The sequence below is a fragment of the Corythoichthys intestinalis genome, chromosome 17, assembly GCF_030265065.1.
Source record: "Corythoichthys intestinalis isolate RoL2023-P3 chromosome 17, ASM3026506v1, whole genome shotgun sequence".
Classification (NCBI taxonomy): domain Eukaryota; kingdom Metazoa; phylum Chordata; class Actinopteri; order Syngnathiformes; family Syngnathidae; genus Corythoichthys; species Corythoichthys intestinalis.
This window is the reverse complement of record NC_080411.1, coordinates 5,594,201-5,718,315: the sequence shown is the minus strand read 5'-3', so window position 1 is coordinate 5,718,315 and position 124,115 is coordinate 5,594,201. Positions and strand designations below refer to the sequence as shown.

At 39.6% G+C, this 124,115-nt stretch overlaps 3 protein-coding genes across 3 annotated transcripts; all 3 read right to left on the bottom strand.

Moving 5' to 3' along the window:
- Window positions 1-17,750: 17,750 nt before the first annotated feature.
- On the bottom strand, window positions 17,751-37,480 carry ssh1b (slingshot protein phosphatase 1b). The gene is made up of 15 exons (XM_057819960.1): window positions 37,105-37,480; window positions 33,980-34,017; window positions 33,279-33,388; window positions 33,145-33,209; window positions 32,719-32,840; window positions 31,236-31,298; window positions 29,504-29,569; window positions 28,483-28,668; window positions 28,321-28,414; window positions 26,347-26,475; window positions 26,231-26,277; window positions 25,991-26,137; window positions 25,717-25,917; window positions 22,658-23,234; window positions 17,751-20,734 (listed from the first exon to the last, which is right to left on the bottom strand). The coding sequence occupies exons 1-15, from the start codon at window positions 37,171-37,173 to the stop codon at window positions 20,357-20,359; spliced, it is 2,292 nt and encodes a 763-aa protein (XP_057675943.1). The 5' UTR covers window positions 37,174-37,480; the 3' UTR covers window positions 17,751-20,356.
- A 7,466-nt stretch (window positions 37,481-44,946) lies between these two features.
- LOC130905095 (synaptic vesicle 2-related protein-like) lies at window positions 44,947-74,378 on the bottom strand. Its single transcript, XM_057818124.1, has 16 exons — window positions 74,233-74,378; window positions 68,575-68,708; window positions 68,407-68,492; window positions 68,237-68,335; window positions 64,900-64,971; window positions 64,701-64,825; window positions 62,873-62,936; window positions 60,318-60,443; window positions 60,122-60,250; window positions 55,196-55,269; window positions 51,320-51,396; window positions 51,148-51,252; window positions 50,971-51,082; window positions 48,541-48,622; window positions 48,387-48,476; window positions 44,947-46,058 (listed from the first exon to the last, which is right to left on the bottom strand). Exons 1-16 carry the CDS (start codon window positions 74,292-74,294, stop codon window positions 45,930-45,932), a joined length of 1,566 nt encoding a protein of 521 aa, XP_057674107.1. The 5' UTR covers window positions 74,295-74,378; the 3' UTR covers window positions 44,947-45,929.
- Window positions 74,379-88,259: 13,881 nt separating this feature from the next.
- cabp7b (calcium binding protein 7b) lies at window positions 88,260-116,465 on the bottom strand. The gene is made up of 5 exons (XM_057819264.1): window positions 115,954-116,465; window positions 93,443-93,586; window positions 93,267-93,379; window positions 93,015-93,162; window positions 88,260-89,222 (listed from the first exon to the last, which is right to left on the bottom strand). The coding sequence occupies exons 1-5, from the start codon at window positions 116,060-116,062 to the stop codon at window positions 89,095-89,097; spliced, it is 642 nt and encodes a 213-aa protein (XP_057675247.1). The 5' UTR covers window positions 116,063-116,465; the 3' UTR covers window positions 88,260-89,094.
- Window positions 116,466-124,115: the final 7,650 nt, after the last annotated feature.

The following is a 124,115-nucleotide window of genomic DNA, read 5'->3' as shown; positions in this document are numbered from 1 at the left end:
AAGTATTTAGTCAACCACTAATTGTGTAAAAAGTTCTCCCACTTGAAAATATTAGAGAGGCCTGTAATTGTCCACATGGGTAAACCTCAACCATGAGAGACAGAACGTGGACCATGTGCTTTGGTCAGATGAGACCAAGATTGAGCTTTTTGGCAACAAACACTCTAAGTGGGTCTGGCGTGCCACGAAAGATGCGCATGCTGAAAAGCACCTCATACCCACTGTGAAGTATGGGGGTGGGTCAGTGATGCTGTGGGGCTGTTTCGCTTCCAAAGGCCCTAGGAACCTTGTTAGGGTGCATGGCATCATGAATGCTTTGAAATACCAGGACATTTTAAATCAAAATCTGTTGCCCTCTGCCCGAAAGCTGAAGATGGGTCGTCACTGGGTCTTTCAGCAAGACAATGACCCGAAACATATGGCCAAATCTACACAGAAATGGTTCACCAGACACAAAATCAAGCTTGTGAAACATTATAGGAGAAGATTAGGTGCTGTTTTGTTGGCAAAAGGGGGTTGTACAAATTATTAACACCAGGGGTGCTAATAATTGTGACACACATTATTTGATGTCAAATATTTTTTTCTTTATGTGGGATTTTTTCCCCACTGAATAAATGCACTTCTATTGAAGGTTGGATTTTTCTCTTTTTTCCATTAAGATCCTATATTATTTAAATTAAAAAAAAAATTAGAAGCTAAAAAACGCATCTTTTTTAGGGGTGCCAATAATTATGGAGGGCACTGTATTTCTTCATTTTTAATTAAAAACACCCAATCTTTAGCATACCACTATAGGGCGCACACATACCACTGGTGGTAGTCGTGTAACACTTTGAAAAATGAGCATTTACAGCCATGCCTCTCAGTTTATATGAATTGGATGTCTATTGGTGTCAATGACAGGCAATGTGTTGATTACTATAAAATTAAAAAAAAACAAACAGAAAAAAAAATCTTTTTTAACTTAACATGCCCTTGGGGCCATAACCCCACAGACGGTAGGGCTGTATGGGACGAAGGTGGGTCCTCCGTCGGCCGAATTCTCCGGGTTCCTCGGTCGACGGCGGAGAACCCGACCGACGGAGGGGGCAGACCCTGAATTAGGACACAGCTATTGTAGGCAAAGACACCAGTAGGACAACATCTTAACATACCTTTCTTTGGAGACGGGGTACTTTCTTGCGGCCGCTCTTTGGATTTCTTTGGGACATCAAAGGCATTCTTCATCTGGGACACTTTCACACTGGTACTTTGCTCTGCCACCCTGGTCTGGGTTTTAGTCTCTTCTGGTCTAACCCTTTCCTGACTTCTCTTAATAGTGTCCTTGACCAGTTCAGAGACAGGTTTGTAGGAATCGGTGTGATCTCCAGTGTCTCTATCCAGTTTGCAGTTATCCCTGTTGTCCCTTGGGTTTGTCCTTTCAGGCAGGCGCTCTCCTATCAAAGGCTGTTCGGTATTGTGGTCTAACTGGACCTCCGAGACATAAGGATTCGGTGGCTTCTTTGCAACTGTGGGTGGCGGTGATACTTTTTTAAACCGATTTCGTCTCTCCAGGAACACTCTCCTCTGTAACATGTCCAGATCAACCGGATTCTCGTCTGGAGACAACTGCGCCACTCGGTCGCAGTAGTCAAAGTCGACCAAGCCCTTGTACTCGTTGTCCAAGCATTCCAGCGGCAGACGTTCCCAAGGACTGAGGTCCATAGAGAGACGACGTACATTTGACGGATCACCATATGCGCCCCTCTCATCCCACGATGAGCACATGTCCTGATTGGTTGCGCCGCTCCTTAAGAAGCCTTTGTGAATGTCGACGGTGTGTCTCCTCCTGGCCCTTTCCTCAGAACGGAGTTGATCTTTCCCTCGTCTCTCGCCAGACATCAGCTGAGCCGTTTTCAGCTTGATGAAAGGGTTTTTGGGTTTTTTAGGAACTGGTGGAGGTGGACCTTTAACTTTTGGCTTTTCCTCTGGTGCGACAGTCGCTAACAGCTGTGCACTTGATAATTCTTTCTCAGGCATAAGATGAGTTAAAGGTGGAGGGGTGACGACTGCGGAGAAGCAAAGTGGATTGGGCTCCTTTGTGAGCTGTGCAAAATACGACATAACTTGATAACCTTCGGGCCCGCAATTGGTGGAATCATATTGTTCCAGAGACTCTCTTGAACAAGGTCTCTGTGTCCTGGAGATAGACTCTCTGGAGATGGCTTGGTCAGCCTCTGTTGCGATTTCCTTGGCCCTCTTTGAGACCGCGCCAGCAAACCTGTCTTGACTTGTCCCGCCAACTTTCTCTTGAGTTTTTTGTACCAAACCTGGTTTGACAAATCTCTCTGAAGAGGCTTCATAACTCCGCCGGTGTGCCTCCGCAACGGTGTTGCCTTCAGTCTTCAATGTTGTTTTTGCTGCGTCATTTTGGCCCATTGTGCTCACTTGCGGAACGTTTTCTTTCCCAGTTGCTTCTGTCTCACCCGCCAAACAATGACTCAGATTCTTCTCCGTCAGGTGACTCCTGGATGGTTGCGGGGCATCAGCCTTGACTCTGTTCCTGATGGCTGATTGCCTATCTTTGACAGTTTTTATCTCTTTGGCAGAACGGGCGTCCATTTCCATTTCTTTTTCGGCTGACGCACAAGCATCATCTCGTTCTAGAACCACAAAGTCCTCCTCATTCGGAAGCGAGGTGTTTCCACTGTCTGATCCATTTCCACTGGCCTCCATAGCCGTAACCCCGGTACAAGCTACAGCCGTCTTCTGAAGCTCCAAAGTTTGTCTGGTTAGGCCACATTTTGAGTCCTCTGCTGTACCAATGTGGCGTTGGCCCTCCCCCTCTCCACCCACCTTCTCTTCTGTGGTAGTCAGATGTCCATCCCTAAGACCGAGATGTCTGATTGGCTGCTCAGTATGGGGATCCATAGGCTTCTCAGTCCGCTCCGGACAGAGGGCACCTCCCTCAGCGAACGCGACACCCTGCCGGCCCCCCGCCTCTCCGCTTTTCTCCCAGTCGTCGAGCGACTCCTCATCCTTGTCTTGCATCTTGTCCACCTTCTGACCCATGGTCTCAGCCCTGTCTCGCAATCAGAAACACACCAGTCAAGACACGGCTGACGGATGTATTAATAGCGGCGTAACAAGGGTGACGTCACATCACAGGCGTCGCCGTCTATCTTTAAACGATCTTGAATCCCCTCTCCTCTATTTTGGTGTATTCCTCACACCCTCCCAAAGGCCTTCCTATCTATCTTCTGCCATTCTGCATGGCAGGAATGCGCTGCCGGCTATAATTAGGCGGCCTGCGTGCAGCCAGTGAGTCAGGAGGCCAATAAAGGCAACCGGACACGTGAGATAAGAGCAGGTTGACAAGGTCACTTTGAAATTCAGGGGAAGTCCGATTTATTACAAAAGCTTCTTCGCAAGCATCGGAAACTTCTTGATGGGTTTCAGACCTTGCTTTGAAGGCATCAGTGACGGGAGGGGGCAACAAACTTCAGATAAGAGCTGCCACAAATATTTTGATAGCTGACTAATTAATATTTTTCGCGATTAGTCGACAAATCAGTTCATATCCCTTGTATTGTGTTACAAATCTGCTAACATTTTATGCTAGCGGCTCAAATTCGATCTGCTAAACCTTTGCAGTATATTGTTTTCCGGTCAAAATTGACCTGGTTTCAAGTTTCAGGATGTAAAAAGTATCATCGATTTTCCAATACCCAAATTTGAAAACGAGTCAGTTTTGGCCCAAACACAATACAACGGATATATAAATCACATTATTCGTATTTGCACTTGTACATAAGCACACACTGTGAGTACATTTGCCGCCTGCGCCGCTTTGGACGCCAGCCTTTGTTTGTCCCGACGATTGTTTTGGTTACGCCGTCCCACCCAAAGGTCACTCGGAATTGGCGGCTCGTGTCGCAAACAGCGTGACGTCTCTTGTTTGGGGCTCGGCAGATGATGGATGTTGAAGGATTATGGCAAAACCGGCGGGGTGACAAACCTCAGCTGAATTTACGAGCCATGTGGAGCGCTCCAATGACTATTTTTACGCTTGGGACAAAACGTTACACATGCCAAACAACAGGTTGGATTCGAAATGGGACAAACTAAATAACTTGCTGATGGCTAAACTTCAGAGGTGACATATGACATGTATTGATGAGGCCTATGCTTAGTAGTCACACAAAACTGCCTAATTTCCCATTAGATTTGGAAGCGTTTAAAGTGCATGTGACACGAAAAAGCATGTTTATTTCATAATACACGCAGTATTTTATGCCCCTGAATGATATGGGCCGCTTGGATGTGTGTGGAAGCGATCGCTATTTTTATTTAATTTTTTGAATCCCACGCCATGAAAATGAGTGACTTCCGGCTTCGGTCTTGCATTGAGGAGGAGGGCGCTGTGACGTGTACGGTAGAAGACGTCCTCTTCACGCTACAGTGTACTGTTGTGTGTGAGGACGAAGGATTCAGCTGATTTCGCAGATTAATACTTTTTTTTTTTTCGCATCACGCCAGCCAAACGGCTGCAGAAAAATCATTCTGTATAAGGGAGAGATGTATGCGCCTTTTTGGAGTTTCAAAAGGTTCCCATTCACCGTGGATATTTACTGTGGGACCATTGGACTTACGAGGAAGTTGAGTAAACATCTTGTTTTGTATTATGTCAAATACGAATACAGCAATTACAAAGTAAACACTACAAACTTCCTTTAAATGAAGGACTACTTACGTTTGATCATTGACAGGCATGTAAAAAGCTCTCCTAATGCTCATTAGCAGCAGCACGTTAGCTGCACAACAATTCCAGCCACCCTCCTCGGGGAACGAACTGTAAATTGCTCTCCGCCAGGCGGTTTGCCGATCCACGAAAACAATCGACAACCGGGTCCTCATGTCAAATAATCCAGGATAGTTATGTGTGATTTTCCGCTTTGAAGACTTTGAAACATCACTCGGTTCGGGTTAGCATGGCGGCTAGCTACCACGCCTTCTGGTTTGTTTACATTCTCCGAAGCCGGGGAAGGGAAATGACTTATGTCCGATTTAGGTGTCATAAAATATCGTTCAGGAGGTGCGACAGTAAAGGTGAAGTCGACAGTTTTGACCATTATGGAGTAATTTTGCCATGTCGTCCTGAATAAATGCATTTTTATTATTTCACATTCCATTCAGCACAAGACTGTTATTTGTCATGACCATGCCATTTATTTAGCAATTGGTAAAAATACTTGGATAAAAAGAATATCCTGTAAAAATATTGAAGTAAAGAGACAGAAACAATGACATTTTGCCGCTCTCTTCGTCGCGTTTTCCTCGTTGTGAATAGTTCCCCCTCGACAGGCTGACTGGTCCTTCTTAAGCCATTTATATAGCTTTTGGGGGAAAATACTTGGATAAAAAGAATATCCTGTAAAAATATTGGAGTAGAGAGACTGAAACAATGACATTTTGCGGCTTTCTTCGTCGCGTTTTCCTCGTTCTGAATAATTCCCCCTCAATGGGCTGAATAGTCAAATCGATGAGCCCAGTCTACCGCTGACGTCATCCACCTGTTGGGGACGCTAAAGCCCTATAATGGTAGGCGTGGCTAACCGGCAGATTAAAAGACTAATTTCTCGTCATCTGTGCTTGGCTAAATTGTTGTATATAGTCGAATCGTCTCAAAATATGATTCTAATTCACATAATAATGCCATTTAAGAGTTTTTTTCTCGTGTCGTATGCTCTTTAAAGGTTTGGAAGCGTTTAAAGCAGGGATGTCCAAACTTTTTGCAAAGGGGGCCAGATTTGGTGTGGTAAAAATGTGGGGGGCCGACCTTGGCTGACAACCTTTACATAGAACAATATATTTAAGCAAATTTTCGCAAGCCATTCTGTGTGTCACATTTGCCTCATTATCTTTTTTAATTACCCTATTGGCCCTAATATAAGACAGTGTTTTTTGCATTGAAATATGACCGAAAAAGTGGGGGTCGTCTTATCTTCGCAGTCTGGACGTTATACCCATTCACGACGCTAGATGGCGCCAGATATCATTGAAGCAATGTTCTGTCATGACAGATCTCAGCTACTCTCAAGTTTAACCAGTTTGCATTATTTTATTGCAATGTTTTTCCTTATTCAGATTTGTTTCAAGACTAGTTATCAGATAGCCAGTCTCCACATCTCAACCCCATATAAAATCTGTGGAGGGAATTGAAAGTGCATGTTGCCCAACGACAGCCCCAAAACATCACTGCTCTAGAGGAGATCTGCATGGAGGAATGGGCCAAAATACCACCAAAGGTGTGTGAAAAGCTTATGAAGAGTTCCAGAAAACGTTTGGCCTCCGTTATTGCCAACAAAGGGTACATAACAAAGTAGAGAGATGACTTTTGCTATTGACCAAATACTTATTTTCCACCAGGATTTGCAAATAAATTCTTTAAAAATCAAACAATGTGATTTTCTGTTTTTTTTTTCCACATTTTGTCTCTCATGGTTGAGGTTTACCCATGTTGACAATTACAGGCCTCTCTAATATTTTCAAGTAGGCGACCTTGCACAATTAGTGGTTGACTAAATACTAAAGATGCACCGATACCGATACTAGTATCGGCAGGGGGCGCCGATCCGGCCCGAAATGGTGGTATCGGTATCGGCGAGTACCAACAAAGACGGCGCCGATACCATTAATGGTTGCAAACAAAAAATAACACGCGATCGCGGGATAGTAGAAATAACAAAAGGAGTCCGTGACAGCAGGTCGACGGAGCTCAATACTACAAACTCGAAGGTTAACTAAGACGATAGGCAGCGAGCCAAAAAGCCAAAATAAAAACACTCAAATACCTGCACAGGGTAGAGGTTACAAACGAGTGCAGCACACTAACAGAAAAAACCCAATGCAGGGGCGTAACAAGCAAATGTAGCGAGACTATAGTGCGAGATGTCAAATAGCGATCAGCAAGGCAAATATCTCGGCAGCCTTCTCTGAGATCACCCGTGCTTAAATGCTGCGTTGATGAGCCTGCATTGGATTCAGGTGCGACGTCAGGAACGCCCCCACTAACAGCCCAGCAACAAAACACAATCTAACCAGCAGCAGAATGTGACAATAATTTCATGAAAGTTGCACTGTTTGGCCTTTGAGAGGTTTAAAAAATTCAGTTCATTCAGAGTTAATTATTATGAATTTATTTTTACTTTCTTAAAGTTGGGCTAGTATTATACTTTGTACTAGTCTTTTTCCTATTTTGCAAAGGTAAGCAACAGCCTGACAAAGCCTTGATAGCAATGATTTCACATCCAATTATGTACAGTGCCTTGCAAAAGTATTCGGCCCCCTTGAACCTTGCAACCTTTCGCCACATTTCAGGCTTCAAACATAAAAATATAAAATTTTATTTTTTTGTCAAGAATCAACAACAAGTGGGACACAATAGTGAAGTGGAACAAAATTTATTGGATACTTTAAACTTTTTTAACAAATAAAAAACTGAAAAGTGGGGCGTGCAATATTATTCGGCCCCCTTGCGTTAATACTTTCTAGCGCCACCTTTTGCTCCAATTACAGCTGAAAGTCGCTTGGCGTATGTTTCTATCAGTTTTGCACATCGAGAGACTGACATTCTTGCCCATTCTTCCTTGCAAAACAGCTCGAGCTCAGTGAGGTTGGATGGAGAGTGTTTGTGAACAGCAGTCTTCAGCTCTTTCCACAGATTCTCCATTGGATTCAGGTCTGGACTTTGACTTGGCCATTCTAACACCTGGATACGTTTATTTTTTAACCATTCCATTGTAGATTTGGCTTTATGTTTTGGATCATTGTCCTGTTGGAAGATAAATCTCCGTCCCAGTCTCAGGTCTTGTGCAGATACCAACAGGTTTTCTTCCAGAATGTTCCTGTATTTGGCTGCATCCATCTTCCCGTCAGTTTTAACCATCTTCCCTGTCCCTGCTGAAGAAAAGCAGGCCCAAACCATGATGCTGCCACCACCATGTTTGACAGTGGGGCTGGTGTGTTCAGGGTGATGAGCTGTGTTGCTTTTACGCCAAACATATCGTTTTGCATTGTGGCCAAAAAGTTCAATTTTGGTTTCATCTGACCAGAGCACCTTCTTCCACATATTTGGTGTGTCTCCCAGGTGGCTTGTGGCAAACTTTAAACGAGACTTTTTATGGATATCTTTGAGAAATGGCTTTCTTCTTGCCACTCTTCCATAAAGGCCAGATTTGTGCAGTGTACGACTGATTGTTGTCCTATGGACAGACTCTCCCACCTCAGCTGTAGATCTCTGCAGTTCATCCAGAGTGATCATGGGCCTCTTGGCTGCATCTCTGATCAGTTTTCTCCTTGTTTGAGAAGAAAGTTTGGAAGGACGGCCGGGTCTTGGTAGATTTGCAGTGGTCTGATGCCCCTTCCATTTCAATATGATGGCTTGCACAGTGCTCCTTGAGATGTTTAAAGCTTGGGAAATCTTTTTGTATCCAAATCTGGCTTTAAACTTCTCCACAACAGTATCTCGGACCTGCCTGGTGTGTTCCTTGGTTTTCATAATGCTCTCTGCACTTTAAACAGAACCCTGAGACTATCACAGAGCAGGTACATTTATACGGAGACTTGATTACACACAGGTGGATTCTATTTATCATCATCGGTCATTTAGGACAGCATTGGATCATTCAGAGATCCTCACTGAACTTCTGGAGTGAGTTTGCTGCACTGAAAGTAAAGGGGCCGAATAATATTGCACGCCCCACTTTTCAGTTTTTTATTTGTTAAAAAAGTTTAAATTATCCAATAAATGTTGTTCCACTTCACGATTGTGTCCCACTTGTTGTTGATTCTTGGCAAAAAAAATTAAATTTCATATCTTTATGTTTGAAGCCTGAAATGTGGCGAAAGGTTGCAAGATTCAAGGGGGCCGAATACTTTTGCAAGGCACTGCAGCTTTTTTTGGGGGGGGGGGAAAAAAAAAAAAAAAAATATATATATATATATAAACTGGGTGGTATCGGTTTGGTATCGGTATCGGCCGATACTGCACAGCCAGGTATCGGTATCGGGGCCAAAAAATGGTATCGGTGCAACACTACTAAATACTTATTTGCCCCACTGTATTTAAATGAATGACGAAATGGTGTCCCATCCCAGTCCAAGTGGATTGGACATCTGGTGCCGTCAATTGCAGCCAATGTGTTAAGAGTCTCGAAAAAGATGATTTGAACCATTTTTAAGTCAACAATAAATCACTATCAAAATACTTATTTATTCATCAATCAGTTGTCAATACAACATATTGATCCCAATGCATGGCAATCTTTCCCTCCCCCTTTCTTTTCCCTTGCTCACCATTTATAGAAAACTCATGACTTGTCGCACATAACCTATTAAACACTCGAATTTGAGATGTTTACGTCCTTAAGCTGCAAGGTTCGTAACACAATCAGGTCAAAATAACGAAACCTTTTTAGAAAATAAAATCGCTTCTGCTGTCATACATCTTAAAGTGGTACATGAACACTGTGTGTTGAAAGAAATGACTAAATTCGACAGAAACAAAACTTAGAAAAGTAGACAGATATTGTACACAAACACATTAGACACGTCATGTTAAATATAAGGAATGTGAGGATACTTACTGTGCAAGGCACGTAAAAAAATGCGACGCTCTGCCCGGCTGTTTTCCTGCAAGCGTCCTAATGTGAATAACTTAATAAGAGTCTCAAGGAGGAGGCACAAAAACAGATGATTTTTTTCCTTTTTGTTGTTGTTGTTTATACCCTTTCAATGCTTTTATTTTCATAATATGTACATATGAGACTGACAAAAAGTATCAAATGAAGCATGTTGTTGTTGTTGCAATGCATTTAAAAAAACAACACTTTAAAACTCGAGTATTGTCGAGGTTAATAAGTTTCACACTTTAAAGCAACACTTGGTAACTTTTCAAACTTTATAAAATATCTTCATAACTATGTGATAATATGTCGACTGACAACTAGCTGAGTGACACCTCATTTATTTATATATATATATATATATACATATATATATTTTTATATATATACATATATATATATATATATACATATATATATATATATATATACTTATATACAGTGCCTTGCAAAAGTATTCGGCCCCCTTGAATCTTGCAACCTTTCGCCACATTTCAGGCTTCAAACATAAAGATATGAAATTTAATTTTTTTGTCAAGAATCAACAACATGTGGGACACAATCGTGAAGTGTAACAACATTTATTGGATAATTTAAACTTTTTTAACAAATAAAAAACTGAAAAGTGGGGCGTGCAATATTATTCGCCCCCTTTACTTTCAGTGCAGCAAACTCACTCCAGAAGTTCAGTGAGGATCTCTGAATGATCCAATGTTGTCCTAAATGACCGATGATGATAAATAGAATCCACCTGTGTGTAATGAAGTCTCCGTATAAATGCACCTGCTCTGTGATAGTCTCAGGGTTCTGTTTAAAGTGCAGAGAGCATTATGAAAACCAAGGAACACACCAGGCAGGTCCGAGATACTGTTGTGGAGAAGTTTAAAGCCGGATTTGGATACAAAAAGATTTCCCAAGCTTTAAACATCTCAAGGAGCACTGTGCAAGCCATCAAACTGAAATGGAAGGGGCATCAGACCAATACAAATCTACCAAGACCTGGCCGTCCTTCCAAACTTTCTTCTCAAACAAGGAGAAAACTGATCAGAGATGCAGCCAAGAGGCCCATGATCACTCTGGATGAACTGCAGAGATCTACAGCTGAGGTGGGAGAGTCTGTCCATAGGACAACAATCAGTCGTACACTGCACAAATCTGGCCTTTATGGAAGAGTGGCAAGAAGAAAGCCATTTCTCAAAGATATCCAATAAAAGGCTCGTTTAAAGTTTGCCACAAGCCACCAGGGAGACACACCAAACATGTGGAAGAAGGTGCTCTGGTCAGATGAAACCAAAATTGAACTTTTTGGCCACAATGCAAAACGATATGTTTGGCGTAAAATCAACACAGCTCATCACCCTGAACACACCATCCCCACTGTCAAACATGGTGGTGGCAGCATCATGGTTTGGGCCTGCTTTTCTTCAGCAGGGACACGGAAGATGGTTAAAATTGACGGGAAGATGGATGCAGCAAAATACAGGAACATTCTGGAAGAAAACCTGTTGGTATCTGCATAAGACCTGAGACTGGGACGGAGATTTATCTTCCAACAGGACAATGATCCAAAACATAAAGCCAAATCTACAATGGAATGGTTCAAAAATAAACGTATCCAGGTGTTAGAATGGCCAAGTCCAGACCTGAATCCAATGGAGAATCTGTGGAAAGAGCTGAAGACTGCTGTTCACAAACACTCTCCATCCAACCTCACTGAGCTCGAGCTGTTTTGCAAGGAAGAATGGGCAAGAATGTCAGTCTCTCGATGTGCAAAACTGATAGAAACATACCCCAAGCGACTTGCAGCTGTAATTGGAGCAAAAGGTGGCGCTACAAAGTATTAACGCAAGGGGGCCGAATAATATTGCACGCCCCACTTTTCAGTTTTTTTATTTGTTAAAAAAGTTTAAATTATCCAATAAATTTTGTTCCACTTCACAATTGTGTCCCACTTGTTGTTGATTCTTGACAAAAAATTAAAATTTAATATCTTTATGTTTGAAACCTGAAATGTGGCGAAAGGTTGCAAGGTTCAAGGGGGCCGAATACTTTTGCAAGGCACTGTATATATTTCACGTGAATTTTGCAAATATGGCAGAGCAACAAAGACACCGTTGACGAGTTCAGGTGGGGTGGAGGGTTAGCCACATGGTTGCTAACTTTCATATGCTATTATTTAGCCACAACTGGATTCATTACCTTATTACTATCCACACAGCCGCTGGAAACAGAAATGTTGCAGGCGACCGAGAGATTGATATTTGATTGATTGATGGTTTTACAACACTGTGCGTGTGTGTGCTGGTCCTCATTGGAAACGCAGTCTTCCTCAAAGTGCCTAAGACAGCAAAAAACATGTTTATTTCATTATTTCACGTGGTATTTTATGCTCCTGAATTAGTGTATCACAAAAGTAAGTACACCCCTCGCATTTCTGCAGATATTTAAAGTGCATGTGACACGAAAAAGCATGTTTATTTCATAATACACGCGGTATTTTATGCTCCTGAATGATATGGACCGCTTGGATGTGTGTGGAAGCAATCGTTATATTTATTTAGTTTTTTGAATCCCGCGCCATGAAAATGAGTGACTTCCGGCTTTGGTCTTGCATTGAGGAGGAGGGCGTTGTGACGTGTTCGGGTGAAGGCGTCCTCTTCACTATACAGCGTACTGTTGTGTATGAGGACGAAGGATTCAGCTGATTTTTCGGATTAATACGTTTATTTTTCGCATCACGCAAGCCAAACGGCTGCAGAAAAATCTTGCTGTATGAGGGAGAGGCGTGTGCGCCTTTTTGGAGTTTCAAAAGGTTCCCATTCACCGTGGATATTGGCCAAAACAAGCCCTACTACTGTGGGACCATTGGACTCACAAGGAAGTGAGTAAACATCTTGTTTTTTATTATGTCAAATACGAATACAGCGATGACAAAGTAAACACGACAAACTTTCTTTAAATAAAGGACTACTTACGTTTGATCATTGATTGGCATGTAAAAAGCTCTCCTCATGCACACTAGCTGCACGTTAGCTGCACAACTGCAGCCGCTCTCCTCCGGGGAACGAACTATAAATTGCTCTCCACCGGGCGGTTTTCCGATCCGCGAGACAATCGACAACCCAGTCGTCATGTCAAATAATCCAGGATAGTCATGTGTGATTTTCCGCTTCGAAGACTTTGAAACATCACTCGGTTCGGGTTAGCATGTCGGCTGGCTGTCACGCCTCTAGTTTTGTTTACATTCTCCGAAGCCGGGGAAGGGAAATGACATATGTCCGATTTAGGTGTCATAAAATATCGTTTGGGAGGTGCGACAGTAAAGGTGAAGTCGACAGTTTTGACCATTATGGAGTAATTTTGCCATGTCGTCCTGAATAAGTGCATTTTTATTATTTCTTATTCCATTTAGCACAAGACTTATTTGTCATGACCATGCCATTTATTTAGCAGTTGGGGAAAATACTTGGATAAAAAGAATACCCTGTAAAAACTTTGAAGTAAAGAGACAGAAACAATGACATTTTGCAGCTCTCTTCGTCGCGTTTTCCTCGATGTGAATAGTTCCCCCTCGACGGCCTGACTGGTCCTTCTCAAGTCATTTATTTAGCTATTGGGGAAAAATACTTGGATAAAAAGAATATCCTGTAAAAGTATTGGAGTAGAGAGACTGAAACAATGACATTTTGCAGCTCTCTTCGTCGTGTTTTCCTCGTTCTGAATAATTCCCCCTCAATGGGCTGTATAGTAAAACTAATGAGCCCAGTCACCCGCTGACGTCATCCACCTGTTGGGCTTGTAGAATATTTTCCAGACAGTGGAATGGCTGATTTCATCTTCTATCGAGATCTTTTGAAATGCCTTACCAGACTCATAAGCATCTAAAATCTTCTTTCTGAAGGCTATAGACGGCTCTTTTGATGGTGTTTTCTCTCACTTCAACAGTCAGGGGTATACCAAACCAGGGTTGTTCCGATCACGTTTTTTTGCTCCCGATCCGATCCCGATCGTTTTAGTTTGAGTATCTGCCGATCCCGATATTTCCCAATCCGATTGCTTTTTTTTTTTTTTTGCTCCCGATTAAATTCCAATCATTCCCGATAATTTTTCCCGATCATATACATTTTGGCAATGCATTATGAAAAAAATGAATAAAACTCGGACGAATATATACATTCAACATACAGTACATAAGTACTGTATTTGTTTATAATGACAATAAATCCTCAAGATGGCATTTACATTATTAACATTCTTTCTGTGAGAGGGATCCACGGATAGAAAGGCTTGTAATTCTTAAAGGACAAATGTGACTTTGTAAATTGTGACTAAATATTGCCATCTAGTGGATTTTTTTGAGCTTTCAGTAAATGATAATTCAGCCATTTCACTTCTGCCCAAATGCATGATGGGAAGTGCAACCATGACCGTGCGTAATGGTACCAATTGATATATCTTCTCAGTGTTGGGAAATAAAATAGGGTGTTAAGAAAAAGATCAACTACTACCTTTCTTCCCCGCATTGCTTCCCATGATTTTTCTGATCGTCGAGAGAGGGATTGTAAGGCTTTGGCCAATTAAAAAAAAAGTCTTCAAAGGCTGCCAAAATTCTCTCTACTCATTTTACGTTACCTTTTAGTTCTATGTATATGTAATGTGGTGCCATTATAGATTGAACGTGACAATTCGGGAGTGGGTAATGCAGAGCATGGGTAAATTACATTAAATATTTTAATGTTATTACCGCCGCTGACGCGATAAATTTGACAGCCCCACTTTAGGCCAAAACTAAAGACTCTGGATGAGTGTCATACATTTTGTCTGTAACGTTAAATACAATTTAAAAAACGATTTAATTAAAAAAAAAAAAATATATATATATATATATATATATATTATAAAAGTTTTTTTTTTTGCCGATTCCGATACTTTGAAAATGACGTGATCGGACCCGCATCTCTATACCAAACTAAATGTGATGTTTAAATAAGCCAAGCCTCCTTCAAAACACTGGTTAATGATGTTCTCATCATATGCTCCTGATGTGATACCCCTGTGTGTGATTTTATCATTCTACCATTCTAAGTGTGATTGAATGTGGGGCTGCCCTAATCTATTCCTCAACAGAAATTGCATTTATTTAAAATTACATTTTACAGAAAGTATAAAAAAAAATCTTTTTTCTTTTGTTTTGTTTAGTTCTTACTTGAATCTCTCAAAGATTGTTCAAATTGGTATTAAATAACCATATGACCAAATATGTTAGAAAACACACAGGCTTCCATAGGGTGTCTTAATTTTTTCACATGACTGTATGTAACTCAAGTTATTACCGACCTCTGGAAACTATCACATTTAAAATGTAAAACCTACTGGATGGATTTGTGGGGATAACAATTTTTCATATTCCTTCGACCTCTCTCTTCTACCTCCACTGCTTTCAAATTTTCTCTATCGCACACACAAAACACAGTGAAGCCAAAACCTAATTATTGAAATCTAACTAGCGGAGCAGACCGGCAGCTCCCTGGGATCCAGTTAAAGTTGGCTGTGGAACAAGAGGCAGTATTGTTGTTTGCCTTTAAAAACAAAACCTCATCTAATTGAAGGAAAAATCCACACACAAGAACAATCTCCCTCGTGGTGGCTAAATAACACGTAGTCATCTGCCTGCTTGCCAAAAGCAACCAGAACACGCCAGCTAAACAAGCCATGTCAACGATATCTTTGGCTAGGCTGCACAGTTTGAGCGAAAACAAATAAGCTGCAAAAGGAGTTGCAGATTAGCTTCTATATTTGGGCTCATTTCAGACCGGTTCACTTATATGCTGCCATTGGCAGCGATAGACGTCCAATCCATTTGGATTTGTAGATCCGATTTCAGTTTTAAAAAACTCTCATTTATTGAAAAAGTATTTTTAATTTTGAAATAAAAAAATTGAAAACTTACCCTTGTAGTGACCCCACATCCTCTGAACATAATTCACCCACGGAACTACTGTTGGGGATGCCGTGTTCCGGAGGGGAACTCTTTCTCGCCCCCAGCGCCACTCTCTCTCACCTCGGCTCCGGTGCTACTCGACAAGGGTCGGTCAGTTCCTGGCCTTCTCGAAGGCGTCCCATCAGTTCCTGGGCTTCTCGACGACGTCGCGTCTGCTGTTGGTCTTCCTGACGAAATCAATCCTGTGCCTGCGATTCTGGCGACTGCTGACGTCGCTCTAGCACCTGTGCCTCTGGAAGTCTCCAAGGTCACTCCTTTGCCAGCACCTCCGAATGGTCCCGCCAACGTCTCTCCTGTTTCGTCGCTTCTAGACGAGGATGACGTCGCTTCGACTCCAGTTTCGGCGCTTCCCTTGCTCCTGCTACGACCAGTCGGCTTGGTTTCTTCCACCAGTTGTCCTCGTCCCCAGCCTAGGTTGCACAACACGTACCACCTCTCTGGACGCTCGCTTCTCCAGTGACGCCTGGGTGGTGCTCCACGACGCACTCCTCGTCCTGGACATCTGCTCGTTCGTCCTGCTTGGTCTTCCAACGCCTGGCATCCCAGATGTCCTCCCGATCGTCCCGTTCGGTCGTCCGGCACCTGGCATCCCGGACGTCCTCTTGATCGTCTCATTCAGTTGTGTTCCACCTGGCGCCCTGGGCGTCCACCCGATCATTTCGTCTAGTCGGGTTAATCCATCAATCCATCCATCAGTCCGGGGTCACGTCACGGAGGCAGCAGCTTTACCAGGGAAGCCCAGACTTCCCTCTCCCCAGCGACTTCAACTAGCTCCTCCTGCGGGATCCCAAGGCGTTCCCAGGCCAGCCGAGAGACATAGTCGCTTCAGCGTGTCCTGTGTCGTCCCCAGGGCCTCTGCCGGTGGGACATGCCCGGCGGGATCCCAAGGTGTTCCCAGGCCAGCTGAGAGACATATTCACTTCAGCGTGTCCTGTGTCGTCTCTAGGGCCTCCCGCCGGTGGGACATGCCCGGAACACCACTTCAGGGAGGTGTCCTGGAGGCATCCGAACCAGATTCCCAAACCACCTCAACTGGCTACTCTTAACGAGAAGGAGTAGCGGCTCGACACATAGTCTCACCTGGATGACCGAGCTTCTCAGCCTATCTCTAAGGGAGAGCTCAGACACCCTGCAGAGGAAACTCATTTCGGCTACTTGTATCCGGGATCTTGTTCTTTCGGTCACAACCCAAGCTCGTGGCCATAGGTGAGGGTAGGAACATAGATCAACTGGTAAATCGAGAACTTCACCTTTCGGGTCAGCTCCGTCACCACTACGGACCAGTGCAGAGTCTGCATCACTGTAGACGTTGCACCAATCCGCCTGTCGATCTCCTGATCCCTCTTACCCTCATTCGTGAACCACCCTTTTTCGGTTGAAGACCATGGTCTCGGATTTGGCGGTGCTGAACTTCATCCTGACCGCTTCACACTCAGCTGCGAACCGCTCCAGTGACAGTTGGAGTTGATGAAGCCAACAGAACCACATCATCTGCAAAAAGCAGAGATGCAATGGTGAGGCCACCAAACCGGACCCCCTCAATGCTTCGGCTGCACCTCGCAAGTCCATAAATATTATGTACAGAATTGGTGACAAAGGGTAACCTTGGCGGAGTCCAACCCTCACTGTGAAGGAATACGAGTTACTGACGGTCGTACAGGGACCGAATAGCCCTTACCAAGGGGTTTGGTACCCCGTACTACTGGAGCACCCCCTACAGGACCCCCCCAAGGCACATGGTCCAACGCCTTCTCCAAATATACAAAACACATGTAGACTGGTTGGGCGAACTCCCACGCAACTTTGAGGACCCTGCTGAGCGTGTAGAGCTGGTCCACTTTTCCACCGCCAGGACAAAAACCATACTGATCCTCCTCAATCAGAGTTTCGACTTCCTGACGGACCCTCCACACATCTGGTGTCCTGTATGGGTGAATTCCAGGGGGGGCTGTGTAGTGATCCTACATCCTCTGAACATAATTCATCCATGGAACTAATGTAGAGGATGCTGTGTTCCGGAGGGGAACTCTTTGTTGCGTGCGTTTCTGGCAGAGAGAGACAGGAGTTGCCGACAAACAACACGAATTCAACTCACCGAGCGACAAGACTCACCAACATCATCTGCTACACCCTTTTCATTGTTTTATTTGTGTCTTAATTTAAAATGTTGTTCATCTGTATTCATTTATATTCAAAAAGAAACAAAAGCGGCCCTTTTTTTAAATGTTTTTTGTGGACAAAAAAAAAACAAAAACCATGAAGGTGGTAGTTAGGTCCCACTTTCCAATTATGTGGCTCCTGAGGTGGGTCCTCCTCCTCATCTGGACTGTCGGTGTTCGTTCCCGCTTCACTCTGCCCCGCGGTAGCCTCCTATCATTCTCTCGCCTCCCTGTCTGTCCGGAATCCTCCTTGGACACTGGCAGCGGCAGCCGGCCTGTTTGCGCCGGAGGGGTGGCGCGATGTTGCTCCCTCCGGCTAGCTGTCCTCTCCTCCCTTGGGGATCTCACTCCGGCCCCTACCGGGAAGGGAGGTTGCGGCGGAAGTGGGGTTCCAGATTGGTAGGTAATGTTGGGCGTGGGGTGTGCTTGCGCATCTCTCTCTTCCTGATGGCTAAATGGTTGGTGGCGACTCGTTTGGATTGGAGCACCGCACTGGGGAGCTGATGGTGCCGCATCCGCTGGGGCTGCAGGTGCGTGTATGTGCCTGTTCTTGTAGTACAAGTTCATGTACTTGCACTACAAAAGCGTGTACTTGTACTACAAGTGAGTGTTCTTGTACTACAAGTGCGTGACCCGAATGTTCTTGGACTACAAGTACATGTACCTGCGTGGACTTGTACTACAAGTATGTGTACTTGTACTACAAGTGCGTGTAGTTTTACTACGTGTACTTGTACTACGTTAACGTGTGTCTACTTGTAATACAAGTACGTGTGCTTGTGTGTAGTTGAACTACAAGTACGCGTACTTGTATTACTTCTACTTGCGTGTACTTGTACTACAAGTGCGTGTACCTGCGTGTACTTGTACTACGTGTACTTGCGTGTACTTGTACTACAAGTACCTGTACATGCATGCACTTGTGCTACAAGTACTTGTACTATGTTTACTTGTGTCTACTTGTACTACAAGTATCTGTACTTGAGTGTACTTGTACTACAAGTCTGTTTACTTGTACTAAAAGTGCGTGTACTTGTACTACAAGTCTGTTTACTTGTACTACAAGTACCTGTACATGCGTGTACTTGTACTACAAGTACGTGTACTTGCGTGTACTTGAACTACAAGTACGTGTACTTGCGTGTAGTTGAACTACAAGTACGTGTACTTGCATGTACTTGTACTACGTGTACTTGCGTGTACTTGCACTATGTCTATTTGCATGTACTTGTACTACGTGTATTTGCGTGTACTTGTACTACAAGTACGTGTACTACGTGTATTTGCGTGTACTTGTACTACAAGTACCTGTACACGCATGCACTTGTACTCCAACTACTTGTACTACATTTACTTGTCTACTTGTACCACAAGTATGTGTACTTAAGTGTACTTTTAGTACAAGTCTGTTACTTGTACTCCAAGTACGCGTGCTTACGTGTACTTGAGTGTACTTGTACTACGTGTACTTGAGTGTACTTGTACTAAATGTACTTGCGTGTACTTGAACTACAAGTATGTGTACTTGTACTTGCGTGTACTTGTACTACGTGTACTTGCGTTTACTAGTACTACGTGTACTTGCGTTTACTTGTACTACGTGTACTTGCGTTTACTTGTACTACGTGTACTTGCGTTTTCTTGTACTACGTGTACTTGCTTGTACTACAAGTACGTGTACTTGCACTACGTTACTTGCTTGCACTACAAGTATGTGTACTTGCACTACAAGTACGTGTACTTGCTTGTACTTGTATTGTAAGTAATCGTATTTATAGTACAAGTATACTACCCTGTAAAGCAAAGCTACCCACGCAATTTCTTCAGAAATGGCATTTTGTAGTGTCGGATTGAAATGCAACATTGTCTATGATAACACGCTTGATTCTCAACTGTGAAGCACTTATCTGGCAGCCCAAAGCGGAAGGAAGAGCATGTTGTGCGCTTCAATATTTAATCCTGGTTTTTGGCCACCAATCTTATACATTGCTCCTTTAACTCAATCACTAACATTGAACGCATTAGAAATCAAACCCATTTGAACTGGGATGGTTGGTATTGTTTGATTGATCAAGTTTCTGTGCCATTGACGGCGATAGACGTTCTTTCCATTTTCATTGAAGTTTGACTTTGAAGGAACAGTCGAAAAATTGTTAGGAAATAAAATAGATTGGACATCTGTTGCCATCAATGGCAGCCAATGAGTTCATACGTATACAAGATTACATTTAAGCCTTTAGAAGAGTAGGAAGGTTGTTCAAATTGGTATAATGCCAAAATTACTGTGTGGTCAAAGTAAATACAATTGTTCATCTATCACCATCAATGGCAGCCAATGAGTTCAAGGCAACGACATGCTCATCTCATCTTAGTTTCCAGGCATTCAGGTGCCAGAAAATCACTCCAGGTCAAAACCGGATGCATTCAGCTAACCATTTTTGTCTGATTCCGACCCTGTGAAGTCCAAATCCTTCTTGTCTATCCTCGGGCTACCCTGTCACAGAAAACCTAGTTTACCAATCCCTGTATCACTCAATTTGTGCAATATCCAAGTCAGCCTGAGATGCGCTCGGTTCTTCCACCTCGGGTTCGTCCATGTATTCAGTTTCTGGCGTGTTGCGGGCATAAGTGGGGGATGACAGTTTCTGGCGTGATAGCGGGACGGTATAGCAGTATTGGACAGAGACCGGAAGGGAAGGATCTGGTATGGACTGCGAAATCATGAAGTTGTCAGGGGGGTCGATGCAGATGGACGGAAGGTTGCAGTGTCGAGAGGGGTTGAGGCGGTGGGAGCGCGTCCCCGCCGGCCGGTCGCAGCGTCGACCTTGCGGTAGACGGAGGCAGCAGTCTTTGCAAGACTGGTAGGACGGTTTGACTTTTAACGGGTTGCCCGTGCTAGCGCTGTCCTGCAGGGGGCGAAAAAGGGTCAAACTGTCATAAACATCGCCATACGGTAGTCTTCAAATTTTACACACTACTTGTGCTGTAATGATTAATCGAATAACTTGAGTAATTCGATTAGAAAAAAACCTTCGAATCAAAATTTTTCTGATTCGAGGATTCGTTTTATTGTAGTGGTTTGTTTTGAAAGTGTTTGCATTTAGTTTTTTTGATTCAAGTTGATACGCTGCCCTCTACTGGCAACAATATGACATAACACAATTAAAATAGCTGAATATTAAGACCAACATAAGGTAATTTTTATTTATGCTTAATATGATTTTTTTATGCATTCGTAATTTAGCTTATAGGTATATTTAGCCTTTTTTGTAGGAATATCTGTTTAAACGATTTGTAAAGAGCATTGTAAAAAAAACTTTAGCATTTTATAGCATTTAAGCTAGAGGACTTTTGCTGTGCAAGTTAGCCAATTAGTCTTTTGTTGTACTTAGATTCTTATTTAATTTTTTAATAATGTTTGTGGCTAAACTCTGGTATCTTAATTTAGGGCTGCAGCTATCGATTATTAATTAATCGATGAAGTAGTTAGTTCGAATAATCGAGTAATCGGATAAGGAACATGAAAAATTAAAATTACTGAGCTGAGCCTCAAATGGTATAAAAAATTAATTAATGACGATCTAAGTAAGTCCAACAAAACAACAATTGGCTAACTTACATAGCAAAAGTCCGCTAGCTTAAATGCTATAAAATGCTAACGTTTTAGTTTGAAAAAAACACCCGGGATTTTAAATTTGTAATCGAATTTAATGCTCTTTTGAAAGCGAATCTTAGCAAGCCTTTGTTTAACATTTCCCTAAATTCATTCTGCAACGCATTAAATGTTCCTGATCCGATTACTCAATTATTCAAACAAACTTTTTGATGGATTAATCGACTACTAAAATAATCGATAGCTGCAGCCCTACACGCTACAGATTGATAATTGCCGATTATTTGACTAATCAGTTCATAGTGGATATAAATCATCATGTTATTCACTGTGTGTAATACAAAAATCAAGGAATATTTAGTTTTTTTTTTCTCATTTCGGTTATAAAATGATTAGAAATTTTTAAGTTTTATAATAGAAATCAAACAAACATTTTTCATTTGTTTTATTTTGACTAAAGTCATTTTTAAAAAATGAAATATTAATGTGAATAATTTTGTTTAAATTAAGAAATAGAAATGTAAAATAAAAAGAGCACATTTACCGTATTTTATTTTTAATTTTAAATATAGATTTTTGCTATGATTGAAAAATAAGTTTTAAAAGATGATATTTATTATTATTATTTTTTAAGTTAAAAAAAGAAAAATTCTGAAAATTTATAAAGTAAATGGATTTTTTTCCCCCACCAAAATATATGTTATATATGTTATATAACATAAAATGTTTGGGTGGTTTTAGTTAAAGCAGACACAGGTTTTACATCTGTGTGATTTTGACAAAAATCAAACCACCCAAACATTTATATAACATATAAAATATACTGTATGTCATACTGGACTGTCTCAGGAAATTAGAATATTGTGTATTCTAATTTTATGAGACAGTCCTGTATATATATATATATACAGGACTGTCTCATAAAATTAGAATACACAATATTCTAATTTCCTGAGACAGTCCAGTATAAAACTTTTGAGTGGTTTTAGTTAAAGCAGACACTGTTTTTACATCTGTGTGATTTTGACAAAGATGAGGTTACATTTGATTTACATATATTTTAGACATAAAAAAAAAACAAAAACATTTACTATTAACCCATTAGTTGTTTGATCACTGCCAGCCATTCCCAGGCCAAATGAATTGGACTTCTATCACCGTCAATGACAGCTAATGAGTCAATGCTCATCAATAAAAATAGGTGATGGCAACTCACGTCAAATGCTGCTGGGCAACTTCGTTTGGCGGCTAGCCGGTTGCTGTTGTTGGTGTTCAAGTTGGCTAGACCTAGACGACTCTCCTCTGCGTGCTTCTTCCCCTCCAAGGCGGCCATCTCCGCCTCCTCCTTCTTGGCCTCCTCCTCATCTTCCTCCTCCAGTGTGCTGAACTCCAACCTTAGCCTCATATCTTCCAAGGGGTCCAGACGTCCACACGTCTGCGCCCCCGTTCCCCCGCCTCCGCCCGGTAAGGCCAGGTGAGCCACGGGGAAGCCCTCGTCTTCCAGCAGGGCGTCTCGCTCCACGTCCTCGATCTCGATAAAGACCCTCTCCATGCCCAGAAGCGGGGGTCCTCGGACCGGCGTGGATGGCTCGCTGTCTAGCGCCGAGTCGGACAAACGTCGGAAGTAATAGTTGTAGTTCAGGGAGTCCAGGGGCTCCATCTCCAGACCCCTGCAAGGTGACGCCCCGCAGACCCCCCAGGCCTCCTCTTTGTCGCACCGACTCGAGGCTGGCAAATCGTCCGAGACCTCCTCATCCGTGCTAGGTCGCCATAGTGTGTTGTCGTGATGTTTACTGTAAAATAAAATTTAAAAAGAAAAAAAATCAGAACGGATTATTAATGCGCCTTTTTTGAATTTTTTGGACCACAGGGAGTCCTCACTGTTGATGTATGATGTATGTAGAGATGAAAAAGTATCTGAACCTTTTGGAATTTCTCACATTTCTACATAGAATCACCATCAAATGTGTTCTGATCTTTGTCAAAATCACACAGATGAAAAAACAGTTTCTGCTTTAACTAAAACCACCCAAATTGGATGCAATTTCCAGTCAGATGGAAACAAGGTGAGTGAAGTGAGTGGTCAAGGTGGAATTATTATTTTTAGTGAATAAATGTGCATAAGTGGAAGCTTTCCCCCCCTTTTTGGTCCCTGTATGCACGTATCCTACCCACCACGCGTTACAACTGGAGCCCGAACATTTTTCCTGGATCCTCAATCAAGTAAGTCTATTTTCTGGATCCGACGGTCCCACCACGTCTGCAATATTCCTTTCGAATCTGTATTTTTTTTATTCGTCGGTCCCACAGCGGCTTTTCGGATCAGTCTATTTTGTGGAATCGACGGACCTCATCGCAGCTGCAACATTGCCATGGGATCGGTCTAATACCTGGATCTTCGAGTGGGTAAAAAAACGTGGATTTGGATTATTATTGCTATCTTTTTTGTTGACTATTCTTCGTGGGAGTTTTCCCCAAATCATATCAAATAATCAAAGCACTATGGCATGCTACAGTGACGACAGTGACTCTGACATGGATCTTACAACAATGTTGGAGTTCGTCAGGGAACGCGTGTTTGCGTACTGCTGAGCTCCTGAGGGAAGAGTGGTCAAGGTGGAAATATTTTTTGTGAATAAAATTTGCATAGGTGGAAGCTTCTCCCCTTTTGGTACTTTTATACACGTATCCGACCTAACACGCCTTACAATGTACAAGACATGGATTACACAAGGTGTGCTCTTCGGCCTGTACTGTATGTAAAGCACACGACCGCTCTGGATGCTAACAATCTACATAATTATATTGGGATTAGTTTGAAAACGCAATATGCTTACCTTGAATATCTGCTAATAAAACCGGACTTCCCAACAGCATACACCCTCGCTCACAACCGGAGTTCCCAACAGCATACGCTCTCTCGCTCTGCTGTCATTGAGACTTTTGCCCACCTTTTGTCTTATCAGGTATTTGTTGATCGCATTTTTCCCTAAAGCTCGTCTTGTGAACGACCGACAGTGCTGTCCTGCTCCTCACTTTTCAGATCTGGTTCAAATAGGAAGGGTCGAACCGACGACATGTTGGGAAAGCTAACGAGTGACACGCTGGAATTTCGGCAACGGGCCCGGTGACGTCACGCACTGCGACGTAACAAGAATGGCGACCTATCACTTAAAATAATTTTACAAACTTTATTAAAACAAAAACATTCAGAGGGGTTTTAATATTTTCATTTCATTTTCACTGCTCAGCCTCCAACGCGTACAGACGCACTCTGAAGCTCTCTCTTATCTTAACCGATAAGCGCTCAGGGCCAGCAAGCTCAACTCCCAGTATGGCTCCAAAGAATTTGAAACCTGGAGACTTGAATGAAATAAAATCCTCCATACAGAAGTTGGAGTTCTCCTTGACTGGCTTTATTCAAAACCAGAATCAAGAAATCATCAGAGAGCTCCATTTAATTCGCGCTGAAAACGAGAAACTCAAGCCGGCGGTCGAGGAGAAAAGATACTGTATAAAACGAATAATAAGCATGTTTTCGTTGTGGAGACATTAATCTTGGGATAAAATATGTACAGTATGTTGTTTTAGTTTCTCATACATTCATGTCTGATGAAACAGTTACAGTGACCTTGTGTGTGCCAATTGTTGCCACCATGTACACCTCAGCATTGTATCCTTTTAAGAGACTTATAAGAAAAGCATTTTGAGTCGCTACTCACACCAGCTGTGATAACATGTCACACACATAGCCACAACAAAATTGTTCCACAGCAAACAGATGCAAAAATGTCAGGGACATGACAAAGTCATAACCTTGTATGCCCTAAAATTAATCGAGCTGCTTGACCAAACCCAGATTGTTGACTGTGTTATTTTACAGTTTTGATGTATGTTCCATGCCTGAATGTGCGTTTTTAGTTGTATGGGGGACGGGAAACTGATAAGCATATGCTTTATCTCGTCCGCCTTGTCGTCTTCTTCGGTTCCTTCGGGCAAATCATAACCACATTTTGTAATTGCAATGATTGTCAATGATACCGATGATGATGACAATAAAATTCCATATTAAAAAAAAAAAAAAATCAAAATATTATAACTCATACTAACATTTATCTTTTAAGAATTACTTGCCTTAAAAATAGGGGATCCCTGTCACAATGCGTGACATTTACTTGTTTGATTATGAAGTTACTCACACTCCACCCTAGCAGTGTTTGGTCGTGTCAATGATGTGAACTGCTGAGTTGTGACGTGCGTCCAAAGTGAATTTACCTGGCGTCCAGGATGTCTCGATATTCGGCCAGCTGCCTCATGAATCCGGCGTTAAGTTGAGGGATGTTGCGCCTGTGCTTGACAAAGTTGTAGGCTTTCTCCAGAGACCATCCGTACTCCTTCATAGCATACGCCATCACCGTGGAGGCCGATCTGCTCGCGCCCATCTTGCAGTGCACCAGGCACTTGGAGCCGTTCTTCCTGTCCAGTTGGGAATGATCATATTTCATTGCCATTGACGGCCATAATTGACGGAAATAACAGAAATACAAACCTGGCTTTGACGATAAAATTGTAGGTATCATTCCAGTGGTCCAGCAGATGGCCAGCGTCCTCGTCGTCCACACGTACGTTGTAATAGGAAAAGGTGTCCGGGAAGAAGTTGTCAATCTCTCCACTCATATTCAGTACGTAGCCCACGCTGAAAAAGGAACCAAACTAAATATACGTCTCATATTTGCAGACAAGTGGATTTGCGCCTGATTTGCCCCTATATCGATACCAATGATCTCACCCACAATCTCGAAGTTCCTCCAGGTTGGAAGCGTTCCATTCCGAGCCCTAGACAGCAAGGGAATCGTGTCATTTAGCAGCAAACGCCAACTGGGCGCCCGAGTGATGTGACGTCACCAGGTAGATGTGGTCAAAGATGGGCGTGGCCTTGTCCATTTGGCCCAAGATGACCAGCGTCTCTTTGTCGATCAGCTCCTTAAATTCTTTCAGGTTGCTGCTCGTGTCTCGCTCCAGCTCGTGACGAATCTGACGCCAACAACACAGATGTGAATAAAGACACGCCTTACATTTACCGTTACATTTACTTGAGTAAAACTATCTGAATCATCTACAGTCCCTGACTAAAGTCTTGTCGCTTATCCATTTTGTAGAAAACGATTGCTAATAACCTGACTTTGAATTATTCAATTGGTTTCAGAAATGGCTCATATGAAAGCTAAGACCCTCCCGAATGATGTTGAATGTACAAATTAATACAGTGGGACAAATAAGTATTTAGTCAACCACCAATTGTGCAAGTTCTCCTACTTGAAAAGATTTAAGAGGCCTGTAATTGTCAACATGGGTAAACCTCAACCATGAGAGACAGAATGTGGAGAAAAAAAAAACAAAAAAACAGAAAACTACATTGTTTGATTTTTAAAGAATGGAAAAAAAGTATTTGGTCACCTACAAACAAGCAAGATTTCTGGCTGTCAAAGAGGTCTAACTTCTTCTAACGAGGTCTAACGAGGCTCCACTCGTTACCTGTATTAATGGCACCTGTTTTAACTCATTATCGGTATAAAAGAAACCTGTCCACAATCTCAGTCAGTCACACTCCAAACTCCACTATGGCCAAGACCAAAGAGCTGTCGAAGGACATCAGAGACAAAATTGTAGACCTGCACCAGGGTGGCAAGACTGAATCTGCAATAGGTAAAACGCTTTGTGTAAAGAAATCAACTGTGGGAGCAATTATTAGAAAATGTAACATACAAGACCATTGATAATCTCCCTCGATCTGGGGCTCCGTGCAAGATCTCAACCCGTGGCATCAAACTTTTAACAAGAACGGTGAGCAAAATCCCAGAACCACATGGGAGGACCTAGCGAATGACCTACAGAGAGCTGGGACCACAGTAACAAAGGCTACTATCAGTAACACAATGTGCCACCAGGGACTCAAATCTTGCACTGCCAGACGTGTCCCCCTGCTGAAACCAGTACATGTCCAGGCCCGTCTGCGGTTTGCTAGAGAGCATTTGGATGATCCAGAAGAGGACTGGGAGAATGTGTGATGGTCAGATGAAACCAAAATAGAACTTTTTGGTAGAAACACAGGTTCTCGTGTTCGGAGGAGAAAGAATACTGAATTGCATCAGAAGAACACCATACCCACTGTGAAGCATGGGGGTGGAAACATCATGCTTTGGGGATGTTTTTCTGCAAAGGGACCAGGATGTGTAAAGAAAAGAACCAATGGGGCCATGTATCGAGAGATTTTGAGTGAAAATCTCCTTCCATCAGCAAGGGCATTGAAGATGAGACATGGCTGGGTCTTTCAGCATGACAATGATCCCAAACACACAGCCAGGGCAACAAAGGAGTGGCTTCGTAAGAAGCATTTCAAGGTCCTGGAGTAGCCTAGCCAGTCTCCAGATCTTAAGCCCATAGAAAATCTGTGGCGGGAGTTGAAAGTCCGTGTTGCCCAATGACAGCCCCAAAACATCACTGCTCTAGAGGAGATCTGCATGAAGAAATGGGCCAAAATACCAGCAACAGTGTGTGAAAAGCTTGTGAAGAGTTACAGAAAACGTTTGGCCCCCGTTATTGCCAACATAGGGTACATAACAAAGTATTGAGATGAACTTTTCGTATAGACCAAATACTTATTTTCCACCATGATTTGCAGGTAAATTCTTTAAAAAACAAACAATGTCATTTTCAGTTTTTTTCCCCACAATCTGTCTCTCATGGTTGAGGTTTACCCATGTTGACAATTACAGGCCTCTCTAAATTTTAAGTGGGAGAACCTGCACAATTAGTGGTTGACTAAATACTTATTTGCCCCACTGTATATGTAACGGTAGGGCCTGGTGTGGCAGCTACCTCCTTGGAAGTGATGTTCTCCAAGTCTCTGAACACGATGATGTCACGAAGCTTGGCTTTAATCACACTCTCCATTGGCTCTCTTTCACTCGGCCTGTGGGAGACAAAATCACATCAGCGATTTCCATCTCCATCGTTCTCTTGTACAAACTTTGGACTCACTGGTCTTGGAATGCGACGGGAGAGTCGGGATGGTCGGTCTCCGGGTTCGTCGCCGCGTTCCAATCGTCGCACTTGGACGACACGTTGCTCTCGTAGAACGCAGTCCACGCGTGGGACGGGCCGCCGGGGAAGTAGCTGTAGCGGCGGGACACCTCGCACGCCTTGTGCACCGCCTGAAGGGCGCACCTGTACTCAAACAGGACAGATAACGCAATTTGAAAGTGTATTCGTCTGCCGCAAGCATTATTCTGATAGTCGATTCATCACCGTTTGTTTTTGTGAGTCCACTAATATTTACAAATGTATGTTATTGACTGATCTATTACTCTGGGGTGTAAGCGCAAGACAAGGCTTTGATTAATCGCATCTCAGTGGTAAAAAAAAATCTTGTTTAAAGGGAATCCCAGATAGAATGACTTGTAGTTCTTAAAAGATTGAACGTTAAAATAATTTGGTATTAAAACCCTATTAAAATAATTTATGTTTTTCTAATAGCATTTATGTAAAAGAGAACAATTGCGGCTTTTTAGATCCTGCAAGTCTTTAAGTCTTTAATTTCATTTTCGTGATGTCTAACAGTGGAAAAAAACCATCAACAAACGCCAATATTTCCAGGAAGTAGGCAAAATAGCTGTTGTTAGATATTTTTTAAGGTGCTATGAAATGATGACTATGTCAAAACATAAAAATAACTGCACGTATGTACTTTTACATGTAGAAAACAAATTTGACACTCAATTCTGGCTGTTTTTTGCCCTTTCATATAGTTACTCCACCCAAAACAGGGAACACCCACTATTTTTCAGCAATTCTATTTATGACATCACAACCGGAATTGATGATCATTTCTAGCTTTCTAGTGCTGCGCTAGCTAGTACATGCTCTCCCAGTTCCAAGGAATCTGACGTCTATCAGCATAAATGGTAGTTCGTCAATTATTAGAAAGCGTTTCGACTTATTTGATCACGGATGGCAGCAGACCTAATATAGACTGGATGTTTAGAAAAGGCAGCCTACTCACCACATGGCTTGAACTGACACAGGCTTGAAGACTTGCGAGCGCCCCCCTGTCTTGACGCTGAAACTTCTGGAAGAAGCCAAAACCAAATCAATCCCAAAATTTTTCACACCATGTTAGCAGCTTAGGAGAAACCATGTGACCAAGTCAGCAACACAACAAATAACTAAAAGATTCACTGCCAGGTTCTGTAAATGTCACATTAAATATCACTCGATCACTGTACTTCCGCTTCCAAGGATGCCCTGCATGTAGCGTCACAGCCTGGAGCATCACCGCTAAAGGCAGCGACGCTGCACATAAAGTAGCAAAAGCGCACCCTGCTCCGGTTGCATTCACAAGCGAATCAGGGTGCACCTAAAGCAGACCAAGACCCACAATTTTTGAGCGGACCTGAGTTCGTTTGTTTGGTCCAAACTAGAGTTTGGATGCCTGTTTACATTTACAAAACAAAGCAGACTATCTGAGAAAAAGAACTCTGGTCAAAAACAGTGCTAGTGTGAAAGCACCCTTAGCAACTGTAACTAAGGGGGGCCGATCTTTTACCAAAGGTGAATTGAATAGAAACAGTGGACTAGCTCTATACCCTCGGCAGGGTCCTCGAGGGTGCATGAGAGTTCGCCCAACCGGTTTACATGTGTTTCGTGGATTTGGAGAAGGTGTTCGACCATGTCCCTCGGGGAGTCCTGTGGGGGGTGCTTCGGGCGTACTGAGTACCAAGCCCCTTGGTAAGGACTGTTCGGTCCCTGTACGACCGGTGTCAGGGTTTGGTCTGCATTGTCCCAGTGAGGGTTGGACTCTGCCAAGGTTGCCCCTTTTTCACAGATTCTGTTCATAATTTTTATGGACAGATTTTCGAGGCACAGCAGAGGCCTTGAGGGGGTCTGGTTTGGTGGCCTTAGCGTTGCATCTCTGCTTTTTGCAGATGATGTGGTGCTGTTGGCTTCATCAAGCCTTGACCTCCAACTCTCACTGGAACGGTTTGCAGCCGAGTGCGAAGCTGTTGGGATGAAGGTCAGTACCTCCAAATCTGAGACCATGGTCTTCAGTCGAAAAAGGGTGGTGTGCCATCTCTAGGTTGTGGATGAGATCCTGCCCCAAGTGGAGGAGTTCAAGTATCTTGGGGTCTTGTTCACGAGTGAGGGTAGTAGGGGATCGGTGCAGTGTCTGCACTGATGCGGACTCTGCAAAGGTCCATAGTGGTGAAAAAGGAGCTGAGCCGAAAGGCGAAGCTCTCGATTTACCAGTCGATCTACGTTTCTACCCTCACTTATGGTCACGAGCTGTGGGTCATGACCAAAAGAACAATGTCCCAGATGCAAGCGGACAAAGTGAGTTTTCTACAAAGGGTGGCCAGGCTTTCCCTTACAGATAGGGTGAGAAGCTCGGTCATCCAGGAGGGACTCTGTATCGAGCTGTTATTCCTCTGCATTGAGAGGAGCCAATGAGGTGGCTCGGATATCTGGTTTGATAGCCTCGCTGGAGAGGTGTTCTGGGCATGTCCCACTGGCGGGAGACCCCGGGGACCACCCAGGACTTGCTGGAGAGACTATGTCTCTTGGCTAGCCCGGGAATGCCATGGGATCCCGCCGGAGGAGCTGGTTGTCTGGGCTTCCCTGCTAAAGCTACTGCCCCCGTGACCTGACCCCGGATTAAGCGGTAGGTAATGGATAGATGCAAATGAATAGATCGGATGTCTGTTGGAGTCCATGGCAGCCATTACTGCGTGTCTTACCCGTCTCCGTCCAAGTGTATGTCGGTATCGCTCAGCAGCGGCAGCACCATCCCGACGGAGCAGCTTTTGCACACAAAAATACATTTGTTCAAAAACAATAGCAATCATCAAATGACTCTAGGGCCGCCACCATGAATCGACTCATCGACAGCTCAGCCAACTATTTTGATAGTCTATTAATTTTTAGAGCGCTTGCTGACATGACTTGTCCAAGTACCATTATTCTCGGACTATAAGCCACTATTTTTTTCCCTCATTATGAGTCCTGCAGCTTACAGTCCAGTGCGGTTTATTTGTTGGTTTAAATGGGTTAACAGGTAACACTTTATTTGAAAGCAGTGTCATTACACTGCCGTAAGACCATCATAATTATGACATTGCATTAACATTGGCATTTAGAATGCTTATGACAGATGTCATTAAATGTCATCCGGCAATTACTCCATTTATGTCCAGCTCGGATCTTTTACATCCATTCAAAAGTCACCTGCTGTCAACACTGTTGTCAACCAACATGCCTCCTAGCATGCATTGCAGCGCTACAAATGTAAATAAATAATCCAAATTCATGTTCTGTGCTAATTATTTCTTCAGTTACTGTTCTAGTTGTTTCATTAATTTTTTGTTATGGTATTTGGTAACGCTTTATGTGACAGTGGCGCTATAAGACTGTCATAAGACCATCATAATTATGATATGACACTGCCATGAGTATTAAAGAACGCTTATGACAGATGTCATTAAGTGTAATCTGGCAAATTATGTCACTAACTCCATTTATGCCCAGCTCGTATATTTTACATACAACTCACCTGCTGCCAACACTGTTGTCATCTAACATGCCTCCTAGCATGCACTGCATCGCTACAAATGTAAATAACAATCAATGTCCTGTGCTAATTATTTCTTCAGTTACTGTTCTAGTTGTTTCATTAATTGTTTGTTATGGTATGTGGTAACACTTTATGTGACAGTGGCGACATAAGACTGTCATAGACCATCATAATCATGACATGACACTGCCATGAGCATTAGTGAATGCTAATGACAGATGTCATTAAGTGTCATCCAGCAAATTATGTCACTAACTCCATTATGTCACTAACTCTATTTATGCCCAGCTCAGATATTTTACATCCAACTCACCTGCTGCCAACACTGTTATCATCAAACATGTCTCCTAGCATGCATTGCAGTGCTACAAATAACAATCAAAATTCATTTTCGGTGCTAAATATTTCTTCAGTTACTGTTCTAGTTGTTTCATTAATTGCTTGTTATGGTATATGGTAACACTTTATGAGACAGTGGCGCCATAAGACTGTCATAAGACAGTCATATTTGGTGGGTGGCGGCTTTTAGTCAGGTGCGCCTTATAGTCCGAAAATTACGGTACTCTTTTTTGAGCCTCTTAATTCTTATTTATTTGTATTTATGATGTTACATTTTTTGGGCAGCTCTACATATGACAGAAGCGATTAACCTGTGTTTGTCGGCGAAGTCCATCCCGAGGATGGCATTCTCCTCCATGTCTTGGTGGCCTCTGGTGGACACCAGCGTCATGTAGCGAATGCTCTCTGACCAGCCGCTCTCCAGTTGGACGACCTGCACAAAAAACATCATTTTCATCATTGTTGAACTCGTTTAATGGCAGCCAATGTGTTATTACAACAATGAGTGGCGGAAAATATACATATATTATTTTAATATCATATCCATTTTTTCATTATAGGCTATAATAATTCACATTCATCTCAATCGTATTCATACAAAAAGCTCATCGCAACAATGGTAGGTTGATAATATTCGCATGATACGTTCTATTGAGCAAAAAAAAAAAAAAAAAAATGCATAAAATATGAATGAAAACCCGTTAAGAATCAAAACAATGATTTTTGAAAGAATTTACCATTTTAATGTGATCCTGTGAACGCAGTGTCTTAAAGATGAGCTGCAGGTGTTGGGGGAGGTCACCTGTGAACAAAAAAAAAACAAACACATGAATGACTTTTTTTTTTTGCTTTTCCCTACGTCTGGGCGTACCTGCTTGCGAACGGCAGGCGGTGGCGTCGGGGCCCTCGGCGGAGGTGGTGCTGCCGCCCCGCTGAAGGAACAGGGCGGCCCCCTTGACCATGAAGAAACTCTGGTTGAGGCTGATGAGAAATATGATTTTATTAGTTGGATATATTTCTTTTGTTTATTTAGCTTGTATTTTTTCTTATTTCCAACTTTCAGTTTGATTTTTTTCCCCAACTCTTATTAATTTTGAGTTCATCAAAATTTTATTTCGGATTGAATATTTTTTATGTACATTTATATTATTTTTACTTTTTAAATATTTTAAAAAAAATTTATAATTTAAAAATGTTAAAAAACATTTAAAGGTGAGTCGTTTTTTGGGAGGATGTTTTCTATTTCCAAAAGTTTTTTTTTTTTTTCAATTCTTATTTGTATTTGCTAAATACTTTATGAGTGAATATTTTTTATGTACATTTATTTATATTTTTACTTAAAAATATTTTTTCTATAATTTAAAAATGTTTAAAAAAATAAAACCCATTCTGTTTTAGGGTAAATCACTTTTTTTTTTTTTTTTTTTTTTAAACCCTACATTCAAAATGAGGGGTGTGTAGTCCTATTAGATAAACTAAACTTTGCCCATTACTGTCTGCACCCAATTTCCAGTACTATGTGTTTTAACCACACTTTTTAATGCATGAATGTGAAAAAAACAGTCAACTCACCAGTGGTTGTTTGTGCCATCATTGTCGCTTCTAAAATCCTGAAAGAAGGAAATCATATGGACATTAAAACAACAACAGCAAAAAAACTCAAACCATACAATTTACCATTAAATCATTGGCTGCCATTGAAAGCGATAGACGTGTTGTGCGATCCATTTGGACTAGGTGTCAGTCCAACAGGAGTGGACGTATGTGGCTGTTACGGCAAGGAATGAGTTATTATATTATAATATTACATTAAATTAATACTAAAAAGGTATACGAACTATTTCCTTAAAAATGTTTAATATTAATATTTGAATTTATTATGATTTAAAAATAAATACTCCCATTTATTTTTTTGAAATGTTCTTAAAATATTTTGAAAAGTTCGTGTTTTCATAAAAAAAAAAAAAATTTTTTTTTAAAAACTTTTTTATAATATAAAAACAAAGGAAAATGTAAAACTTATGTTTTAAAATGTAATTTAAGAATGTATTTAAAATAAAAAGTTGGTAAAATTGTAAATGCCCGCTTTTTTAAAAAAAAACTATATTCAACTTAAAAAGTAAAAATAAAAACAAAACAGTAATTTTTTTTTTTTTAAATAAATTTAAAAAATGTTTATTTTTTTAAATTGAATTTTAAAATTGCTGTCAATTTCATATAGAAACATCCATTCGTGACTCCAAATGCCTGTCACCATAGAGATCATGTATGTATAACTAGAAGCGTGACGTGGGGGTTAGCGGCATTAGTAGCCGGCGGCCATCTTAAAGCAGATCTTCTAATCTATACTAGTACAGTGAATGGGTATGATTTTCTTTTCCATTCTTAAACTGAGGAACCTTAACAGGTTTTCAAACAGTTTGGTTGGTAACAACCCGTATTACCGTGGCTATGTGTCAGGCTGGTTATATATATATTATATGGCTAGTTGTATATATATTAGGGTGACCAAACGTCCTCTTTTGCCCGGATAAGTCCTACTTTCACGTAGTATCCTCATCGTCCGGGCGGGTTTTATAAATTCATAAAAATGTCCAGTTTTTATGATTTTTCACGGGACCAATTTGAAGAGAATCCCTCCGGCCGCTGGGTGGCAGCACCTGCCTGCGATGACATGGCTCCTAGTAGTAAGGAGGGAAGGAGTAGTTCTTCTTGTTTTTGTTTGCAATTTACCCCTATCATGAGGCATTACCGCCATCTACTGGGTTGACGATTTGGGCACAACGCCTGCCCAGTTGTTAAGTTTTTTACGATAAATACGTATATAATGGCAACTGTTGACTTCTGTCGGAGCTTTGACTGTAAAAACCCGTTTGGTGTCGCATAGCTGCGCTGCCGATTATTGTTAACTTTTATAGCAAAGTTTGATTTTTGCCTCAGCTAGCTATCAGTAAGCTAAACCGCGCTAGGCATTATGGGAAACGTAGTTTTTGATCCGCTACGTTTGGAAACATGCTGTTTGAATAGTTTGTCAGTTTATTTCGGTTATTGTTTGTGTGCAATCTAGAACATTGAATGAGAATATCAATTGAATGGGAATAACAATTTGTCAAGAACAATTGTAGTGTTAGTAATTTATAAAAATGTTTAGTTGGCACATAGCCTCCTGTGTGTATGTGTATTGACTGGACTACATTTCCATGGGTCTGCATTCTATATATATATTAGCGCTGTCAAAATAATCGCGTTAACGCGCGGCAATTAATTTTTAAAATTAATCACGTTAAAATATTTGACGCAATTAACGCACATGTCCCGCTCAGAAAGTATTCTGCCTTTTGGTAAATTTTACAGCAAGGCTTTTTGTGCTGTCCAACAGCGAACTCTTGTGGTCGCTTTGCGACATGGTTTGTTTTCTTGCCAGTTCATTATGGCTGCACGACGTCTCGGGCTGATAATGTTGTGCTTATATGATCCTTGGACAAGATTTGTCCGTAAGTATGGTTGTTGTAAAGAATGTACATATTATGTTAGCATGCAAAATGTTATATTTTTTGTATGAGACGCTTTTTGTTTATGTTTAGTGAACTTGTATAGCGTGCTAAGCTAACGTTGTTGCTAATGCAACGCTTGTGTACTTTTATTTTGTAGTTTTACGACGGTCTAAAGGGGACAATAGTTTGAGGCCATTTTATTAATAAATCAGATGAAAAAGGAAGAAGTCTAATTATTAAGGCGTCGTTCACTAGCTGTCTAGCTTTGGAAAAAGTCGACGCTTCGGAGTGAGGACAGCATAGACAGATTTAAATGACAGTAGAGTGAAATGCCCACTACAGTCCTTATGTACCATATGTTGAATGTATATATATATATATCCATCTTGTGTCTTATCTTTCCATTCCAACAATTTATTTTACAGAATATATATATAATTTACAGAAAAATATGGCATATTCTATAGATGGTTTGAATTGCGATTAATTGCGATCAATTAATTTTTAAGCTGTAATTAACTCGATTAAAAATTTTAATCGTTTGACAGCCCTAATATATAATATATATATATATATATATATTTTTTTTTTTAACTGCATTTTTCCATCAGAGTGAGGGGGCACACTTTAGATATATTAAAGTGTTATAGGCATCTTTGAGTGAACTTGGAGTAAAATTCAAATATCTTGAGGTCGGGCTGAGTGTCCTCTTTTTTGGAAATCAAAATATGGTCACCCTAATATATATATATTATAAATAGTATATAAATATTAAAATTTGTATGTAGTTGATTCACTTAATCCCTGACTTTTATAAACAAAGAAACCATTTTATTGGTTAAAATTTGGTTAAAAACAGCAATTTCAAAGTACACGCTTGCATTGCCACTAAATTACCGACAAGTAATGTCCGTCACTATTGGCTCACAACGCACAGAACGCATCTAGCTCTCTATATGTGATATCTTTGGTTTCACTCGGTCATGCAAGTCGAGTGAACTCTTTGTGACGCTATGCTTCCCCCTGCTGGTGTAATTATGGTCACAATCATTCAGCTGTGGGCCCTTCAAGTGAGGGGTGTTATTCAAATTTGGTGAAAATTTGAGGGGGGAAAAAGACCAAATTAGCAACAGCTGTCATAATACAGGCAGCTCGGTGTATAGTATAAAATCATCAAACGAGGACGTCCATGAAACCACGTACCTCCCCCACGCTGCTGTCCGAAGATGCTGCACCCGGGCTGGGGGAGCGCCGCAGAGTCACCAGGGCCATGGCCGGAAGCGGGGGATGCGGGAAGATGCGCCGGGGAGAAAACGCCGAGTCAGGCCCGGCGACGCGGCTCCCCGCGCGGGCTTTCCTCCGCCGCCGCTCCCTTCATAACCAGGATGTGGAGCGTCTGCATGGTAGTTGTGGTGGTCGTGTTGGGGGTATAGAGAGACAAACAACAGCGTGCGTGCGCGTGCGTGTGTGCGCGCGCGCATGACATGCAGCTTTGTGGTAGCTGCCTCTGATTGGCTGGCCTAGTTGGCGTATGCGCTGTCATTGGGCCAATGTTGTCAAGGTGACTGGACAGACTCAGACCAACTGCCTCTCCACAAATATTATACTGTATTTACAAAACTATGAAACGTTTAGAAATAATCAAGTACCTATTACTGTAAATTACTTAATACATTTTTTAGACATTTTTTAAAAATTAATGTCGTTAATATATTTTTTGTTCTTTTACCATACATATAAGCATATGGGGGAAAACACAGACAAGACTGAAAAAGCAGTTTCTGCTCTTGCACTCTTCTTTAAAAAAAAAAAAAAAAAAAAAAAAACTGCTGTATTTTAAGCCAAAACAACTGTTGTGTTTGATAGAACAATATGTCTATATGCTGCCATAGCAGTCCGTTTTACCCTGAAAACCCCCGTTTACAGATCGTCGCGCCACCGCTTTTGTTCCAACCCAGCCATAAAATGAAGGTAATTAATTGTTATTCAAAATGTCTGTCCTTTTCAGCTTAGCATCATTAATTGATGTCTAATATTTTGATTAAAAAAAAAAAAAAAAAAAAACGAATTACAAAAAATTTGGGCTGCAGCTATCGATTATATTAGTAGTCGATTAATCGATGAACTAGTTAGTTCGAATAATCGAGTAATCGGATAAGGAACATGAAAAATTAAAATACCTGAGCATAGCCTCAAACAGTATAAAAAAGTAAATAAATGATCTATGTACAACATAAAAACAATTGGCTAACTTACATAGCAAAAGTCCGCTAGCTTAAATGCTATAAAATGCTAACGTTTAAAAAAAAAAAAAATGCTCTTAACAAATGGTTCAGACACATATTTTCACAAAAAAACAGCTAAATATACCTATAAACGAAATTACGAATGCATTAAAAAAACAGTTAACTCAAAACAAAAGCTTATGTTGGTCTTAACAGAGAGCAGCTGGATTCACACATGTGAAATGAGGCAGACAAGAGGGCAGTGTATCCACCAAAATCAATAAAACTAAACGCAAACACTTTCAAAATAAACTATGAAAACACCACTTTTATTAAACGAATACTCGAAGCAGCAAAATTTAATTCGAATCTTATTTTTTGTGTCATCGATTACTCGAGTTTATCGATTAATCGTTGCAGCACAAAAAAAAAAAAAAAAACTCACACATTTTAAACTTTTAAACAAATTACATCACAATGAAAAAAATGGTGTCTTTAAAAAAAGGCACAGATATCTACCTCATAACTATCGCTTAATTGTATTTTTTTTTTTTAATGTTGCATTTTCTCCGATATGTTAGATGATAATCGATCCAAACAAAGAAAAATTATATATTATATTAACAAATATAAATATATATAACAAATATATTTTTTTAATATCAACTAAATAACAGAATGTTTAATATTAAAGGGATCAATGTCTTCAAACAGTCGACAAGGCAGTTGCATAGACTTCATAATTGTATTGACGGGTCAATACGGCCAGCCACTGCTCAACGCCTTCAAGCAGGAGGCTCATCCCACAGTCCGCTTCAGTTATTCACAGTCGGTCGCAGCGACACATGTAGCGATTCAACGCCGGATTTAGGATAAAAGTACAAAAGCAGTACCGCATACAAACAGGAAGGATTGTCTCAGGGGTGATTTGTTCAAGGACACAAGGTAATTATTATATTTTTCGTACCATGCATGAACTTTAAAACGTGGTAAAAAAAATCAATGGGAGAAATTAGCCGCTATGGCATTGGCATCATAGTTCGCAATTTAAGTAAAATTAATGCTAACTGCCCAGTTTTTTGCTCTTTTAACAAAGAATCAATTCAAAGATTTAAACATTTATTCTATGGCTGTCAAACGATTAAATTTTTTACTCGTTATTAATCGCAATTCAAACCATCTATAAAATATGCCATATTTTTCTGTAAATTATTGTTGGACTGGAAAGATAAGACAAGACGGATATATACATTCAACATACTCTACATAAGTACTGTACTTGTTTACTATAACAATAAATCAAGATGGCATTAACATTATTAACATTCTGTTAAAGTGATCCATGGATAGAAAGACTTGTAGTTCTTAAAAGATAAATGTTAGTACAAGTTATAGAAATTTTATATTAAAACCGCTCTTAATGTTTTCGTTTTAATAAAATTTGTAAAATGTTCAATCAAAAAAATAAACTAGTAGCTCGCCATTGTTGATGTCAATAATTACACAATGCTCATGGTGCTGAAACCCATAAAATCAGTTGCACCTAAGCGCCAGCAGAGGGTGACAAAACACCCCAAAAAAAACACAAGTGACAAGTAGACATGACACTGTGCTGTCTTTTTAATCCGTTTGAGCGGGGCATGTGTGTTAAATATTTTAACGTGATTAATTTTTAAAAAATCCTTTAACGCCCGTTAACGCGATAATTTTGACAGCCCTAATTTAGTCTAGGGCTGCAGCTATCGAATATTTTAGTAATCGAGTATTCGACAACAAATTCTATCGATCGAGTAATGAGATAAAACATTTTTTTTTTTTTTTTTTTTTTTTTTTTAGGTAAGGAGCAATTATAAACATACATAAGAAAACAAGACATTTCAACTAATATTGAACCATTTTCAGTCGATCAATGTCTTTATTTTCGATGTACATTGTTGAAAACAGCCAACAATTTCATCTCACAAGTGACTAGAAAAAAAACAAAAAAACTTTTTTACTGTTTTTACTCAAAAACCTCTTATAAATCTTACATCTTATTAAAAAAAAAAAAAAAAAAATCTTATTTCTTACCTAAAAATTACATTACGCTTGATAACACACTAGGGCTGCAGCTATCGATTATTTTAGAAGTGGATTGATCAATGAACTAGTTAGTTCGACTAATCGAGTAATCGGATGAACATGAAAAAATTAAAATACCTGAGCTGGGCCTCAAACGGTATATAAAAAAAAGAAATAAATAAGGATCTACTTATGCACAACAAAAGAACAATTGGCTACCTTACAAAGAAAACTTCCACTAGCTTAAATGCTAGAAAATACATTTATTTTATTTTATTTTTTTTAACAATGCTCTTAACAAATGGTTGACACATATTACCACAAAAATTGGCTAAATATACCTTTAAACTAAATTACGAATGCCCATTAAAAAACATTAGCTCAAACAAAAATCTAGCTTATGTTGGTCTTAACAGGGAGCAGCTGGATTTGGCCATGTAAAATGAGGCAGACTAGAGGGCAGTGTATCCACCCAAATCAATAAAACTAAATGCAAACACTTTCAGAAACAAACCATTATACCGTCGTTGCAGCACTAATTTAGTCATAAGAATTTCAACGTAAAAAGCTCTTTATTGTGGTGAGGTAGCACCACAGTGACTTAAAGATGAGCAGCACATTCGACATATTTACAGTACGTAAAATAAATTACACTCCCCCCCCTTTTTTTTTTTTGTTTGTTTGCTTGTAACCAAGGGTCGAGACTGTTTTACGTCCAAATCTAAAGAATTCAGGGATTTAAACATTTATTCACAAGAATTTCAACGTAAAAAGCTTTTTTGTTGCGGTAAGGCGGTGCCACAGTGACTCAAAGACGAGCAGCACGTTCGACATATTTACGTAAAATAAATAATACTGCCCCTTTTTTTTTGTGGTGTTTTTTGCTTTTAACCAACAATCAAGACTGTTTTACATCCATATCAATAAAGAATTGAGGGATTATTTACGCATTTATTCACATAAATTTTCAACATAAAAACCTCTTTGTTTCCACTTGCTCAGCTTTGACGGATATAGCCCCCCTGTTAATCATCCCTCCCACCCCGTCAATACCATTATGAAGTCTATGGCAGTTGATAATTATTTTGTTCATCGATTAGTTGTCGATTACATGTGTCGGACCTACTTGTCACGTTATTCTTGTTACATTAAAAAATGTACTCAACCAAGGTGACTACACAAAACAATACCTCTAAATGAAAATAAACAAGTTATGAATAAAAAAACTAACAGTTTGTTTACATTAACATGAAATGGAAAATACAGAAATAAAACAAATACACAGTTAGCCCAGTTTATTTATTACAATGATCACAACATAAAAGTATACTGTACTTATATACAATATGGCAGATATAGTTTTGGCTAACAGCATGATTGCTTGAGCCATTTTTTAACTTTGAAGATATAGAACTCTACTAACTAAATCCCTTTCCCCCCCAAACTGATACATGTAACCCAAGGGCGTAGGTTTGCCTAGGGACGGTAGGGACAAAACACTACCAACTTTTTAGGATGCTTAAATTGTCCCCACCAACTTTTAAGCAACCTTATTTGCATTATATAATGTTTTCAGTTATATAAGTTATTTAGATTGTCTTCCCATATGTTGTAACGATAGAATTGACCCTGTGAATGTGAAAAGTCATGGTTGTGAAAGTGGGAAACGCACAGTTATTTTTACTACTTAAAGTTTAGCATTACCATTACATTAAACTGTGTGAACTTGCTAACCTGAGTAGGAAGCTGCTTAGGAGAACTGTCCTCCTGTGTGTGTGTTTTCTACGACATTAACGTTATATTAAACTGAGGAATATAGTGAACTCTGCTCAGCTGTAAGAAATGTAGTAAGCCAAGGTTTACCCCCTTCTCCCCACTTTTCAATTTTTATTTTGCTTATATGGTCTTATAGTAGCCCAAAGGAGCTTTCATTTTTTATTGAGTTTGGCTGTGCTTGTGGACAAAAGCAGTACTGTTTTTCCTGCAGGAAGGCTCCATTTTTATCTATTTTTGTTAGACAATTTTGAGTGGTATAAAGACAAATGTTTTTTTTTTTGCATTCCTGGATAGTTAAGAGATGATTAACAATTATTATTATTATTATTATTATTATTTTTTTTTTTATTCCAGCAGCGTGGCCTTGTGACGTCACCGCCCTGCGACTTCAACAACAATGGCGACCTAGTAGTTAAAATAATTTGACAAATTTTATTGAAACGAAAACATTAAGAGGGGTTTTAATATCAAATTTTCACATTGATTTTTAATGGCAAAAAAAAAACAAAAAACCCAATGTCCCCAAATCAACAGGAATTCCATTGACGCTTATGGAGGGTGCTGCCATTAACGGCCATGGACGTCCAAATTTCCTATTCATTTTCAATGGCATTTACTTTGTCTAATACCGTTGACAGCCATGTGTAATGATTCTATTGATGCTAATGTACTTGGATGCCATTTACGCAAATGTAAGTTGATGCCATTGATGGCCATGGACGTCCAAATTTCCCATTCATTTTCAATGGCATAAAAAAAAAACAAATATCCTCAAATCAACAGGAAATAACCAGATATCAATAGAACGTAACCCCCAAATGTTCCCAAATGATCTGGTATGACCAGGCCACGCCCCCCAAATGTCCCGAAATGACCTGATATGACCAGGCCACGCCCCCTCAATGGCCCCAAATGACCTGATAGGCCTAGGCCACGCTCCCCAAATGTCCCCAAATGACGTGATATGACCAGGACACACCCCCTAAATGTCCCCAAATGACCTGATATGTCCAGGCCACGCCCCCCAAATGACCGAATATGACCAGGTCACGCCCCCCAAATGTCTCCATATGCCCTGATATGACCAGGCCACGCCCCCCAAATCTCCCCAAATGACCTGATATGACCGGGCCACGCCCCCTAAATGTCCCCCAAATGACCTGATGTGTCCAGGCCACGCCCCCCCAAAAATGACCTGATATGCCCAGGCCACGCCCCCCAAATGACCTAATATGACCAGGACACGCCCCCCAAATGTCCCCAAATCAACAGGAAGGCTAGGTTCATACTGCAGGTCTTAATGCACAAATCCGATTTTTTGTCATATCTTTTTTTGGCGTGCCCGTTCAGACTGCCTTTGTCCATTGAGACCATTCAAGTATTACGCATGCGCACTAATTCGCAGTCCGACACACGCTGAGCAAGTAGACCCGCATGCGCAGAAGCATCAAAACAAATGACCACACATGCTGGCTGTCATCCGTCATTCCAGGGATATCATATTTTGCTTTTTAAAAAGAGGACACAAATAACAGACATAAATAATCCCAGTTTAGGCTTATATTCAAAGTATATGGATGGATAGCATGCACGCACTGTCCGTGCATGTCACACGCACATATGGGCAGTTTGCCCCGACTCTCGGCCGTGTAAGCAATGTTGAAATATTGCTTATATGGAGCAGACAGAAAACCGATCATTCTCAGGCTTATCCTCAACCCATTTTTATTTTTTTTATGACTGTTGTCAAGTTCGACCCTTCCTTAAACGCCGCGTTCAAGGCAAGCTAGCCGCTAATGACGCACAGCTGCACCGCTACCGTAGCGTCTCTCTCGCTTTTGATGACGTAATTGCTGCATGAATTGCGATTTGAGAGACTGGACAGTACAGACCGCCGCGACAGTCTGGAGAAATGTGGCCCAGATCAGATTTGAACCACATACGAAAGTGACCAAGATCGGATTTGAAATGGTCCAGTTCTATGCGACTTCTCACGTTCAGAACGTCAAGTTAATACCTCACTCGAGTCGGAAAAACACACGAAAAAATCGGATTCGTGCATTAAGACCTGTAGTATGAACGTAGCCGAAGTGAACTGATATTGTCCCCGAAATGTCCCCAAACCAACCTGGGCGGGGCTAAGATCTGTATAGCCACACAGGAAAGACCCAGAGTAATTTCTCAAGAAATTGCAGTTTGTTTATCATAATTCGTACTAAGATTTATCTTTTAAGAACTACGTGTCCTTCTATCCGTGTTTCTTTTTAGACATTAGACCCCAATCACACTGATAAGCCGCTTAATCTTTTCAACGAAAACGTGCCTAATATTGCTAACAATCGTCCCGCTTTGTGTTACATCTAGGGCTGTCCCAAACGACTAATTTTCTCCCGATTAGTCGACTAATCTAATAATTATTTTTTTGTTTTTTTTTGTTTTTTTTACTAATTTAGCAATGAAATTTTTGTTGACGCTTATCAATTCACAAAAAACATATTGGAACACTCAAATTATTTATTAAAGTACAAATAAACACGTAAATAACAATAATACATCACAAATAAACAATGAGTTCAAATGCTGATAGAATTAACTAGTGTAGCATCCCGATTGAAAAGATGGTCTCTTAAACTGATGGTTTACAACTTTTATTCCATGTGAACACACTGTAAGAGCTACGGTGCACACAAATAAAGCAACAAAATTAGAAATTAACAAAAACTTTTCACCTTTTTCCTTTTAAACCTTATTTATATATAGATGAATTGCCTATATGAATTGCCTTTACCTTAATTTATTACCTTATCATTGACAATCTCTCCCTTGAGTGCAATATCTGTATATTCTGTATATATTTATGACCTTTTAACCTTATATAATTTTCTATACCATAAATTAAACCATAACATGAAATAAACCTTTCAATTAGCATTAAGAACAATACTAATAGCACTTATAGGCCCATTGTCAATGAAACATTATTATTTAGTAAGGCGACAGCACCCTCTGGTGTACAAAAAAAAAAAAAAAAATACAAACTGCGTGAAGGCGCTTGAAGTGTTTATTCACGGCCGACGTGCAGCCAAGCTTGGCATTGAAGAGACAGGACAGAAGAGTGTACTCTCCTTTGTTTCTATGAAATAAGGCAATGTTTTGGACACTCTGGTGCGCTTTTTTTGGCTTTGTGCCGCTTTCCCCGCTTGCAAACAGAGCATCCGACATTCTAACTTTCCACGCATATATTTTTTTAACCCTTCATTAACCTTCGACGGGATGTTGTGCTCGTCGACGGATTTACGTCATCGATGACGTCGACTATGTCGACTCGTCGGGACAGCTCTAGTTACATCAGTAAACCAGCGAGCACTGTTAGCATGATATAAGGTGGCATACCAAGCTGCTCAGTACAAAATTAACCTCACACTGTCCAATAACACAGTCGTTTTATTTCTATTCATTTTTGTTTTTTTCTGTCAAATTTTTTGGAATATTGTAATCTTGAGTTATTGTTTCCAATTCCTGCCAATTTATAATTATTTATTGATTTTATTAAATTAGATTTTTTTTTTAGTATCAAATGGTCAAAAAATTTACCTTGAGTGTATTGTTTGGATGTGACTTTTTTTAATTCAGGCAAAGATGTTTTTTTAAGATGCGCTCATAGTATATATATATTTTTAATTTATATTTAATATTTTTTACACAGCTATAAAGCCTATTTACAGTAGCGGCAGAGAGCTGGCGGGGGCCCGAAACGTTTGAGTCTTCCTGACGGAGGCGTAACAGAAAATAATCGAGAAGCACTGATGTAATGAAACATAATTGCGAGGCAGGAAAAATAAGTAGCGTAACAAAACTTTACAGATAAAAATTGTTCGCTAACCCGCGATATTTACTGTAAATTTCAACATAAATAGTCCTAGGGAACTTAACTGCATCTTGCAGCCCGTTGATGAGCGAACCACTTTAGGCCTCGGACTCCCGGAGGCTCCTTCCTGATGTCTCGATGGGAAGCAGCAGGCACGCGCACCCGGCCAGGAAAGAGCAGACGCAGTACGCGGCTAGCGTCAAGGACGCCGACTGTCTGAGCAGCACCTTGTGTCAAAACACTTCAAATGTCAATAGCAAAACATGGCACGCTTCAGCTTTTGAAACTTTGTATTGGAGCTCATACTAAGGCCAGGCGATTATATGATCCCTGATTAAGGAAAAACGTGTTCCTGTTAGCTTAATGCTAATATGCAATGGTAAATGGTGTTATACTTGTATAGCGCTTTTCTACCTCTCAAGGTACTCAAAGCGCTTTTACACTACATTGCCATCTACCTACTGGTGACACAGCACCAGGAGCAATGCGGGGTTCAGTATCTTGGTCAAGGATACTTAGGCGAGTTCATCAGGGTGGAGAATCGAACCCACAGCCTCAGGGTTGGGGGACAACTACTCCACCACTGAGCCACGCCAACCCAATGGAAGAGGCCTTTGATTCGCCAGCAAAAATTAGCATTGCTTTGCTGTTAGCTTTATACTAACATACAATGGGAGACAAAATTTGCAACAAAATTTAGCTGTATTTAACTCATATGATCATTGATGAAGATAAATGTGTTCCTGGAAAAACATGTTAGCTTAACGCTGATCAGCAGCGGGTAGTAACGCGTTATATGTACTCCTTTACATTTACTTGAGTAACTTTTTGACAAAAACGTACTTCTAAGAGTAGTTTTACGAAGCTATACTTTTTATTTTTACTTGAGTAGATTTGTGAAGAAAAAAACGCTTCTCTTACTCAGCTACTTTGGGCTACACATGAGTCGTTACATTAGATTTATTATTTTTTTGCCAGGGTAGAGACGTGCCTAGTGTAGGGTAGCTAAGAAAAAAACTACTATTGTTTAAAAAAAAAAAAAAAAAAAAAAAAAATCCAACAAATATATAAGCAGTTACTCACAATGTCACTCATTACGTGAGTATTCTTTTCACCAAATACTTTTTACTTGTACTTGAGTATATTTTTTAGACGACTACTATTATAATGTTATTTTGAAGTAACGCTACTCTTACTTGAGTAAAATTTTTGGCTACTCTACTCACCTCTGATGCCGATATACAATGTAAAACAAAATTTGCAACAAAATTTAGCATCACGATATTTAATTTCCTGAAAACCTGTTAGCTTAATGCTAATATACAACGGAAGAGGCCTTTAATTCGCCAGCAAAAATTAGCATTGCTTTGCTGTTACCTTTATACTAACATACAATGGGAGACAAAATTTGCAACAAAATTTAGCATAGCATTGCGCCATTTCACTCGTATGATCATTGATGAAGGTAAATGTGTTCCTGGAAAAACTGTTAGCTTAACGCTGATCAGAGGTGGGTAGTAACGCGTTATATGTACTCCTTTGCATTTACTTGAGTAACCTTTTGACAAAAATGTACTTCTAAGAGTAGTTTTACGAAGCTATACTTTTTCTTTTTACTTGAGATTTGTGAAGAAAAAACGCTTCTCTTACTCAGCTACTTTGGGCCACACATAAGTCGTTAACATTTTTCCTCTTTATTCTACATATTAGATTTATTATTATTTTTTGCCAGGGTAGACGTGCCTAATGTATTTCCGGGGTAGCTCAGAAAAAAATACTATTGTTTAAAAAAAAAAAAAAAAAAAATCCACCAAAAATATAAGCAGTTACTCACAATGTTACTCATTACATGAGTATTCTTTTCACCAAATACTTTTTTACTTGTACTTGAGTACATTTTTTGGACGACTACTTTTACTTTTGTAATATTATTTTTGAAGTAACGCTACTCTTACTTGAGTAAAATTTTTGGCTACTCTACCTACCTCTGATGCTGATATACAATGTAAAACAAAATTTGCAACAAAATTTAGCATCACATTGCGTTATTTATTTTGTATTGTTGAGAAAAATGCATTCCTGAAAACCTATTAGCTTCATGCTAATATACAATGGAAGAAGCTATTGGCACATAAACAAATAGCAATGCGTTGCGCTAATAAATAGAACAGTCTTTATTGTCATTGAACAAGTACAACAAAATTGGTCATATGGTCGATTGAGAAAAATCTGTTCCTGAAAAACCTGCTAGCCTAATGCTAAAACACAATGGTAGATGCCATTGATGCGATGTCAAAAATTAGCATTGCGCTATTTAAATGTTATGATCATTGATCAAGAAAAATGTTCCCGAATAACCTATTAGCTTAATGCTAATATCCAATGGAAGATGCCTTTGAAATGTTAACAAAAATTAAAACTGCATTATGCTAATTCATAAGCTCGCAGATCAAAGAAAAACGTGTTCCTGAGAAACCTGCTAGCTTACTGTGGTTAATTTGATAACAGATTAATTGGGCCAGCCCTAACATAGATATTTAGATATCTTTTCTTACCTGTGCCACAAAGGGTGTGAGGAGGGCGCCCACCCTGGACATAGCACTGCACGTGCCAACAGCAAATGCTCTGGTCTCAGTGGGGAATACCTGACAAAGCGGAGCGGCCATTTTTATATTGGAAGTGAACAACGTCAGGATAGCGTCTGAATACCTCTGGTGTATACACAAAAACAACTTGAAATCCACCCGAGATGAAGGCTCTTCCAATGAAGATGAAGATAGTGAGAGTAATCCTGGAAGGGGAAACGCAAACACATTTTTTTGCGTTTTTTTTTTTTTTTTTAAACAAACATCCTTAATCATGTCCAAAGTACAGTTAATGCTTTACTACCCATTTTCATTATTCTTTTGTCAAATTTACAGTGTCAAACAAAACTGTGCCACGAACTACACTCAAAGCAAACCGGAGGCCAGTGTAGTTTTTTGTCAACGATCAATTTTTTCATGACACGTAACGCGCCAAAAACATGTCTTTTTTTCATCTGACAAGACGAGAACGAAACGAAGATGCGCCATGGCTTCCGTCACATGTTCGCAACATAAGCGGATTTTAAGAGGAGGCCAGGCCCCCCCGGTGACCCAAAGGTGTCATTGCATGTAATTGACTATATATACTGTATAAGTTGTAAAGAAATAAAACTGCAACAAAAATGAATGAAATGAACAAAAAAAGATATTTATAATGGGTCAAAATGATTTTTCAAACTGACCATGTGACTAGCAACTTAGACGGTCATCTGCTTTGCATATAGTTTTCAAAAAAAAAAAAATAGGACATGGCAATTTTATTTTTCAAATAATTTTTTTTCTTTGACTGAAAATATTGTTTTTGATTGAAAATATTGTTTTTGATTGAAGCAACTTTTTGGGGGGATTAAATGATTTAGACACAAATATCCTGACCTTAATATGGCTCAAACACAAGAATGATTGCTTCATAGAAAACTTTTTGGGTGAAAAATTAAGTGTTCAAATGCAAATTTTTCAATCTAAAGTATTTTTTTCACATTCAAAAATTTTTGCATGATTGAAAATTTTCTTTTTTTTTTTTTCCTTTTTTTTTAATTGAAGTGATTTTTTTTTTTTTTTTTGAAAATATGTATTTTTTTTGAAGAAACTTATTTTTTTGATTGAATAATAAAGACAAAAATGTCCTAGCCAAAATGTGCCCCAAACACAAATCAACATTATTTCAATCAAAAAGTTGCATTAATCAAAAAAAAAAAAAAAAAAAAAAAAAAAAAACAGCTTTTACATGCATTTTTTTGAGTTCCAAATGTATTTTTGCATTCAAACAATTTTTTTTTGATTGAAGCGACTTTTTGGTTGAAAATATATACAGTGGTACCTCTACATACGAAGTTAATCCGTTCCAGGAGCTTGTTTGTAAGTCGAAATGGTCGTATGTCGAGCAGGATTTTCCCATAGGAATACATTATAATTCCATTAATTCGTTCCACAGCCCAAAAACCTGCACTAAATCCTTAAAAAATACTGCTGGTACTATTACAAATGGCAATTACATATAGCAAAACAAATAAATAATAAATAAAAATCGGATTAATAATGTAATAATAATAATAATTCCTGTAATAGTGTAACGAAACGGGTTCTAATAAGGCGGACGTTTTTTTCTGTACCTGAAGGCACCGTGGCGCTGACGTGACAAAGAGGGAGGGGAGCGGGTGAAAGTTTACTTTCGCTTTCAATGCTTTCTTGAGAACATCGTCAATTGCGGCAGACAGCAGGCGTTTTGTGTTGAATAAGTTGTGAAAGAAATGATGAAAACGTGGCGAAGCTGGCGATTTCTCTGGAGATGTTACCACAATAAGAATTGTCAGCTTAACTTATAAAGACTGGCGAACGATGGTCGGAGGAGGACCGTGGAGATGTATTGTTGAGCCATTTCACGGATGCCCACCCTACGCTCATATTTTTCTGTCATTTGCATCTTCATTTAGAAGGTAAGCGTCAACTTTTTCCTTGTTTCACCACCTGTACCAACCTTTTCTGAAACCTGTGTTGATTTGTCACACAGGAAAATCCGCCGTGCATTCGTCTGCGGTGCTGCCATTGTCGTCGTATTTCGAGCATGTCGTCGGATGTAGAAACAAATGGCGAGTCAAATTTTACGTCGGATGTCGAAAAGTTCGTGTGTCGAAGCGATCGTATGTAGAGGTACCACTGTATTTTGATTGAAGCAACTTTTTTTTTTTTTTTTTTATTGAAGCAAATTTTTTTTGATTGAATAATAAAGACAAAAATGTCCTAGCCATAGTGATCTTTAAATTCCCTAAAATGAACGGAAAGTGACCTGTAAATCGCCCGAAAATCGAAAAGACTGGCAGCGACACCTTTTTTAAAACGATATATTGTTTCTTCGCTGCTGAATCTTAATAACCTTTTGGGATACAATATATGACGATATATCACCATTTCGATATTTTGTCACGCCGTTAATTGGGATATCCTCAAAATTCGGTGGCTCGGACTCACTCGCAAAAATATGTAATCGAGGCGTCCTTAATACACGACAGTATATACTATTAACTGTGGTAGCCTAGGTGCGCACACACATTACCTCCCGATACAGGCGTACAAGGGCAGGAGGCTTAGACTGAAGATGAAAAAGGGCAAGGCCATGCTTTTCTTCCTGCCCAGACAGTCCACCGTTCCCAGAACAACAAACAGACCTGACAGGAAAAACACTTTCGATTATTCTCGTTCAACTCGACGCAGTCACCTGGGAAGATTTCACCTGGGAACTCGGCCAACGTCGTCCATAACAAGTCTTTGTAGTCCTGTGATGTCAGCAATTTGCATTCCAGACTACAACTGGCTTCAATTTTGGCCCCCTGAGTGGCTGTCACATAGATTGAGATTTTGACGCTCATGAGCCAGAGACAAATGTGGCGCAGGCTGCCACTTACCGCCGCACGAATCTCCGGATTGGAACATCTCAGTTGTCAGCAGGATGATTCCGTAATAGGTGAAGGAGAATGAAAACCTTGACATTCAAAAGTATTCACACAAAATTAAACGGAATTAAATTAAACATTTAAAAATTGAAAAATATTTTTTTTTAAAAATCAATGAGTACACAAAAACTTAAATTGGGAAATAATTAAAAGGTGTACACACAATGCAAAATGAATTCAGAATACTTTAAATTCAAGGAGGAGACAGTTGCTAAATTTATGCATAAATTGTTCATAAAATGTGGTGCTGTTACATTGTTTTATAGGACATGTTTGTGTGGTATAGTATTAGTCTAAGGCAGGGGTCGGCAACCCAAAATGTTGGAAGAGCCAAATTGCTGCAAAAAACAACAAATACAGTGGGGCAAATAAGTATTTAGTCAACCACCAATTGTGCAAGTTCTCCCACTTGAAAAGATTAGAGAGGCCTGTAATTGTCAACATGGGTAAACCTCAACCATGAGAGACAGAATGTGGAAAAAAAAACAGAAAATCACATTGTTTGATTTTTAAAGAATTTATTTCCAAATTAGAGTGGAAAATAAGTATTTGGTCACCAGTGTTGTTAATCTTACTGAAAAAAAGTAATTAATTATAGTTACAAATTACTTCTCCCAAAAAGTAATTGCGTTAGTAACTCAATTACCTGAATGTAAGAGTAATTAGTTACTTTGCAAAGTAATTGGTGATAATTACTTTTTTTTTTCCCTAAAAAACAAACAAAAACAAAAAAACATTGGCCACACTATGTGAAGTTTTTTGTGAAGGTTTTTGGTACAATTGGCCCGAGCCCAATTCTTTACCCTAATTTACCCTTTACCCTGAATCAACTGTTAAAAGTTGTTAAAATTGCTCCCATTTTGCATTAGTTCCTTCTCTCTACTTTCGACGTATGAAAGTTTTAAAACTGTTTCATCATTTAAAGATAGATTCAAGTCAAGATTTTGCCGATTTCGAAGTATTTTAGATAAAACGTTACTTAGGTTCGCTTAGGAAGGTTCTCTACAACAGAGCCGTCCTAAAAAGTCTACTGCTTTAAGATGGCGGCTGTCTACTAACGCATTTAGTGCCATGTCTTTCATTTTGCATCTAGTTATATCTATATACCAGGGGTTCCCAACCTATTCCACTAAGGCACACTGTGGGTGCAGGATTTCATTCTTACCAAACAAGATGACAACACTTTTTCCCCAATCTGGTGTTTTACAAGTGCAATCAGTTGATTGCAGTCAGGTGTGGCTTGTTTTAGCAGAAGCCTCATTGGTTCAACTGTCTCTGCTGGATCGGCTGGAACAAAAACCAGGACCCACAGTGTGCCTTGAGGACTGGGTTGAAAACCCCTGCTATATACAGTACATGTGATATCTACCATGTCTACCATATCTACCATAACGTGCGGGCGTAGTTTGTAGCTATCGGCTACAACATGTATTATTGGAGCTACCTAGCATCGCGTTTGCTCCTCGTCACAACTTTCTTGCCTCCTCCTCACTCCTGATCTGCTCTGTCGTCTCGGTGAGTCCGTCTCCCTCAGACTTTTCGACCAATATAGTAACGCATAGTAACGCATGCCTTTCCATCCTCAGTAACGGTAACGGCGTTGCCAAGATGAGAAAAGTAATTAATTACATTACCCACTACTGAAAAAAATAACGCCGTTAGTAACGCCGTTATATTGTAACGCCGTTATTAACAACACTGTTGGTCACCTACAAACAAGCAAGATTTCTAGCTGTCAAAGAGGTCTAACTTCTTCTTACGAGGTCTAACGAGACTCCACTCGTTACCTGTATTAGTGGCACCTGTTTTAACTCATTATCGGTTCATCAGTCAGTCACACTCCAAACTCCACTATGGCCAAGACCAAAGAGCTGTCGAAGGACACCAGAGACAAAATTGTAGACCTGCACCAGGCTGGGAAGACTGAATCTGCAATAGGTAAAACGCTTGATGTAAAGAGATCAACTGTGGGAGCAATTATTAAAAAATGGAAGACATACAAGACCACCGATAATCTCCCTCGATCTGAGGCTCCATGCAAGAGCTCACCCCGTGGCGTCAAAATGATAACAACAACGGTGGGCAAAAATCCCAGAAACACACGGGGGGACCTAGTGAATGACCTACAGAGAGCTGGGACCATAGTAACAAAGGCTACTATCAGTAACACAATGCGCCGCCAGGGACTCAAATCCTGCGTGTCCCCCTGCTGAAGAAAGTATACGTCCAGGCCCGTCTGCGGTTAGCTAGAGGGCATTTGGATGATCCAGATGAGGACTGGGAGAATGTGTTATGGTCAGATGAAACCAAAATAGAACTTTTTGGGAGAAACACAGGTTCTCGTGTTTGGAGGAGAAAGAATACTGAATTGCATCCGAAGAACACCATACCCACTGTGAAGCATGGGGGTGGAAACATCATGCTTTGGGGCTGTTTTTCTGCAGAGGAACCAGGACGACTTATCCGTGTAAAGGAAAGAATGAATGGGGCCATATATTGAAAGATTTTGAGTGAAAATCTCCTTCCATCAGCAAGGGCATTGAAGATGAGATTTGGCTGTGTCTTTCAGCATGAAAATGATCCCAAACACACAGCCAGGGCAACAAAGGAGTGGCTTCGTAAGAAGCATTTCAAGGTCCTGGAGTGGCCTAGCCGGTCTCCAGATCTCAACCCCATAGAAAATCTGTGGAGGGAGTTGAAAGTCCGTATTGCCCAACGACAGCCCCAAAACATCACTGCTCTAGAGGAGATCTGCATGGAGGAATGGGCCAAAATACCAGCAACAGTGTGTGAAAAGCTTGTGAAGAGTTACAGAAAACGTTTGACCTCCGTTATTGCCAACAAAGGGTACATAACAAGGTATTGAGATAAACTTTGGGTATTGACCAAATACTTATTTTCCACCAAGATTTGCAAATAAATTCTTTAAAAATCAAACAATGGGATTTTCTGTTCCCCCCCCCCCCCCCCCCCCACATGCTGTCTCTCATGATTGAGGTTTACCCATGTTGACAATAACAGGCCTCTCTAATATTTTCAAGTGGGAGAACTTGCACAATTAGTGGTTGACTATATATTTATTTGCCCCACTGTATGTCTGGAGCCACAAAAAAATTAAAGCCTTAAATAAGCCTTATATTGAAGGCAACACATTCTGTATGTATCTATATCATGATTCCCGTATTTTCAGCACTAGGAGGCGCACCTGAAAGCCTACGATTTTCTCAAAAGCCGACAGTGCGCCTTATAATCTGATGTGCTTGTATATAGATAATATTAGTGAATCATGACATTCCGTTTAGCTCAGCTCAATCTTGTGGATGCATAACGCAAAGCAAACCACTATACTACTACTACTGCGCCTTATAATGCAGTGCGCCCAACACATTAAACGGTCATAAAATGAGCCATTCATTGAAGGAGCACATTATACTTCGAGGCGCCTTATACAGTCCCTGACAAACGTTGTCTCTTATCCATTTTATCGATACAATTGCTAATAATCTGACTTTTAATTATTCAATTGGTTTCAGAAATGGCTCATATGAAAGCTAAGACCCTCCCACATGATGTGGAGTGGGTGGCGGTTTATCGTCAGGTGCGCCTTATAGTCTGAATATTACGGTAAATGGCTTACAGCCTCATCCCAGTCCAAATGGATCGGATTTCTTTTGCCGTCAATGGAAGCCAATGTGTTAATGTGATTTATATTAAGCTCAAGCAATCTATCATGAACGACTTATGCAGAAATAAAAGAAATTCCAAAGGGTTCACATGCTTTGTCCTCCCACTGTATGTTAATGAAAGAGAAATGTTTGTCAAGCCAACCATATGAACCAGAGGAGAAGAGTCGTTCTGTAATATTCTTTGGTAAAAAGGTCTTGGAGACGGCCTCGGTTATTCTGCGGCATGAGAACGAAAACAAAAGATTACACTGGAAAGCTTTGTCGTTAGTCATCTTTCTTAGGGCCCGAATGATCAATCGGCTGATATCCGATTAGTTTTCAAAATAATAAAACCCAACCATATTTAGGGCTGTCAAGATTATCGCGTTAACGGGCGGTAATTAATTTTTTAAATTAATCACGTTAAAATATTTGACGCAGTTAACGCACTCAAACAGATTAAAATGACAGCAAAGTGCAATGTCCACTTGTTACTTGTGTTTTTTGGGAGTTTTGTCGGCCTCTGCTGGCGCTTGGGTGCGACGGATTTTATGGGCTTCAGCACCCATGAGCATTGTGTAATTATTGACATCAACAATGGCGGATTACTAGTTTATTTTTTGATTGAAAATTTTACAAATTTTATTAAAACGAAAACATTAAGAGGGGTTTTAATATAAAATTTCTATAACTCGTACTAACATTTATCTTTTAAGAATTACAAGTCTTTCTATCCATGGATCGCTTTAACAGAATGTTAATAATGTTAATGCCATCTTGTTGATTTATTGTTATAATAAATACAGTACTTATGTACCATATGTTGAATGTATATATCCATCTTGTGTCTTATCTTTCCATTCCAACAATAATTTACAGAAAAATATGGCATATTTTATAGATGGTTTGAATTGCGATTAATTACGATTAATTAAATGTTAAGATGTAATTAACTCGATAAAAAATGTTAATCGTTTGACAGCCCTAATATTTAACTAATTTTTCTCAAAGTGCAATTATATTAACTTGAAAAAAAAAAAACACGTCACGTCTGAACACAGCTTGACGGTCACATGTTGACCTTGAGTAGAGCCGGGCGGTATACTGAAAGTTTACCGAAATCCTTCACGACGACCGACGTAAGTTTGACCGTGTCGGTAAATTCGGCAATTTAATACAAAAAGAAAATATAGTCTTTTCATCCCGCGTTGACTGTGTTGTTCTGCTATGTTCATTCCCCTTTAAGAAAGCAGTCCGTGTGCTTACGTATGAAGTCATGTGGTCATCAGGAACTCAAACAAACAAAAGCCTGGTAGGCTAACGCTAGCGGCTATCGCTACAAGCAAACGTGATGGAGTTGGGCTTAAGGGAGCTTCGCCAAACTTTCACCTGACATTAAGCAGACTCCTGGCGGCCTCCAAGCAGTCTTTCACCCCAATTTCAGGCTAACACTAGCGGCTAACGCTATTAAATGAACGTGATGGAGTCGGATAGCGGCTGGAACCTTGTCAAAATGGCTGAACTTAATGAGTGGATTGGGCACGGATCGCACCTAGCAATTAGTATGTCGCGCTATTTTGTATCTGTGTGTGAGTTCTCTGATATCTTTTATGACGGTAAAGCATTCAGCATAAATTATAATGCAACAGTGAAGCCTATAATATGACCCTTTAATGGCCACAGCTATTTTTCTGTATGTGCTTGCTTCATTCTGTGTCATTACTGCCATGATAAAATATTATGTTTAATTGGCAAAAGAGCAATATAGCTTTAATGTGTGTGTGTGTGTGTGTGTGGGGGGGGGGGATCTGTGTGGGGGGTGCATGTGTGCGTGCATGTATTAAAAAATGCTCTGGGGAAAAAAAAACTTAAACCTTGAAGTAAACACATGTGTTAAATAATTATGTCACAGCAGGCATTAACAATAAGTTGAAGTGTTTTGTTCAAACTAAGTCGTTTGTGTTTCAGTGACATGTTTGCACAGTCGTGATATTGATTTTTAGAATGTTGTACATTTTTCAAGTCAAACAAGCTGTTATAAATGTTCATACTTGAATTCTTATGGTTTACAAGAAATTTTTATAAACCGTAATTTTCGGACTATAAGCCGCAACTTTTTCCCTTCATTTTGAATCCTGTGGCTTATAGTCCAGGGCGGCTTATTTGTTGATCTATCTGGGTTAATAGGCAACACATGTCTCCTAGCATGCATTGCAGCGGTACAGATGTAAATAACAAAATGTTCTGTGCTAATTATTTATTCGGTTACTGTTCCAGTTGTTTCATTAAGTGCTAGTTATGGTATTTAGTAACACTTTGAAAGTGGTGTCATAAGAGTGTCATAAGATCATTATAACATGACACTATCATGGCCATTACTGACTGCTTATGACAGTTGTCATTACGTGTCATCCGTGTCATTCAAAAGTGAGATAATTTGCCAGATAACACGAAATGAAATCAGTAAAATCTGTTATAAGTAGAGGTGGGAATCTTTGGGCACCTAACGATTTGATTACGATTACAATTCAGAGACTCCGATTCGATTATAAAGCGATTATTGATGCCCCCCCATTTAAAAAAAAAAAAAAAAAAAAAGTTTTGTATTTTTGTTCCAAAATTGTTCAAAAATCCTATCAGGCTAAATAAACCAAACTACTATTTTAGTATCAAGTTACCGGTTAAAAACAGTAAATAAGATACTCAAGTCCCCATTCTGTATCAGCAGCTTTAAACTACATTCAATTAATTTAATGTTGTGAATCAACCGTTAAAGTTATTAAAATTGCGCCCGTTATTCCATAATTTTCCTCATGTCTACTTTCGATATGTGAAAGTTTTAAAACTGTTTCATCATTTAAAGATAGATTCAAGTCAAGATTTTGCCGATTTAGAGGTATTTTAGATAAAAAGTAATTGGTTCTCTATAACAGCCTTCTAGAGAAGTCTACTGCTTTAAGATGGTGCCTGTTTACTAGCGGGGGAAAGTCTGTCATTTCACATCTAGTCTAGATATATGTGATATCTACCATAGCCGTATGTTGCCGTATGTTTGTAACAACTACCAACTGGGCGCCGTTTGTAGCGGCTGACGGCCGTAGTCAGGTATTTTTTTTTGTTTTTGTTTTTTTTTTTTACCTAGCGGCATTAGCTGCACATGATATTTACTCCCGGTCCGTTCCTCATTGCGTCCCGAAGACCGCGCTGACTGAGTTTTATTTCCGCTTTACCTGGTATAATTCAATAATCGGAATTTGGATGTTTGTGAATCGTTCTCGAATCTTCCACGGCCGAATCGCGAATAATCTAAGAATAGGAAATTTTGCACGCCTCTAGTTATAAGCATTCATTAATGCGCTTGACAGAGCCATGTCATAGTTATGATTGTCTAATGACAGTCTTATGGCACCACTGTCAAATAAAGTGTGACCAAATACCATAATTAGCAAATGATGAAACAACTGGAACAGTAACTGAAGAAATAATTAGCACAGAACATGAATTTTGATTGTTATTTACATCTGTAACTAGAGGCGTGCCAAATTTCCGATTCTCAGATTATTCGCGATTCAGCCGTGGAAGATTCGAGAACGATTCACAAATATCCAAATTCCGATTATTGAATTATACCAGGTGAATTGGAAGTAAAAAACAGTCAGCGCGGTCTTTGGGACGCAATGAGGAACGGACCGAGAGTAAATATCATGTTCAACTCATGCTGCTAGATAAAAAAAAAAACAATCATACCTGACTGCGGTTGACAGCCTCTACAAACAATGCCCAGTTGCTAGTTGCTACAAACAAACGGGCTACAGTAGATATCATAAATATGTAGAACTAGATGCAAAATGACAGACGATGTCGATGTTAGAACATGTATTATTGAACAGAGATGCGAAATGACACTTTCTGGCGTAAGTAAACAGCAGCCATCTTAAAGCAGTATACCTCTCTAGAAGGCTCTGTTGTAGCGAACCTAATTAACTTTGATGTAAAATACTCCTAAATCGGCAGAATCTTGTCGTGAATCTATCTTTAAATGATGAAATAGTGTTAAAACTTTGACACAAGTAGACAGAAGGGAAATTATGGAATAACGGGAGCAATTTTAACAACTGTAACAGTTGATTCACAACATTAATTGAATGTTGTTTAAAGCTGCTGATACAGAATGGGGACTGGAGTATTTTGATTACTGTTATGTTTGTTTACCGTTATATGTTAACTTGTTACTGGAATAGTAGTTTGGTTTAGCCTGAGAGGATTTTTGAACAATTTTTTGAACTAATGTACAAAACATTAAAAAAAAAAAAAGGAGGGGAGGGTGCATCAATAATCGTTTTATTATCAAATCGGAGCCTCTGAATCGTAATCGAATCGTTAGGTGCCCAAAGATTCCCAGCTCGATCTGTAACGCTGTAATGCATGCTAGGAGGCATGTTGGACGACAACAACAGTGTTGACAGCAGGTGGCAGAAGAGGTTGACTGTCTCCCCCAAGGGAGCAATGATGGCCAAATGAAGCTTCTTGAAGCAATAAAGCTTGGCAGCCAATTGATTCAAAGCTTCATGGTGGTTCATTTGGTCTTATGACAGTCGGATGATGCAGCTGTCAAATAAAACGTGACCGGTTAATGTCTTTTGGTGCAAATATCCAACAATACAGTGAGGACAGCCGCGGCTTATCTATGAACAAATGCAGTTTTCGTGTCACATTTGGTGGGTGGCAGCTTAAAATCACGTGCGCCTTATAGTGCAAAAATTACGGTACTTAATGTTTAGACTGCATGTACAATTGTTTAAATATGTTAAATTGAAATCTGGTATATATATCAACGAGAAACAGTTAATTTGTATTTCACGCATTAATTCAGACTTTCAAATTATATAACAGTCCGCTTGGGCGAATTTATCGTCATTTATAGTTATCGAGGTAAATCTGCTCGATTTACATATCACCCAGCCCTAACCTTAAGCCTCACAAATGACACTGAAACAAAAATTTAAAGCACTATGGGAATCTTGTGCCAAATATCAGACTCATATCAGTCGGGCCCTAATTTCTACGCTTAAAACCTGTCTCTCCTTACCTGAACGTTGCAGACTATCCTTCCCCGAGGCAAGGCTTTGCCATTGTGTTTTGCGATGTTCTCTAACGTCGCCATAACTTTGGCTTGGTTTCCGTTTAGCAGGTCAAAGCGAGGACTCTCGGGCAGCCACTGCGTATGAGAAAAAAAATTCTGCTTCTATTCTGTTCTATTTAAATGAACCGATGCATTTCATTACCAAGCAAAAGCACAGAAAGATGGCCAATGGTGTGGCAGAAAGGCCAAGCAGCCATCGCCAGCCAAGGGTGGGCATGACCCACAAGGCCAGGAGAACCTCGCAAACCACGCCGACGGCCCAAAAAGCCTGAAACGCAATAATAAAAAAAAGCTTAGAGAGACTTTAGAAGTATATTCATGTAAAAAAATTAGGACACCCCACTAAATATTCAGTTCTTTAATAAGAAATGTCAAAATACAATGTCTGATCTTGTTTTTCTTTATCTCTGCAAAAGAAAGTGATTTAATTGCAGGTGAACAACAAAAATTAACATTGTTTTACTCATTAAACCAAATATATCGACAAAAATGCATATTCTAACTGAGGAAATAGTAAGGACACCCTACCAATTAATGGCTAGTGTTACCCCCTTTGGCTGAAATAACTTTAGTGAGATGCTTTTTGTAGACATCTACCAATCTTTGACATCAGTCTGAAGAAAGTTTGCCCCACTCCTCAACGCAGAATACTTTCAGCTGTGAGATGTTCGAGGGGTTTCTTGCATGTGCAGTCCATTTCCAGTCACCCCACAGCATCTCAATGGGATTAAGATCCAGGCTTTGACTCGGTCATTCCGGGACTCTCCATTTCTTCCTTTTCAGCCAGTCATTTGTGGATTTACTGGTATGTTTTGAGTTGTTGTCTTGTTGCAGGGTCCAGTTTCGCTTCAGTTTGAATTTTTTTTTTGCGGATGATCTCACATGTTCCTCAAGCACCCTCTGATTCACGATAGAATTACTGGTGGATTCTAAGATAGTGAGCTTGCCAGGTCCTGCTGCAGCAAAGCATCCCCAAACCATGACACTTCAACGCTTCACGCTTTGAGAGCATGTTTGAGGGTCTGCACAAACCTCTCTGCCAAGCCGCTGGTTGCCGGGTGATAGGGAGCAGACTTAATGTGTTGAACCTCATTGGTTTGCAGGAATTCAACCATTTCTTTTGACACAAATTGGGGCCCGTTGTCTGATACGAGCTGTGAAGGGGCTCGGAAACGACTAAATATCTCCCCTAACTTCTCAATTGCCTTTTTTCACTAGTAGATGTCCAACTAGGCATGTGCCGGTGTAAGATTTTGACGGTACGATAACCGTGAGCAAAAATACAGCGGTTTCACGGTATTGCAATTATAGCTCCAATATTTTGAGATGTATGGGTGTAAAAAAAAAAAAAATAATAATAATTTTTTTTCCCATTGAACAGGAGTTTTTTTCAAAACATATTTGCAAATTGGAACACGAATATAATGTGAAAATAAATAAATTAACAAAAAAATAACAAATATTTTATATAAAATTAAAATAAATAGAACCTAAACTATACCCACAGCTCAAGTTGCTCAATATTAGAGTAAGAACAAAATAATTGCTATAAAAAAGTAAAAACACTTCTAAATAAAATCAAAAATATATACTGTATGACTTTTTTTGAGGGGGGGAAGCTCAAGTGAAGTTTCGCCATTTTCAGCCACTGTGTCAACTCTAGTCTACATGATGCCATGCCTTTGTGTTAAATAGAACAAAGAATTCATAAGTTAATAAGTTAGTTAAAAATGTATAAGTTAGTTTTATAAATTAATAAAAATGTAAATGTTGTTGAGGAAAGGTTTCATCAAAAAAAAAAACAAAAAAAACCCCAAAAGTGAGTAGTGAGACCTCCTTTCTCAATTAGCGATTCTTTTTCTTTCCCCCCTTCATTCAAGCTTGTTTCTCACTCAGCGGTTGTGAGACATAAAACCTCGACGAAGCTGCTCTCCCAGCTTAGCCTAGGCTAACATTCGTCTTTGTAAGTTTTAGTTAGTTTGTATATTGAATTTGAAAGGAAAATGTGTGTTTTGTTTTTGGCGAACTTTTTAATGGTGCTACTGCTATCCAATTGCACCTAATCACACGTGGAAAAATACAAGTGTACAACGCTTCAAATGTATTCATTTGTATATTTCACCACGATTTGAGAGCTCAATAAATTGAAGAAAAGTACGCCTTGTGTTTGGAGGGTTTGTTTTTGGGTTTGCTGGCTGTTAAGCAGAATAGCGTCACTGACACTCACGGCAACAAACAGGGGAAGGGGTGAGCGCTGCCGCACCAAGCCACTTCGGCTGCATTTTGGCACTTGAAAAATAGCGAATACCGTACTAAGGTATGACGGAAATTTTTAGTGGTTTTGAAACTGCGACGTTTTCACACCACGGTAAACCGTGAAACCGGTAACCGGCACATGTCTACGTCCAACCCCTTTGAAGTTGGAGGGTGGCAGAGAAATTACTTCAAATTGATTGGACATCTATCGCCGTGAAAGGCAGCCGATGAGTTAAAATGAGTACAAAATTATTTGAAATTACTAAATTAAAGGGAACTGTTTTCTTTACACCAAAACCCTTAAATTGGGGATTTCAAGTGTGGATATTTAGGAAAACACTAAGCAAATGGGCAATTGTTTTATTAATAATTTTTGATGTCTTGATGAGGAAAACTGATGAGAAAAATGTGAACTTGTGAAAGTGATGTGCGTCTACCTACTGCCATCAGGATGACGGAGAAGCCCCTCGCTTTGGATGAAATAAATTCTGAGTATAGAGTCACCCTGTAAGTGAGAAAATGAGCATCACACCTCTAGCTTTAGCTGGGCAATATATTTTTTTATATTCAACAACAACAACAAAAAAATCTTCTGAACTTTTCTTAAATTTTTTTCTTGAAATAAAATCAATGGACATTATTCAACCGTTTTAACTAGGGATGTCAAAACTATCGCGTTAACGGGCGGTAATTAATTTTTAAAATTGATCACGTTATAATATTTGACGCAATTAACGCTCATGCCCCGCTCAAACATTAAAATGACAGCACAGTGACATGTCCACTTGTTACTTGTGTTTTTTGTCTCCCTCTGCTGGCGCTTTAGTGTGACTGAATTTATGGGTTTAGTCCATACTTTTTGATAAGGGGGCCAGATTAGACATGGTAAAAATGTGGCGGGCAGACATTGGTTGACGTCCTTTACGTAGAACAATATATTTAAGCAAAATTTAGCAAGCCATTCAGTGTGTCACATTTGCTTTATTATTTTTTTTAATGAATAATTTTAACAATCTTGCAACTAGCCTTTGCGGTGTTCTCTTTCGACTCTCGGGCTTTTGCAAAATACTACTGCTGTGAAATTAAATTAGCTTCAAGTTGCTTCAATTTCTCGCTGCGCATCTTCCCTGTAATCTTGTCGTACATGTCAGCGTGTCTTGTTTGGTAATATTGCCTCACATTGAAATCTTTAAAAACAGCAACAGTCTCTCTGCAAATGAGGCAAGACACAGTTGTTGCGTATTTTAGTGAAGAAATAGTCCAATTTCCACCTATCCTTGAAGCGTCGGCCGTCACAGTCAACGTTTTTTTTTTGTTGATTGTTGCCATTTTAGAAAATTGGAAGGGTCACACGGAGTAATGTTGCTTAGCCCTTAAATACCTACAACATGAAGCAATTATCAGAGAAATTTGAAAAATAAGGCAGGGGTCGCGTTAACCGAATATTTTCCGTCGTTGACCGGTTTTTTAAAACGGTGACGGAAAAAACTGAAGTCCATCCGTCATTTTGACAGGTTGCAATTCACACCCCAGACCACAGGGTGGCGAGTGAGCATATTAATTAGCTATTGTCTCTCTTGATGCATGACGTCGTTGGCCTTACTCGAAAAAATGTCAAGGCAACTGAGCATCCGAACTAAGGCTACGTTCATACTACAGGTCTTAATGCACGAACCCGATTTTTTCGTGTTTTTTCCGACTCGAGTGAGGCATTAACTTGACGTTCTGAACGTGACAAGTCGCATAGAACGGGACCATTTCAAATCCGATCTGGGTCACTGTCGTATGTGGTCTAAATCCGATCTGGGCCACATTTTTCCAGACTGTGGCGGCGGTCTGTACTGTCCAGTCCCGCAAATCGGATTTAATGCAGCAATTACGTCATCAAAAAGCAAGAGACGGTATGGTAGCGATGCAGCTGTGCGTTATTAGCGCCTAGCTTGCCTTGAACACGGCTTTTTAGGAAGGCACTAATAACGCACAGCTGATTGATGTGTGATGGCGCGGTTTGGATTCTCTGTTAAGCTTGTTCAGACAGAATATTAATTAAAGATGAATGAAAACTAAATACTATTGAATATGTCATTATTAACATTTTAAAAAATTTTAAGTGACGGGTAAAAATAGATTATGACCGGATTTTTATGACCCTGTCGGTCAAAATGACAGACAACGAAAAAGTCTAGCGCAACCTCTGAAATAAGGTCCTAATGAAACCTTTTTTTCCAAAAGTGTGAAATAAATAAATAGTAAAAACAAGAACTCTCACGACTGATGGGCTCCTCCGATGCCAACGCCCACTAGGCTTCGCATCACTAAAAGCCACCCGAAATTTGGCGCCAGGGCGCTCAACACGCCGTAGTAGAACGTCCAACACATGCAAATGGTCAGCCCCTGTGTTCACATTCACGGAGACATAAGCGGTCACAATATGTGCTCATAAATTTAAACGACTGACCTGAGCTGACCTTTTTCCTGCCGTACTTGTCAGACAAGTTGCCCCATAATGACGAGCTGAGGCCCATGCCAGCAAACACCACCTGAGGCGGAAGAAAAAAGCTCCACGTTTAAGACTGCAACAACAAGGCAGGGGTAGAAGAGGTGAAGAACACCAGTAGAAGAGTCTGAAGATGAATGCCCAGAAAGATTCGGAGAAAAAGGATTTGATCAAAAGTGTCATTGATCCCCTCCAAAAAGGTAATAAAACGAAAAAATAGTCATTTATCATGAACAGACCCCTCCCAGATGTAAAAGATAAAGTTTAATTTCATAGAAATGAACAGAAAATGTTTTTTTTCACATTTCATGACAATAATGTCTATTCTTTACAAAATATTGTCAAAATGTGCAATTTCTGGAATGTAAATTACTCCGTGCTCATTAGCTCAACTTCGACGCACAATATGTCAAATTAAAGCCAAGAGGTTCAATGTTTATGATAAGTTGTCAAAACCTTACAGTTTACCAGTGAATCAATCAATGCAATGCGCGTGATTTTCCATATTTGGCATTTGGAATTCTTCAACTTATTATGACACATTAAAAAATGGGAAATTTTTGAAAAAAAAAAGTTCATGACATAATCCTTTGATGATTTAGGAATAAAAACCTAACTTTGGATTGGTTTTTTTTTTTTTTTTTTAGTTTATAAATACTCTAGTGCTGCAACGATTAATCGATTAAGTCAAGTATTCGATTAGATAAAAAGATTTTAAGATTGAAGTGGTGTTGTAATGGTTTATTTTGAAAGTGTTTGCATTTAGTTTTACTGATTTGGGTGGATACACTGCCCTCTAGTCTGCCTCATTCCACATGGCTGAATCCAGCTGCTCCATGTTAAGACATACATAAGCTATGTTTTTGTATGAGCTAATGTGTTTTTAATGCATTTGTAATTTATAGATATATTTAGCCGTTTTTTTTGTGGGAATATGTGTTTGAACCATTTGTTAAAGCGGAAATGTGAACTAAGGTTGGCCAACCATGTTTTTGAATAATATCAATGGCTAAACAATTATAAGCATATTTTCATTATTTTTTTTAACGCAACCCTTCCAGATTCTTTGTTTAACCCATAGCAACGCCCTTGACAACGAAAATGCTTTTCTTCGGAAATCTTCGGAAATTACGTCACACCGGGAAGTGCGAGGGAAGTCCGCCATAGAACAGTATTGTTTGTTGCATTGCTTCTCGGTAAGATGCCACGGCGGTGAGTGGCGATGTTTTGTTCTCGCTCAAACGAAAAGTTGTATGAGTGGCCAAAGGATAGCAGGGCACGTAAATGGACATCTTTCGTTCGCACGAAGCGAATGAATTTCACGCCATCATCGAGTAGTGTTCTCTGCTGCAAACACTTCGAAGATGCCTGCTTCCTTAACCGGTCTGCTTATGATCCAGGATTTGCCAAAAAGTGTGATTTTTGGATAGATGACTGATGACTTTGTCAAAGCAGAGCTGCCAACTGTTGTGGAATGAACAGTATAAGCTAGCGACGTTAGCCGAAAGTTAACTCGTGGCAATCCCCGATCATAGTTGTTGTTGCGTTCGCTCGGTTAAGCGTGTTTAAATTGTGCGTTATCTACGATCTTGTCCGAAAGGGTTAATCCACTGTCAATCGGGAAAGGGGTGTGGATGTGCATATAAGCGGGTCGGCGTCGCGGTAATTCACGGTCACGTTGCCGTAAGAAACACACACCGCCGGTGAGTTTGTGCACTTTTATTTGTATTTGTATTATGTATTTCCACCTTCATGCTTCAAGCATTGCATTGCATTTGTACGGTTCGGCGTTTCTTTCACGGTGATCGCCTTCTAGTTTGTGTTTTACGTACGAGAGCCGCTGACAGGTGACAACAACAAGCGTTTTGGTTTTAATTTCTGGCAGCGAATCAGCGAGCGCGCAGGTCACGCAGTGAATTATGGGAAATGTAGTCTCGGGACAACACTGAAGTGGTGCTTTGTAATCTGTTCGCTTGTGTGAAAAAACTACATTTCCTCACGCCATTAGACGCCACTTCCTGCCGAGAGCCCCGAGCTGTGTTCGTACTGTTAGCTCCATGTGTTAATAAAGAAACAAAGTTGCCAGCACGTCGTGTGTTCGATACATTTGTAAACAAAAAGCTCATAACAAGACACTATGCACAATCCGTTTAAGAGACGCTGGAGTGGGAGGCGAGGAGGAGATCGGCGAGAAGCAAAACTTTGCGGTCGAATGTGGCGGCAGTCCGCTATTATTTTGTTTTCTTATTGTTGCCACAATAAAGTGGAGAAAGCCATCAACGACTCATCTCCTTCTTTCCCCCCAACGTTTTTATATTGTTATTTTATATGCACGAGAGCTGCCGGATCTGCCAAAATGAACATGAAGTCTGATTATTATTTTTTTAAACAATGTCATCAGATGGACAAAAACATAAAATTATGTGCAAATGCCTGCATCTTCAAATCATGAAAATAATAACTATATTTTACCAATCTTGTAATCTTGATGGGTCTTGTCTCCATTCCATGTCAGGTAGTCTAGGCACATTGTTTGCGTCCTGATTAGCGTCTGGCTAATACATGTTAGGTCCAACATGAAATTCCAACCTCCTCTTCTTCTCCAACTCTTCAAAAACTTGCATCTCCTCCCTTGCCCTCGATTTATCGCTTATATCGCTGTTTGAAGGGCTTTGAATGGCGGCCGTATGTATGGAGCTGCCATCGCTGTTCCCCGTGTGACGTATCACTTCTGGGTTCGTCCCCTTTCAGGCTCGAACTTCGGAAACACGATTATTTTGTCAAATATACAACATATAAATTATTTTTTTCACACTTTATTTGTTGGACAATGTTTAATTACTTTAATTGTGACCCTATTTGGCATGTTATGAAATTACTTCACATTTCCGCTTTAAGAACATTGTGGGGAAAAAAATATTTAGCGTTTTAATAGCATTTAAGCTAGCGGACTTTTACTTTGCAAGTTAGCCAATTGTTCTTTTGTTGTACATAAATCCTTATTTATCTTTATAGTTTGAAGCTCAGATCAGGTATTTAAATTTTTCATGTTCCTTATCCGATTACTCGATTATTCGAACTACTTCATCGATTAATCGACTAAGAAAATAATCGATAGCTGCAGCCCTAAAATACTCATAGGAAAATCAACTCCCCAATCTCACAAAAAATGCTGGGAGTGTAAAGGGTTAATGAGAAGGGCGCAAATTGTTGTGCCGATGATATTTATTTGCTTCATAATTTTTTGATATTTCTGTGTAAAAAATATTTTGTGTATTTTTTTCCCGGTGAAACTGTAGCGCATTTACCGACGTTATGAGAGCCACTTTGTAGCCTGACAACCTCCAGTCGCAGTGCAGCTGTGGGCCGAGGATGCTGAGGATCATCATCTCCATGGCATCTGCCACCTGTATTAACACAAGCAATGCCAGTGGGACTAAATGGATGTCAGATGAGGGGGAAAAAAAAGCCTTCTTACCCAGGAAAACCCGGTGACAAACAGCAATTTCCACTGGAAGCTTCCAAAGCCCAGGGCATCCAGTCCCTCATCGAGAGTGAAGGTATCTGCTGATACAAAAGACGTTAAGATCACAAGTCGGGCCCTCAAAACAAGCAGATGTTGTATCCAAGGAGTCTATGCACGAACCTTGTTTGGTCGGATCTGCTGACGACACTGAGGACTTTCTATACCCTGAGGCCACGCTTCCAATGGCAATGGAACATTTATCCTGGATTGAACCTGAATATTCATCTTTGTGAGTCGCCTGATTACCATCATTGCTAAATGGCAAAACAAAAAAAAAATGGGTGGGCACAAACACAATGATGACACTCGATTGGCAACACACAAACACAAAAACACACACAGGAAGGAGTGGGAACCTCTCTCACGCTATGGCGATAAAAGTATTATTAATACATGGGTAGGCATTCAAGGTTTACCGTGAAATGAAAACATCACGGTTTCCCCCCCTCAAAAAAGTCGCTAGTATGGGAGTACTTCGGCTACTGTCAGTGGCGCCTCCAGAAATTTTTCATAGGGGTGGCCAGATGGGGCCACTCAAAGTCTTGGGGTGGCCAAAACTAAAAGCCATAATTTCAGGTTTTCATTATATTATTGCAGTAAAAAGTTCAGGGGGAAAACTATATGAAAGACTTAAGGACACGGCTACTGATATACTTTGGTGTATTATGTAATATTTGATGTTACTAATAGGGCTGTCAAAATTATCGCGTTAACGGGCGGTAATTATTTTTTAAAATTAATCACATTAAAATATTTGACGCAATTAACGCACATGCCCCGCTCTAACATTAAAATGACAGCACAGTGAAATGTGTACTTGTTGTGTTTTTCGGAGTTTTGTCGCCCTCTGCTGGCGCTTGGGTGCGACTGATTTTATAGGCTTCAGCACCCATGAGCATTGTGTAAGTAATTATTAGCATTAACACTGGCGGGCTACCAGTTTATTTTTTGATTGAAAATTTTACAAATTTTATTATCTTTTAAGGATTACAAGTCTTTCTATCCATGGATCGCTTTAACAGAATGTTAATAATGGTAATGCCATCTTGTTGATTTATTGTTATAACAAACAAATACAGTACTTATGGACCATATGTTGAATGTGTATATCCATCTTGTGTCTCACCTTTCCATTCAAACAATAATTTACAGAAAAATATGGCATATTTTATAGATGGCTTGAATTGCGATTAATTACGATTAATTAATTTTTAAGCTGTAATTAACTCGATTAAAAATTTTAATTGTTTGACACTCCTAGTTACTAATGATTTAATGTGCATAGTCCATAACTGTCCAGTCAACATTTTGAGTTCCACAACAATTTTGTGTTATTGGGTTATGTATATATTAGGCAGAAGGTGTACATTTAACAAAACAAAATAATTACTGGGGAAAAACAGGTGCTAGCAGATTTGAATTTGGGATGAAATGCATAATTGATGCTACAACAATCTACGATTTAGTGGGAAGCGGGGTGGCCAGTGGGGTGGCCAACAAATTTATAGGGGTGGCCGTGGCCACCCCTGGCCACCCCCTGGGGGCGCCACTGGCTACTGTAAAGAAACAGACGGAGGGACCTCCAACATGATTTTCGTCACTTTACACAAAAATTAAGGTAAGTAAACATTGTCATGAACATTTCCCAACAGCTACTAGAGTTCTCTCACGCGTGTTTCGTGTGTCTAGCGATGGTAAAACAAATACTATAACGTAAGCTTGCTAATGTGGCTAGTTAGAGTGCGAAGACGGCTAACTAGTTTCCTCTCTGTCATGAGCCTACTTTTATAGTCTTCCGCCATTGTAAACATCTGTTGACAATAACATTTTCATAATGCAGCCTGTGGTCTTATTTCTCCCTGGCGACTTTCTGTGTTGAGAGAGGGTGTGTGTATAATGTGTAAACAATAGGGCTGTCAAACGATTAAAATTTTTAATCGAGTTAATTACAGCTTAAAAATGAATTAATCGTAATTAATCGCAATTAATCGCAATTCAAACCATCGATAAAATATGCCATATTTTTCTGTAAATTCTATATATATTCTGTAAAATAAATTGTTGGAATGGAAAGATAGACACAAGATGGATATATACATTCAACATACGGTACATAAGGACTGTAGTGGGCATTTCACTCTACTGTCATTTAAATCTGTCTATGCTGTCCTCACTCCAAAGCGTTGACTTTTTCCAAAGCTAGACAGCTAGTGAACGACGCCTTAATAATTAGACTTCTTCCTTTTTCATCTCATTTATTAATAAAATGGCCTCAAACCATTGTCCTCTTTAGACCGTCGTAAAACTACAAAATAAAAGTACACAAGCATTGCATTAGCAACAACGTTAGATTAGCACGCTATACAGGTTAACTAAATATAAACAAAAAGCGTCTCATACAAAAAAATATAACATTTCGCTTATTAACATAATATGTACATTCTTTACAACAACCATACTTGCGGACAAATCTTGTCCAAGGATCATATAAGCACAACAGAGACGACGTGCAGCCATATAGAACTGGCAAAAAAAAATAAAACATGTCGCAAAGCGACCACAAGAGTTCGCTCTTAGACAGCACAAAAAGCCTTGCTGTAAACCTTACCAAAAGGCAGAATACTGTCTGAATGGGACATGTGCGTTAATTGCGTCAAATATTTTGACGTGATTAATTTAAAAAATTAATTACCGCGCGTTAACGCGTTAATTTTGACAGCCCTAATATATATATATATATATATATATATATATATATATATATATATATATATATACATACACTCACCGGCCACTTTATTAGGTACACCATGCTAGTAACGGGTTGGACCCCCTTTTGCCTTCAGGACTGCCTCAATTCTTCGTGGCATAGATTCAACAAGGTGTTGGAAGCATTCCTCAGAGAGTTTGGTCCTTATTGACATGATGGCATCACACAGTTGGTGCAGATTTGTCGGCTGCACATCCTTGATGCGAATCTCCCGTTCCACCACATCCCAAAGATGCTCTATTGGATTGAGATCTGCTGACTGTGGAGGCCATTTGAGTACAGTGAACTCATTGTCATGTTCAAGAAACCAGTCTGACATGATTCCAGCTTTATGACATGGCACATTATCCTGCTGAAAGTGGCCATCGGAAGTTGGGTACATTGTGGTCATAAAGGGATGGACATCAGTACTCAGGTAGGCTGTGGCGTTCCAACGATGCTCAATTGGTACCAAGGGGCCCAAAGAGTGCCAAGAAAACATTCCCCACACCATTACACCACCACCACCAGCCTGAACCGTTGATACAAGGCAGGATGGATCCATGCTTTCATGTTGTTGACGCCAAATTCTGACCCTACCATCCGAATGTCGTAGCAGAAATCGAGACTCATCGGACCAGGCAACGTTTTTCCAATCTTCTGTTGTCCAATTTCGATGAGCTTGTGCAAATTGTATACCTCAGTTTCCTGTTCTTAGCTGAAAGGAGTGGCACCCGGCGTGGTCTTCTGCTGCTGTAGCCCATCTGCCTCAAAGTTCGACGTACTGTGCATTTAGAGATGCTCTTCTGCCTACCTTGGCTGTAACGGGTGGTTATTTGAGTCACTGTTGCCTTTCTATCAGCTCAAACCAGTCTGGCCATTCTCCTCTGACCTCTGGCATCAACAAGGCATTTCCGCCCACAGAACTGCCGCTCACTGGATATATTTTCTTTTTCGGACCATTCTCTGTAAACCCTAGAGATGGTTGTGCGTGAAAATCCCAGGAGATCAGCAGTTTCTGAAATACTCAGACCAACCCTTCTGGCACCAACAACCATGCCACTTTCAAAGTCACTCAAATCACCTTTCTTCCCCATACTGATGCTCGGTTTGAACTGCAGGAGATTGTCTTAAACCATGTCTACATGCCTAAATGCAGTGAGTTGCCGGCATGTGACTGGCTGATTAGAAATTAAGTGTTAACGAGCAGTTGGACAGGTGTACCTAATAAAGTGGCCAGTGAGTGTATATATATACTGTATATATATATTAGGGCTGTCAAAATTATCGCGTTAACGGGCGTTAATTAATTTTTTAAATTAATCACGTTAAAATATTGGACGCAATTAACACACTAGGCCCGCTCAGACAGATTTAAATGTCAGTACAGTGAAAGGCCAACTTGTTAATTGTGTTTTATGGAGTTTTTCCGCCCTCTGCTGGCGCTTGGGTGTGACTTGCATATGTTATGTGGCGTAATGTCGCCCTCTGCTGGCGATTCAGTGCAGCTGATTATTTGGGTTTCGGCGTGCTTTTCTGACGTGATTATATGTCGACGCGAACTCACACTAATAGACAGTGCTATTTAGACCAGCTAACGTCCGCATCCAGTATTCAGTGGCAGTTCTCATAGCCCCATCACACTGTTTGTGTCTAATAAATGCATCGCTTTTGAGTTATATTCCTCCTTTGTTTGTATTCATGAGCATTAGATAGTTATTGATGATGTGTATTTGAATTTGTTCACATATATGGTGAAATGCAGTTACATTGTTAGATGCTTGTGAGCTAATTGGCTAGTGCTACTGCTTAAATGGACACGTGTGTGTACATTTTATGTCATTTTGTGATTTATGCAAGTTATTGACACATTGCCTTGTTATTTTCAATTTTACAAAAATACAAGAAATGTGCTCCTGTCAAAAAGAGATGACTTCAGTAAAGCCCATGCAACTTTGCCACACCGTCTGATTTCTTTTTGGAACTTATGTTCGCTATCTGTCAATTTGTGTACTCACACACATTGAGGAGAGAATAGGGCTACTAGTTTATTTTTTGATTGAAAATTTTACAAATTTTATTAAAACGAAAACATTAAGAGGCGTTTTAGTATAACTTTTCTATAACTTGTACTAATATTCATCTTTTAAGAACTACAAGTCTTTCTATCCATGGATCACTTTAACAGAATGTTAATAATGTTAATGTCATCTTGTTGATTTATTGTTATAATAAACAAATACAGTCCTTATGTACCATATGTTGAATGTATATATCCATCTTGTCTTATCTTTCCATTCCAACAATAATTTACAGAAAAATATGGCATATTTTATAGATGGTTTGAATTGCGATTAATTGCGATTAATTACGATTAATTAATTTTTAAGCTGTAATTAACTCGATTAAAAATTTTAATCGTTTGACAGCCCTAATATATATATATATATATATATATATATATATATATATAATGTTTCCGCCATATGTAAGATGTTAACTAAAAGTGAATGCTGATCATTTCATTTTGATTTTCAATTTTTAAAAAAAAAAAAAAAAAGGAAAAACGGTAAATATTCTTTAATTTCTGTGGTCCTTCATGAAAGCAGATTCTTTGCAATGAATCCAAATGAGATGTTTGATGAACAATCAATTTCATCGTTACCTGTCATTTGTAGTCCATGTTTTTAGGTTCTAATGCATTTACAGCTAAAATATTATCCCCACATTAATATACTAATATATGACGTGATTTCTAAATTATCCAATAAATCGTCTCACCGCCGATTTGACAACTATCCAATAAATAAATAAATAAATTTTTATTTAAAAAATGGTTTGTGGAAGCCTTAATGGACACCAAGGACTCACTTTTTGGAACACACACGTCATGGGGGAAAAAAAACACAAGTCATACATACACGCGGACAGACACGGAAACACACAAACCCAGAAAGTCATAGACACTTGATACACTTTGGCACAGAGCGGCACACACTAACATTAAAATGAGTGTTTTTTCCCCCTACTTTTGATCTGAATTTCTCCAACGCATATAAGTGACGGTCGTCGACATGCTCCTCTTGTCCATTCTGTCGCCGACGAACAAGCATTTGCGATCGTAAAGAAGTCAGATCCGACCGGCAGGTAAATGAAGAAAAGAGTGGGACCTGAAAAAGAGGGCGGGGGTTTGCGGTCCTACCCGGAAGTCAAACGCGTACAGGTAGTACACGGAAGTGCGAGACGAAAGTAAGGACGAGCCACAAGTTTGATCCAGTAATGATGTTTTTATTTAGCTGGTGATTGTAGTAAGCACACATTTAAATGAGTCAAACATTTTGCTTGCATAGCTGCATTGATTCATTCATCATTATGTGGTGGCACACGCGTGTTTGCTAGCAGTTAAACATGAAACATTTTAATTGCATTTTTTTCATAGCTAACTCGCACTTAAAAAAAAAAAAAAATCCTTACATTTTTTCCCCGTCTTATTATTTGATCAAATTTTATTATACCGTAATTTTCGCACCATAATGCGCACCTGACTGTAAGCCGCCACACACCAAATTTGACACGAAAACCATAGGCGGAGTTTGCTTTTTGGGGCAGGGGGGGCACAACATGTTGATGATCTCGAAACGCAGTGTCAGCAATAAAATTAACTTATAATAATAAGTTGACAATGAGTGTTTTTTTGTTTCCCATCATTCTCGTGGGGAATTCTAAATCACTCTGCTTAGGCAATACGTTTCGCCAAGATTGTCATCTATTGAATATGGTACACCTGCCGGTATCGTGCCAATTTAGTTACCCCAGTCAAAAATTGTATCCCCTGGGTGGAGCCGTATGGAGGTAAATTTGTTTCTTTATTATTCAATTGAAAAAAAGTTGCTTCAATCAAAATATATATTTTCAACCAAAAAAAAAGTCGCTTCAATCAAAAACAAACAAAAAAAAAAACAAAAAAAAAATGTGAATGCAAAAATAAATTTGAAACTAAAAAAAATGCATGTGAAAGCTACCTTTTATTTATTATTTTTTTTGATTGAAGCAACTTTTTTTGATTGAAGTAATGTTGATTTGTGTTTGGGCCACATTTTGGTTAGGACATTTTTGTCTTTATTATTCGATCAAAAAATAAGTTGCTTCAAAAAAATATATTTTCAAAAAGAAAATTCACTTCAATCAAAAAACGAAAAATTTCATTCATGGATAAAGTATTTGAATTCAAAAAAATATTTGAGATAGAAAAATTTGAACACTTAATTTTTTTTGTGTGTGTTTGGGCCAAATTATGGATAGGACATTTGTGTCTAAATCATTTAATCCCCCAAAAAGTTGCTTCAATCAAAAAAAAAAAACATATTTTCAATCAAAGAAAAAATGATTTGACAAAATAAAATTGCCCTCCCTTAATTTTTTTAAATTTATTTTTTAATTATATGCAAAGCAAATGACCGTCTAAGTTGCTAGTCACTTGATCTGTTCGAAAAATAAAGTGTTCCCGGTATACATAATATCCCGGTATATATGATATCTTTTGGTGTACATACAGTGGGGCAAATTAGTATTTAGTCAACCACCAATTGTGCAAGTTCTCCTACTTGAAAAGATTAGAGAGGCCTGTAATTGTCAACATGGGTAAACCTCAACTATGAGAGGCAGAATGTGGGAAAAAAAAACAGAAAATCACATTGTTTGATTTATAAAGAATTTATTTCCAAATTAGAGTGGAAAATAAGTATTTGGTCACCTAAAAACAGACATTTACAGGCCTCTAATATTTTCAAGTGGGAGAACTTGCACAATTAGTGGCTGACTAAATACTTATTTGCCCTGCTGTATCCTATAATACAATGAGGACAGTTGTGGTTTATAGTCCAGTGCGGATTATCTCTGAACAAATGCTGTTTTCAGGTCAAATTTGGTGGGTGGCGGCTTATAGTCAGGTGCGCCTTATAGTCCGAAAATTACAGTAGTTGTCGCCCACGCCAGAGGTTGTGGTTTCGATTCTCCGCCCTGATGAACTCTTCTAAGTATCCTTGAGCAAGATACTGAACCCCACGTTGTTCCTGTTGCTGCGTCACCAGTAGGTGGATGGCGATGTAGCGTAAAGCGCTTTGAGGGCCTCGAAAGGTGGAAAGGCGCTATACAAGTATAACATCATTTACCAAAATATGCTCGGATAGTAGCTTAGCTGAAGCTTGTACATTCTGACATCCCAGCTGTGTGTGTGTGTGTGTGAGCGCACACATTTTTCTGTCTTACCTTGTGGGGAAGTAGACGCCACATCCTTTTTGACTGAATATTCCAGCCAGAATCTGTCCTCAGGTGGTTTTGGACAAGCAAATAAAATGGCCGTTTCTAAGGTGCTAGTCACATGATGTGTTCGAAAAATAATTTTGACCCGTTATAGATATATTTATTTCGTTCATTTCATTAATTTTTGTTGTTTGTTTTATTACTTTCCAACTTTTATAAACAACATTTTACTGGCAAAGTCTTAATTTTAAATTCTTATATAGGAAAAAATTACATGCAATGACATTTCCACCGGGGGAAAGGCTTTCTCCGTGTGTGCACAATAGACCCTACCCACGTGACGTCACAACTCCTTCCTCCTGACTGGTGCCGCCCAATTGTCCGTCAACACATCATGTTTCCCTGTTACGGCTACATACATTCCTCCTATTTACGACGTGTTTTTCTGCTCGTTAACATTAATCATCAAAATGGTGAAGGCGTGTGTGGCGGTCGGTTGCAATAACAGAGAAGATAGACGGAGAGACTTGAAGTTCTACCGGATTCCGAGAGACCCGGAGAGGAGAGAGCGAGATGGGCTGCTGCAATTCGACGAGAAAACTGGGCTCCAAACGATTACCACAGATTATGTAGTAGTCATTTTATATCTGGTAAGATGCATTTAATATATATTTAGAGGGTTTTGGGCTGACAACCACAATTAAGATCATTGCTAGGCTAATCGCCGACAACATACACGTATGTACGTAGTGAGAGTGCTATCGCTAAACCATATAAACATTAAAAGCCCTAACTCCATTGACAAACGACATGAAATACATTAGACTTGACAGTGGATGTTAGCAATAACAAAAGATTTTGAATTGAAAATTTCGTAACTCACCTTTCCAAGCACAAGATAGATTCCTGCCGAATTTTCGTGGACGAGGACCTGTTTCACTCAACCAGCAACGAAGTATTTATAAGCCTCCAAGCTCTTAAAGTTTTTCAAACTTTCGTGAGAATAGGCTGATTTTGTGTGGACAAGATAGTTGTACAGTTCAGGGTAGCTAGCAGATGTCAGGCAAATACGGCGGAGACAGCGGGTCGAAAAACATCGATTTAGGCATCAAATATGGATCTGGCGAATGGATAAACTGAAGCTTTTCCACATAACGCCTTTTATGCAACGCATCAAGTGAGTTTACGGCATCCGAAAGCACCGGGTCTTCCATGAAATGCATTATAAATTGCTCGATCAATTGAGACCATTGATAATACAGACACAAAATGACGGACAAGTGGGCGGAACCATACAGCGAGCACGTGATTTTGTGACGTCGGTGGGTAGGGTCTATACCTATATCAGTGGTTCTTAACCTTGCTAAATGTACCAAACACCACAAGTTTCACATGTGGATTCACCGAACCCTTCGGAACGAGATAATAAAGCAATTTTTCTAAGCTAGCAAGCTAATAATTAAGCAAATTCTTCTCATTTTGACAGCATGTTTTATAAACAAATCAAAATTAGAGACCGCGCTGCCCATTGGTCTGTTGTATTCCCTCATACCAAGTGCGAGTCGACCTTCCACTGAGAAAACCAGGTCCTCCTCCCATCAGATCAAGGACTGGCAGTTTAAAGAAATGGATGAAGCCTGTAAATTGAGAGCAAACCAGTCCAAAACCTGGTGTAAAAAGCCACTTTGCCTAGATTCAAGCAGCGTACGAAAAAGGACTCGCGTTTCTTTTAGTGCTGCACCGATTAATCGATTAACTCGAGTATTTGATTAGAAAAAAAAACTTAAATTTTGTTGCTTCGAATATTCGTTCAATTAAAGTGGCGTTGTAATGGTTTATTTTGAAAGTGTTTGCATTTCGTTTTATTGATTAAGGTGGATACACTGCCCTCTGGTTTGCCTCATTTCACATGGCTGAATCCAACTGCTCACTGTTAAGACCAGTGCTTCTCAATTATTTTCTGTCACGCCCCCCCAAACTCTCTGCCGCCACTGTAAATAGTATCATTTGTCTATAAAATTACTATTATAAATACGCATCTGCCTAACACTGTGTCCTTTTTTTCTAATAAAGAAAAAAAGTAACATAGATCAACTTATAATAAAGTATAACTTTATTATAAACATTGTTTTGTTTGTAACAGAGAAGACTTGATGTGCATCAATTTGCCTGAATTAAAAAAAAAAAGTTCACATCCAAACTAAAAAATACACTCAAGGTACATTTTTGACCATTTGATACAGAAAAATAAAATGTAATAAAATCAGTAAATAATACCAAATTAAAATTGATTAGAAACATTCACTCATGAGGATAATGTGCCAAAAAATTTGACCGAAAAAACAAATCTGAATTAAAAGGGGGGGGGGGGGGGGTCCTTGGACAGGACAGTTTTTATTTTTGCTGCTCACAGTATTTACCTCCTTTGCAATGATGTGGAGTTATTTTTCAATTAACATGCTAACAATGCTCACTGGCTTACTGATATAACACTGACAAAGCAGGACGATTGTTGGCAATATTCGGCACGTTTTCACTGAAAAAATCAAGCGGCTTAACAATGAGATTGGGGTCTAATGTCTTTAAGTGGCGTCTTAATTGATTTGGCTTCTTGCTGTCTGCTATAATTATTTTTAGACACAGTAAACAGTGGTCTTTCATCATCACCCACTGTATTAAAAGTCAAAGCTAAAAGGCAAACGGCACGAAAAAAGCGCATTCACGGCGGCCGAGGTAGAACCGTAGGTGAGGGCAGTCGTCGTGACGATCCCAAGCCGAAAATGGCACTTCTCGGGCGGCGACGTGAGAACCGGACAAGACAGTGGGTCGCTGCGTGAGTGAGTCCGGTCGGAAAACGGCTTTCGAAAACGGCGGTGGCACACTGCTCTTCATATCTGTTGTCTGTGTGTGCTGAGTGCTCTTCCTTAGTTCAAAAATACTGCGCGCATTCTGAAAATGAGAGCGCCACTGCCACCTACTGAGTGGATGTGCAAGTACACTTTATTCCAGTACGGCAAAAAAAAAAAAAAAAAACACATAAAACATGTTCCCCGAGGTCACATGCGCCCCCCCTGGCATTGCTCTGCGCCCCCCCAGGGGGGCGCGCCCCACTATTTGAGAAGTACTGGTTAAGACCAATGTGAGCTAAGTTTTTGTTTGAGCTAATGTTTTTTAATGCATTCGTAAATTAGTATATAGATATATTCATCAGTTTTTTTGTGGGAATATGTGTCAGAACCATTTGTTAGGAGCATCATAAAAAAAATAAAATAAAAAAAAAAACCTTAGCATTTAATAGCATTTAAGCTAGCTGACTTTTGCTATGTAAGTTGGCCAATTGTTCTTTTGTTGTACATAGATCCTCATTTTTTTTTTTTTTTTTGCACCGTTTGAGGCTCAGCTCAGGTATTTTAGTTTTCCATGTTCCTTATCAGATTACTCGATTATTCGAACTAACTACTTCATCGATTAATCGACTATTAAAATAATCGATAGCTGCAGTCCTAGTTTCTTTACCTTTGGCGAACCCCTTATACTTACTCACCGAACCCCAGGTTAAGAACCACTGACATATATATTAACGTATCACATATAAAATTTCTGTAGTTTTTCACACTAATATGATCCACTTTATTAATAAAAGTAAAATACAACCAAGATTTATTTAATTATTTCGTTGAAATCTTAGATATTTGAAATGAAAAAAATACACGGAAAAAAACAGTAAATTTTCTTTTTTGAATGTTTTTTTATTTTATTTTTTTGATTAATTGTATTATATTGTAAGTAGGGCTGTCAACATTATCGCGTTAACGGGCGTTAATTAATTTTTAAAATTAATCACGTTAAAATATTTGACGCAATTAACGCAGATGCCCCGCTCAGACAGCACTCAGACAGATTTAAATGACAGTACAGTGAAACGCTCACTTGTTGTGTTTTATGGAGTTTTGCCGCCCTCTGCTGGCGTTTGGGTGCGACTTATTTTATAGGCTTCAGCACCCATGAGCATTGTGTAAGTAATTATTGACATCAACAATGGCGGGCTACTAGTTTATTTTTTGATTGAAAATTTTTAAAAATGTATTAAAACAAAAACATTAAGAGGGGTTTTAATATAAAATTTCTATAACTTGTACTAACATTTATCTTTTAAGAACTACAAGTCTTTTTATCCATGGATTGCTTTAACAGAATATTAACAATGTTAATGCCATCTTGTTGATTTATTGTTATAATAAACAAATACAGTCCTTATGTACCGTATGTTGAATGTATATATCCATCTTGTGTCTTATCTTTCCATTCCAACAGTAATTTACAGAAAAATATGGCATATTTTATAGATGGTTTGAATTGCGATTAATTGCGATTAATTACAATTTTTAAGCTGTAATTAACTCGATTAAAAATTTTAATCGTTTGGCAGCCCTAATTGTAAGTAAAAAAAACTACATAAAAGGAACATCAGTTTTAGTATTGATTTTTTATGTTTATTTCAGTAAAACATACTTTTATTTGTGAATAAAAACCTTTCTTCAATTTGTATTATAAAAACAAAGGGGAATTTTCAAACGATTATATTTTTATTTTTTGCTAATTTTGATTGCTATAAAATGCTTGCATGATCATTTGATTTTGGGATTTTTAATCAAGGCCGGCCCATCCTATACGCAGACTATGCAGCTGCTTAGGGCCCCTGACCACTAGGGGGCCCCCACTCTGGCAACCTCATTTCATACGTTGCTAATAGAGCATCATGAAAAATGTGATGCGTATTGCTGTTTATCTATGCAAACATCCGTTTACGACAGTTTGCTTTATTTGACTTTTGTGAGTTTTTATACTTGATTACAAGCTTAAAAAATAAAAGTTCTTTAATTTATTTCTTTTCCTCTTTTAGAAAAAGGTTTGGCGCCATCTACTTAAGTACTGACAATCATTTGGGGTGAGAAGTTTGAAGTATGCAGTGCAACAAAATCTGGTTAATATACAAAATATGGAGGTATGGGTTGGATTGCATGTATGGGTTTCACAGTACACTGTGACGAAATGGTGGGCCAAAAATATGGGCCCCTTGGCATTATTATTATTATGTTTTTCATAAGTACACTTTATTGTGTATTTTTTGTTTTTCCACTTTACACTGATAATTCACTGAGACACAAGTGATTTCCATTGTTTTGCCTTTTATTGGGCGTCATGCATTCAGACAGCGCGTTGAAACGATGCCGTCGACTTGGAATGAGAAACGCACGCACGCACACGTAACATCTTCATATATTGCTGACAATTTTGAAATCTATCCAGCATTTCAACGATACATTGTTCAAAGTGCTCATCACTTTTCACGTAAAAGACGACAACAAAAGGCACCCGACAGAAAATGATACATCCAAATTTTTCTGAAAACAATTGAAGACGTATTGCACATTAACATTCACAGTTGGAACAGGTATTATAGAATACTCTTTAGTTTACAATCACTATTTTACTGTACGTTCATTGACATTAAACTTTACATGATATGTTCTCATGAGGAGGTCATAGCTAACAATATACATGGTTGTTATAGTTGTATTGCCAGTTCAAGTTCAAACGAAGACCACAGAAAAAAAAATCTTTTGGGAAAAGTGCACCGCTGTCAGAAAAGCGCAACACAACTTTTGGATCAAAAGCCTGGAAAGCCGTTTGTACGTTTCATATCGAAGGCGCTAGATGGCCAATCCATTTGAACTGGCAGATAATGCTCTTATTTTATTTAATCAAGAAAATAACAACTCACTGGCGCTCCTGCAATTCTGTCTGGTATGCTCAATTTCTCCCAGAAAAGGATTGCAATTACAAATGCCCTGGTAGTATTATCTTCATTTATTTTGCTTGCAATGAAAAAAAACCCACAAATATAAGAAGAAGAAAAAAAATGAAATCATTATGATTTTACACAAAACTCCAAAAATTGGCTGGAAGTATTGGCACCCTGATGGGGGAAAATATTATGTGATGCCTTAACATTAGCACATTATGCCTTTGTGGTGTATGATTGCCTCTGTGACCTAGATTGTAACAACTTCTATTGTTAATCACCTTGGGATCCATAGTTAGGAGTGAATTCACGAGATAACTTGATTTGCACCATAGTATTGTTTTTTACGCGCTTGGGTTCCATAGTTAGGAGGGAATCTCACGAGATAACTTGTTTTGCACCCATAATATTTACCGCGGGGACAGAACATCTGTTAACAGAACCATGTGAGAAGCCCTTTTTCAAGGGGCTGAACCAAAAGTAGCTTTAATATTTGTCATTGGGCCGGGGGGCGCGTTCCTACAAGAACCGGACATTTCCTGGCGACCCGTAGAGTCCACCGTAGGATTAACGTACGAAATCGCTCGGCTTTGTTCCTTGGATACTCTGACCCGGGACGTTGGCTCTCCGCTCATTTGTCAACGATGAGATTTTCATTGTTAAGGGACATCTTGTTGTGCTTTAACGGTAACGTGGGGATTTTAGGATTGACAAACTATATATAGCGCTATTGTTTCTTGTGTTTGGCTTGTTTTTTGCTTGCCTTTGTGGGATTGTAATCAATAAACTTCATTTATTTGCAATTTCTAATCAATAAACATCGTATATTTCGCAAAAGTGTGCCCGTTGCTGACTCACTGCGAACCCGGAAATTTCGGAAAACACACCCTCAGTCTAATACTTGGTAGCAAAACCTTTAGACGAAATAACTGCGAACAACCGCTTCCGGTATCCATCAATGAGTTTCTTACAATGCTCTGCTGGAATTTTAGACCATTCTTCTTTGGCCAACTGCTCCAGGTCTTTGAGCTTTGAAGACTGCCTTCTCCAAACTGCGATTTTCAGATCTCTCCACAGGTGTTCTATGGGATTCAGGTCTGGACTCATTGCTGGCCACTTTAGAAGTCTCCAGTGCTTTCTCTCAAACCATTTTCTAGTGCTTTTTAAAGTGTTTTGGGTCATTTTCCTGCTGGTAGACCCATGACCTCTGAGGGAGATCTAGCTTTCTCACACTGGGCCCTACATTATTCAGCAAACTTTGTTGGTAGTCTTCAGACTTCATAATGCCATGCACACGGTCAAGCAGTCCAGTGCCAGAGGCAGCAAAGCAACCCCAAAACATCAGAGAACCTACACCATGTTTGACTGTGGGGACCGTGTTCTGTTCTTTGAAGGCCTCGTTTTTTTACCCTGTAAACTCTATGTTGATACCTTTTCGCAAAAAGCTCTACTTTTGTCTCATCTGACCAGAGAACATTCATCCAACACGTTTTTGACTTTCTCGGGGTAGGTTTTGGCAAACTCCAGTCTGGCTTTTTTATGTTTCTGGGTCAGAAGTGGGGTCTTTCTGGGTATCCTACCATAGAGTCCCTTTTCATTCAGACGCAGACGGATCGTACGGGTTGACACTGTTGTACCCTCGGACTGCAGGACAGCTTGAACTTGTTTGGATATTAGTCGAGGTTCTTTATCCAGCATCCGCACAAAATTTCGTTGAAATCTCTCGTCAATGTTTCTTTTCCGTCCACATTGAGGGGGGTTAGCCACAGCGCCATGGGCTTTACACTTATTGATGACACTGCGCACGGTAGACACAGGAATATTCAGGTCTTTGGAGATGGACTTGTAGCCTTGAGATTGCCCATGCTTCCTCACAATTTTTCTTCTCAAGCCGTGAGACAGTTTATTTGGTCTTCTTTCTTTTCTCCATGCTCAATGTGGTACACATAAGGACACAGGTTGAGTCAACTTTAATCCATTTTAACTGGCTGCAGGTGTGATTTAGTGATTGCCACCACCTGTTATGTGCCTCAGGTAAGTAACACGTGCTGTTAATTACACAAATTACAGAAGCATCACATGATTTTTCCAAGTGTGCCAATAGTTTTGTCCGGCCCATTTTTATATTTTTTTGCGGTGTAGCATTTTTTTTGCCACATGGCAAAAAAAAAAAATGACACTTGGCAATTGTTTTTTTGCCACATGTCAAAACATTTTTGCCACATGGCATGGCAATTTTTTTTTTGCCACGTGGCATTTTTTTTGCCATAAAACTGGCCACATGGCAAAAAAAATGTGGCTGTGTAGCATTTTTTTTGCCATGTGGCAAAAAAGATTTGACATGTGGTAAAACATTTTTGCCAAGTGTTATTTCTTTGCCATGTGGCAAATGTTTTTTTGCCATGTAGCATTTTTTTTTTGCCATGTAGAAATTTTTTTTGCCATGTGGCAATTTTTTTTTGCCGTGTGGCATTTTTTTTGCCATAAAATGGCCACATGGAAATTTTTTTTGCCACATGTCAAATTTTTTTTTGCCATTTGGCATTTTTTTTGCCATAAAATGGCCACATGGCAAAAAAAAATGTGGCTGTGTAGCATTTTTCTTGCCATGTGGCAAAAACGTTTTGACATGTGGTAAAAAATTTTTGCCAAGTGTAATTTTATTTTAGCATGTGGCAATTTTTTTTTGCCATGTAGCATTTTTTTTGCCATGTGGAATTTTTTTTTTGCCATGTTGCATCAAAAATTTTTTTGCCATGTGGCATTTTTTTGCCATAAAATGGCAACATGGCAAAAAAAAAAAAAAAAAAGTGGCTGTGTAGCATTTTTTTGCCATGTGGCAAAAAAGTTTTGCCAAGTGTCATTTTTTGGCCATGTGGCAATTTTTTTTTTGCCATGTGGCAAAAAAGTTTTGCCAAGTGTCATTTTTTTGCCATGTGGCATTTTTTTGCCATAAAATGGCCACATGTCAAAACTTTTTTGCCACAATGTAGCATTTTTTTGCCATGTGGCATTTTTTTTTGCCATAAAATGGCCACATGGCAAAAAAAAAAAAAGTGGCTGTGTAGCATTTTTTTTACATGTGCGTGTGGTAAATTTTTTTTGCCATGTAGCATTTTTATTGCCATGTGGCAAAAAAGTTTTGCCAAGTGTCATTTTTTGGCCATGTGGCAATTTTTTTTTTTGCCATGTGGCAAAAAAGTTTTGCCAAGTGTCATTTTTTTGCCATGTGGCATTTTTTTGCCATAAAATGGCCACATGTCAAAACTTTTTTGCCACAATGTAGCATTTTTTTGCCATGTGGCATTTTTTTTTGCCATAAAATGGCCACATGGCAAAAAAAAAAAAAGTGGCTGTGTAGCATTTTTTTTACATGTGCGTGTGGTAAATTTTTTTTGCCATGTAGCATTTTTATTGCCATGTGGCATTTTTTTTGCCATAAAATGGCCACATGGCAAAAAAAATGTGGCTGTGTAGCATTTTTTTGCCATGTGGCAAAAAAGTTTGGCCAAGTGTCATTTTTTTGGCCATGTGGCATTTTTTTTTTGCCAGGTAGCATTTTATTTTGCCAGGTGGATTTTTTTTTTTTGCCATGTGGCATTTTTTTTTGCCATGTGGATTTTTTTTATTTTTTTTTGCCATGTGGCATTTTTTTGCCATAAAATTGCCACATGGCAAAGCCAAATTGCAAAAAACAATTTGCCACATGGCATCTCGCTGTCTCTCCAATTTTATTGAGTAAATTCTATAGGTTTTTTTTTTCAGTGTATGACTATGACGAAAATTAAAATGGTTGCCAAAAACAACATTGATACAAAACAGTGAACCTAACTTGATCGGCCTGCCAAAGGGATGTTAAACTTTTTTGTTAAATGCTGGAATAAATTTAAATCAAATATTTATTTAACATAAAATCGACGTATCATAGCGTTCGAATTGGCTGGCAGCCAAGTTCAAATGGATTGGACCTCTCTGTCCGCCAGTGGCAGTCAATGAGTTAGGGTCTGTGTACTAATACTAGACACAGTGACATGGTACTCGTGAGGCAAAACCGCATGCTACTAGTACTACTTATGCCATCCTAAATGCGCAAACGGCTTTCCATACACATCAGCAACCCGATATCATCTAAATACAGCTATGTAGATATATATTCTTGTATTTTTTTCTTTTTTTTGTGCATTTTAAAATATTTTTACTGGAAAATAATCAGTCTTGGAGCTAATGTGTCACTGACTTGAGTAAGAAAATAGAAGCGAGGCGTATGTGAAATTATTCCATGATGATATGTCATTCGATGCTTGTTCAAGTGATCCTTGTAGGGAAATGTTTGTCTGTGACATCGTTGCATAATTGTCTCCCGTGGAATGGCACAATATGAAGACACAAATAGTGCTGGGCTACAGAGCAGAATTTTTTTTTTGGTCTCTATAACTCGTCAAAAGTTACTCCCCATATTTATTGTATGCTTACTGCTCACTCAGCAATACCACCAAACGGCCTCTTGGTGTCTCTAAGAGACTACAAACCAGGGGTCTTAAATCACAACACTTAATAACGGTGGATTATTAAATTAAACAGTTCGTGAAAACTAATAAATTATGAGGTGAGCGACTACAACATTGAGAAAGAATTACCCACCAAGAAAAGTTAAAATAAATAAATAAATAAAGGTGCTATGAAATGGTGACCATTCAAAAAAAAAAGTAAATTTACTTGTAGAAATAGAATTTCACATTCAAATCTTGTTCTCAATCGCTCAATCAAATCTCAATCGCTGGAACAGCGGTGAGTCTGGTATTCCAGGCAGTGGCGCCTCCAGAAATTTCTCATAAGGGTGGCCAGATGGGGCCACTTAAAATCTTGGGGTGGCACACCAAAACTAACAGCCATAATTTCAGGTTTTCATTATATTATTGCAGTAACAAGGTCAGGGGAAAACTATCAGAAAGACTTAAGGACACGGCTACTGATATACTTTGTGTAATATTTGATGTTACTAATGATTAATGTGCATAGTCCATAACTGTCCAGTCAACATTTTGATTTCCACAACAATTCTGTTTTTTATATATTAGGCATAAGGTGTACATTTAACTAGGGCTGTCAAACAATTAAAATTTTTAATCGAGTTAATCACAGCTTAAAAATTAATCGTAATTAATCGCAATTCAAACCATCTCTAAAATATACCATATTTTTCGGTAAATTATTGTTGGAATGGAAAGATATGACACAAGACGGATATATACATTCAACATACTGTACATAAGTACTGTATTTGTTTATCATAACAATAAATCCACAAGATGGCATTAACATTATTAACATTCTTTCTGTGAAAGGGATCCACGGAGAGAAAGAGTTGTAATTCTAAAAGGATAAATGTGAGTTTGTATATTGTGACTAAATATTGCCATCTCGTGTATTTGTTGAGCTTTCAGTAAATGATACTGTAGCGACTTAACTGTTCTGCCAAAATGCATGATGGGAAGTGGTGCAACGATGACTGCGTGTGGTGGCTGCAAATGCTATATCTTCCCTGCCATCCTTCCCCACGTCGCTTCCCACAATATTTATGGGAGGGATGACAAAGCTTTGGCCAATTAAAAGCACAGCCCAAATGAATGCTTGTATCTACTCCACTCACTTGACACTGCCTCTTATGTCTGTATAGAAGTAAAACAGCGCTATTGTAGGCTGTTTGCGGCAATGCGTGAATGAGTCGTACTGCGAATGCGCTAATTGCGACAAATATTTTCACGTGATTAATTAAAAAAATTAATTACCACCCGTAAACGCAATAAATCTGACAGCCCTACATTTAACAAAACAATATAAATGCATTCATTTAGGATGAAATGCATGACTGATGCTACAACAATCTAACAATATACTGGCAAGCGGGGTGACCAGTGGGGTGGCCAACCAATTTATAGGGGTGGCCATGGCCACCCCTGGCCACCCCCTGGTGGCGCCACTGATCCCAGGCAAGCAAACATCTGCAGCTCATTCTAGGCGTGACATCGTCCTCTGTTTGGAGAGTTTTTAGTGGGTGGGGCCAAAACAGCTGAGATTGGAAGACTAATTCGGATCTAATTTCATTACTCAGACTTTTCTGTCACATTGTTTTGTGGATTTATGTCCAAAATAGGGTCTGCTGTCATTTTAAAGTCACTTAAAAACTTGTGGAATTTCATAGCACCTTTATAAATAAAAACACCCAATAACAAAACAAAAGGCCACTGCAAGGCATGTTCAGAACAAGTTAAGAACATTAGTAAATTATGAGGTAGGTGAACATGCAAAGCGATAAGAAAAAACTAAAAACGGTTTCAAAATATAAAAGCAATAAAACATTTGACAAGATTTATGAAAAGGCTACCGCAAGGCATACTGGGAATTCCAGCACCAAACTCTCTCTCTTACCAACCTGCCCTGCGGGTGATGTATTCAAAACAACTGGAACTAGCAGTGTTCAACAAAACAAAAAATGAAATCATGTACAGACAACTGAATTTGTTACATTATTAACTCTTTGGCTTCCATTGACAGCGATAGACATCCCATTCATTTGAATTGGGTCAGTCAAAAGGAATTAGACGTCTATTGCCGTCAATGGGGGCTTTTAATACAAATCTTCTCCGGTAATTACCACAATACATACTCTGTGAAAACAATACTTCACTTCTGTGAGTAAAAATGGCTTGCATATTTGGCAAGCACATCGTCATCTCATTGCTCTTGACTCACTGCGACTTCCTTGGTCGTGTCCTACGAGCTGGTGAAAATGTGAAGGAGGAATATTTGGTCATCGAGTGAATTACTTCATTCCTCTCCGCAGCATCTGATTGGCCGCGATGAGCATGACGCTGATGATGAACGCGATGGCGAAGGCACAGATCAGGCTTTTGCGCACACACGTGTGCTTCTCCTGTTGTGTAGGGCTCGCTGTGGGAACAGAAACACATTTTCAGGTAAGTAACTTATTGATGGCGATAGACGTCCAATCCATTTGGACTTGGAGCGATCGTTTGCCTCCAGGTTCAAATGGATTGAATGTCTATTGCCGTCAATAACAGTGAAGGAGTTACAGTCAGGGCCGGCCGAGCATATACCCAGACTATGCAGCTGCTTAGGGCCCCTGACCACTAAGGGGCCCCCAATCTGGCAATTGTTTAATTTATTTTCTATTTTGTTTACACCAGTTTGCTTTATATGACTTTCGTGAGTTTTGATACTTGATTACAAGCTTAAAAAAAAAAAAAAAGTTCTTCCTTAACTTCTTTCTTTCCTCTTTTAGAAAAAGGTTTGGCGCTATCTACTGTAAGTACTGACAATCATTAGGGGTGAGAAGTTTGAAGTATGCAGTGCAACAAAATCTGATTATTTACAAAATATGGACGTATGACTTGGATTACATGTATGGGTTTCACAGTACACTGTGACGAAATGGTGGGCGAAAAATATGGACCCCTTTGCATTATTTTGCTTAGGGCCCCCAAATGGCCTGGGCCGGCCCTGGTTACAGTCATGTGAAAAAATTAGGACACCATCAAATATTCAGTTATTTACTAAAAAATGTTCACATATAAATGTCTGATCTTGCCTTTCTTTATCTCTGGAAAAGAAAGTGATTTAACAGCAGGTAAACAACAGAAATTAACATGGTTTTACTCATTAAACCAAATTTATCAACAAAAATGCATATTCTAACTGAGGAAAAAGTTAGGACATCCTACCACCTAATAGCTAGCATTACCCCCCCTTTGGCTGAAATAACTAAAGTGAGACACATTTTTAGGCATCTACCCGTCTTTGACATCGGTCTGAAGAAAGTTTGCCCCACTTCTCAATGCAGAATACTTTTAGCTGTGAGATGTTTGAGGGGTTTCTTGCATGTACAGCCTGTTGCAAGTCACCTCAGCCAGTCCTTAGTGGATTTACTGGTATGTTTTGGGTCACTGTTATGTTGCAGGGTCCAGTTTCTCTTCAGTAATTTTTTTCACAGATGATTTCACATTTTCCTCAAGCAACGTCTGATACTCGATAAAATTCATGGTGGATTATACAGTGGGGCAAATTCTCCAACTTGAAAAGATTAGAGAGGCCTGTAATTGTCAACATGGGTAAACTTCAACCATGAGAGACAGAATGTGGGGAACCCCCCCCCAGAAAATCACACTGTTTGATTTTTTAAGAATTTATTTCCAAATTAGAGTGGAAAATAAGTATTTGGTCACCAACAAGCAAGATTTCTGGCTGTCAAAGAGGTCTAACTTCTTCTAACGAGTTCTAAGGAGGCGCCACTCGTTACCTGAATTAATGGCACCTGATTTAACTCACTATCGGTATAAAAGACACCTGTCCACAATCTCAGTCAGTCACACTCCAAACTCCACTATGGCCAAGACCAAAGAGCCGTCGAAGGACACCAGAGACAAAATTGTAGACCTGCACCAGGCTGGGAAGACTGAATCTGCAATAGGTAAAATGCTTGGTGTAAAGAAATCAACTGTGGGAGCAATTATTTGAAAATGGAAGACATACAGGACCACTGATAATCTCCCTTGATCTGGGGCTCCACGCAAGGTCTCACCCTGTGGCGTCAAAATGATAACAAGAACGGTGATCAAAATCCCAGAACCAAACGGGGGGACCTAGTGAATGACCTACAGATAGCTGGGACCACAGTAACAAAGGCTACTATCAGTAACACAATGCGCCGCCAGGGACTCAAATCCTGCACTGCCAGATGTGTCCCCCTGCTGAAGCCAGTACACGTCCAGGCCCGTCTGCAGTTTGCTAGAGAGCATTGGGATGATCCAGAAGAGGGCTGGGACAATGTGTTGTGGTCAGATGAAACCAAAATAGAACTTTTTGGTGTAAACACAGGTTCTCGTGTTTGGAGGAGAAAGAATAATTAATTGCACCCGAAGAACACCATACCCACTATGAAGCGTGGGGGTGGAAACTTCATGCTTTGGGGCTGTTTTTCTGCAAAGGGACCAGGACGACTGATCTGTGTAAAGGAAAGAATGAATGGGGCCATATATCGAGAGATTTTGAGTGAAAATCTCCTTCCATCAGCAAGGGCATTGAAGATGAGACGTGGCTGGGTCTTTCAGCATGACAATGATCCCAAACACACAGCCAGGGCAACAAAGGAGTGGCTTCGTAAGAAGCGTTTCAAGGTCCTGGAGTGGCCTAGCGAGTCTCCAGATCTCAACCCCATAGGAAATTTGTGGATGGAGTTGAAAGTCCGTGTTGCCCAACGACAGCCCCAATACATCACTGCTGTAGGGGAGATCTGCATGGAGGAATGGGCCAAAATACCAGCAACAGCGTGTGAAAAGCTTGTAAAGAGTTACAGAAAACCTTTGGCCTCCGTTATTGCCAACAAAGGGTACATAACAAAGTATTGAGATGAACTTTTGGTATTGACCAAATACCATCCGATTATTCGATTTATCGATGGAATTTTCAGTAGAATACTCGATTACTAAAATATTCGATAGCTGCAGCCCTAGTGTGCATCATTCAATGCTGGATGAAAATAGGATTAATGGATGAATGGATGTCATGGTGTTAGGGCTGCAGCTATCGAATATTTTAGTAATCGAGTAATCGACTGAAAATTCTATCGATTAATCGAGTAATCGGATAAAACAAATATATTTTTAGGTGAAGAGCAATTATAAACATACATGAGAAAACAAGACATTTCGTCTAATCTTGAACCATTTTCAGTCAAACAATGTCTTTATTTTCGATGTATATTGTTGAAAACAGCCAACAATTGCATCTCAGATGTAACTAGAATAAAAAAAGACTAATTCACATCTTTCACTCAAAAAACCTTTAGATCTTATTAAAATTATATATATATATACAGTATAAACCTAAAAATGCTGTTACGCTTGCTAACACACATCACTTAAAAGTTGGGATTTTTTTCCCACGTGTTTCAATTGAATTTCTATTTGTGTCAAGCCATTTTTAAGTTCTAGTTAAGTTTTAAGTTAGTCTAAACTAAGTCCTGATAGGATTTTGAGTTTTTGTAGTGTTCAAATTAAATCTATGATACAGGCTGTATTGGAGCACATAAGGGACCAGTGCTACTTGGTGTTTTTCCCAGCAATGACTACTGAGCTAAAATTGATCGTTAGCATTATTGAGTTTTTATTTTACACCCTCATCACTCCACAACGCTATGTTATGTTAAAGCCTGTATGTAAGACACGTTAGCCACGCATCGAAAGTGGTCATAATTCATAGAAACCTAGCCCTCCGCAGGGCTAACGTTGCGTGAGCTAGTGACAGTAACGTTAATCTTATTTATTAGCGCTTAGCGCTCTTTATTAGCGCTTAGCGCTCTACTGCTTTAAGATGGCGGCTGCCCAGACGCGGCCGAGTCTGTCATTTCGCATCTAGTTCAACATACATGTGATCTCTATGAGACTCGTCAGACACTACCTGCTACCAACGTAGCATCGTGCGGGCTAGTATTTAGCAATGTCGGCGTCGTTTGTAGCGGCTGCCGGCTGCAGTAAGTTTTTTTTGTGTGGCTTTTTCCTCTATGCACGTGACATCAGCGCGTTGGCCGCATTAAAAGTAGTCCGAGCAAAACGTGATGCTTAGAACTGTCAAAATAAACGATTACTCGAGGTGAATAAAATTACTCGGATCAGTTTTTAAACTCGAGTTGCTCGAATATTCGTTTCAGCTCTAGTGTGGACGCACTGTCGATGTCGACGTGCGACTCGGGACTGTTGAGGTGGTTCTCCTCAGTCATGATAATGTTCTCGATGTCCTTCATGGTGAGGTGGTCGCGGAAAGTGTCGTACAGAAGGCGCTTGAGCTCGTCCACCGTCAGCTTCTGCATATCACACTGATTGAGAGATAGGAATCACAAAATAATAAAAATTAGTGTTCGACCAGTTGCAATGTGATCATGAGGATGTTTTGACAATGTTTTTCTAGCGTAAGACTGACCTTCCAAAAAACAGAATCAAAATCTGCTCCGTGGAACTTATCGGGCATTCCGGCCGCGGACAGCTTGGGTCCGAGCAATGTGACAAACTCGTCAAAGTCCACCTGACCGTCTCCTGAAGTAGACAAAGACTCGGATGTCACTTGACACCTGGAGTTAAAGAGGAGAGAAGTCTCACCGTCCATGTCCAGTCTCTGAATGATGACTTCCAGCTCCACCTCGTTAGGCATGTAGCCCAGGGAGCGCATGGCCATTCCCAGCTCCTGTTTGGAAATGAAGCCGTTCCCGTCGCGGTCGAACACTTTGAACGCCTCTCGGATTTCTGATGGAAAAACAAGCAACCTGTGTAAACAATGATGCATGAGGCCGCCACAAACCATTATTTTGACCGTCAATTAATTAGCGATTCTTTTGCCATTAGCTCCGATAAAAATCACAAGTTGTTTACTTTAATAGAAATCTGAGCTTTGCATTTTAGCTGGAAATATGCATTGAGAAAAAACTATGCACGGAGAAAAGTTGGACAATTAATATTATAGAACTATGCAAGTGTATGATACAACAGATATCAGAGAACACATACTGCTTTTATCATTTTTTTAATTAAAGAAATCCAAATAAGTAAATAATAAAAATACATTTAAATCAAGAAAAAAATAAGTATATAAAGCTTAATTTTCAAAAGGAGCCACGGACTTAAAGACTTGTAGGCTCTAATAAGCCACAATTGTTCTCCTTTACTCAAATATGTTATTAGAAACACATAAAGTATTGCCATTGATTTAAAAAAAAAATCTAATATTTAGTACACTTTCTGACCTATGGAGGGCACCATGTTTTACGCGTGCAATGCACGCTGGGGGTGATGATGCGGTTGGGCTGGCCTTGGAGAATAGCTGTGCTCTATACTAGCGTTGCTAGTATGACGACTGGTATGATTTAGTTACATTCATCTGCTGGCCAGATTGTTTTGTTACAGAGCTGTGGGACGAATTCCCGATGTCGTACCTGCATCCAATTCCAACTCATCAGCAGTGTCTTTAAACCGATCCTAGGCGGGTTGCCAAGATATTGACTTTCTGCCATTTAACAGTTTGTGGTTGCATCCTTGCCATGTTTTTGTCATTCATCTGCCCACCACGGCGGTTTTCCCTCAGTTTTTTTTCTTTTAACCATTTAACACCTGAGCCTATTTTGTCTGAATTTGCATATTTTCAATTTGTATATAGATGTGTGTGTTCGAAAAGCTTGATTGTGTGTATAATGCGTGATAAGGTGATGGGTGCCATACCTAACCTCACAAAGAGATGTCCTCCAAACCATTCAAACCCTTTTTGTGGTAGATGGTGTATATACAGGGTGATTCCAAAAGAATGTGCCAAAACCACTACAGTATATTTAAAAAAAAACTAGCTGGATAGAAGTATTGTATATAACTTCAAGTTTTTATTTCATGCCTTACAAGTGCTCAATGTGACCACCACCAGTGGGACGGACAACATCAAGCCGATATGAAAATTCCTCCCAAACGCGCTTCAGAATACATGCAAACTCAAGCACACAAAATGCCTTCTGCTGAGGAGTCGCCATTTTGAGTGTAAATAAACGAGTGATTTTCCGACAAAGACAAATTGAAACCCAGATAAACAAGGATAATTCCTGTATCAAATGACTGCTAATTCAGTCTATTTCAATGATTTTAAAATGAATAAATGCGCGATTATTTTGGAATACAAAATTGGATATGGCGGAAAACACAGACAAGACTGAAAAAGCAGTTTCTGCTCTTGCACTCCTCTTTTAAATAAACTGCTGTATTTCAAGCCAAAAGAACTGTTGTGTTTGATAGAACAATATGTCTATATACTGCAATAGCAGATTCAGGGCGCATTAAGCCCCTAAACTATTTTTAATTTGTCCGTTTTACCCTGGAAACCCCCGTTTACAGACATGGCGCAACCGCTTTTGTTCCAACCCAGCCATAAAAACAAGGTAAGTAATTATATTTATTATTCAAAATGTCTGTATTTTTTAGCTTAGAATCATTAATTGATGTCTAATATTTAGTTTAATAAAAAAAAAAAAAAAAAACGACTTAAAAAAATTATTCATTTGCATATTTTAAACTTTTAAGCAAATTACGTCACGATGAAAAAAATGGAGTCTGTAAATAAGTCACGGATATCTATCGCATAACTATCGCTTAATTGTATTTTTTTTGTTACTGTCTCATTTTTCCGATATGTTAGATTGAAAAAAAAATAATCGTCCAAACAAAGAAAAATTGATTAAAAAAAAAAAAAAAAGTTTAAAAGGAATAATATTTGAAAAAGAAAGTCTCAACCACTTCTTGATGTCTGCGATTTTGCATCGCGGCCCGTGTTAGATTACCGTGTTTCAACAATAAAATCCCCCAAAAGTCCGGCTGTGGCTATTCAAAGCTGTTTCTTGACACTCGGTGGGACAGTTTTTGGATTGAAACAAGGTAAGTACGCGATAATATCTCGATAAAATCATGGTGTCTTTAATTATACTCTCGCCTTCAGTTAGGGTTTAGGGATTATTATTATTATGTTTTTTAAACATGCCCTCCTGTAAAAAACTTTTCTAACCCCAGAGAATTGAGATTTTAAGCTTTCCATTGATGTATCACACATGCATATGGGACAATTTCGAAATTTGGCCAAATTGGGGCTCTCAGAGCAGAACTTGAAGTCACATGAGTGTTTTCTGCCATATTATATACAGTGTTGGGCACGTTACTAGTAATTAGTTACATTACTCACTACTACTTCCAAAAAGTAACTGAGTTAGTAACTGAATTACTCGATAGTAAAAGTAACTAGTTACCAGGGAAAGTAACTATTTCCATTACTTTAAAAAGAACTTGTAGGTCAAAGAATTTAAAATTTTCTGAGCAGTATTCGAGTCAGTGGAATAGAGAAGAACAGACAGGTAGTTAACTTGTTAGGTGCTTCAGCAGATTTGAATGGTTTACCACAGATGTCGACAAAAGCTTTGCCCCGGGACATAAATTACAAATTAGATGCAGGTTCTTTACTTTAATTTCGACGAACTTGAAATAGTGTCTATATCTCCACCTCTTAAAGGACAATTTTTCTTCTGAATGCTCTGCCATCCCGACCCTGTGCATATGTTTTGCGTGTGTATGTTTGCCGCACGCGCTGTTCCGGTTTGCTTGTGAAATCACCGGCTCTGATTGGCTTACTAAGACACATGACCCTCAGCAAATCACAATCACTTCCGTCGCATCTCTCGAGGGGCTGCATTCAGGTAGGCTGGTTTCCCGACAATTCACGTCACCTTCAAAGCGTCTGCTGTCCTCAAGATGGAAGCAGAATTATTGCTGGCTAACAGTGGGAGATGGGAACGAGGCTAGCATCAGGTGTAGCAAACACAGAAATGTTACCAAACTTTGGAAAGCATTGTCTATTTGAATGAGCAGGGACAAACAGCTTGGAATCAGAAGTACGTGCTCTATTCTTGAACCTGAACGCACCCCAAGTCTTGGATGACAAATCAACAGAGCAGAGAGTCGACTCGACACGGCTGGTAGTTTCTTCAATTTATTCAGAGTAAGTAACGCACCGCTTTTGACTGTCAGTAACGGTAACGGTGGAAAAAGTAATTAGTTAGATTACCGCGTTACTGAAAAAATAACGCCGTTACGTAACGGTGTTATTTATAAAGGCGTTACTCCCAACACTGATTATATACTCTATGCATATATATATATATATATATCACATATATTATTCACTATTTTGTACTGTAGGTCTACTGCATATAAACTGTTTTGACCATAGTATGTAGAAAGGACAAAAACGCCTTTGACCATACCTGCTGTTTCTGTTAAATTATCAAATAATAACACTATTCAGGTTCAGGTTTTTCAGGTTGAACAAATATTATGAAGCTTCAAAATGTTTCGTTGAGCATGTTTGGTGTTCGATGGGACATCAATATTACAATTTTTGACAATATTACAATTTTTTTTGTTGGTCTTTTTGGGTCCAAAAGGCTGATTATAATTGGTCAGTGAAGAAAACAACAGTTTGGACATGAAGGTAATGGTGTCCTGAAAATAGGTGGGCCCACCAGGCCACTGTGAACAATTTTTGACTTGAAATATAAAGGCAAAGACATGCTAATTTGGACAAAATGGGCTTAAGCGGCAGATAATACATGGACGGAAGTTTGTATGTTTTGGCAAATTTTGGCTGAACCGTGCATTTTTAGCAAAAGCTGTATTGAACTGTTGCGCCTCTTAGCGTCCTGAATTTTTTTATGTATAAATGATGTGATTTGGACAAAATTTGCAGAACAAGAAGCATTTTGAAATTGCACTTTTAAATGAATTAAAAACACGTTTTTGGGCGAACGGTCACTTTTGGGGTGTCAAACAAAACAGAGCCCGCGTCGCGTTCCGGTCATTTTGGTGTATGAACGGTGTCGTTGGGTCAAACGGTTTCGGCTGGGCGGTGTGCCAAAGAAATGCTACTGAAGGAAAAAAAAAGGAATACTGTAGATGGTAGCTAAAAAGCTACAAACAAAAATATGGTAATGACCTTTTAAAATAATTTTGGATTTGATCCTCCATTAGTCAATTCATAGTGGCAACCATACTCCCGTCGCACGCATAGAGTGCATCTGTCTACATTACAGCTGGCAGCGTGTTAAGAGTGTTATCTCCTTTGAGCACCACACTTAATTCAATGTCATGACCTGCTGCCAAGAAGCAAATAAGGAAAAGGGCCATCGCATTGCTGATTGTTTTCTCCGCCAGAGAAGTGAATATGCTCAAATAAGCTGGAAATGCTAATGCTAAGCTAGTATGTAGGTGGATGTGAATGACAAGAGAAGGACAAAAGGCTTCAAAACAAGGGCAGCAAACACTCAGACTAATTAGCAGACGCAGCTGGTAAGTCGCAAGGGCAACGACTGGGAGGAGTTACGGGCGGAAGCGCTGACAGATGGGATCGAACCAGTCGCCTGCAGAATGAAAAAAAAAAAATCAACATGCCCTGGGGTGGCAGTTTATACATAACCAACAAGGCTAGACATGACAATTCACTAAATCAGACCCCAGAAGACGAAAACTATCTCGGTGGCAAAATTAGGGATACCTGCGTTGATAGAACAACATCAAATTAAATGATTGGAAACGAGTGAATATTTCTTAATTTATTAAACATTCTGATTTTACTTTGTTTAAACAAAAAAAAAAAAAAAAGACAACAAAAAAAACGTCTCTATTAAGTTAGCGTAATTTCATCAGCCGCATCGCCCCAATTTCCATAGGTGGGTGGTAACGAGTTACATTTAATTAACTTTTTGAGAAAAAAGTACTTCTTAGAGTAGCTTTACCACACCAAACTGTTTATACATTTTTAATAAAACAGGGTTTCCCCTATATATAAAAGATTGTGGCGCATCGCCACACCAAAATAAAAGCTGCCACGCCTTGCAAATTAGTTTTTTTTTCTTTTTTTTAAGGCCGTTTCAAACTAGCAGCAGCCTAGTGCGAAGGGTTCAGCTGCAGCTTAGTCATTGTAATGTCCATAACTATACACGGCCCCCTTAAGAGACAATCGGACTGGGGAGCTATGACGTAGGGGGAAGCGAGTAGGAAGAATGGGAGAACAAGCGAGATTGCGAGAGATATCGGTCGCATGTCGCGGCAGCCTGCTGTTATTTTTTTAATATTGTTCCCACAATAAAGTGGGTAAGCTAATACCGACTCCTCTTATTCTTCCCGCATTTCACTATTTTGGATCGGACTTTTCGGTGAAAGTGAGGGGTGGACGGCCATCTTGGACAGAACGGCATGTCTGAATGAATTTGCGCTGAGAGGCAGGGCCTAAAATAGAGCCTGATGTGTCAACAACACATCCAATAGCAGAGCGGCAGGTGTACTTACATCTGTGCTATCAGGCTGTTTCGGCAGAGGGATATACGCAATCACCGCTGACAAAACCTTGATAAATGCGCTTTTTTTCCAGGTTTCGTGAGCTCCGGGACACTCGAAAAGGATGTCCTGGAATACCAGGGGCTTGGTACCCTGTACTCCCGAAGAACCCCCCACAGGACTCCCTGAGGGACATGGTCAAACGCCTTCTCCAAATCCACAAAACACATTTAGACCAAGTGGACGAACTTCCATGCAACCTCGATGACCCTGCAGAGGCTGTAAACTAGAGCTGATCCACTGTTCCACGCCCCGGATGAAAACCACATTGGTCCTCCAGAATCCGAAATTCAACTTCCTGATGGACTCTCCTCTCCAGCACCCCTGAATAGACTTTATCAAGGGGGCTGAGGAGTGGGATCCCTCTATAAGATATGGAACAGAACACACCCTCCGGTCCCCGTTTTTAGGACCACCACCCCGGTCTGCCAATCCTGAGGAACTTTCCCCGATGTCCACGTGATGTTGTAGACGCGTAATAGCCCCACAACATCCAGAGCCTTTTGGACCTCCGGGCAGATCTCACCAACCCCTGGGGCCTTGCCACCAAGCATCTTTCCAACCACCTCAGTGACTTCGACCCCATAGATAGGAGAGCCCACCTCGGAGTCCACAGACTCTGCTTCCTCAAAGAAAGGGATGTCTGTGGAATTGAGGAGGTCTTCGAAGTATTCTCCGCAGGACTCACAATGTCCCGAGTCAAGAACAGCAGTACTCATCTCCACTATACACAGTGTTTTAATGGTGCACTGCTTTCCTCTCCTCAGATACCGGATGGTGGGCCAGAATGCCGTTCGGAAGTCTTTTTCCATGGCCTTGCCAAACTCCTCCCATGTCCAAGTTTTTGCCTCAGTGACCGCCAAAGCTGCATTCCGCATGGCAGCCGGTTCCTGTCAGCTGCCTCTGGAGTCCCACAGCCCCAAAAGGCCCGGTAGGACTCTTTCTTCAGCTTGACGGCATCCTTTACCGCTCATGCGTTCGGGGGTGCCCATGACAGGCACCAACCATCTTACGGCCACATCTCCAATCGGCCGCCGCAACAGTGGAGTCGTGGAACATGGCCCACTCAGTCTTAATGTCCCCAACCTCCCCTGGGACAAGGGAGAAGTTCTGCCGGAGAAGGGTTTTGAAGCTCTTTCTGACAGGGGATTCTGCCAGACGTTCCCAACAGACCCTCACAATACGTTTGGGTCTGCCAGGCCAACTTTCAAAAAAGTCCTATATGCATGTGTGATACATCATTGGAAAGCATAAAATCTCAATTTCCTGGGGGAAGAAAAAATCAGAACAGGAGGGCATATGAAAAAAAAAAAAAAATTTTAAACAGCAAAACCCTAACTGAGACAAGAGCACACGAGAGTAGAATTAAAGATGCCACGATTTTAACGAGCTATTATCGCATACTTACCTTTTTTCGATCCAAAAACTCCATGTAGCATGTATTACCGAGTGTCAAGACACAGTTTTGAATGGCCACAGCTGGATTTTTGGGGGATTTTATGGGTGAAACATGGTAATATAACAAGGGTCGTGATGCAGAAATCGCAGACAACATGGAGTGGTCTAGATGTTCTTTTTCATATATTTACCCTTTTACAAATTATTTTCAATTTTTCTTTGTTTGGATTGATTATTTATCATCTAACATATCGGGGGAAATGCGACAGTAAACAAAACAACAACAAAAAATACAATTAAGCGATAGTTATGAGGTAGATAACCATGACTTACAGACACCAAATTTTTCACTGTGACGTAATTTGTTTAAAAATTTAAAATATGCGGGTGAATAATTTTATAAAGTTTTTTTTATACTAAATATTAGACATCAATTAATGATTCTAGGCTAAAAATGGCAGACATTTTGAATAACAAATATAATTACTTACCTTCTTTTCATGGCTAGGTTGAAACAAAAGCGGTTGCGCGACGTCTGTAAACAGGGGTCTCCAGGGTAAATCGGACAAATTAAAAATAGTTCGGAGGCTTAGGGCGCCATGAATCTGCTATGGCAGCATATAGACATATTGTTCTATCAAACATAACAGTTCTTTTGGCTTAAAATACAGCAGTTTCTTTTAAAGAGGGGTGCAAGAGCAGAAAGAGTTTTTTCAGTATTTTCTGTGTTTTCCACCACATACATACATACTATAAACTAAATTACGAATGCATTAACTTAAACAAAAATTTACCTTAAGTTCGTCTTAACAGGGAGCAGCTGGATTCAGCCATATTAAATGATGTCATATTCACTGTTGCCACTAGAGGACAGTGTATCCACCAAAAACATTACAATGCCGCTCTAAACAAACACTCGAAGCAGTAAAATTTTGATTCAAAGCTTTTTTTCCAATCAAAGTCCTCGAGTTAATCGATTAATCGTTGCAGCACTACAGTACATACATGCAGGCAGGCAGGCAGGCACATCATGTGAAATTAAAGATGGTTGTGTTGTGGTTTTTGACATGTTTCAGGCCAAAAATGCAATGCGTCCAAAAGATTCACCGACAATCAAAAAAGTTGACGGTTAATTTGAGAACTACAAGATTACCCATGGCCGCCCCTATATCCGTACATGTTGAACGAATACCTCTCTGACAATTTCAATCAGTTGATTTTTCATTTTGTCATGCCTTCACATTTGACGAATGACTCTCATTTTAGTTTGCGTAAAAATAAATATGTTAAGTCATATTCTGTCTAGGTATCGTCTCACTATTTTTCCCCCCATTTGCACTTGGTCATTCATAAGAAGCTCAAATATTTACCGGCAATTTCAGAGCTGATTGATGGTGTTGACAAAGTCCTGGAAAACCAACACGGCTTTTATTTGTTTGAGTGCCTACTTTCACGCAGGGACATCTGAAGCTACACTTGAAGGAGTTCCGACCTTCCACGTTACACGCCCATTAAACTTCTCTGACATTTGGGATCAGGACACGTGACCCGACCTGACCGGCAAGCTTTATATCGCAATGTCAATACATTGAGGAATAGAGCTGCCACAACGCATTATTTTCATAATTCATTCATCACGGATTATTTGTGCCATGGGTCAATGCATTGGCTCGTATACAAAACACATATTGCCTGCTGTTCTATTACTCTGGTGAAGGAGATGGCACCGTCTAAATGTTTGTATTACTCTAACACACCCAATAAAAAATAAATAGCACTTATACTGTACCATAGTATAAGGAAAACAAGCAGACTACATGGCATAAGAAATAAACAACGCCTTCTTATCACGGAAGCCTAGCGCGTGCGTCATACAACTGACTGAGCAAGATTGACGCTAGTGCTGCAACGATTAATCGATTAACTCAAGTATTTGATTAGAAAAAAAAGATTCAAATTAAATTTGCTGCTTCAAATATTCGTTTAATTATAGTGGCGCTGGAATGGTTTGTTTCAAAAGTGTTTGCATTTAGTTGCAGGGCCGGCCCAGCCTATACGCAGACTATGCAGCTGCTTAGGGCCCCTGATCACTAGGGGGGCCCCCAATCTGGCAATTGTTTAATTTATATTCTATTTTGTTTACTACAGTTTGCTTTATTCGACTTTGGTGAGTTTTGATACTTGATTACAAGCCTAAAAAAAGAAAAGTTCTTCCTTAACTTCTTTCTTTCCTCTTTTAGAAAAAGGTTTGGCGCTATCTACTGTAAGTACTGACAATCATTTGGGGTGAGAAGTTTGAAGTATGCAGTGCAACAAAATCTGATTAATATACAAAATTTGGGTATGGGTATGGGTTTCACAGTACAGTGTGACGAAATGGTGGGCCAAAAATATGGGCCCCCTTGCATTATTTTGCTTAGGGCCCCCAAATGGCCTGGGCTGGCCCTGTTTAGTTGTATTGATTTGGGTGGATACACTGCCCTCTTGTGTGCCTCATTTCACCTGGCTGAATCCAGCTACTCTCTGTTAAGACCAACATAAGCTAGGTTTTTGTTTGAGCTAATGTTTGTTTTAAATGCATTTCTATTTTAGTTTATAGGTACGTATATTTAGCAGTTTTTTGTGGGCATACGTCTTTGAACCATTTGTTAAGAGAATGGATAAAAAAAAAGTAGGGCTGTCAAACAATTAACATTTTTAATCGAGTTAATTACAGTTAAAAATTAATTAATCATCATTAATCGCAATTCAAACCATCTATAAAATATGCCATATTTTTCTGTAAATTATTGTTGGAATGGAAAGATAAGACACAAGACTGATATATACATTCAACATACGGTACATAAGTACTGCATTTGTTTATTATAACGATAAATCAACAAGATGGCATGAACATTATTAACATTCTCCTAAAGCGATCCATGGATAGAAAGACTTGTAGTTCTTAAAAGATAAATGTTAGTACAAGTTATAGAAATTTTATATTAAAACCACATCTTAATGTTTTCGTTTTATTAAAATTTGTAAAATTTTCAAGTTTGCAAGTTTTTCTGTCTTACCTAGACGAGAAGTAGACGCCACATCCTTTTGGACTGAATATTCAAGCCAGAATCTGTCCTCAGGTGGTTTTGGCTAAGCAAAGAAAATGGTGGTCTCTGAGGTGCTAGTCACATGATGTGTTCGAAAAAGAATTTTGATCCTTTATAAAAAAAAAAAAAAATTTCATTCCATTTATTGTCGTTGTTTTATTGCTTTACAACTTTCATAGACAACATTTTACCGGCAAAGTCTTAATTTTAAATTCATATATAGGAAAAAATTACATGCGATGTCATTTTCGGCCACCGGGGGGAGACTATCTCCATGTGTGCACAATACCTATAGTATATACATATAACATTTCTGTAGTTTTTCACACAAATATGATCCACTTTATTAATAAAAGAAGAATACAACCAAGATTAATTTAATTAATCCATTGAAATTTTAGATATTTGAAAAACATAACGGAAAAAAAAAGTAAAATTTCTCTTATGAACATTGTTTTTATATTAGGGCTGTCAAACAATTAAAATTTTTAATAGAGTTAATTACAGCTTAAAAATGAATTAATCGTAATTAATTGCAATTCAAATGATCTATAAAATATGCCATATTTTTCTGTAAGTTATTGTTGGAATGGAAAGATAAGACACAAGACGGATATATACATTCAACATACGGTACATAAGTACTGTATTTGTTTATTATAACAATAAATCAACAAGATGGCATTAACATTATTAACATTCTCTTAAAGCGATCCATGGATAGAAAGACTTGTTCTTAAAAGATAAATGTTAGTACAAGTTATAGAAATTTTATATTAAAACCCCCTCTTAATGTTTTCGTTTTATTAAAATTTGTAAAATTTTCAATCAAAAAATAAACTAGTAGCTCGCCATTGTTGATGTCAATAATTAACCATGCTCACTCATGGTCCTAACCAATAAAATCAGTTGGACCCAAGCGCCAGCAGAGGGCGCCAAACACCAAAAAACAAGTTACAAGCGGACATTACATTGTACTGTCATTTTAATCTGTTTGAGCGTGGCATGTGTGTTAATTGCGTCAAATATTTTAACATGATTAATTAGAAAAATAATTACCGCCGGTTAACGCGATAATTTTGACAGCCCTAAAAAAAAAGTTAGCATTTTATAGCATTTAAGCTAGCGGACTTTTGCTATGTAAGTTGGCCAATTGTTTTGTTGTTGTTCATAGATCCTCATTTATTTTTTTTATACCGTTTGAGGCTCAGCTCAGGTATTTTCATTTTTTTATGTTCCTTTTCAATTACTTGATTATTCGAACTAAGTAGTTCATCGATTAATCGACTACTAAAATAATCGATAGCTGCAGCCCTATTTTGAACACTGCAAAAACAAAATCCTATCAGGACTTACAATTTAGACGAACTGAAAACTTAACTAGAACTTAAAAATAGCTTGACACAAATGGAAATTCAATTGAAACACGTGGAGAAAACACGTAATATATAAGAAAGAAATATAAACTATAAGAAATACGATTTTTTTCTTTTAATAAGATCTGGAAACTTTTTGAGTGTAAGCCATGAATTAGGTTTTTTTTTTTCCTAGTCACGTCCGAGACGCAATTGTTGGCTGTTTTCAACAATGTACATCGAAAATAAAGACTGATTGTATGAAAATGATTCAATCTTAGGTGAAATGTCTTATTTTCTCATGTATATTTATAATTGCTCATTACCTAAAAAATGTTTCATCCGATTACTCGATTAATCGATAGAATTTTCAGTCGAATACTCGATTACTAAAATATTCGATAGCTGCAGTCCTAATTGATGCACCAACTCTCGCGATCAGTTCTCCCGGACAGTCCAGAACAAATGGCGCGACGGTCTGTCCCAACACAAGGAACACCGGAGAACGCCCAATATCCAACTGATAAGACTCCAAGAGCCCCTCTGACCCTCAGGTGGCAAAATCCACAACTCTCGTTGCCCTGACAACAGTAACTCCCGAATCCTCCTGTCCAATCCACAAACAGACAATAATCCCAAACACCCTTATTCCTGTAGAAATAATGTTGTAGAAATAAGTGAAATTATCTGCTAGTGCTTCAAGTAAATTTTATTCAAATTTCTTGAAATAAAAATTGCTAGCTGAAAATAACAGACTTATTTGAAACAAAAAGTTTCTATATTTAATCTTCAAAGATCTTGTGTGTCAGAACTGTTCTTAATTCAAGAATAGATTTGTTCAAAACATTATTTGAAAACACTTTTTTTCTTGATTTAGTTGAAAAATGACCGACTATTAGATGTATGGGCCTAATAAAACACATGGTAATATTTACTAAAGTAAGTGGAAGAATCTGATGCATTTATCTGTTAACTAGTCTTTAAAACTCAAGACAAGATGAAAAAAATTATTCGACTAGATTTAAGGAAAATTATCAGATTAAAACGTTATAGTGTAAAATTTGCAATGTGAAAGTTAGTACAAGTTAATACAGATTTATTTTGCATTAATCATTTAGCCTATCAATTAATTAGGTGCTTATTGGTGAGAAATGTAGCCATGATCGCCGTTCACCTAATCTTTTCGGTCTTTTTCATGTTCTGTCTCCAGCAAAAAGTGTACATGCAGCTTATGCTGTTATATCGTCCTTTCCAATATTGAGATCAAACCTATGCCATTGCACTGTTCTAATGGAAGATTTTAGTAGCAACCTGATGCTGACGTGCTGGGGGACTTCAACCTTCATTGAACCACTTCGACTTACTCACCGAATCCCCTGGGGTTCGATCGACCCTAGGTTAAGAACCACTCATGCAGAAACCAACATGTCATTATCTGGGTCTTTGAAAAAAGACGCAGATAGTGTTATTCTGTTTTTATTATTTTTTTTAATGGGATTTCTTCAGCGCGCCGCACAGCCCGAACCGTTTGACCGATCAGCAACGGAATTTTCACGTGACGCAGGGAAATTTTTGAACAACTCTGAAAAATGTTCTGTTTGCCCATAAACGCCGATTTTTCGAAAAAAACAAACAAAAAACAACCCAACAAATTTTCAAAATGTATCTAGTCCTACAATTTTTGACCAAATCACATAATTTGGACATAAAAAATTTCAGGACGGTGAGGGGCATAAACGTTGTATACAGAATTCGGAAAAAAATCTGTTAATTTGCCCAAAACTTTTCCATTCATTTGTAATGGGAAAATTTCCAATTCACTTCCAATGGGATTTCCAATCGAATATGCATTGCATTGGTGTCATTGACGGCCATGCATGTTGAATCTGTTGATGCTAATGTACTTGGATTCCACTGATACCTATGTAACTTGATGGCACTGACGGCCATGTACGTCCAAAATTTTTCCCATTCATTTTCAATGGGAAAAAAAAACAATGTCCCCAAATCAACAGGAAATGACCAGATATCAATAGGACATGTCCCCCAAACTTCCATGATTCCATTGATGCTTATGACGGTTTCTGCCATTGACGGCCATGGTTGTCCAAATTTCATATTCATTTTCAATGGCATTTACTTTGTTTAATGCCGTTGACGGCCATGTATGTTGATTCTATAGATGCAAATGTACTTGGATTCCATTGACGCATATGTAAGTCGATGCCATTGACGGCCATGGACATCCAAATTTCCCATTCATTTTCAATGGCAAAAAAACAAATGTCCTCAAATCAACAGGAAATGACCAGATATCAATAGGACGTGTCCCAAATGACCTGTTATGATCAGGCCACGCCCCCAACATTTCCCCAAATGACCTGATATGACTAGGCCACGCCTCACACATGTGCCCAAATGACCTGATACAATCCCCCAGATGTTCCCAAATGACCTGATATGATCAGGCCACGCCCCCAACATTTCCCCAAATGACCTGATATGACTAGGCCACGCCTCACACATGAGCCCAAATGACCTGATACAATCCCCCAAATGTTCCCAAATGACCTGTTATGATCAGGCCACGCCCCCAACATTTCCCCAAATGACCTGATATGACCAGGCCACGCCCCCAAGAGTCCCCAAATGACCTGATATGACCAGGCCACGCCCACCAAATGTCCCCAAATGACCTTATATGACCAGGCCACGCCCCCAACACTCCCCAAATGACCTGTTATGATTAGGCCACGCCCCCTAAATGTTCCCAAATGACCTGATATGACCAGGACACGACCCCTAAATGTCCCCAAATCAACAGGAAGTGAACTGATATTGTCCCCGAAATGTCCCCAAACCAACCTGGGCGTGGCTAAGATCTGTATCTCCACACAGCAAAGACCCAGAGTAATTTCTCCAGAAATTGCAGTTTCTAGTTTTACTCGTTGTTCCCTATAAAAGCATCTTTTGGGCAAATTCACTGATTTAAATCCCTGCAACTTTTTTGTCGGAGAAAAAAAAAATCAGATCCATTCACCTGTTAACATGAAATTGGATGTCTATGATAAGACGTACCAAAAAATACAGCCATTTTGATTTGAAGTTGCATTTCTCAGCGAATACACCCGTGTTAATAATCATTATTATGGCCTGACAAGATTTTCTTGTCAGTCACTAACAATGCGAACTCGATGTTGCAATTGTTACCGCGGCAGACGTCAACGTCAAAGACGCCGAGCTCCACACCAGAAGAAGAAACGCAAAAAGCTTTTCACATCAAACGCTCAGAATCAGATTTCAGGTCACTTTTTTTTTCTCCTGACGTTTGTCTTTTGGCTTCTTTCCCAAAATCTCCTCCGTCTGCACATTCTCCGTCTACTGAAGGATTGTTGAGGTACAAATCTTAGCCACTGTCCTCAAAGAAACAAAAAGTGAAGCACAGAGGATTTAATCAGCCGTCCATCTTATTAATGGCCCTCATCTGCCACGGATGATACGCACGGTTTTTATTTTATTATGATGCCTCAAAACATATCCGTTCCCTCGCCTGCTCCCTCAGACCCCCGGCGCTGCAAGGTAACGTGCGGCGACCTATCATTGCGACGCATTAACACGAAGCGGGAAAGGCGCTAAATGTCACTCGCCACCGCCATCGACTCTATAAGCGCCCGTACTAGCATTGGCATGCATCACTTCGCAGCCTAAGGCGCCGTGCCATACATACATATTACATATTTACTACATACGATGCCTGTTAAATATATGACTGGAAAAGGATGACATGATTGATGGAAGGATTACAGAATTGCACATTTAAAATCGAGAATGTCAACCAAGCCCCCTTCAGAAATGCAATCTTACAAAAGTGTGCCCGCTTAGTAATAAATGAATCTACAGAATAATTTTGTGATTAATCCAGGAATTTGGACGCCGTCAATGGAACTGAAACACGATTATTCAGCCAGCCCTTCATAGTGGATTGCATACCCCCTCTCCCCGGTGGCTGAATATGTCACTGCATGTAACTGACTTTCTTGAATTAAGATTTTGCTGGTCAAATGTTGTCTATAAAAGTTGTAAAGCAATAAAACAACAAAAACGAATGAAATTAAAACTTTTTTTTTTAACAATGGGTCAAAAATCATTTTTCGAACAGATCATGTGACTAGCATCTTAGACACGTTCATTTGCTTTGCTTAGCCAAAACCACCTAAGCACAGAAGATGGATATACCGCAATTTTCACACTATAAGGTGCACCTGACTATAAGCCGCCACCCACAAAATTTGACACGAAAATGGCATTTGTTCATAGATAAGCCGCACTGGACCATAAGCCGCAGCTCCGATCACGTCATTTTCAAAGTATCGGAATCGGCAAAACATATCGTACATGCCTTTTTTTAATATGTATATATATATATATTTTATTTAAATCATTTTCTAATTGTATTTAACGTTACAGACAAACTGTCTTACACTCATCCAGAGTAGTTTTGGCTTAAAGTAGGGCTATCAAATTTATTGCGTCAACGGCGGTAATTAATTTTTTTAAATTAATCACATTAAATAATTAACGCATGCGCTGCACGACCTACTCACGCATTGTCGCGTTCAATCTATAAAGGCGCCGTTTTACCTATATATAGAGCTAAAAGGCAGCGTATAATGCGTCGAGGGAATTTTGATAGCCTTTGGAGCCTTTTTTTATTTGGTTAAGGCCTTACAATCCCTCTCGCAGCAATTTAAATATCATGGGAGGCAATGTGGGTAAGAAAGGTAGTAGTTGATCATTTTCTTAACACCCTATTTTCTTTCCCAACGCAGAGAAGATACATCAATTGGTGCCCCTGCGCACAGTCATGGTTGCACATCCCATCATGCATTTGGGCAGAACAGTTAAATTGCTGCAGTATCATTTACTGAAAGCTCAACAAATACACTAGATGGCAATATTTAGTCACAATATACAAAGTCACATTTATCCTTTAAGAATTACAAGTCTTTCTATCCGTGGATCCCTCTCACAGAAAGAATGTTAATAATGTAAATGCCATCTTGAGGATTTATTGTCATAATAAACAAATACAGTACTTATGTACTGTATGTTGAATGTATATATTCGTCCGAGTTTTATTCATTTTTTTCTTAATGCATTGCCAAAATGTATATGATCGGGAAAAATTATCGGGAATGATTGGAATTGAAAAAAAAAGCAATCGGATTGGGAAATATCTGGATCGGCAGATACTCAAACCAAAACAATCGGGATCGGATCGGGAGCAAAAAAACATGATCGGAACAACCCTAATTATAAGTGTCTGTCATAACACCAAATGAACCACCATGAAGCTTTTATCCACTTGGCTGCAAAGCTATCATTGCTTCAAGAAGCTTCATTTGACCATTACTGCTCCCCTGGGGGAGACAGTCAACCTCTGCTGCCACCTGCTGTCAACACTGTTGTTGTCCAACATGCCTCCTAGCATGCATTGCAGTGCTAAAGATGTAACTAATCAAAATTCATGTTCTGTGCTAATTATATCTTCAGTTACTGTTCCAGTTGTTTCATTAATTGCTAGTTACAGTGGGGCAAATAAGTATTTAGTCAACCACCAAATGTGCAAGTTCTCCTACTTGAAAAGATTAGAGAGGCCTGTAATTGTTAACATGGGTAAACCTCAACCATGAGAGACAGAATGTGGAAAAAAACAGAAAATTCACATTGTTTGATTTTTAAAGAATTTATTTCCAAATTAGAGTGGAAAATAAGTATTTGGTCACCTACAAACAAGCAAGATTTCTGGCTGTCAAAGAGGTCTAACTTCGTCTAACAAGGTCTAACGAGGCTCCACTCGTTACCTGCATTAATGGCACCTGTTTTAACTCTATCGGTATAAAAGACACCTGTCCACAAACTCAGTCAGTCACACTCCAAACTCCACGATGGCCAAGACCAAAGAGCTGTCGAAGGACACCAGAGACAAAATTGTAGACCTGCACCAGGCTCGGAAGACTGAATCTGCAATAGGTAAAACGCTTGGTGTAAAGAAATCAACTGTGGGAGCATTTATTAAAAAATGGAAGTCATACAAGACCACTGATAATCTCCCTTGATCTGGGGCTCCATGCAAGATCTCAACCCGTGGCGTCAAAATGATAACAAGAACGGTTAGCAAAAATCCTAGAATCACACGGGGGGACTTAGTGAATGACCTACAGAGAGCTGGGACCACAGTAACAAAGGCTATTATCAGTAACACAATCCACTGCCAGGGACTCAAATCCTGCACTGCCATATGTGTCCCCCTGCTGAAGAGAGTACACGTCCAGGCCCGTTTGCGGTTCGCTAGAGAGCATTTGGATGATCCAGAAGAGGACTGGGAGAATGTGTTATGGTCAGATGAAACCAAAATAGAACTTTTTGGTAGAAAAACAGGTTCTCGTGTTTGAAGGAGAAAATACTGAATTGCATCCGAAGAACACCATACCCACTGTGAAGCATGGGGGTGGAAACATCATGCTTTGGGGCTGTTTTTCCGCAAAGGGACCAGGACGACTGATCTGTGTAAAGGAAAGAATGAATGGGGCCATGTATTGAGGGATTTTGAGTGAAAATCTCCTACCATCAACAAGGGCATTGAAGATGAGACGTGGCTGGGTCTTTCAGCATCACAATGGTCCCAAACACACAGCCAGGGCAACATAGGAGTTGCTTCGTAAGAAGCATTTCAAGGTCCTGGAGTGGCCTAGCCAGTCTCCAGATCTCAAGCCAATAGAAAATCTGTGGAGGGAGTTGAAAGTCCGTGTTGCCCAATGACAGCCCTAGAGGAGATCTGCATGGAGGAATGGGCCAAAATACCAGCAACAGTGTGTGAAAAGCTTGTGAAGAGTTACAGAAAACGTTTGGCCTCCGTTATTGCCAACAAAGGGTACATAACAAAGTATTGAGATGAACTTTTGGTATTGACCAAATACTTATTTTCCACCATGATTTGCAAATAAATTCTTTAAAAATCAAACGATGTGATTCTCTGTTTTTTCCCCACATTCTGTCTCTCATGGTTGAGGTTTACCCATGTTGACAATTACAGGCCTCTCTAATATTTTCAAGTGGGCGAACTTGCACAATTAGTGGTTGACTCAATACTTATTTGCCCCACTGTATTTCTAATGTTTTCAATTGCACTGAAACATGTTCATTGACAGCATAGGCAGAGTTTGACTTATGTGGCAGGGGGTGGCAAAACATGTTGATGACCCCGAAACAGTGTCAGCAATAAAATTAACTTTCAAGATATATGCTTGGTTAATAGCTCATGCTCATAAATACGGCATCCCAGCAGTGTGTGTGTAGGTGTGCGTGCGTGCGTGCGTGCGTGTGTGAGTGCGAGCGTTTTTCTGTGGAGAACTAGACGCCGATGTTTGCGTTCCGCTCAGATATCCAATTTAGTAAAGTTTTTCCAGTCACTCACTCCCTTGCGAAACGAATCCTCACAGTGGTGAGTTTAAAAATGGTGGCAGGCAAAACAGGAGACGGCCTCCTTTTTAACTGAATATTCCAGCCAGGAAAATTTATAATAATACATGGAAAACTAGAAACTGCCATTTCTGGAGAAATTACGATGGGGCTTTGCTGTGGTAGATACAGATCTATCATGCCACTTCCAGTTGATTTGGGGACATTTCGGGTACAAGTCCGGTTGCTAGACTGTCAATGGCATTGACTTATTTGTGCGTCAGTTTAATGTCAATGGTCTGTATTCTGCCTTTTGGTAAGTTTTGCAGAAGGGTTTTTTGTGCTGTCCAACAGCGAACTCTTGTGGTCACTTTGCGACATGTTTTTTTTGTTTTCTTGCCAATTCAATATGGCTGCACGACGTGTCAGGCTGATGCCAGCGTTGTAATGTTGTGCTTATATGATCCTTGGACAAGATTTGTCCGTAAGTATGAATGGGAAAATAATGTATATAATCTGTAAAAACGGGAAATGTTATACTTTTTGTATGAGACGCTTTTTGTTTATGTTTAGTGAACTTGTCTAGCGTGCTAAGCTAACTTTGTTGCTAATGCAGTTGCTCGCGTACTTTTTTTTGTAGTTTTACGACGGTCTAAAGAGGACAATGGTTTGAGGCCATTCTATTAATAAATCGGATAAAAAAGGAAGAAGTCTGATTATTAAGGCGTCGTTCACTAGCTGTCTAGCTTCGGGAAAAGTAGACGCTTCGGAGTGAGGACAGCATAGTCTGTAATGGTAGGTTTTTGGTTAAAATCACAACCACACAGGTTTTTCTGCCATTGAAAATGAACGGGAAATTTGGATGTACATGGCTGTCAATGGCATCGACTTACACTGCTGGCCAAAAGTATTGGCACCCCTGCAATTCTGTCAGATGCTGCTCTATTTCTCCCGGAAAATGATTGCAATTACAAATGCTTTGGTAGAATTATCTTCATTTATTTTGCTTGCAATGAAAAATCACAAAATAAATTAAATTTATAAAAAAATTAATCATTATCATTTTACACAAAACTCCAAAAATGGGCCGGATAAAAGTATTGGCACACTTTGACAAATCGTGATGTTTCTCTAATTTGTGTAATTAACAGCATCTGTTACTGACCTTTGGCACATAACAGGTGGTGGCAAAAACTAAATCACACTTGCAGCCAGTTAAAATTGATTAACGTTGACTCAACCTCTGTCCTGTGTCCTTGTGTGTACCACATTGAGCATGGAGGGGGAAAAAAGAACTGTCTGAGGACTTGAGAAGCAAAATTGTGAGGAAGCATGGGCAATCTCAATACTACAAGTCCATCTCCAAAGACCTGAATGTTCCTGTGTTTACCGTGTGCAGTGTCATCAATAATTGTAAAGCCCATGGCACTGTGGCTAACCTCCCTAGATGTGGAAAGAACCTTGACTAACATCCAAACAAGTTCAAGGTGTCCTGTAGTCCGATGGTACAACAGTGTTAACCCGTACTACCTGAGAAAGCCAAAAACGTTTTGGAAGAATGTTCTGCGACTTTATTATTTATTTATTAATCAACTTATTCTCCGCGTTTTTTCGGCACGCCGCACAGCCCGTACCGCTGCACCGATCGGCACCGTTCAGGTACCGACACGTCCGGAATTTTCGTGTGACTGTCGCATTTTGTCAAACGGCCCCGAAAATTTTTCCGTTTTCATGTAAACGCCGATTTTCCGATTTCTAAAAAAAATTTCAAAACGCTACGTGTCCTACAATTTTTGACCAAATCACATAATTTGGACATAAAAAATTCCGGGACGGTGGGGGGCATAAAGATTGTATACAGAATTTGGAAAAAAAATTACGGTTCCCCGGGAATTTGCCCAAAACTTTCCCATTCATTTTTAATGGGAAATGTCCCATTCCCTTTCAGTTGGATTTCCAATAGAATCTGCATTGCATTGTTGCCATTGACGGCCATGTATGTCAAATCTATTGATGCTAATAAACTTGAATTCTATCAACGCCTGTGTAACTCAATGCCATTGACGGCCATGGACGTCCAAAGTTTTTCCTATTCATTTTCAATGGGAAAAACAAAAAATTCCCCAAATCAACAGGAAATGACCAGATATCAATAGGACGTGTCCCCCCAACTTCTCCGATTCCATTGATGCTTTTGAACGGTGCTGCCATTGACGGCCATAGACGTCCAAATTTCCCATTCATTTCTCAATTTTGCTGAATTTTTGACCACCGCTCAGACCTGCAAACAAATCATCGATCAATGGAAGTGGGTATTGCTCCACACAAAGCACCGGATTCAAAGTCACTTTAAAATTGCCACATGTGCGAATTCCGCCATTCTTTTTCGGAACCGGCACAATTGGTGTCGCCCATTCGCTGGTGGTGACTGGTTCCAAAACCCCACTTTTGACCAACGCATCCAGGTCAGCCTCGACTTTGTCACGAATAGCATACGGCACTGTCCTTGCCTTCATAAACACAGGTTTGCTTCCTGGTTTAATGTGCAATTTCACTGTAATGTCCTTCATGCTGCCCAATTCCTCACGGAAAACCTCTTCATTCTTGTCCAGTATGACTTGTAGTTGTGAAGAACCGTCTGACAGCTGCCGAACTTCTAGCCAATTTACACGAAGTGGATTAATCCACAGTCGTCCCATGATGGAAGCAAAATTAAAATTGAATTGAATTGAATTCTAATGGCATTTACTTTGTTTAATGCCATTGACTGGCATGTTTGTCCATTCTATTGATAGCCCTGGGCGGAGGTAAGATCTGTATCTCCACACGGCAAAGACCAGAAGTAATTTCTCCAGAAATTGCAGTTTCTAGTTTCATTCGTTTTTGTTGTTTTTATTGCTTTGCAACTTTTATAGACAACATTTTACCGGCAAAGTCTTAATTTTAAATTCATATATTGGAAAGTCAATTACATGCAATGACATTTTCGGCCACCAGGGGAGGCTATGCCTTTCCGGCCCACCTTAATCTCCGTGTGTTATTGTCACCAAGATGATGATGGATGAATATACCCAAAAAATTACAATGAATCCATGTATCTAATAGGGTAGTCTTTTCAATTTTTCAATAAACCTATGGTATGTAACCTGTTCCAGTCAAAATGGATTAGACGTTTATTGCCGTTAATGGCAGCCAATGAGTTTAAAATACATTTAAGTAGCATCAACTTAATTGAATACATTAAATGGATTGAAATGTATGTTTTTTAGTCATATTTCAGGGAAGTTATGATTTTTTTTACTTTGACCAAGTACTTAAGTTGAATCAAAAGTCGTGCTTTTGCCAGTACGCAAGTATCTATACATTGTACTCTAAATGCAAATTTGCGACTCACCCTCCAGCTCATCCTCAGGCAGATTTACAGGGGTCCGGTAGGTAAGGACATCCGGGATGGTGCACAGCCCCTTGTACATGAACCTGGTGGTGACGGCGCGCACTGGCATCTCTGCGTGGAGGAGAGCAAGCCGAGCGCTGGGCCGAGATGGTCATGCGGCTCCGCCGGGCTGAGTTCCTGGCTCTTCTCCCCCCGCCGCCCCCGAGTGGACCGAAAATCCTCCTTTTCTCCCCGCGCAACTTCAGCGCTCCTCCTGCATGATTTCTCCAGCGGAGAGTTGGACGACAGACTGGAGTGGCGCAACACGGCAGCCTCGGCAGATGTCTGCGAAAACACGACGACGCGCGCAATGAGGGGAGGAAAAAGGGAGATCACATTGTGGTGGTTGCGCTGCACGCGTGCCAACTAAGGAGGATGAAGCATCTTGAGACGTTTCCAGGGATTCCTGGGTGACCCCCTTCCCTTCTCTTCTCCTCACACAACAGCCACTACACTACTGAATGCAACTCTCCCAATCTCGCTCTCTTCTCTCTCTCTAGCTCTATCTCTCACACACACACACGCGCATAGAGTAAAGCGATTGAGAGACATCATGGACTCATTTTCAAACCCACGCTAATATCCAAATACATACAGATACCCAGATAGCACACGGCATTGAATAAACGCAGATTTCCCATCCAAATCATCAGTATGGTTGACATTGAAATTTTCAACATTAAACAATGTTGAATCACAATTGCAAATACCAATGACACCCGAAAGTGACATTGAAATAACGTTCTACGACAGTGGTCCCCGACCTTGATTGCGCCATGCACTGGTGTATGGGCCAGTGGCGCCTCCAGAAATTTTTCATAGGGGTGGCCAGATGGGGCCACTTAAAATCTTGGGGTGGCCAAAACTAAAAGCCAAAATTTCGGGTTTTCATTATATTATTGCAGTAAAAAGGTCAGGGGAAAACTATCAGAAAGACTTAAGGACACGGCTACTGATATACTTTGGTGTATTGTGTAATATTTGACGTTACTAATGATTTAATGTGCATAGTCCATAACTGTCCAGTCAACATTTTGAGTTCTACAACAATTCTGTTTTATTGTGTTATGTATACAGTATATTAAGCATAAGGTGTACATTTAACTTGGCCTGTCAAACGATTTAAATTTTTAATCGAGTTAATCACAGATTAAAAATTAATCGTAATTAATCGCAATTCAAGTCATCTCTAAAATTGCCATATTTTTCTGTAAATTATTGTTGGAAAGGAAAGATAAGACAAGACGGATATATACATTCAACATACTGTACATATGTACTGTATTTGTTTATTATAACAATAAATCCACAAGATGGCATTAACATTATTAACATTCTTTCTGTGAAAGGGATCCACGGATAGAAAGACTTATAAAAATGTGAGTTTGTATATTGTGACTAAATATTGCCATCTAGTGTATTTGTTGAGCTTTCAGTAAATGATACTGTAGCGACTTAACTGTTCTGCCCAAATGCATGATGGGAAGTGGTGCAACCATGACTGTGTGTGGTGGCTGCAAATGCTATATCTTCTCTGCGTTGGGTACACAACAGGGTATTAAGAAAAAGATCAACTCCTGTCATTCTTCCCCACGTCGCTTCCCACAATATTTATAGTTGCTGTGGGAGAGATGACGACGCTTTTGCCAATTAAAAGCACGGTCTCAATGAATGCTTATATCTACTCCACTCACTTGACACTGCCTCTTATCTCTGTATACAAATAAAACGGCGCCATTTCAGGCTGTTTGCGGCAATGCGTGAATGAGTCGTACCGTGAATGCGTTAATTGCGATAAATATTTTCACGTGATTCATTTTTAAAAATTAATTACCGCCCGTTAAAGCGATAAATTTGACAGCCCGACATTTAACTAAACAAAATAAATGCATTCATTTGGGATTAAATGCATAACTGATGCTACAACAATCTAACGATATACTGGTAAGCAGGGTGGCCAGTGGGGTGGCCAACCAATTTAAAGGGGTGGCCGTGGCCACCCCTGGCCACCCCCTGGGGGCGCCACTGGTATGGGCCTTTTTTTTTAATGGACCTGCAATGTGTGGCAGAAAATTATGTATATGGCGGAAAACACTTAGGTGACTTGAAATTCTGCTCTGAGACCCCCAATTTAGCCAACTTTCAAAATTGTCTGATTTGCATGTGTGATACATCATTGGAAAGCTTAAAATCTCAATTTTCTGGGGGAATAAAATTTTTGAACAGGAGGTTTTTTTTTTTTTTAAAGTTTTTTAAAGTTTTTTAAACAGCAAAACCCCATCCGGGGGCGAGAGCAGAATTACAGACGCCATAACTTTAACGAGATATTATCGAGTGCTTACTTTGTTTTGATCCAAAAACTCCATGTAGCATGTATCACTGAGTGTCAAGACACAGCTGTGAATGGCCACAGCTGGATTTTTGGGGGATTTTATGGGTGAAACATGGTAATTTAACAGGGGCCGCGATGGAGTGGTCGAGAGTTTCTTTTTCATATATTTACCCTTTTAAACTTTTTTTTCAATTTTTTTGTTTGGGTCGATTATTTATCATCTAAAATATCAGAGAAAATGCGACAGTAACAAAAAAAATACAATTAACCGATAGTTATGAGATAGATATCCATGACTTTTTTACAGACGCCATTTTTTTCTTTGTGACATAATTTGTTTAAAAGTTTAAAATATGCGAGTGAATAATTTTTTAAAGTCTTTTTTTTTTTTTTTAAAGGAAATATGAGACATCAATTAATAATTCTAAGCTAAAAGCGACAGACATTTTGAATAATAAATATAATTAATTACCTTCGTTTTACGGCTGGGTTGAAACAAAAGTGGTTGCGCGACGTCTGTAAACGGGGGTTTTCAGGGTAAAACGGACAAATTAAAAATAGTTCGGGGGCTTCGTGCGCCATGAATCTGCTATGGCAGCATATAGACATGTTGTTCTATCAAACACAACAGTTGTTTTGGCTTCAAATACAGTAGTTTCTTTTAAAGAGGAGTGCAAGAGCAGAAACTGCTTTTTCAGTCTTGTCTGTGTTTTACGACCCTTCGCCGTAGCCTGACGCGCGCCTCTCGAATGTTCTAACCTTCGCGTCGTATAGACGCGTATGACATGGCAGAAACGGACGGTGACTGGTCCGCTCAGACTGTTGTTTCCGGTTTAGCGCGAAATCACCGCCATTGTAGAATAGAATCAAACATTATTTTCTACACGCAAAAATGGACCAAGCCGACGGGAGTATCATCGAAGAGCAGGTCTCGTCAAGACATTATTGTGATTACCAAATGGCAAGGTCGGCGATTGAGGAAAAAAAAAAAAAAAAAAAAAAAAAAAAAGAACCACCGAGACGTGTGTGTTCGGAATCGAGTGGCCACACGAAGCGGTGACCCAGTCGGCCAAAAACTGCCAACTTTTTTATCATTTTATGTCGTATTTTTGGTTGGTGCACTTCATCATTTATTGTGTACATATGTTTGCTGTGAGTCTGTGGCTTATTTAGGTGTCACACTTCAAGTATATGAAGAATAAAGCACAGATTTGGTGTCAAAACAGTTGTTTTGATCTTTAATTTTCAACAACAGACAGTTCACACACGATACATCATCACTGATTGAGAGTGCCTCGGTGATTTTATGATAACGTTAAAATCAAGGCTCCCAACGCAGTTTGGGAAGTTCCATAGACGCCAGAAATCTGCTATGGCTTCCCACTGGCTGGTTGTAGGACACGGCAAACAAATCGGGCTGGAGGGCTTTGCAGACCTTGAACGCAGTGCTTGACGCTAGTTTGAAGCTAGCCGCCACAGCTAGCTCTCTCCACCCGAGTCTAAAACTCTCTGTGCGGCATCAAAAGTCGGCCAGACCGCCTCGAAACGCCCCACAACATTTGTATGTTCAATATTTATTCAGTGTTGATGAGCAGAATATTTACTTTCAAGAGTTCCATCTTGGATTGTTTATTTTTTCTCCGACTAGCGGAAGTCAGCAAGCATGCCCCAAAACCGTACAAACGTAACGCCACAACCCTCTAGTGGCTTGGCAGTGAATTACAGAGCAACGCGTTCCCTTACCGCAGAACTATCGAATGTCGAATGACGGCGTAGTCGATGCGCCGTCACCGCAATCCGGGAGTATAACTCAGGCTTTGCAGGAAACTGCTGTATTTCAAGCCGAAACAACTGTTGTGTTTGAAAGAACAATAGGTCTATATGCTGCCATAGCAAATTCATGGTGCATTAAGCCCCCAAACTTTTTTTAATTTGTCCGTTTTACCCTGGAAAACCCCATTAATAGGCGTCGCGCAACCGCTTTTGTTTCAACCCAGCCATAAAATGAAGGTAATTTATTAGGGCCCGAGCACCAAACTCATGCTGATTCGCGAACATTTCGATAATTTGGCAACGTTGTGAAAAAAATGTCAAAAAATGGCTCAGTGACGCCCCTTGGAATTTTTAAAAAAGGCCTCTCCATTTAGGTTTTTTCAACGTAGAGCGATGAAATTTGGGGAGTCGATACCTTGGGCCATAATGCTTCAAAAAGTCTCTTGCACCCAACAGGAAATCGGGTATTTTGGATTGAATATTGAAAAACATGTCATTTTTGTCGAAAACCAGGGTGCACGTTTGAGACCATTGCGCCGAGGCAGTTAGTTGGATCCTCCTCAAAATTGGTGAGAGTCTTCATGAGACATATGAGATCTTAGGTTATCAAAATGGTGAGTTTTTATTCACGGGCCTGACCTGGGCGGAGTACCAAAGTCGGGTTTATTTAGGGAGGAGGATTTTAAATTTAATTCTAAACTCGACTGGAAGCAAGTGAAGGGCCTGGAGCACTGGGGTGATGTGCTCTCTTCTATTGGTTCCTGTTAAAAGTCTTGCTGCTGCATTTTGGACTAGCTGAAGACCTTTTAGAGAACTTTTAGGACAAGCTGCAAGTAGGGAGTGTTACGGATGGGGAGTAATTTTTCCTTTTGTTCAGGTATGTATGTTTTTCCTTTCACCTAATACTGGTTTATGTTGGTTTTCACCTGCATTTTTCCTTTTGTTCAGTAGTCTCCACCTGTGTGATCACAGAAGGCCTCCACAGCTGGAACCACTTCCTCGTTAGTTAACCCTTTAACACCGAACGTGTCGGCAGCGACGCGTTTACGCGTATCGTCTTTGAAGCTTCGTCACGCTGTAATTACGTCACCCACGTGCCGCTGGTTGGTCTCATTTGAAAGTGCGGAAGTTGATGTCCACACCAGTTTTTATTTGAAGTCAATCGACCAAGAAAAACGGGAGATAATGTCATTGGAGTTTTATAGTTTTATTGCACTCATAAATATGCATTCAAACGCTGCATGGACAATGTATCTATCTCCATATTTCCATCATTTCTTGTCCTTTTTCAAAACCGAAAACAGCACATAAGACAACATATCCCAAGAGCCGTTCTGATGTCAAGAAGGACGAACCGAATATGATCATTTTTAATAAATTTCCGAACGAGGCGCCAACTAATGAAAGGGAGGCGTGTGACGCAAGCAACAGCCGGTTGGTTTGAGCGAGCGACTTTGAAACGCGCAGAATGAATATAAAACTACATTTAGCGTAAGCTAATGCATTATTTCACTAACTCAAGGAGGAAGATGAGCCGTATTTGTCGTCTTTTTCTTTGTATGAGTCGGCGTCTCGGCGAGTAGAAGTGACGGCAGCGCGCAAACGGCGAAAGAGTAGGCTGTGTGACGTTGTGTGTGACGCAGCTCCGTGACCTGTTCAAGCTTTATTGAGTGCAAAAAAAAAAAAAAAAAAAACTTTATTGGGTCGCATGCCTGCAAATTTTGAATTGAACTGAACTACTTGTCAATATTTTTTAAAATACTTTTTTTCAATGTTATATATTTTTTCTTTACTATAATCTTTTCAATTTTTATGTAGATGTGTGTTCGAGAACCTTGATTGGATGTAGGTATATACTTTTGATAAGGTGATGGGTACAACACCTAACTTCACAAAGAGATATCCTCCAATTCTTTTTGTGTTAGATGATATATATAATTTTTTTCCTCACTATTTTGCACTGTATATAACCTGTTTTGACCATAGTATGTGTAAAGGCCAAAAACGCCGATGACCATACCTCTGTTTGTGTTGAATTGTCAAACATAAAACTATTCAATCTTATTTTTTTCTATTGAATGTTTATCCTAACAAGTCGAATAAATATGATCAAGCTTCAAAACGGTTGGTCGAGCATGTTTGGTTGTCAGTGGGACGTCAACATTACAAATTTTGGAAAAAGATTTTGGGATTTTTTTGTCTTTTTGGGTCCAAAATGTGGATTAAAATTGGTCAGTGAAGAAAACAAGTTTGGACATGAAGTTCAAGGTGTCCTGAAAAAAGGGACCCAACTTGGCCATTGTAAACAATTTTTTCTTTGAAATATAAAGGCAACATCAAATGCATGCAAATTCGGCCAATATAGACCCTACCCACCGACGTCACAAAACCACGTGCTCGCTGTGTGGTTCCGCCCACTTGTCCGTCATTTTGTCTCTGTATTAGCATTGTTTTCAATTGATCGAGGAATTTAAAATGCATTTCATGGAAGACCCGGTGCTTTCTGATGCCGTAAACTCACTGGATGTGTTGCATAAAAGGCGTTATGTGGAAAAGCTTTGTTCTATACAGTCGCCAGATCCATATTTGATGCCCAAATCGATGTTTTTCGACCCACTGTCTTCGCCCTGTCTGCCTGACATCTGCTACGCTGATATTTACAATTATCTTGTCCACACAAAATCAGCCTATTCTCACGAAAGTTTGAAAAACTTTAAGAGCTTGGAGGCTTATAAATACTTCGTTGCTGGTTGGGTGAAACAGGTCCTCGTCCACGAAAATTCGGCAGGAATCTATCTTGTGCTTGGAAAGGTGAGTTACGAAATTTTCAATTCAAAATCTTTTGTTATTGCTAACATCCACTGTCAAGTCTAATGTATTTCATGTCATTTGTCAATGGAGTTAAGGCTTTTAATGTTTATATTAGGGCAGCAGCTATCGAATATTTTAGTAATCGAGTAATCGACTGAAAATTCTATCGATTAATCGAGTAATCGGATAAAACAAATATATTTTTAGGTGAAGAGCAATTATAAATATACATGAGAAAACAAGACATTTCATCTAATCTTGAACCATTTTCAGTCAATGTCTTTATTTTCGATGTATATTGTTGAAAACAGCCAACAATTGCATCTCAGATGTAACTAGAATTTAAAAACAGAATAATTCACTGCTTTCACTCAAAAAACTTTTATATCTTATTAAAAAAAAAAAAAAGTATATATATATATATATATATATATATCTTACCTAAAAATGCCGTTACGCTTGATAACACACATCACTTAAAAGGTAGGATTTTTTCCCACGTGTTTCAATTGAATTTCTCTTTGTGTCAAGCCATTTTTAAGTTCTAGTTAAGTTTTAAGTTAGTCTAAACTGTAAGTCCTGATAGGATTTTGAGTTTTTGCCGTGTTCAAAATAAATGTATGATACAGGCTGTATTGGAGCACATTAGCACCAGTGCTACTTGGTGTTTTATCCAGCAATGACTACTGAGCTAAAATTGATAATTAGCATGATTAAGTTTTTATTTTACACCCTCATCACTCCACAATGCTATGTTATGTTAAAGCCTGTATGTAAGACACGTTAGCCAAGCATCGACAGTGGTCATAATTAATAGAAACCTAGCCCTCCGCAGGGCTAACGTTACTTCAGAACAGTAACGTTAATCTTATTTATTGGCGCTTAGCGCTCTTTATTAGCGCTTAGCGCTGTACTGCTTTAAGATGGCGGCTGTTTACTAAAGATGCCCAGACGCGGCCGAGTCTGTCATTTAGCATCTAGTTCAACATACATGTGATCTCTATGAGACGCATGAGACGCTACCTGTACCAACGTAGCATCGTGCGGGCTAGTATTTAGCAACGTCGGCGTCGTTTGTGGCGGCTGTCGGCTGCAGTAAGTTTTTTTTCCCCCCTTTTTCCTCTCCGCACGTGACAGCGCGTTGTCCCGCATTAAAAGTAGTCCGAGCAAAATGTGATGCTTAGAGCTGTCAAAATAAACGATTACT

Coding starts and splice junctions, on each gene's coding strand:
- ssh1b (XM_057819960.1), bottom strand. CDS start 37,173: ATGGCCCTGGTGACTCTGCGGCGCTCCCCCAGCCCGGGTGCAGCATCT. Junction 32,841..33,144: donor CACAGGATCACATTAAAATG/GTAAATTCTTTC, acceptor TTTTTTGTGCAG/GTCGTCCAACTGGAGAGCGG. Junction 26,138..26,230: donor GAGGAACTTCGAGATTGTGG/GTGAGATCATTG, acceptor TTCCTTTTTCAG/CGTGGGCTACGTACTGAATA.
- LOC130905095 (XM_057818124.1), bottom strand. CDS start 74,294: ATGGACAAGAGGAGCATGTCGACGACCGTCACTTATATGCGTTGGAGA. Junction 51,397..55,195: donor CTTCTCCTCTGGTTCATATG/GTTGGCTTGACA, acceptor TTGAATGTCAAG/GTTTTCATTCTCCTTCACCT. Junction 46,059..48,386: donor TCACACCCTTTGTGGCACAG/GTAAGAAAAGAT, acceptor TTTTGACACAAG/GTGCTGCTCAGACAGTCGGC.
- cabp7b (XM_057819264.1), bottom strand. CDS start 116,062: ATGCCAGTGCGCGCCGTCACCACCAGGTTCATGTACAAGGGGCTGTGC. Junction 93,587..115,953: donor GCCTGAGGATGAGCTGGAGG/GTGAGTCGCAAA, acceptor TTTTTCCATCAG/AAATCCGAGAGGCGTTCAAA. Junction 93,380..93,442: donor TCAGAGACTGGACATGGACG/GTGAGACTTCTC, acceptor TGTCTACTTCAG/GAGACGGTCAGGTGGACTTT.